This window comes from Falco cherrug, chromosome 3 (genome assembly GCF_023634085.1).
Source record: "Falco cherrug isolate bFalChe1 chromosome 3, bFalChe1.pri, whole genome shotgun sequence".
NCBI lineage: Eukaryota > Metazoa > Chordata > Aves > Falconiformes > Falconidae > Falco > Falco cherrug.
The window spans coordinates 89,799,889-89,936,332 of record NC_073699.1 but is presented as its reverse complement, the minus strand read 5'-3'; the positions used below and the strand labels follow the sequence as shown (position 1 = coordinate 89,936,332).

General features: G+C 40.1%; 1 protein-coding gene across 1 annotated transcript; it reads right to left on the bottom strand.

Annotated features, from left to right (window-relative positions):
- Positions 1-21,508: 21,508 nt before the first annotated feature.
- On the bottom strand, positions 21,509-129,481 carry CDH6 (cadherin 6). Its single transcript, XM_055706021.1, has 12 exons — positions 129,303-129,481; positions 76,661-77,017; positions 51,526-51,820; positions 49,888-50,007; positions 47,693-47,860; positions 46,000-46,187; positions 44,294-44,547; positions 38,381-38,517; positions 33,677-33,798; positions 32,753-32,870; positions 32,413-32,664; positions 21,509-28,787 (listed from the first exon to the last, which is right to left on the bottom strand). The coding sequence occupies exons 2-12, from the start codon at positions 76,886-76,888 to the stop codon at positions 28,297-28,299; spliced, it is 2,373 nt and encodes a 790-aa protein (XP_055561996.1). The 5' UTR covers positions 76,889-77,017; positions 129,303-129,481; the 3' UTR covers positions 21,509-28,296.
- Between the last annotated feature and the right edge of the window lie 6,963 nt (positions 129,482-136,444).

Below are 136,444 nucleotides of genomic sequence, written 5' to 3'. Positions count from 1 at the left end.
GATACTCAGTTTTGTTTTAAACAGTGGATTCCACATTTGGAGTGTGGCACAGGTTGGAGTGTGGAAGGTTGGTGGGTTTTATCTTTAAATCAGTATTATAAAACTCTTAAGAAAAAGAAAAAAAAGGTAATTATGAATCAAGAGAATGACAACTTTTTTAGTAGAGTATGTACTGAGTTTACATTTACAAGTCCAGTTTCATTCTCAACTTCCTGCTCTATCAAGCTGGTGTCTACTTTAATGAATTTCTTTGTCCAGAAGGTACCAGTGTGACCATAATCATCAAATGGTGATTAGAAACTCCATGCAGGTGCTGTTCCAGGTAGGTTTATTGGAAACTGTATCCAAAGGAGGGCAGAATTTGTCTCCAAGTGTAGATCGAAGGTGGCATACAGGTTTAAGTCACACAGTTTCCTTGATTTTTGGTGTCAGTGGTTTGTATTAGACATGTTTCTTCTATAAAAGCTCTGAATGGTACTAGAAGTGGAACATCCACTGTGTTTGGTGGTGGTATTTCCCACTGATTACCAGCTTCGTTGTAGATGTTGGTGCATTGTTTGTACTTCTAATTTGCGTGCTTCAAGCCATTCATTTTCATTATGCTGAGTTCAGAGTTGAAAACAGTCCCTTAGTCGTATTGCATAGTCATTTCTCTGTCTTTCTTTTCTGATAAGTGGAACAGATAAAGCTCTTATTTTCCCTAACTGCATATTTTCTTCCTGCTCCAGATCGTTTTTGGCGAGTCATTTATGCATCTTTTCTGATGTAAGTAATGCAGATGTATGTAATAAGGTACCAGGCAACTTTGTGATCATGGATGCATGAGTCTGGCCCAGAGAATTGATACAGACTCCTGAAAAACGTTTGCCTGATAGCCACGCTACACTGAACAACAAATTCAGCGGTTGTCTGAAGCGCCTTTCTGTAGGCGTGGGATTGGACATCCATGAAAGTACATTATTGCAGGTGCCAAAGTAGACACAAGTGTAGCTTAAAAGTTCAGACTACCCAAAATGTCTTCCAGAGCTTCACTTCTGAACTAATCAGTATGTGTATTTTCATAAGCACATTTTTGTACGCATGCAATGAGATGTTCTTAAATGTGGGGTTTTTTTTAAAACTTGACCCCACAGCACTACCTCACTTGTTACAGCTTCTGTGATTGCCTTATCTTAATAGATTGATGCTTTAAATCCATTTCAGAGGATGAGAGAAAACAAAGGAAAAAAGCCAAACATTCTGTAATTTAGAGAGTGGTAATAAACCGTTAAAACATAAAGGAGGGGATAAAAACAACAAGATAAAGGCAAGTAACTGCTCTATGCTAGATGCTGCTGTTCTTTGACTTCTGAGAAGTGATTCTAACTCATAGCTTCAGTCTGTAAAATAAAAGCTGAAACGCCTCTGAACAGCAGTAGTCTTGAAAACTAAGCAGCAACAACTGCCCTCAAGTCTTTTGTGTTTCAAATTCCTTTGTACAATTGCCCATCTGCTTCTAGCAGTAAGAGGAAATGGTGCATTGGTAAAGGGTTAAGCGTAATTGTGTACACCATTATTTTATCTTTCCCTCTTAACTGTGACCAGATTCATGTGTTTAACAAGTAGAACACGTAGTGACTTCATTTTCAAGTGTATGGTGGCTTTGCAAATTTCTCTCTTCCTATCTGATATCAGCAGACTACCCCAGCAGAATTGTTAACTCATACTTCAACATTTTCTTTCTTCCTGTGCATCATTTCACTTCTCAGCTATAAGAAGACTGTGAGCTTATTCATCAACATTTGCATAAAAATGTCTTGAATTTATCAGATATGCTGTCTGGGGGAGGAGGAACCCAGAACTGGTTTTTTGACCCAGAAATTGCTTGAAAACAAACTTCTAAAACAATTTCTGCATTACTTTACAATTAATGATTTTTAGGTCTTCCTCAATAAATGAGGACAATGACCATTTTTTTATGAGTGGGCTATGTTCCCTTTTTTTACTGGTTAAGCATGGGCTAGGAAGATTGAAGAAATTTTATTTTCCTTTTCTTGAGGGCAGAAAACAGAAGGTAAAGAAATTCACATTTCCTTTGTCTATATCAAAACCACAGTGTATTTGCACATGCGGTGTCTAAAAACAGTGGCTGTGGATGTTTCTGATAATTTAAGGAGATGCATGGAATGTGTAATGTGAGCGTAGTGCTTTGTAACATACACTAAGAACAGAAAGTTGTTTAAGTTGCCTTAAATTTCAGAAAAATTATTACTGCAATTATGCTAATCAGTGGAACAGCTGTAATTTATAACTAGGCAACTTTGGCTGCTTTTTTGGAAATGTGAAGGTGTCTCTGCCTTATTGATAAAGTCCTGTTTTTTGATTGCCTCAGAGCCTGATCTGTCGTGATCTAGTTCTCATGCAAGATCTGTTGACTTGATTTGGGTACAAGAAGATGAACAAAGAGCAAGACAGATCTATGTGGATCCATCAGATCCCGTGAAAGCACATCTTTTTTTATTTTTAATGTGCATATGTACAGAGCATTGAATAAAATTGTAGCTCATGTGATTAGGAATTTGAATTGGACTTGCATAACATTCATCATCATTATTTCCAGAGCCTAAGCGTGCTTTGTAATATTCAGTTTCTGGAAGATTCTTTAACAGTGATACTAAGAGAACCTTGGCCTCTAAGAGTGTTGTAAACATTGTCACTAATAAAGTTTTCCAGAAAAGACTTCAGGCATAGTTGTTACTTGGTAAAACAATTTGGAAAGATCAAAAGGCAAATCCTGATCATCTGTCTCCCTACTTCAAAGAGTCTGATTATACAGGCTGCATATTTAAATGAAGTGGTTCATTTGTAAAAAGTTTCTGTTTGGTAGAAGAGCTTAAAGAGTTGATTGTGTACATCGTACCATTGTACATTGTCTTTGATTGGGATGGTATTGCAGTAGAGATTTCTGTGACCCATACATCCCACCCTGCTTCTCCCCCTTCCCACCCCACCCTGGGTTATATGTTTTTCATTGAGCATTTGAAATAGTTTTGCCTAAATGGGGAGTAATAACCAGAAAGTGGTTCCTGTTTTGTTTCTTCAAGTGTAGTGAAAACTTGCAGTTGAAGGGTGCTCTACTGTCTTCTGTTGCCTGCAGGCCTAAATGTTTAGCACTTGGAATGACTGGCATCTTCGTGTGAATAGGCTCAGAAATGAAATATGACATGTCTCATCATTGGGTGCTGGTAATTATTCTTGGCCAGTACACCATGCTGCCAGAGGACAGGCATTCTGGGTTCTGCTCTCTGTACTTCCATTCATAGTTAAGCAAATGTAGTGAATAACCTGCAAAGCAGCTGCAAAATAAACCAGTGGCTGGATAATGAACTTACATTTACTTATTAGACTAACAAAAAATAATAATAATAATGCCATAACGATATGGTAGGCAGAACAGGGAATCGGATCTTTAATGGACACACCTCAGTAGCATTTATTCTTATTGCAGAGTTGCTCATTAGACCATCTACTGCTGAAAATTAGGTTAACCCCTTGTATTTTGAAGACAATTTGTATGAAGATGCTCATTAAAGTGGATTGCAAATCTGGAGGTGTGCTGGTCACTTCAAATTATAGGCAGGGTGGCAGTTTTTATTTTGGTGAGAATGACCTTTTTAAAGCATTTAATGACTTTTTTTCCCCTCATATTCTGATGTGGTTTGTGTTCCCAGCTTGAGTTACAGATGGTGTGTTTCTTAGCAAATTGTTCATGTTCATGGACATACTAAGACTACCTAGCGATGAAATGTTAGGCAAGACCATCCATCACATCTCATTTCTTTGGATTCCCATTCTAAAGCCATTCTCTGTCTGTAGAAGGGCCAGTGGCTTTGCACTGGTCTCATTTTGTTTTCCTCATTTTTTTCTCTTCATGGTAGACTACCTCATGGCTGTTGCAGTGAATTGCTCAGCAAGAGCAACGGTCCAAAGCCTGCAGACAAGAAAACCATCCTAGGCTCTTGTGTCTGTGCTTTCTGCTTGTAGGTGCATTTTTGACCTGGAAGGTCATGAGCAGAGGGAAGGCATCATTGCTGACTGGAGGGCATTGGGTGGCATCAGCATCCTGGAAGATCTGCCAGGGAGTCACAACAGCAGTGCAGTCAGGGGCTGCCCCCTCAGCTGAGCTGCGTGCACTGGCCAGAACAGGCGGGCTGAGTCTGTGAAGAGAAATTAAAGGAAATGTCTTTTGACTTTTTTAAGAACACAGGAGATAAGGACTGCTCAAAGACAAAGTGACTTTTCTCCAGCTGTCCTGGATTTTTTGTTTCCATACCTGTTTTTTTAGGTACCATCAAATTTCCCAGATTCTTTCTGGGGTCCTAAGATGAAATAGGCTACATGCTCCAGCCACTCAGATTTCCCCGTCCATCAGGGAGCATGTTTACCTTGGAGGCCCTTTTCTTCCCCTGTTTGCTACAGGTAACAAAGGGAGCACCAAATTTCACCAAAAACCTCACTAACTAGGTAAATTTCTCTTTATCTAAATCCTCACTTCATTCCTCAAAAGGATTCCCAAATCTGTCATGTGTAAGGGTCTAAACGGTATACCTGTGACTTAACAGTCATACCTGAATGCCTCAAGCGTGATTCTGTTGCTCTTCACAGCACCTGTGTGGAGGGAATAAGGGACTATTTCTTCTATTGCTGAGCGATGAAAACAAGGATGAAATTGTCACTTGGGTCCAGGCCTCAGGAGGTCTGTGTTAGGGCAATGATCCTCATCCAGTGGATGCCTTAGTCTGTGGATTAAGTATCTTTTCTTTGAAAGCCTACTACATTTCTCTACCTGTGCCTGAGAGTGTCTTTGAGGCAGAAAAGGAGAACTTGGCCATGCAGACTGGGCACTGTCACCCTCATCCCTTTTTCCTGCGTAGTCTTGGAAAACGATGATTGAGATGATCACTAAAATTGGAGGCTCTGCTATGAGAAACCAGAGCCCAAACAGTGTGTTGCTTATATGCCTTTTTAGAAAAAGTAAGTAAATAAATAAAACCATCCACTTACAGCAGACATTTCAAAAGTAATCCATCAGCAAAGGACAGACTCGAGCTGACAAATTGTGAACTTTTACTGGTGGCAGAAGCAGCTCATACCTTGGCAGTCCAGAAGTGATGCAGCAGTGATGGGTGAGTGTTTGTCACTGGAGGTAGCTTTTTACTTTATTTAAAGATGGGGATGGTGGTCATGGGAACTCATGGGACCCCACTGATGCAAGCTGAGCCAACATGTCTAAAATAAGTAAAAAAAAAAATTTACTTCCCTGAAGATTTTCTCCTGTCATTACTTCAGCCATTTACTATGTCAGAACAGTTCTGACATGGTGACCAGTTTCTGCTGCCAACTAGAATTACAATTCAAATATTGCAGCTCTGTTTCCAGAGGGACACTTGAACTGGCAAACAAAAAGCAGCCATCTCCCAATCCAGCAACACTTTAAAATGCTGATGTTATTCAATACCCAATTATGAATTTATTTTTATATTTAGAAAAAGAAAAAATTAATAATCTTTATCTTAGACAATTTAAAATTACCTCATTGGACAAGTAATCCAAAATTGCTGCTCTTACCTTCTGTTCTTGTGATGAGAAACATTGTCAAATACACACAGAATCTTTCAGCTTTGTCGTCATTAAGAAAAAACAAATGCCATCCAAAGGAAAAAATAAGAAAAAATCCTGGTTTAATCTTTGATATTTAAAATTCCTGTCACTCAATACTGTTGTCTTCTTCCTTCTTCCAAAAAAACCAAGCAAAATATTTAAAATACGTTTTCCACCTGTCAGAATGTGTCAGATTTTACAACCAATATCCTGTCTCAGTAGGTGTCTGTACACTAACAATCAGAAGCAATCTATGTGTTATTGCTTGCTGTTTTTTGAATCGGGGCTTAGCCAGACATCCAAAACTGGTGGGACACTGCCAACCTTGTAAGCCCTCAAAACTTCCAGAGTACTCAATGGCTTTACCCAGCAACTGGTTTTCAAGACTTCTGATGCCTTTTGCCCCCATTGCTTTCAATGCTTTCCTCATTTTATAATGTTTCATTGTTTCTTTAGTTTGTGATGTGGTCTGTAGCGCTACTGTCTCCTATTTCAAAGTTCCCTGATCTTTACTTCTGGTCAGTAAGATACGGAATTAATTCCTTGCCCACTGTGAAAAAAGAAAATAAATGACCTTGAACTCTTTGCCCTTGCAAGTCATAACTCTGCATTTGTATCAGAAATCAAGTGCCAACAGCAATAACGAAAGCCTTACTGCGCAGCCATGCAAATAAAATATCAAATCTTTTCAGTTCAATTTTGGGGGGATTCTGTTGGACATTTTAAGAGAGATTGTGAAGTCTTTAGGCATGTAGTGATGTACTTTTTGCTGTTTATGTTGTGAATTTGTGCAATTGGATTGGCATGTGTTTCAGCTGGCAGCTTCTAAATGGTAAGGGGAGAGAAGTAAGAAAAGGCAGAAGTGTTACTGAAACCACTAGAAAAAGACCTGTGTCAACATTGACTGCTGAGAAGCAGGTTGGTTGAGATGGAAAGACACGTTAACCACTTGCAAACACATATTGAAAAATACGGGGTTTCATTGTAATGTAAATACAATTCTGTGCCATGTGCTTGGAATAATGATGGCTTTTTAAAAATGCATTAAAAGTGGAGTTTTATGCAAAGCCAGAGTGCAAATCTTAAGGATATGATACAGCAAATCAATACTTTTTCTTAGAAGTGAGGCAATAAACTTTTAATATCTTAAGACACAGAGGTGGGAAATAATCTAGCAAAGCTTTAATAGGCATCTAGATTTTAATTAGGAACATATTTGAATACATGTGTTTGGGGTAATTCATATATGTATGTATTTATTTATTTATGAAACATCTGAAAAATTCACTCATTGCAACATGAAAATTTTTTACCAAGAAAAAAGGTCTCCTCTGTGTTATTGTTGGTTTCACAGGTATTTAAATATTGCTTGTATTGTAGTAGCATCCAGATTTATGCCAGCCACTATGAACACCAAATGAAAGGTGAGTCCCTGACCCAGAAAGAAATAGAAAGCAAACAACAAATTACTCAGTCACCAAACAGGTCAAGGGTAGAAATGAGAATAAAACCCGAATCTGTCAAATCCCAGCTAGGATTTATCCTCTCTTCATCCTGCATAGCATTTAGCTTTAGATATACTAGTTGTTTTATTTCTGCATTAATGTGGGCATTTTAAATTTCATGCCCAGCAGACTAGAATGCGGTTTTACGTGATTTCTTTCATACTGAAAGCTTGTAAAAGTAATTTTAAAAAGTGAAAGAAAAATCAAGTGGCTGGTGCTGCATGGTAGGAGTCTCTCTTTTCAGCCAGCATGTTCATGTTTGCCTGGCTTTGCTGTTGAGCTCCTGCTGTGGCAGCTCAGGCTCATAGCTCCAGGGTCTACCACTCGGCACATCACAACGGTGTGTGTGACAAGCGTCACTCGGGTTGTAACAATCCGCGTCGTTGTGCTGTGGCAGAGCTGGCATTGGCTCTGCTGTACACACACAGGACAAGGCAGGTCTCTGTTCTGGATGCACGGCCAAGCGTTAATGGCTGGGGTTTTTTTAAGTCCGATCATATCCTCAGTACATCCATTAGAGGTTAGTATGGCTCTAAGCACATATAATACACTTCCAGCATGGTTACAAAAGGAAATAAGCACACAAACAGCTGTGCTGTCATTTGTGCAAAGTACTTGATTTTGAGGTTGCCTAAGCAATTTCCTTGGTTTCTATAAAATAAGTTGAGGAGACTCTGCCTTCCCATAATGGCCACAGATGGGCAGAGGGAGCTATGGGTTAAGGCCGCTAAAAGAGAAGAGCGGCCCCTCAGTCTCCTGCTGCCATGTGTACTTGCTCCTGCAGGAGGATTAGCAGCCGCCAGCCCCCATGGCAGTTACGGGCGGTGGAGGTAGGGCAAGAGCGCTCGCCATGTGCTGAGGCACAGCCCCCAGGCTGGGAGCGTTGGGTGCCGGTGCCGCGCCAAGCTAGCCGGCGTGCATCCAGTGTGTTTTCAGCTGGTAAGGAGGCGAGTGCAGGAATAAACATGGGGTTTAGCCCAGTCTTGACTGGCAGAAATCACTGAGATGGGAGTGAGGGCAGAAGGCAGAAGCAGCCCCTCTCTTCTCACAAACTGTCTTGTCACATGCTGTGGCTAATCTCTGACTGAAATAGTGTTTCCCGTGAGCCGGTGAGGAGGAAGACTAGAGGTCCAGAGGACAGTGCACGTGCAGAAGAGCTAAGTTCAATCAGCTGTTGCTTCCGTACTGTTTGGTAATGGCTTATCTCACAGCTTCTCATGTCTTGAGGGGGTATTTGCCTGGTACCACACATTCATGCATTGTACAGACATACGTATGCATATGTGTGTGCGGAGTTAAACAGATAAGAATATGTGTGTGTGTGTGTGTAAAGAAGTTTGGGACTTTGCAAGTGTGGGAGTGAAGGCGGCCCAGAGAGACAGCTGCGTGACTCCTTCGGCTCCTAGGCAGGTCTGTCATTCCTGGCTATAGGATTGGTTTGTTTATACCGTTTAATGATACTGACCTTTGTGTTGAATAGGTTGGCCTGTTGAAAAGCTAGGATTTGTGGCCTTTTGGGACTTTAGTTGTTTGAAAGACAGGATAATTTTTACTACATCGGGTCCAAAGAGAACGACTTCTGATGACCCAGCTGCCCTTAACTCCTTTGCCCTTTACCTTTTGACAGACAAAGTGACTTCAGATTTAGTCACTTATTAAAGACTGTCTGAACTTGAAGAACATTCTGGTAATAAATAATGTCTTTTGGTAAAGGGAAATTGAAAGCTGTTTTGAAAATTCCTGGGTTTATTACGTATTGTATGTACTTTCTTGGGGGAAACTAACCCTGAATTTGTAGTGTGAATTTTTAGAAATTACTTACCTTGAAAGGTAGAAAAAAAGATACTAATTTGGATACACTGGAGGGAGTATTGCCTCAAACTGATTGTCTTCCACATGAGATCTTACACCAATGTTACTTTATCTGTCTCTGAAAGAGCAGCTTCTCTCTTACAGTGTAAGAAGTTGTCCCCAAATCTTATTTGATTTTAGACCCCCAGTCTGATTCCACAATCTGTTTTAGCTAAGTGAATCCCTCAGGATTCGTGCAGAAGGGTTGACACCTGAGCTGTTTTGCAGCAAATCAACAAATAGCCTCGCCTCATTTGTTCTTTAGTCCCTAGACTTGTAGTGGACCTGATCCTGCAATGCTTATGCCTAAGATTAGTTTTAAGCACATGACTGTTGAGTTGAGCATGTTAGAATTGGCAACTCACATTGTTTTGACTAGCGTGTTATCAGCACCACCAGCTTTGCAAGCTCTGCTTGTACATACAGCTCTCCTCTGCAAGCAGCAGGAGCGTGGTGGTGGTCGCAGTCCAGAGACACACAGGCTGCCCAGGTGACCCTGGGGTTTGGTTAATAGTCCCGTAAATACACACGCTCAAAATCCTGTCCTGTTTGCTTCCCCTCAGCTGTGTATTAGTTCTGCAGGGTGGAAAAATAAAGATTTTAGTACTTTCAGTGGTAAGTTAAGCAACACTCTTTCTGACTTCACACAGGAAAGGGTTCTGCTGAGTAAGAAAGTGCTAATTTCACATCGTTATTTTTCGCAGTAGAGCTACATTGTAAGTACCAAGCCCGAGAGGAACGAGAGCGTAGTCAAATTAATGAAAAATAGGTTATGATGATAAATTATTCAAGTGCATAAAATTACTTCGGCTTCAGATGATGCTGAAACTTAAGGGCCAGGTCCTTTTCTGGTTTAAAAAAGATTCAGCTTCATCACTTGCAGGGAAACAGTGGGAACTTATATAATTCAGTTGATAATCTGACTGATTGGCAGCATAAGCAATCATTTAAAACTTGGTGGCACATATTTCTTCTACTTTGGGTGAAACCATAAGGTGAATGTTTTAAATTCTGACATGGCATAGCCTTTCTTTTGAGATCTGTGGTGTGATTTGAAAGGAGATGAGATAAAAGCCGTGCCTCTCCAAAGGCACCTTTTCTCTGATGTTAAAGGAAACAATGTAAAAATATGCCCACTAAATAAATCATCAGGGACTTTCAGAATAGATCACATCCTTCTGTCTTAAAACTTGTAATACAACTCAAGATGTTCACCTTAACTCAGTTTCTTTTGTTCAGCAATTTTTCCGTACAAGTAGGCATATGTAGAGAAGGCAAGTCTGGAGGAGACACCCCATCAGAAGACGTTCCAGTGAACATAGATAAGAAGCTCCTTTTCTGGCACGGCACTTTCAGAAGTTTAATCCTCCTTGATCCCACTCACATTTCCAAGGAGGGGATAGTGAAGAAAAGACTAAAGGCTGTTGTTTTCCTGAAGGTGAATACCAGCAACCTGTGAACATACCTGCTCTGCAGAATAGCCTCTATTTCAATTACCTTAGCCAACATAGTGGAGGAAGCGTGCTGATTTGGCTTCTGCTAATCTAGGATGAATTTTCACTAACGTTTGTCTCCAGCTTGCTTGCATGTAAGCATGCAGAGTGGTGGAGGGAAGCACAGACTGGCACAACAGGCTTTTAAGGACCATGTTTGAAATTAGAACTTGCAGCAAGTGTCAACTATGGAAAAATAAAATACCCCAAGCTCAAGAACACCTGGCAGTGTGCCGTACTAAACTCTTAAGGCTGAAACACATCCTACCAAATAGTAGACACTGAAGTCATAGCTATGGGTCCCTAGGCCCCTGCTGTGATAAGTCAAAAGAGAAATCAATGCCTCCAGAGACTAGTTCATGGCTTAGGCAGGATGAGTCACCCAGTCTTGCCTGAGAACTGAAGGGTGACACCTCTTTTATCTTTCTGATTAGTCTAATGCACATAGTTAGAGGAGTTGAATCTAGTCTTTAAACATTTGTGGCGTGTAGCTCTAATAAGATGTAAGTGCTGAAATTGAGCCAGCATGGCATAGCCTACTTAACACTTCACATGGCCATTGCTGTAAGGAGGATGCTTCTTTATCCCCAGATGACTCCTTCAACCATCGCCTTCAGTGCAAATGTGAGGAGTGACAGTTTTTCCAAAGTGAGAGTATTTTCAAATGTCAAGAAGCTTTATTTTTTAATGTGTTAAACCATATAAAATCCCCAGATAATATACCTCATAAATGAAATTAGTCTAATTAGTAGGAAGTAATGAGAGAGCATTTACAGAGGTTACATCCCAAGGTCCAGTCACTGCTATGGAAAACGTGAAGGAGGGGTAAAAACTGCAGTCTGCTTTGTTCCTCTAGCACTGGCATGCATAGCTGTTAATTAACACCAGCAAGCGCAAGTTTAGAATGGCAAAATGAGGAGAAAAATGTTAAGGGACTATGAACTTTGTCTTTGCTTTCTCTCCCTTTTGCCTCCTGTCATTGTCCCTGCGCTGGCGTGAGCTCCTTACTGCTACACCGCCCTGTCCTTGCATCTGTACTGGCTCCATCCAGCTTTCCCTGCATTACAGCCACACACTGGGAAGCTCAAGTTCAAGTGCTTTTTCCAGGAAAAGCTTAAGGGCTACTGGGACACTGCAGAAGTCCTTTTGGAATTGGTCATCAAGGTTATGTAGGTGCCCAACTCCTTTTTAACTGAGTGAGCTACCCACCTGCAAAAGCAGAAAATAGCACTTATATTATTGGAAATGTAAGTCAGTTCCAGGTCTTTGAGCACTTGCGTACAAAGTTATGGAGAGTTGTGTGAGGACTTAAACCAGACTGTTGAATTATCTGTGATAGCAGAAGTGGAAGCTATTGTACTGACTGCATGGTAAAGGATCCAAATGGCAAATTTATGTTCTGGGTTACTTAAGATTGAATAGAAGTATAAGGTCTCATTCAAAACTCATCTGTGTTGATAGGGTCCTTCCCTTTACTTTAATAAGTGTCTACATTGAGCTGAAAGCTGAACCTTGAAAAGAAACCTTTCAGAATGCGAGTAACTGAGACTTTGAAAGCATGGATTTACAGTTTGTCAAAATATCAAGGGCATACTGCTGATAAAACCACATCTATGCTGTGTACTAAATCATAATGCACTTAGTGAAACACAGATGTCTCTTGAAAGAAAAGACCCATTGAAAACCAGCTCCATGTTGAACAAGGGTCATCCATTTGCAGAGCTTTTAACAGTCGCCACTTCCACCTGAATGCCTACAGGCTTTCTTGGATCAAGAGAGAATTCAAAATGCTTGAGGCAAATGCAATTGAAGGAACATGCAGTCAAATCAGTGCTCATTGCAAAAGAAGCATCTGTATCTATATCCTGATTGAAGGAGCTGGATGGAAAGGGAACAAAATGATGAGCTGAGGAGATGTGGTGACTGAAGTATAACTGATGAGAAGCCAAATAAGATTTTAAAAAAAGAAAAGAACAGTACTGATGTCAGCTGTCATAAAAGAAAAAAAAAATTATGAACAAGCAGGTGTAATGAGAAAACAGGTATGTTGCAAGCCATACAATTTGAACACTGTGCCAATCTGTAGTTGATCAGACCATTGTGGAGAAAAATCATAGACGGGGTACCAGGGGAGACTTTCTTCTTTGTTTCCTCTCAGAACTTAAATTTTACAGATCTGCTCTCTTCCCCATGTTATTCTTGGTCCATTGTTCTTAAATACATGGATTAATTGCACCTCAGCTACCTTTGAATTTTTCAGTAGCCTAATTACCTTTAGGTTTTTCCTCATGTTTAGCCTAAACTTTTCCTTCCTTTGTTTATGGACTTTACTTCTTTTTTCTGTTTTCTTCTAAGATGTGGCGTAATTTCCTTTCTTCGTTTATATGGTTGCTTTGAAGATGTTTACAGGCTATGCTCATTTTTCTGAGGTTTCTCTTTTCCCCTGTGTTTCTCTTTTCAGTTCCTTTCTTTTTTATTCTTTCGCTCATTTTTATGCTCCCCATCTCTTTTATATTACCGGTACGGTTTTGCATTTTGACTAATTTTATGTGTGATCTTTTTCTCATGTGTTTAAGAGTAATAGTGAAGTAGCAGAACTGACCTGAAAATGCTGAGGAACATTTCCACAAAAATACTGCGTAATATTCTCTCTTTTATCACAGTATTTTGTGCTTTTAATGTCCGTCAGCAGCAAACTTATTGTATTGCTAAGCCAGCTGCTGCAGTTATGAAAAAGAAATAAATCTATAGCCCTCTTTTTTTTTTTAAGTAGGATTTTGTATTCCCATTTATTTAACTTCTTGTTGGTGCATATCTTATTTACAAACTGCCCAGACTTGCACGGGTTCTGCGTAATTTGTGGTAAATACCTGAATCTGGTGCGTGCATTTGAACAAGTAGCCAGTCTGTGCTCCGCAATGAAAACTCCAGAGTAGACTCGGCGTGCATGTCGTGTTTTGGATGTTTTCCATTTAAGAAAGGCCAGGCCAAATTTGCAGTTATATTTAAGCAGATAGACCTGCATGCAGATGTCTGATGGGATTTTTGGAAGTGATTAGGCAGGCCGAGTTCCTAATCCTTAATTTCCTGATTTTGCAGGTTTACCCATGAATACCTTCAGAAATCTGCTACCTCTTCTTGGTAAGTTTGCTGGGGAGAGAACTGCCACTTTCTCTGTGCAGCGCTGAAAGTAGCAGAGCTCTGCCCTTACCAGTAGTACCAACTTACCTCAGCAGTACCAACCTGAAAATGCCTAACAGCAGCAAAACAAAACCAGACTGATGTCGAGGGGCCATACAGCGGGAATTAATATGAAGTAGAAAGAGCCAAGCAAAAAGACACCATGGAATCAGTTAACCTGGTGATGAGAAAGTGAAGAAATAATGATCAAACACATCTTTCTTAGCAGTTCAAGATGAGGCATTGTCTTTCCATTCTTTGCAAACAGACTGATTAAAAATATCCACAAATAAACAGGCTGGAAGTATATAAGGTGCAAGAATATACTTTTTGCAATCTCTGGCCCTGTATTTGTATACAAAGATTGCAGCTGTCCCTCTGTTAATCTGAGAATGCGTCTGCACTGGCATTGCAGTGCAAGGGAATGGGAATCTTCAGTCTGTCAGAAAAGGAAATGTGTATAGCAACCCACAGGCTCGAGAAGATGCAGCTCCTTTGCCCTGAACCCCCTATTGTCACTGGCTGCTGTCAAGTGGAGGGTTTGGTTTCAGTGTTGTGCAAAACCATAGGCAATCTCACACAATGCAAGTGAGAAAATGACAGCCCTCTGATGATGCAGCCGGTTTTCCTGATCAGCGTGATTGTATGAGAGTGCTGTACTTAGTTATATCGATTTGTCTCTGAGAGCTCTTTCTGCCACATAAATCTCATCAAAAATCTTTAAAGATCTTGCCCCAGAAGGCCACTATGTTTTCTTGCTCAGTAAAAAGAAGCAGAGCCAGGAATTAATTTCTCGAAGTTTTAACTAGAATGGTCCATTTATGAGGCAGGTCTGAATGCACCTCTATTTTACATTTTGAAACATTTAAAAAAGCACTGCACTTTATGATTAACCTGCACATCTAAGCAGTACTGCAAAGAGCTGTATCTGTCCCCTCACCTTTTTTTTTTAGTTTGAGAGGCCTGAATGAAGAAAATAAAGTTTCTTTTAGATGGAAGAATTTGAAGGAACATTGTGTTTATTGTAACTCAAGCCTTAAGTACAATAGGCACCACATTATAAAGATAATAGTTGTGCCATTCTAGTTAAAAAGACAGATAGTGCTCCCCTGATGAATTTTTTCTTTCAGAGTAACTAAAATTATTTTTAAAATAAATAAATATTGTAAATTAAGAATCAAGTCTTTCAACTCCGCCAGGGCCAAGGAAGCTCAAAATACAAATACATACTAATTCTCCATAGAATTATCAACAAATTTCAATCACAAAGTGTGTCTTTATGCCTGACAGACTCATTTCTTCTAGTATATATAGAAGTAAATAAGAGAAAACACAAGACATTTGACTTTTTTTTTTCCTTGACAAAAATACTTTTTTGAAAAAAGCGATTATTGAGTCTTTATTATCTGTAACGCAGAAAAAACCTGCTTGTGTAAACACACACATGTGTGTGAGTTTTAGGCTGTTCAGTTACAGAACAGCTTGTATGATGGAGCAATAAATGTTTCAGTAACATTCAATGTTTGGCAACATTATTATTTTTCCCTCTTTAATAGACTGGTAAATTATTCCTTGGCTTGCTCTGTCACTCTGCACAGATGCAGCGGTCTATCCACATACTGTAAGAAGAGACTAGAGACCTCATTTTCTTCCCCTTTTTTTTTCTCTTCTAAACAAACTAACTCAAAGACCTTTTGCAACCAATATACGCCAAAGTGTCATTTATTCATTTAAATTGTGCAGCCCAGTGCAACTTAGCTTTGTTCTGCTGTGTGGTAATTATATTTAACTCCATAAAACCAGGACATGGCAAGCAACATCTGACTAGACAAGCATCCTTCTGCAGGTGCAAAACCATTAGCAGCGAAGGAGGGTATTGGAAATCAAACAGGCCATCCTTTTGTCATTTGCTGCAGAGGGATACACCAGTACTTTTGTATTGAGCCAATTTCAAGTGAATGAGCGCTGCAGCCATCCCCTCAAATGGAGCAACTTTTTGAATATGGCGTTAATTGTGCTAATGAACCCTGGCCTGGAGTATATTCATGTGCTTGAGAGCTCTCTCCAAAGCTGCTTTGCCTAAGTATTCTTATTCTGACTTTATGACAAATGACTTGATGTGGCTACAGCCAATGGATGAGAAGTCTAATGCAGTAAAGCAGCATTGGTTTTGAGGATTAGAACAGACAGCACCTAACAGTACATGTGATAATTTTGTCACAAGTATAAACTCTCATACCTGCAGCATATCAGCATGTCTTCACAAGTGTGAAAGTGTTTTTTTTTTTTTTCAAATAGTACTTCAGACTGATTAGAGTTTCAATCCGTGTCCCAGACTTGAAGAAAATAAGACACCAATCTTGCCAGATTTATGCATATTTTTTCATTTTATGCACCGGTACCTTTAGTTTCAGTGAACTGACAGGCTGAATAATTTTATATATATATATATAAATTAAAGTCAGTTTTTGAGCCCCCATCAGGTTCTAGAAACCAGCTCCATATTTTTTGGAACAGTCTTTGTATTTCTGAGCTCCCTTTGACCAGCTCTTACGTGCCTGCGATATTAATGGTTTGGGTTTATGGGAGGTGTGTAAATGTGTCCACTAACCCTTTATGACAGTCCAAGTTATAGTTCTGTCAGGAACAACTTTTCTCCAGTTGACTCTCAGCACTTCTTTACATTTGCTGCAGTGTCAACCCCTTTTGTCCTTAAGTGAGACAAACACAGACAGACTCTTGTCTTTTCCACAGCTGGTGCTGAGGATGGAGGGGGAGGAAGAAAGCACTAGCTGGCCACTGTTTTAATTGGAAAAATTGCTTCTAAAACTACTTTCTGGGCCTTTCTTTCAGTGTTGGAGGAATGATATGTGTGTCTTCTTTTCCTGTACTCAACATGCCTCACACCAAATAAAAAATGTGCCTTATTTGCTAAGGAGCCTAAAAGAGTTCTGGTGGCCTCCAACTCACTGCTTGCTGTCCCAAAGAGATTGAGCAGTGGGAAGGTAGGCTAAGTGGAAAGTGTTTTACCTTGAGTAATCAAAATACCTTTTGGAGTTTGCATTTTCTCACTTCATTGAAGTACTAGCTCCAGCAATGACAGAAATAACTCATGTGCTGGCAGGACTGCACATACAGAAAAGGTCTTTTGGACTTTACCAACAAGTAAAAGGTATGTAGTGAGTGCCCAGAACCGTGTGCATCAGTGAAATGTGAATAGTCTATTCACACCTGTAGGTGTAAACCAGAGCGTGGGCTAAGTACCTGGCAGGATTTCAAAAGACAAGATGGATTAAGATGTTAAGACTGAGTAATCATTAGTGTAACAGCTTTATATGTATATAGTTACTAGATATTGTAAATGTTTATGAATGTGTGTAAGCTATCCAGAGGATAACAGAAAGAAGATGCGAGAACAAGAGCTGAATGAAATAAAAGTCTGCAGCTGAGCTTTGGTCCAGTTGGTCTAGAGGCTGGATACGCAGTAGGGGTGGCCAGAGCTGGCACAGAGCAAGCTCTGCTGGCATCAGGGACCTGGGCTTCCAGTGGAGAGGAATTGAGAGAGAGAGAAAGGAGACAGCTGAGAGGATTTGATGATGTCTCAGCTGACATGCAATGAGGAGGTTTTCTGGTTTCGCAAGGTAATTGTTAACGGGCAATAAAATGAAATGCTGAAGTCTCGGCACAATGTTTTATATATTATGATCTTCCTGCCAAAGATCTTTGTTCATGTGTAGTTGTTTTATTTCATAGTCCTCAGGAACAACATCTAAACTGAGTCTCTCTGTCCTCTGCTGTGCTTCATGCTGGTAATGAAACAGTTAACTTGTATTGTCTTTCAGGACTCCCATTTCACTCCCGCCAGAATCAATGATATAATTCTGACTGCTCAAGCTAGTGAGCCCATGGGCCAGATGGGTATTTGGTATCAAAACATTTGAAAGGCTCTTTCTGCAATAAAGAGCTATATGAAGTATTTGCTCTAAAGACAAGTACCTGTCTTCAGGGCATTTGTAATCAATATTATATTACAGGTTGATTAAAAACCGAGATATCAGAACAGTGAATCTCAAAGTGTAGTTTTGACTTTTCTTTGCTACTAAAAACAACTGTAAAAGTTGTATAGAAAAATATTGACAATACCAGAAAACAACAAAACCAAAAAACCAAAATACCATTGTAGTTACTATTTCTGAATGTGCAAACTTGGCAAGGGGGAAACACTCATAATTGGGTCAGTACCTGGTAGATGCTGCAGGTGAGCAGAATATAATAAACTTGCGGGCTAAATATTTTGCCCATCATGTGCTCTGTGCAGGTAGATAGTAGAATGTGTGGAATAATTTCTACACATAGCTCCTTAGACTAGTATCCAGTGTGCGCATAAAAGGTGGGTGCCTCTCAAAAAGTTGGTGGCATGCATGAGAAGCCAAATAGAAGAGCTGAAATCTATTGTCTTCACAGATAAGTCATAAGGGATGCCTGGTATGGGAAACTCTAGATTTAATGCATTTGACACTGTGACAGAAAATGGGTCAGTAAAAGAATGAAGGCTTTGTGAAGAGACATGGCTAAGCCAGCCATAATTTAGAGCAGTAACAGGTGGCTTGGCCCTCTTGTCACTGGATTCCTTTTAACCCTTTAGGCTTTCTGTCTTTGGCAATAGGTATTAGGTTCATGTCCATCTGAATATAAGTGATAAAGTCTGCGATTAGTGAGAGGAGGAGCCAGAGAAAACCTGGCTTTGGTTTTGCAAAGTAATTGTTAATGGGCAATAAAATGAAATGCTGAATGTGTGTGTTTGGGTTTTTTTTTTGGCATAGTGGGGTTTTTTGGCACAATATGGGGTTTTTTTTATATTATAAGCCCAACTATAAATAAGTTGGGCCATCAACATTCCCAGCAGTGGCAAAACAAAGGTGCACATAGCTCTGTTTTTTGGTTTTGAGGGAGAAAAGTATGTGAAATGAGTAACAGGGTGAAGAGTGCACCCTCTGCAAGCTGCCAGTAAGAAGACTTATGGGAATGCTGTGCCAGAGACTAAGCCAGTTAGACCCGCATGTTCTCCTTCTGTCCCTATACCAGCTTCCTCACCGTTTCACTTACCAGAGCTCTTTTATTCAGTCCTCTTGTCAATGTCTTGTTACCAGAGTTTAGGTTTGTTCTTTGGGGGCATTTTTGGCTTTATTTTATTTTATTAAAGGAGGTTTGAGAATTTGTTCTAATATGCTGGAGCTGTAATTGGTAAATGGGTTAAGCTTGCTTCTAATTAAGATAATTGACATGAAATACACAATTGCATCCTGATAGAGAAATAAGTTCCCTAGCTAAGTTGTAAAGACAGCAGCTTTGTCTGACGATGTAGGCAGAAGCAGATGTCTAGAAAAACATATGAAAGTAATCAGGAGGGGATTTATTCATTTGTTTATTAATTAAGATCATGCATGAGCAGCCAGCCAGCAAAGTTCCAGTAGAGGGTACAAGGAAAGCTGTATACAGGTCTTGGGGTTCAGGTGATTTTGCCCAGTTTGGGTTTTGTGGGGTTTTTGTGTGTGGGGGGGGAGTGGTTTATAAAGGAGGAAGAACCCCAAAGCTTTTTGGAAAATTCAGGTCAGTATGTCCCCCTGCGTACAGTCTTTCTGACTCTCTTCCCCTGATCCTGATAAGTTTTTTATCTTTTTATTAAATAAAGTAAGATACATGATAAGGTCCTATCAGGCTACAGGTATCTCCATAATTAGTAAAAATATACATGGTTTTTTACACTCTATGGTTTGCCAAGGTTAAAAAATGCATAAAGAGTACTAGAGCAAGTCTGAAATAGTGAGTGACTGAGGGCTCTGACAATGCTCATGTTTGCTTTCTAATTTGTGGGGAATAAAGAAAGTGGAACTAGGTTTTCTGATTAGAGAGACAGAGACGCTATGCTTGGACATCTGATGTAGGCACAGGCAGCTGCTGAGAACCTGTTGGTGTGGTCAGTTTGGAGAAAAGAAAATGTAGGGGGTGGGTATTTGCTAGACAGCTGACTGTGCTAAAAACAGAGAAAGATGTACTAGTACTGGCAAGAAAGAGGAAAGGATTCAAAGGCTTTAGATAAGAATATGTACTATTTTAAAAAAATGTCTGTACCTTATCCAAAAAATTTGGGTTTCATTTACAGCATCAGAAGTAACATTATCTGCGATTAAAATTGGAAGGACTAACGCTGAATTCACTTGGCTGCTTGTGTGATTATTCCTGCAATTTTAATGCATTTATTAAAGCATCAGTTAAATGTATTGCTTTTTGCTTTGGTTCCCTTGTTTGAGCTGTCCTTGAAATTCAACAGACTGGTTAAATGCTTTAATGTCTTGTCTAGCTAACTTGTCTCTGTGATGACTTTGGTAGTTTTACTGAAAGATGAATATTGGGGGTTTTATGGTTTGTGAGTTGCTTGTTGGGGGGGAAGTTATTTTACATAGGTAAACCTGGTAAATTAATGTCTGAGAATCCAATATGTTTTCTGGCTGAAATGCTAGCCTTTGAGGTGTTCTTTGATATAGTAAATCCAATAAGAGGATAAGAAATGCGGCAGATTCTTCTTTCATGTAAATAAAAGTGGTAGAGTCCTTCTGCTTCTGGCACTCGGAGCCTCAGTACACATGGAGGGTTACAGAGCCTGGACCACCTCTCAGCAGGTGGACAGCCAGGATTCCTGCTGCTGCTTCTGTCTTTCGTTTAGAAGATGAAAAGCTCAAGCTGAGGTTTTGTGAAATCTTGTAGGGCTGCTCTAATGCAAGAAGTTAACAGAGCCAAGAGATGGGGTAACTGCAGCCCCTCTGTGGTGACACCTGCAAGGTGTGTGTCCTTACTGCAGGGTGGGGAGGGGAAGTAACTACGTCCTCCATGTACAGTGAAGTGCTGAGTTTCTGTGATTTGGTGTTGAGATAATAAGATTGTTAAACACTTATGTATTTATAGCCTTATGATCCACCATTGTCTAAAACACCTGATTTCTTAGGTTATTCATATAGATTTTTTCTTCTGAAGGTCTACCAAGGATTGCAGGTGGATGTTTAACCTAATTCCTTTCATCAGTTACAAAAGTTACACTGTTCTTTTACAAACCACACAATGTGTTTCAGTGTTAAACTGGTTGCTTTTTGTGGTTTATTCTAATGCTTTTCATGAAGTACAGCTTTGCTGTGACCTTTCCCACTCTTTTCTTTGTCTTTGTATTGAGGAAGAAATTTGACCATGATGGATTTTCTGGAGATTTAGACAGATCTTTTATTAAGGAAGTGCTAAAATGAATAATTTTCTCTGGAGGTTGTTCTCCTTATGTAGAAAAATAATGCAAATGACATTTTGCACTCTCCATAAGTGAACTGAGCCTTTAAGTCTTTTTTTTGGACCTCATATAATGAAAGGCAAATAACTGAACAGTGCTATTATAAATGATATGGTCTTTACATGCTTCAAGGAAGGTATTCCACATGATTCTTCAAGAAAGCTCCTGCTGAATTCCTGGGAAACCTTGGGTAGTCAAAATTTGGCTTGTGATTATAGACTAATATCCTCCCCATAGTAAGCATTACTAAATGATGCCTTCTGAAGTGATACCACTCTTCTGTGAGGCCTCGCTGATCACAGAGTAGTGATCCTACTGCTCTTACTGCACGTTGCAAGCCCGACACACAACCAATGGCATTTGAAAGACTGAGTCAGTTTAACCCTGTGTCTTAAAGTGATTGCAGAATCTTTTCAAAGGCTGATCTTTATGATAGTGTTATAAATACAAAACATAGAGAGAATTAGGAAAAAAAAAAGTTAGAAAAAACAATTTATTAAGTAGTATCATATAAATAACTTGTTACAAAAATCAATTTGCAAAAAGGCAAACTCACTGTCTGTGAGAAATTGTTGTTGAAATTGGTTTCTCATTATATCCTTAAATTTCATTTCTCCCTGCCCCCACCCCCAACAAAGAAGACAGTACAGTGAACAGGAGATGTAAGGGAAAGAGTGCGCGATTGCCATCTGACCACAACAGATTGCCCATCCACACTACAGAAGAGATAATCATTCCAGCATAGGTCCCTCTGCAACACAGGGAAGCTTCTAGGTGTAAATCTCTTGGGTGTCAAAAATTGTATCGCCTGCAATCGATCCTCTGTGCTGAGCCATGACCAGATCCATCCGATGCTGAGGCTCCCTTGGCACAACCAGGGGATGACATCGTGAGAGACTGTGTGGCTGGAGCATGCCAGCAAGTAAATCTTCCCAGGTGGTGGCATCAGTTTCAATTTATGTTTGGAAGTATTTTTAATTAAAAAAAAATCAATATTGAGAAGCATTTATTTTCAGGGTTTAAAAATCACAAATCGCAATAAGAGTTTGCCAGATTAATTTTGCTCAGTAACACAGTTAAGATGCACATAGCATTTATTGTAAGGCCTTTCTTTTAAGTTTAATTTTTCAAAGCAATGAAAGTAATCACAGAATTAAAACAGTACAGTGATTTTGAAGAGTTTTATGTGTCAAAATTCAGAACAATTTTGTGTTTGCAGTGTTGTTTCTTTGCTGTGTTCACCTGAATGATTAATAGTTCTATACATTTGTTTCTTTAATAAACACTAAAGTAATAGATCATAGAAAACTAAAAGCTCATAGAAAGTGTCTCCAGGTATATTTACATATATAGTGCAGTCTCATAGGAAAGGTCAAAAGCCCATGGGAGTGGAAAGGATTTCTCTATAGGCTGGACTTATGCCTTATCTGTTAAATCGACCTTGTGGAAGGAGAAATTTGAAGTTAGCAGCTCTTTTTTTTTTTCCCTTCCTTTTTTTTTTTTTTTTTAAGAAAGCAAAAGACACATGCAGAAAAAAAAAAGAGCAGGTTCTGTAAAAGCTCTTTGAAATTCAGTAACTCTATGCATAATATGATAGTTTTGTGGCTTCTAAGTGCCATGGGCCTGCTTTGCATATGACTGATTACCTAGCCCCCACCCCCATGCAATTCACTTTCTATCCTTTGAAAGTCCCAGTTCTCTAACTGTTGTACACCCTGTAATCCCAGCCATGGCTTTTAGATACCTCCTGCTGAATTTTATGAACTGTTTGGGTAAGTGTTTATTGTATGACAAATGCGGGTCTGAGCTGAAAAGTGTAATATTGCAAAGTGATGGGCAGGATCAAGATTGTTTCAGCTCTGTCTAAATAAAACTACTGAGAGGAGAGTCTGGCATTAAAACATTGCATTGGCTGCTGTGTTTTTTTCCCTCACTTCTGCAGCAATGCATGAAGCTGTAGACATTAAATATGATTTTGTTCCTCTTCTTTCAGTACAGAAACATTCTCTAAGAAAACAAGTCTTTCTGAAGACTAAACTGAAAATAAAAAATGTTGCATTTTTGACATTTATTAGAGGCAGCTGCTGTTTCACAGGTCTAGAAGGGTTGGAAAAAACCCCTGCCTTTCACAACTTACAACATCATTCACAGTCATTGGAAGTAGTGTAATGACTTAATTTGGTCAGCTCTCATTTGACAAGGGAGCTCTGACTGTCGTGTTAATTGAAACACAAATGGGCAGGGGATGGCAGCATCCAGCTGGGACAGTGGTCTTCTGAAACTACTTATAGCCAAAGGAAACATGGACAAATTTAAAACAGATGGCGACAGGAAGAGCTAACAATGTGGTGTTCAGAGTTACCTGTTCAGAATCGCTCTGTAATTCACCCTGCAGAAGGCCATCAAGATAGATCTGCTGCAGAAATTTAACACATTTTAGTAATAATCATGACAAAAGGACTTTCTTTCCTAGAAATCTGCATGGAAATGACCTGGGTTTAGTTTGCTTGCTCTGAAAAACGTGATTTCTGTCTTCCTAGTCATGCAAATCTCCCTCTGGCTGCTGTAGGAAACCTGGAAGTATTAGAAGTGACTGTGCAGCGTTGGCCCTGATCAACATGGAAAAGTCTGGTTTTCAAACATGGCCAACTTTCAATGTCCAGGATTTCCCTTTTTATTCATACTGTACATGTGCAGACAGACATTCCCAGAGCCATTTCTCCCTGCTCTACTTCTTTATGACCATTCTGCTTTTTATGGTACTGCAGATATTCAGTTAGTTGGGTTTTGTGGTTTTTTGTTGTTGTTTTGTTTTGTTTGTGTTTTCTTGTGACAGAGGAATGGAAATGTTGTGCCCTGTAATGTAGCCTGCTACTTCCAAAACTGAATCATTGTAAGGTTGCCTCTCCCATTCACATTTAACAGCTAGGAAATACCTGTCCATAAAATGCATTAAGACCTGACAACTAACAAAATAAAGAATGTCAGAAAAATATATCTGTTTCTTAGGATAAATTTAGAAAATAATAGTGTAGGTACAAGTGTAGTGTTGTTCTATGCAGAATCTTTCCCAGCAATTATTTTATCAACTGGAAAACACAGACAACTTGTTTTTCTTATGGTTAGATATATCTCTGTCTAAGTCAGGTTTGGAAACACATCCCAATCCTGTGGTACTGTCAGTGGAGCCCTGTGGAAACCCTTAAATTCTCTTGTTCAGAGCTCGCTGCAAATTTCTGCCTCAGCTCTTCCAAATGTTTGTCTACATAGCGAGTTGTCCTGGTGCAACTGCACTGGAGGCATCTGCTGCCATGTCTCCCCATACTGGTACTGCTGTTGGACAGAATTGATTTTAACCTGAAATAATCATTCTTCTGGAGTGAAAAAAAATAATCATTTTTCTAAAATAAAGTGGCCTGTTTTGGAACTGGGATGAAATAGCTGTACTAGAAGCTATTTCAAGTGTAGAGATGTTATTGTTTTGAAGTAGTAAGGCTGGAAAAATCTCTCATGTAAATAACGTCCTGGTTTAATGTTAACTCCACTGAATTCCTTGGTGTCTTTTAATAGATACCCTGCTGTTAGATCGGATGCTTTTCCAACTTTAAAGCCTACTGCATTGCTCATCTCTCTATCTGGCATAGCTAAACTTCCTAACAATATTTCTTTTTCTCAAATAGGTGTGGTTGTAAGAAAAGCAGGCTTAAAACAGCCCCACTTCAAAACCCATAGTCTAACATTTGTTTATCTATTCATGACAATTCTTGCATTGTGCGAAAGCATTGTTAAATACTGACTTCTATCATCTAGCACGCTGGCATGCAACAAAGTGCAAAGAAATACTACTGTAAAGTTTTGTATTCACTGCAATATGGCACTTTCAATATTTAATATGCAGTACTGATTTTATAAATTGCACTTTGCGGTACTGCCAAACAAGAAGAAAAGACAGAATTGAACACTTTTTGCTGTGAGAGATTTAAATCTGTCTAATTTTCAGGAAAAATAGAGCTTGCAACCTAGATGCATAAACAATAATTTGGATGCAAGTTTGCCTTGAATTTTCTTAGAAGAATCCATTCGCTATTCAGGCATCATATCTGTGGTGACATAACATAATTTTATATATAATATATTTACACAACAGGCACAAGTAGCCACTCTATTATTTACTGTGTCACTCAGTGGACAAGATAAAAACAACTTCCAATTAAAAGAAAAAAAAAAAAGGAAAAAAAAATCCCCAAACTTGTGCTTGGACTACTACTAGCAATCATTAAATCAGACAAAATCACTGTACAAATATAGGAAAGTAGTTACAAGGAGATAAGTGATCCTCCTGTCTTGTCATTCCACCCCAAGGAGCGGCTAACGCAAGCTGACCTGGGGGGTGGCCGGGACCTTTCAGGGTGCAAAGTCTGTTGGCGGTGGCTCCCTCTTCCCTGTGAGCTCAGGGTGGCTCGCAGGGCCCAAGGCATGTGTGGTTTGCAGCCACCTCTGCCATCCCCTCTGCACACAGATCTGTTTCCTCGGGGCTGAGGAGGGGAAGGGCCACTTCACTGGCTGGCTTTGGGCACCCAGCTGGGCTCGCTGAGCTTGAGGCGATTTGCCTGTGGCAGCCCCATGCAGTGAAGGGTGAGACACAGGCCAGTCTTAGGGAGCCGCTGGCGAGAGCCTCGCGAGGGGTACGCTGTCTCTGCCGGCTGTATGAGGAGAGCAGCCTCAAGTGAGGGGCCTGTGGCAGGTGGTGCTGAGCATCTGCTGCTCTCCGCCTGTCTGAGACCCAGACGGTCCCTCCTGTGCTGCTACAGCCAGGATCTGTTGCCTCCTGGACACTCTGGTTTCAATGAAGCCATGAAGGGCAAGACTTTCAAAGACTTTTATCACTGTAAATTACTGAGGGGCCCTCAGGAGGGCACAGTAAGGGCCTAGTCGTGCCATTGCCGTTGTGCCAGGTGCAACAGCCTCAACTCCCCTCAACGATGGAGCTGGGCGCCTCACTGCTGGGCTGAAGCACTCTGAGAGGCCTCCATCAGGGAGACCAGGAGCTCTGCACCCTTTGAAACTCTGGGCTCCACTGCTCTGAAAACCCACCCAATCTATCATGCTGGGCACTGTGAGCCATCATGCCTTGCCCTAGAGCTGCAAATGTGCAGTGTCCTCCTCCGCATGGCACAGGGTCCTCCCCAGGTGCAGCCGGGCGCTGCAGCGTGGCTGGCTCACCCCCCGCGCCATCAGCCCATTCACCAAACCTGAAATTATGTCGTCGTGCTTGTAAAACTCTAATACTTACGAATCTTAGTGCTCTCTTTATTTAACTCTCTAGGAGTAATGAATTCCAGGGATTAATTTTTAATCCCTTTTAATTTTCTGTTTATTAACTTTTTTCCCTTCTTTTTATTTTTAGAGTAAATCAGAGCTGTTGTTTGGTTTTCAAACTGATTCACTTAGGATGAGGGGGAGGGGGGAAATAGATCCATGCCTGTAATTCCAGTATTAAATACCGTTTCAAAATGAAATACATGAGATTAGTTATGTATGAGGTATATTAAAAATAAACTCCTTTCCTTGGCACAGTGCCATGGGCTGTGTCCCTACGTTGGGACACGGGGTAAGTTTTAGCTCCTGGAATTGGGTATGATCCGTGGCAGATCCTTAGGGTTTTCTCCAGATAGCCTCTCCTAGGAGGCTGGATTTGAAGAGCAGCAACTGCATGCATTTGACAAACCAACAGAAATACTGAGTGGTGTACAAGTTATAAAGAAAATAATTTTGGTCTGAGACTACGGTATCTTCCCCCACCCCTTAGCTTGGCAAAGCAGATAAACACACACACACAGACTTGTAATTAAAATTTTACCTTTTGGTGAAGTCTTTAACAAACCTGGCTGAGTAGTTTATTTTAAAAAATGAGTTATAGCTATAAAACCTAATTTTCAGGCCACTGGAATGACAATTGATTCTCGCTTACTTGTGCATTCAGGGCTTGAATCTGGGAAGGAAAAAAAAAACCAAACCCAAAAAAAAGAAAACAACCACCCAAAAAGCATGAGAAATTACTTTCTCCAGCAGAATGCCAGCATTTTCCATTGCTAGAGCATTTTCCAAATGACTTATATAGTTTTACATCCTCATGAGGTAGGCATTATTTCCTCACTTTACAGATAGCAAAACTGGCCAGTCAGTGAGGAAGCCACCCTCGGCATCCAGGCAGGGAAGGTCAGGACAAAGAAAACACTGTTTCCTCCTTTGCAGTTGCTCCTGTTGCCCCAATGTGTGGCAGTCACCTTGGGGCTGCTACTAATCCCTTCCTTCGTGTGACAAGAGGCAGAAGTAGATGGATATGAAAAGCCTGACTCCCACCTCCCCAGTGCAGTGGCCACCACTGAACTGATGTGCAGGTGGAGGCTGACCGAAGATGTATGAAGAACAGTTATCTGCTCCTTCCTCTAAGTCATGATCTAATCTGGAGTTGGGTTAAATGACTTACCCTGTATCACAAGGCAGATCTGGGTTAGAACTGGGAAATCATCTAAGAATTAGGTATTGGAGCTGCTAACCACACACGCATGCACGCACACGTATCTCTCCAGCAATGGTGGGTCAGAAGAATATATACATAGTAGTCAATGAACTATATATATGTGTGTGTTAATATGATTCAGTGCACTGGGGGTAATGGCGAGTTCTAGAAAAACACTTAGGTTTAAAAAACCATTAGGCTTTTCTACCCTCCTCATGAGTAAAATGCATGTTTGATGTTTTTTCTCAACTTACTCTACTTGTATAATAAACCTTCATTCCATCACCACTACTTTTGACTATAATACATAGGGTAAACTAGGGTACCTCATTACATTGGGATGTGCAATACACAATCAACAGAGCAGTCATCTGAGCTGAATAGTCTGAATACAAGTAAAAAGAGCAAGTGAGCTTAAACAGTAATATACTCCAATTTACAATATAAGCAGAACAGGTAAAAATATTGCTCCCCATCTGATCTTTTTTCCCCCTCCACTACGGCTGTGCCTGTAAGATTGGCTTGGTAAACTGGATGCACTAAAAAATAAGAATTTTGCCCCTTGGAAGCTCATAAAATGATACTAGAAAAGGTTTTCTGATGGCTGATCCACACAGACTGCAGTCATTTTACAATTTAAATGGGTAGAACAGAGAACCCTTTCACACAGCTGTGGAAAAATAGAGATAAGTAGCCACTTCACGTATCTCAATGCTGTTTCCAAAAATGAGGAAGGGAAACAAAAAAGAAAAAAAAAAGAAAGGCAACATATTAAGAGTCTTTGTCACTGTCCATTGCGCCATACATATCTGCCAGCTTTTTAAACCGAGGCCCCCAGTCACTGAGGTAATCATAATCCTGATCTCCATCCGTAGTCACCGACTCCAAGGAGCTGAGGGACTCGGCCACGGAACCATTACCTTCATACGCGTAGGTTGCTAACGAGTCATACGGGGGTGCCGTTGGATCTGTATCATTTTCCTTTAACCTTTGGTTAATGAAATCTCTGACATCCGTGTTATCTCGTGCTGTTGCAGTCCGCCGTGGCATAAAAAGTGTTTCTGGCACAATGTCTCTGCGTAATTTGTTATCGTCTATGGCTTCGGGATTCCTCAGCGTGCCAATATCAAATGCCTGGGTGTCTTCCTCTCCGCCACCTTCATCATTATAACTGACAATGTTGTCTCTGATGTCTTCTTTGGAAATAATCAAAGGCTCTTTTTTCCGCTGCCGCCTCAGTGCTGCAAACAGCACCACTGTAACTGGAAACAAAAATAACAGGGGAAGAGAAAGGGAAAGGTTAATCCCTAACTCCATTAAACCCCCAAAGAAATGCTGTGCCTCTGCTTGAATTTGAAGTTTTAAAAGATGTTTTGCAAAACTGCAAATGTGCACGTCAGGTTTTCAGACTGTACTTGCTCTGCCTGTGAGTACCTTGGGAGATGAAATGACATGGATATACACTAGAAGAAAGGAGATGTCAAGCTTGTAAGAAGCCAAGTGAAGTGTCTTTTTGTCAGTAGGCACATTTTTACCCAGAGTCATACAGCAGTTCTGTTGCCTTGAGAACAGAACTAGTTTCATGAAAGCTGGGAAGGAAGAAACACTTTCTCCAAAATGAGTAGCAGATGTTATTTACCTTGAACCCCTGGGAAGAGACGCAACTTTACGCTGTGGACAAGGCTAGTATCTACTGGGCTACGATAAAAGGTTAGCAAAGCTGCATTTCAAGATAAGTAAATTAATTCTCCTCTGGAAAAATGCTTGGAACATGGAATGGATTTCCAGCCAGCACGAAGTCCAAGTTTTATTAACTTCCCTGGCATGTTTTTACAACGTACATCACCTTAAAAAACTACATGGCTTAAATCTTAGACTGATGAGATATGATGATGGTATATTTTTATTCTGCCAGAGGCATGAGACTTCTCAGATATTTAATGCCTTTCATTCTAAGATGTGTGTGTATATACATATATTTTTCATTTATTTGAAGGACAGGAACTCTTTCTAAGGCCCTGATCCAAATGGAAATATTTTTTTCTCAACATTGATCCCTGGTACTGTTGGAGAAGTGGGCACAGAGGGTGGGAGGGGATATGTTCAACACTATTTCCTTTAGAAGCTAATTTCAGATTTCTTAGCTGGATCCTACCTTAAGATGGTAAATGGCTGAATATTTACAAATGAACAGCAGCAAGAAGCAAGGATGTTTTACTACTATCATTGTTGCTTTGGTAATCTGAGGTCCACAGTGTCCAGTACTTCAGCTCTGCTGTGCAAACTCCAAGAAAAGACATGTCTTGCTGTCTTTATAGTTCTTTCATAGCAGAGCAAAGCAAATCAGAAAATGCCTAAACTCATTGATATAAGATGATAAGGTGGATCAAAATTATCTTTCATGTCAGATGTATTTATAAAATGATGTGTGAGTCAAAGCACAGTAACTATTAAAGATTTTTGTATTTTTTTCAGTCCCTTCCTCATTTGTATCCCTTTTAAGGGCGATGCCAAGGACTAAGGACATCCCCCAGACAAAATTTTAGCCCATTGAAACTTGTGTTTCTTAGCTTTGTTTGACAGAAAAAAAAGCTGATTATTTTTGTTTAAATGATGGGCTCCCCTGCAGGATTGCCTAGAGCAAGATGGTGTCTGTTCGTGTGCTCAAGCATGTTGTAGACGTCTTGTAATCTTTCTCTCCATTGACTATAGAGGGATCCAAGAAGACAGGACAAAGTAGGAAAATGTTGTAATTCCAGCTGTGTCTTTACTACAGGAATAGTCTAAGTAAGGGAGAACACCTGCTAATATGAGTTAAAAGGAAATAAGTGAGGTGGTGAAACTGAAGGAATTGGGAGGGCCGGTTCAGGTGGTGAAAGCTTCAAGCAAGTCACCCTAATGATGAGGATTTACTTACAATGTCATGTAAGGGTCCAAATCTGGGTGATGCTTCTTTGTGCTGCTGTGCAAAAATGCAGTAAGAGACAAGTCTCTTCCTTAAGAGCATAAGGCTCTGACACCACATGGGAGGACTGGGGAAAGATCCATGTGAGAGAACAGAGGTAGCTGGAGAGAATTTTGGAGAACTTGAAAAACACAGCATCAATTTTGAATAAGCTTCCAGAATAGCGACTTGTAGAATGATCTGAGAAAGCATAGGAATGTTTTTCACATTTTTACATTTACAATTTTTACATTGATGTGTCACTGAAGTACCTCATTAAAAAAAAGACGCTACACAGAATATTCAGGGACGAGATCTTGATAATTATGTCACATCTATGATACTTGGATTTTCTTATTTTGTGCTGAACTTGCAGACAAAAGCCCCCATTATAATTTATATGTTAAAGTACATCACCTTTATTTGCATGTCAGTGTTTAGCAGTATCTGAGGCCTCCTGATAAACCACTAGACTTGCTCAAACTGTAAATAAACCTAGGAATTTGTAGGCACTTTTTGTTGTTGCTAAACTTTAAGATGTGGTTCAGGTCTGCCCAGAGTATTGTTTTTCACTCTGTAGTCATTGCACATGCAAACCCTGCAACCATCTTGAAAACAAAAAATTATATAGCTGAGTTATTTGAAAATCTGCTTATGGTGCATGGTGGCATAAGCAGTAATTGACATAAAGTGCTGCTTAGCACACAGAATCAATTATTTTCGATTGATATAAACCAGGAAATCGTTTAATGTCAGATTGATATTAATGAGCACAGTTGTACTAACAAGTGCAAGACTACCTGCAGCATTAGATTTCTTTCTGGTAAAGAACTTGATACAAAGTAAGCTCAGCCCTTAGAGGCAATGATACCATGTTTTGAAAAATAAATTTAATGGCAAATTAAGAGTAGGATTGTTATTGTGGGAATCTTTTCTGAAAATGGGATAGTGCTTATTTGGGCAAGCCTTGACTATATTGTTAAAATCTAAGAATCACAATGTGGTCTTTGACTCACCACTGGAGAAGGAAATTTTCTTAATAGTAAGAATTAGGATGATTTGGCAGTGGTGAGGAGCAAATCCAAGGATGGGTATGGTAGAAAGAAGTGGTATCACTGAGGAAACATTTTCTCCTTTGCTTGAAACTACTGCCATAAAATTAGTCTGGCTTCCTTCTCTCCTAAAGGTGACTAAAAACATCTCCCTGAAAACTGCCTGTGTTGTATTGTACATTTCTGCCCAGATGAATAGACTATGGCTACTGACTGAGGGACCGATGGATCACCTGTTTGCTGTACGGTGGAATCTGAGTAAGAGGAATGTGAGAAATGTTTTATAAAAAAATAAATGTTGACCACCTGTAAGTGCTGTAGCCAGACATCTATTTGTACATTCTGCACACGCAGGATCCAACCTGTTCATATTCAGAGGTGGCTGAAAGGAAGGACCTGGCAGCTTTTGAGAGACAGCTTTATTAGCCACCCCATTTCAGCATCCTTTTCCAGCAGAACAGAAGCACGGACACTTCTTTCTCCTCAGTTTAGACACAGGAAGTTAGCTGTTTAAAACGAAGTTATCTGGTCTCCTTCTACAGTTAACAGAAAGAGACAGATTCTTGCAGAGGGTGCCTGGTCCACCTCAGATACCAATAAGGGGATGGGATGAATGTCTCTCTAGAGGTGCCTGTCTCTTTCCATTGACCCGAGGGTGGAGCCCAGCTGTCTTGTCTTCCTTGGACATCGCTAACTTTTAGATAACCAAGATTAGATAGGATGTTTTCTATACACTGTATCGGTAGGAGCCCTCAGAGGAGGAAATACAATAATATAAATGCAGGGCAAGACGAGGATGTCTTCATTTTGCTTTTGTCCTAGCCTTTGTATCATAACTTGCAGCAATGCAAAATAACCATGAAATGAACAAAATACCTCTGAGCTACTTACCAAGTAATATAATGATACAGAGAAGAATGGCAATAAGAGCCCCAGTGCTAAGACCAGTAGGGTGGATCAAGGCTTCTGCATTACAGGACAGCATCTTTCCTCGATGGTCACAAGCACATACTCGAATAGTCACTGTTTCAGTACTGCTCTGGATAGGGTAGTCATTGTCTGATATTACCACTGGCAAGAAGTAGGTACTCATTTCATGCCGGTTATATCTGGTTTTTCGGGTGAAAATCCCTGCTGTGTTGTCTGCAAACACAAAGCATGCATTAAATTCTTCATCTGAAGACTGTAAGCAAGGATGAGATAATAAAGAAAAATCTTCCTAGAAATTCACCTCTGTTGTCTTGTAGTGTAAAGTTTGAGCTGCTGGCTGCCTCGGGAGCTAAGGAGAATGAAAACTGATGTCCACTGTAAGAGTCATCTTTATCAACAGCACTTAATGTTTGTATCAGCTGAAAGAATAAGAACAAAATTATCTTCAAAGTCAATGGACCTTACACTTATTTATATATCTAGGGTTGTAAAGCAATCTTATTTTATTAATTTTTTTTTCCTCCTGCTTTAAGGCAGCTGATGCTGCTATGGAGAGCTTAAGAAAAGTGATCCATGTGCTGCTGATGCTGTTTAGGATGACCATGTTATTGTATTCTATATCATCAGCCAGTAACGTAATGAATTTAGAAGTTGGCAGGAAAATCATGCTGAATTCAAGAGCAAGCTTGGGTTGATGCCACTCCAGACAGGTAGGAAACCTCTGCATGTGACAAGCAATAGAGATGAAAGTTGAGACAGACCAAGCTGGCTGTGTATTTATCTACCCAGATCTCAAGTCACAGGAATGGTTTGGCTGAATCTTCCAAATTACCTGCTACTTTGAACCATTTAGTAATAGGACTGGTAGAGTGAGAGTTATCTGGCAGGAAATAATTATATCACAGACAGGACCTGTAAAAGTTACAGACCAGAAACTGTTTTTGAAGGATACAGTGGAGGTGCCTAAATAATGCAAAGAATCACAGAATGAAAATGAATCGGGGATAACAAGGTGCAGTACAGAAAACAACAGCCTAGAAGATACTGTCACATTGCTGCAAGAATGCCAAGTGTAATCAGATACTGTGCAGCCACTGTTTAGTTTAATTTTGCAAAACTGACAGTTTCATGCAATGCAAAGTACACCTCTTGATGAAGTGATGCAATAGTAGTAGCAAAACTCAGTTAATTTGGAATATTTTCTTAGCACAAGCAGAAAACACACCTGTTCTGCCTTTGCATTTTCACAGACGAAGGTCTCATAAAACATGGCAAACTCTGGAGCATTGTCATTTACATCCAAAACCTTAATGAACACTGGGACACGGCTGCTTTGTTTTGGGTTATCTGGAATGATAAAACCAGAAAGAATAGAGATTTTACTTAGCCCAGCTACTGACTTTATAGAAGAATAAAAATACAGACTTAGGGGCTCATTGTCTTAATTCTTCTCACTCACAACACTCTGCATATTCTGTTGATTTCTGGGGAATGCATGATAGGTAAATCCACAAAATTGTGCTGTGTTATCATTATTCCGATTCTGTGTAAACTATACAGTTAAGGTTGGGCAGGAGTCAAGGATTTACAAATTTTTTTGAACTGTGCAATAATGATTATGAATGTATGTGTGATATATATATATATATATGTAACATATATAATACTGGAGTTAAATCAAATCTATTTATTAGCCTAACTGATACAGTTTGGTGGCAAAAATTTTTCTAGAACATACTCCCTTCCTTAACTGTGAAGCAGAAAGACTGAAGAGTCATGAAGATGGGACTGAGTGGGGTTTTTTTCTCTCCACCTGTTATATATAATATTCTGCTCCCTATGAATCTTGTTGCAGTTCCTTAAGCTGCCATGATTTCCATTATGTTATATAAATATTAACTGTGGCTGTGATCACAGATATTTTCTAATCTGTTGTGAACTGATTTGGCTTCTTTTCTAAAACGTTAACTAAACTGTACCCGCTGAAGAACATAAGAACTATAAAGAATGTGCAGATCCCCATATATAATCACCTTTTTTTTTCCCTATAAGGACTGTATAGTGCCAAGAGATTGAATTTGACAGGAAAATTCCTGAGCATAAAATACTGATGAAAATAGTAGTCTTTCTAGATAAAAATGAAAACATTTGGGAAAGAACCACATTTTTTAGACTATTCCATTTCCTCTTGGACTATTGGTCCTGTTGGACCATTCCTTTTCCTATTGGGGGGAGACAGGCTTTAGTCATGAAGACAGAGAAAATAAGGAAGAAAGGCAACAGGTGGCAACCTTGCCTAGGAGCCATGAATGGTGAAATAGGCAAGATTCTGAGGCACAAGTCTATAACAACTATCGACTCTTAAAAGGTATCCGATCTGCCCCAAAATCAGTTTGTTATCACTAATCAAAAAGGAAACCAAGAGACATTGCCAGGACTTGACCTGTGTCCTTCATGCTCCATATCACACAAAGAATGATCTGGGCCACATCACCCAGACATACCCACCTCGGTGGGGCTGGGAATGTGAGAGAGTGAAATCTATGAGGGAATGAGTGTGATTGAAATTAGTTTCATTTAAAAAAAAATACCTTCCCTCTCCCTTTCATGGGGTTCACAATGAGTCTGGCTACTTTAATTTCCTACCCATGTTAATATAGTTTATTAATGCGTTTTAACCTATGATTCAAATGAAAAAAAATGCAATTAAGTATAGCAGACCTAAGACTCTCTATGCTTCTACAAACATTCATTATACTAGCTTGTTGAGTTAGGCTTTAATAAAAGTCCTATTACTGTGTTTATCATAGTTTTATAAATTCGAATATGCCTTCTCCAAAATTGGCACTGTATATTTGTATTAAAGAGCTCAGTCATTTGGACAAAATATTGTGCTTTAAAGCTCCACAGTACCATTGAAGTTAATATGATTCCATTAGGCATAAACCATTTTCTAATATGAACCATTGGGCTAAATTTATTCAATATATAAAATAACGGTTTATGTACAATATAGACTAGGCTGAATTCTATGCTAAAGTACATCAATACAAATGTTGAATTTTTATAACAGGCAGAAATCAAAGGTACTTATTTGAAGTTGCAGGACTATTTTACAGGGGCATACCTTTCTAACAAATACTTTCAATATATTGACTAATGTGTTTCCTCTCCTCTCAAGGATTAGTTGTTTTCTTTCCTGCTTTTTGAACCATGAACTACATATTTTCATTTTACTTCTAGGTGCTTAAGATCATCACAATTTAAAATGATACTGTAATAAACAGAAGTTTCATAAAATCTGTATTCTCTAAGGACATGGGCCTTTTCTGTGATTTAATGGAAATCTAAGTTGAAATATATGTATACACCTCTAAGTCTTTTTTTGTTTTCTCTTTCAAATATAAAAACCCAAGTATTAATCAAATTATCCTTTCAATAATTTTTGTAAATTATTTGATTTATGTTAATTTGTTTGCATTATCCTTTAATTATCGCTGGACTCCATCTCCAAAATAAGCTCCACAGACTCAACAAACTGCTTAAATCTATTCATCCCTATAGCGGTATGTTTTCTGTTGAGCCAGCAAACAAACTATTAAAGATTTTTTTCTGAATACAGCCTCAAAGTTCAACCAACGTTTGATCTACCCTTAAGCATTAAGTAAAGGATACTTAAAAATACTATGGGAATTCTCTCTGGTAAATCAGCTGTAATTCTGCAGCTGTGAATCAGTAGCCCTATGTACTGAGTTTTATTGCCAGTTTGCCTTCTGACTATGGCGGATGTACTGACCGAGTGTGTCACCAGCTATTTGTTTGCAACATTCACAGCATGATTCTCCCGGCTGCTGAGCAACTGCAGCTCATACTGGTGAAAAAGAATAACACTTTAAAAATGGAGCTATTGACATATATTGGCAATTCTAGTCAATTAAAGGCAGAACAACTTCCATATTTTCCTTTTTTTTTTTTTTCCAGTTGTAAAATGTAATCGAGACCAGTCATCACTGAAAGGTGTTTCTCTTTAAGACGTCATCATTTTTTAAACTTTTTTTTAATCAAAGAGAGCACCCATCTATCTGAATCTACATTCTGCCTGTAACATGAATAGATATTTCTTTTAGGTTACATCTGGAGGTCGATGCGATGGTATGCTACTGAGAGCAATCAGTGATTAGCTGGAATTTAGTGGAATGGGACTTGAGCTAGTCTTGCTAGAAATTACTGGTTTTAGCTAGGAATGTTAAGCAGTAGTGCTTTCCAGTCTAGTCTCTTGAGACTAAAATTAGTGAGATAGCCTGGATCAGACCAAGGCTTGTTTAAACAGTAGCTGTATTTCAACCAAGAAAATTGCCTTTGGAAGGCATTTACACCAGTTATGCCAAATTTGGTCTATGTTCAGTGAAACACAGCCTGGGAAGTAGGTTGTTGCAGCCTGGAAGGATTCAGACTAAAGAAGAATAATAATTAAGACAGAAGCCTGGGTCAGACACAAGAGGTTTAGCTGAGAGGGTTTGGCCCAGTAGAGAGTCTGTCCTTAGGGAAGGAGGCAAGGAAGTAATTGAGTATTTCATATAGGTGCTAAGTTGGTTTTCAGACAGCATACTGCTTTCTATACTGTATATTATTTCAGGTCTGCTAGGATCAATACAATTGTTCTTCCTAAATGTTCTTGCTATTCTTTCCTTTTTAGGTGTTTATTTTTCCCCTCCTCCTCTACCCAGGAGCTCAGTCTGCAACATACAACTCTCGACCTGAGATCACTCCTCCAAAGACTTAATAGAAACACAAACACATGACTAACAGTCAGCCAGAAGCAGTTTGGTATGCTGAAACCACATACCTAGCACTGAAAGATACAACTTTAAAGAAAGGGAGGAAACTATTCAGAAACATCATTCCTGTAGGCTCTAGCCCACCGCTCCTTTACATAACCCCACCTGCTTGCCTCAATAGGATCATTTCACAACAATTTTCAGTTTTAAAAAGACCTACAGAATAAAGCTAGAGTCAAGTACTCCTTAATTACACCCTTCTCACCATTCAGCATCTGACTGAGCCATCTACACATACACACACCACAAGAAAGCTGAGCTTATATCGTCTCAGAATATGTTTAAAAAAAAAAAAAAGCAGCCATTTAGCCTCCAAGCTGCACAAAGACTGTCATAGAACTGGTGTTTATATTAGATCTATCTACCATTCCACCATGCTTCGCAATCATATGTACTGTGACTCTGCAAAAGCAAATAGAATTGCATTCCCTAATATGCAAGCATGTCACATGCTTATAGTTAATGTAATAAATAAAGAGGATTGTTTATTAAGGCCACCTAGCATACATGTCCTTAGGTAGATCCCTGGCATTTCAGTTCCTAAAATCAACATGACTAGTAATATCACAAGATTCCTTCTTCTGAGCAATGCTAAACTGACAGACAGATTTGTAACTTTAGCTCCTATTTCAAAGGATATGAAAGAAGTTAAAAATGGAAATCCTTAAAACTGATTAAGATCTGGGCCCCTAACTCAGCTCAGCCACCTTAGTCTTATTTGAAAACATCCAGCCTGTGTTACATTCACTCTGACTGAATTCAGCCATGGAATGCAGTTTGGCTTTAAACCACCTTGCTTGCTGCATGCTAGAATTCTGCAACCATATTAAAAATTAAAAATGGCTATTATTGATTAGAAAACACAGGATTGTTACCTCTGCTCCCTGCTCAGCTAAGTTACCTCTTTATGAAGTGTGTTCCCAGTAAACACAACAGTGTGGACCACCTCTTGCAGAGTTACTGCTTCTTCATTAGTATTGAGTGGACTATCCATATAACGTGACATGTCTCCAGCCGTGCTTTCCACACACTCAGCTAGGAGGCTAAATTCATGACATGAGGGGCAGCAGTGCTATTTAGGTTCGACTTACTGATCTCTGCTGCTATTACTGTAATGTTGTGCCATAGCAGTGTTTCCCGGTCAAGGGGTTTTGAAGTAAATATGGAACCATTTCCTGAATTGATGTTGAATACTCTGTCCATATCAGTGTGTCGATCTACAGAGTACCTGCAAATACAGAGACAGGGGTTAGGAGAATGCTTTCCTTTTAATTTCTAATTCTTAAACCATTTTCTAAGACTAGACATCAAACAGCTAGCAAATGGGGTTGTCTTTTGTTTTCAGCGCAGGCTTCAGAGTCTTTATTTATTCACACAAAGAGCTAGTTCTGAGTTACTGGATAATGACATGTTGGAGGTTTGATTTAGAAGGTGGAGCATTGTCACTGAGTAAATGAATTACTGCAGAATTTACATACCTCTGAGAATCATCAAAGCTTTGTTTTTAGTGAGAAATGTTAAATCTGTGTCCTGAAAGATATGAAGTTTAGTTTAAGGCTGAGTTGGCTTTCCCTTTATAAAAAAACTCTTTTTATGGATATCTCAACTGTTCCAAATGATTTCTGATATAAAATCTGACAGCTGGGGTGCATTTCTGCCTTTTACTTCCCAGCATTTAAAAAGACTGTCGTACCCCCCCCCCCCCCCCCCGCCCCCCGAAGTCAGCATGGAACAGAGAGTCATTATTCCGTGGTACATATCACATAAGGGTTTGCTGTAATTCATTAAAACTAACATGCTTAGCCCTGCTTGTTGGTATCTAGATGTGAAAATGAATGCTAACGAGCTCTGGAGGAGCTCAGAGTCTGAATATAGTTTCCAATTTTCAGTATGATCTTTGCTTTTTCTGCTGAGCTAAACCCAGCTTTAAAAGCATAACTATCCAGTTCATGGGAGAAGGTGATACCAACCTGATCCAAATGCTGTGACGTGGTTTCATCTCTCACAAAGAGAAAATTCTTGCACAAATTGCAGCGGTTTTGACGGAAATACATCCCTGGTATTGCTAAATCAAGAATGCAGTTGCATTATTCTGCTCTTGTTTCAAGCCCAAATGTGTCCTGATGTACAATCCAGGACAGAGCCTTAGGAAGCCCAGGGTGCTCCCTCGGTCTCCTTGCAGGTCATGACAATGGAGACAAGGCAGCTACTGTGTCCCTTGTGTCCAGACAAGGAGAAAGATACGGCTGAGCTGGTATGCAGTCAGACAGAAACTGGGCCAGGACAATGACTACAGGATTGAGGGGAATGCAGAGGATGAAGAAAAAAAATCCACTCCCTGTTCTGCCCTAGGATAAGCTGTGTGACATGTCCCTTATTCTGAACAGATTTCCCAGTGCCTGTGCAGTGTCTCAACTTCTCAGAAAGATCTTGCATGGAAAGAGGAGGGAACAGAATAGTCCAGTTGAAACATGTGATTCTGACAAAGGTTTAAAATTACCTAACTTGATAATTATCTTGTAACTGCATTTTTTTTCTTCTTTGCAAGTAAAACAAATGGGATATAATATCCACAGCAAATTAGACTAGTCTTATTCTAAAATAAGAATTTTAGTGTAGCCTACCTTCCTAAACAAAACTATATCAAGTATTAATTATTTGCACTAGACTGGTTTTCTTTTTCCACATTAAATTCCCATGTCAACAGCCAAATGAGATTCAAAGGTACTTGCACAAAAAACTAACCTTTTTTAGTAGGACTTGCATAGGCAAACCTTGCTAGTTTTTCAGGAGTTGATTTAATTTTTATTCATTGCTGTGACTTACCTAAAAGTACTGCAATTTCAGCTGCAGGAAGTCAGCTGTGGTGTCACTAACCTAGTTCTTTTATGCAGCATTGCAACATTACCATCAGCTTGAAAAGAGTATGTGAGAAGGTATGCAATAGGCAAGCGCTGACTGATGGGACAGCTGTGTTATTTTGTCCAAATCTAAACAGCACATGTGAATTTGTTTACTTAGCTGAAATGTTTAGTGGAAACAAGTTGCTACAAACCACTCTAACTCTCTTATATTTTGACAAAGTAAGTATTTGATATGGTAAACATTTCATTTCAACGTTCATTCATTCAGGCTTTTACATGATATTATGTTGGTATTTTGTGAATTCAATTATTTTTTTCAGATATTCTGTAGCTCTTTACCATATCTTTCAGCTGAAATACTTTGGTATTTCCATTTTGCAGTAAATCTAGATTTTGCATTTCTATTTGAAATGAAGTATCAGGATTTTCCATAGATTAGCTGTTCCAGCCAACTGTAATAGTATGTTTCAGGCTTATTCAGCAAGATATGTAAGTAAGCAACTGGCTTTAGGCATGAGTTGTCTGTTCATTGGGAGTTTTAATCTTCAATTATGCCTTCACTCATACTTCCTATTATAAATGGATTTAAAATATCTTACTGCCTTAGCACATTCTAATGCCTTGGCATATTGTAATCACTATGTTTACTTTGTAAGATTTTCTAAATTCAATCTGTGGTACAGTATCTGGAAGAAATGGAAAAAAATAAAATTGTTCTGGACTTTTTCTAAGGTTACCAGAGCTGTAACATTAAGGACTTCTTCAAGATATTGAGAATTTTAAAGTATAAGTCCCTGTAAAACCATATGTATATTCAGTCATTTGTACAGCGGAAAATTAAACTCACAAAAAAACAAAACGAACCAGATAAAAGCTTCTTAATGAAATGTTAATTTTATTTCTTCATATCCAAAAGAAAATACATACAAGGTCAATGCAATTAAAGTATATTCTAATTATACCATTAACCCTTGTCTAGAAGGATGATTTTAATAAGCTAGGCTGTCACTTCTGTTTCTCAGTTTCTTTTGATCAAGGACTGTTAATTATGTTAAATTGGTGGTGATTCTGACTTATGGATCATAACCTAGTGAGTATGAAGCAGACAACATCAAACTAATTTTTATATTTATTTAATGAAATTACTGGTGTGTATTTCTCTGATTTCAGGACTTCATCAGGAATTCAGGAATTCAGGAACTGACAAGCTAGGAAGTTAAAAGTATCTATGCAGATTCCAGTCTCTCCTTGTACATAACAGGAAGAAGGGGAGGGTGAAAGACAGAATCTAACACATGCAAATATGTTTTCAGTAAAAATACACAAACACAATTAAGCCTTACATTTGTTTGCAGATCATTTTCATCTGGGATACTTTAGTAAATCAAATCACAGCAGGGAGACAGTTCCAGTGACTGATGAACTTCATTATGCCTCTGAGGAGTTACTATAGCAAAAAAACTCAGCTAGCAATGTAAAAAGATCTGATGTACAATAGAGCAGTGCCAGTTGCAGCATTATTTTTTTTAAGTATGAAGCACTTCATAATATTTCTGTTTAGATCAAATACAATCAGGATGCAAACCTTCTTTTTATAACACAGCTGGAGAGTGGAGTGTTACTCAGGAATGTATTAAAGTTGCTAGGCTGGGATGCATATTCAAATACTGCCAAACATCTATTAGTGTATTTTTATATTTTCTCAATTTCATGGCCACAGTAAAGTTTATTTACAAGGTCTGGACTGATGAAATGTATGTAGCTCTACCATACACAGGTCATGAACGATTATGCAGTCTTACAATCAGGGCAGATGCCCACTTCATATTTTGCTATTGCTGCATTGTTCAGCTTGCTGTCTAATGTAACCACAAGTCAGGAAGATTTGTGGGTCAGGAAGGTAAGTGTGTGTGAATTTTTCATAATGCATTTTCATAATGATATTTTGAAGGTTTCCTTTAATGGAAGATCAAAGGGGCTTTCATCTAACAGAGTTAAGGCTCAGTTTGTTTAAAAAGAAGAAATCTTCACTCAAGTAGAGGAGAAAATGGAAGGTTTTCATTGTAATATCAAGTGTCTAAAGATTTTATTTTTAAGCGTCAAGAAAAATTGACAAGCAAGTGACAAGTCATATATATACAGTCTAATTGCATCTTCCCCGAAGCTCAGAGTGAAAATCGGATTTAGCATCTCTATTGCATGATGGAAAAAAAAAAAATCACCCTGTCAAAAAGATGCCGACTCAACCCATGCCCCTAAATTCTAGGCGATACCCAAGATATTAGCACCATAAAATTATATTTATTACGAGGTAACATCTCTCAGGCTACTGCTCTCTGCTGATTTCCTTCCCCTCTTACTGATTTTGATGTTTTTTCTTGCTGTGTTTATATCTATTACTCTAACCTCTTCCTCATTTTTCTTTTTCTTCTTCTTTCGCCTTGCTGTTGCATGCTATTAAAGCATAAAGGAGACAAGTTTTCTGCTGCACTGCATCAGTTTTGTCACCTCTGCTAAATTTTGCTCAATTACTATCTGATATTTTAATATGCAAATTACCTATACTGTATTAAAGAACTGCTCTTCGAAAGATAGGTAAATTTTAGCACACACATTCAATTATCAGAAAAAAGCCAGTAGGTAGTACTCAACAATGAACAGCATAATCCCTATCCACAGTAAATCACTTTTAATTAGGAGCTGATGCTGGTGCAAAATGGAAATGGTTGTAGTTACCACCACAGGGAAGCAGGGAAGCACTCCCCTTACTCTCCAGTGTCATTAGATATAAAAAAAAGGCAGGTTCATATGAAGACTGCAAGGGGCCTGGGTGTCACCCCAACCAATTTTTCATCTTACTAGCATGCCCATGAAGACATGCTATAGAAGGTGTTCATTCTGTCCCAGGGCTTCACAAAGTCAGCAAAAAATTATGTTGCTCTTTAAGTTACTCTGCTCTGCTAGTCCAGAACTCCATATAATTGTTGCATGCCATCATATAAATGAAAGTAAGTCCTAGCAAGGATTAGTCTTGAACATGAATTCATATGCAGGTCATTGCATGTAAACAGAAGACAGAGAGGGTTTCTGACAGAAACATTTAAGATTTAGTTTCTTCATCTAGGAAATTAAGATGATAATATTTACCCCTCTCACAAGGTGAGCTGAGAGCTTAAAACTTACGCGTGACTCATAAACATTTTAAGATATCTTGAGGAAAGATAGTTGTTTGCAGAAGTGTAAATTATTGATGGATTGGATTTGTATTAGACCTGCATTATTTTATTTTGATCTTGAGACTACTATTGCATTTCCAAGGTGCTGAACCCAGAGACATGCTGAAAATTGACCTGAAATTAGTATTGCTGTTATTTTTCATTTCCTCCTCTTACTGCCTTGTCAGTAGCAATGAACTTTAATTAAAGCACACAACTATTTAAAAGGTCTATCATACTCTATCTAATATGACTTGAATACTCCAATATGTTTTCAGTTGTACTGAAATGGTGTACGTGTAAATTTACAAAAAAATGAAGGTTTAGGTTTAGTTACTCCAACCTTAACATTTCCTCCACTTCCTCTAAGAATAATTTATTGATTCATGGCAAGTGTACTTCATGAAGTCCATGAGACTGATTCTTATCTTACTAACCTTACACTGATACAAGTGAGATCAGAGTCTATGTATGCACATGATCTGCTTTTATGGTATTTCTACTTGCAGTTTAGAGGCGGTGAATGTGACCTCTGTCAAGCAGACCTGGACAGATGGGAAAAGAAAGGGCTGCTGAATCGCTCCCCTGTCATATAGCCAAGAGGATGAACCACACTGTAAAGGTGGAAGGCGAAGATGAACATCTTAGTGTTCTTTTGCAGTAAATTCTTCTATGTTAGAAATAGCCACAAACATTAGTTGCTGAAGAGGATAGGGTGTAATTCAAGATGTAAGGGCCATGCAAACACAATCACACAGCTAGATATGCTCAAGTGTGAGAGATCATTTACCACCTAGCATACTCCCTATTTGAGCATACCTGAACAGTTTCATTGTTACAAGGGATATTTTTATGTGCTGACATGAAAAAAGAAAAATTAGAGCTATAAAAAATTTACTCACAAGATGAAACAGTCTATGCTTACTTGACAGGGTTCTTGGCAGCATCTGGATCCTGGGCAGTTACTGTTCCTACTACACTGTTTATTGGAACATCTTCTTTCACTTCCATGATGTATGCTGGTCTGCTGAACACAGGGGGTTCATCTACATCTTCCACCTGAATTCTGACTGTAGCTGAGTCCTTGAATGGCCCAAGGTAGAGGAATCGAGGGTCCACATGGGTGTTGGTAGCTTCCACTTTCAGAATATACAGGTTTTTATTTTCAAAATCCAATGCCTGGGAAAAGAAAAAGAAAAAAGTCTGAGAGGTCTGTGGGGATTGCTGTGGCTTGTAGACAGATGAGTCAAATGAATGGGAGGATGTCACAGAGAGACCTGTGCTAGGTAACAGGAGCCTGATTTGAAATTAAAATGCCAGCACAAAAAAGAAAGTTAGGGTTCTATGCCACTGATGGCATGTTATAGGAAAAAACCCCCACTTTTTCAGGGAATTCTGTGCCTGCCTGGAACTCCTAAACACAAATTAATCTTTCTTTCTCAAATAGCCGTAACTCTTCATGCCTTTTATTCTGTCATTTTTGACATTTTGACATTTTGTTGTCTATTCCTTGGTGCTAAGCACCACACACTAAAGGGGGGAAGATTTTCTAGGAACTGCTTCTTTAAATATTGCCATTCCATCACTGAAATGAAACACTTTGACATCTAGTGTCTGGACATCCAGGACCACCCATTAAGGAAAAAAAATGGTTTTATGATAGGCTATGACTATATTACACTCTGTTAAAAGTATGAACAAGCAGCATTTAGTGACTCTGTTACAGTACTTAGAGAAATGTGGGGGGAGAGTAGTCACCCCATTTTTCCATTATGTTGTAGAAGATTCACAGCTTCTGTCAACAACAGACAGAAATGCAGACGGAGTTAGACTGATATCATAATCAGCCCCTGGAAGGCATCTCCTAAAAAACAAGTAATGACAGGTGTCATACTGATATCAACAAGCAAGTGCATGTTCGGAAAATCTACACAATGCCTATCTAGTGATGACTGAACTTGAACTGATGGAGGATGATATCTGTAACCTTATCAAGCTTGCCTGATAATGCACTGTAAAGAATATTTCTCAAAACTTCTGACAGCCAATGTGCAGCCTAGTAGATGATGTCTGCTGTGATCCAGCAAGGTGCTGTGATTATTATTTTTCTAAAGTAAAAGCATGCTGATGTATTTATTAATTACATTTTTACTAAATCAGAGTAAAAAAAAAAAAATTGTCTATGTACTTTAATACATTATAGCTATAGAATTCAACACTTCCTGATACTGAAAAATAGGCATGTAATACTGATTATTTCTGTGGTCTTAACACAGCACCTTCTAGTAATTTAGCAAATCCTGTAAGCATCATAGGGAGAAAATCAGACAGATGGTGGTGTCTCCTTGAGTTATTCTGTGGATATGTTGTACAATTTTTTCTGAGTCCCGTCCCACTCCCTAAGTTATTTACTTTCTCAGATCCTTCAAAGTATGTGTATTGGTTTAGCAAAGGAGGGTATAAGAGGAAGTACCCCAATTAACTGTATAGAAATAAATTTACATAGGTCATGTAGAGATTCCTAATAGATAGCATTCAAATTAAGAAACAACACATGCTGCACTACAAATGGAAAACAAGTATAAGTAAACTTGTGACTGCTATTTCAGAGCATAACATTGTGTTGTGTACCTTTTTGACAGTTATAATTCCTTCCTGTGTGTCCTTGTCTGTGGTAATTCCAAACATGTCATATCCATCCCCCTCAGTGATGCTGTATTCAATCTCTGCATTTTCATCCACATCAGCATCATTAGCTTTTATCCTGCCGACTGGTGAATCAGGTGGCATAGATTCAGGAGCTCTAAATTGGTAGGTGCCTATAGCAGACAAAGAAGGAAATTTTGTCAGTCTTATGGTACTTTGGACACCATCTCTCAGCCCTCTGTCCATGCTGGGCATGCACAAATGAGTTAGCAAGTCACTGTGCCTTCAAGCCTTCCTGGGGCAACAGCCTTTAGCTTCTACCTTACTTTCGTGTGGATAAAAGTAACTTATTTTTCTATCTATTTTCAAGTATGAAGGATAAGCATTTTGTTTTCCTACAAATATGTGTCTTTAGCAGCATATTTCTAGACATTATCAGGGCCTCTGTTGGGCATATCAAAATTGTATATGAAAAATGTCTTGAGGCTAAAGGACAAATAGTAAGAACTGCCACAGGCCAATGCAGCTTAGTAACACTAAAACCAAATCCAGCCCAAATGCCTATTAATAATGTGCTACATTGAATTCTCCTCTGAAAAAAACTCTACTTGGGGTATGCTGGCATTATGAAGCTGTATCTTTGGCTTTTATACTGAAGACATTTATGTCCAGAGATGTATAATTAACTCATTGGGGGTAGAGTGCTGTATTTTCTCTTAAGTTGCTCTAATTTAAATGGAAACGCGTTGCCCACAGCTAAGAACAGACTTTGAACTTAAATGACAAGTTGCTTCCAATAACTTTCCCAGTGACTTAACCGCCAAAGCTTGCTGATTTGTCTGATAGTATCTGCAATTATTTTCTCTAACAGCTGCTTTTGACTTTGACACACACTGACACTGTGATATATACACATCACACACTGCAGTGGTTAGACAAAATAAAAAGAAGAAAAAAAGAGTGAGAAATAAGGAAGGAAAGAGAACAAGAGACAAAGAAGGAAAGAGGCAAGGAAGGAAGAGAGAGACAGAGAAGTGGATGAAAGATGAACCACTTATGGTCATGAATGGTCATTAATAGAAATTACTTTCCAACAGATCTTGCTCAACTGATTCCCTCAAATATCACACAGATATCTACCAAATGATCTGAAACAGGGGAAAGAAAATAGTCATAAATATCTGGTATATTTATGTACATGCCTTTGTTTCTGCATGCAAAGAATACAGGAAAAGCCACCGAGGCAAATGCTTCCTGGGTATAAATACTCATTTTGATAGAATTGCTCTTGGGATCATTTTACGCTTAAATAAATATGTTTCAAAGCTTAAATAGAACAGATATCTTAAAATGTAGTCAACCACAACATCTAATAGAAATGATAATGCACAAGAAAAGTTTATGTAAGTCGAAGCTATTTAATAGACAGGAAAAACAGAAGTTGTTTCTGTACATTAATTCACCTCTCAGACTGCCTACTGCAACTGTAGATTTGTTTCCCAGTTACTGCAATTAATCTGAACATGATGCCATTTCTTGATTCTGTGTTCTCTTTTTCTTTCTTAAGGGAAGTTTTATACTCACTAAGTACATGACAGCAGATATCTGAGTTAAAAAATAGACCAAATCAACTTTTGTCTGTTTTAAAGTAAAGACATAGAATGTAAATGTTCCATACTCTGGGGGAAGCGAGGTGGGTTGTCGTTTACATCGGTCAGTGTGATGTTCACAGTGGTGGTTCCTGATAATCCGCCCATCTGGCCTCCCATGTCCTTAGCCTGGATGACCACTTGGTATTGCTCCCTGTTTTCACGGTCCATGTTTAGCAAAGCAGTTTTAATAATGCCTGAAAATATGAAAATTAAAGAGGGGGAGTTCACAAGTAAGGTACTGACTTTGATGGTAATTCTTATTAAGAAAAACCCCACAGCCTAAAGAACAAAACAATCTCCGCGTAACAGGTAAACTTTGCCCAGTACAAATATTTACTTTTATAAGATGACTCATTAAATTATAGACTTGTCATATCATAGCTCAGGCTGCTGTCTATGTGACAGACAATATTAGTGGCATCCCAGAAAGATGTTCTACTTATTTGTGAGTGGTGTTATTTTACATAACTATTTATCCCCTTTCAGTTCCATGCTAAAGTCTCTCACTGAACTGCAAAAGGGCTCTTTGTTCATTATAATGTGCTCCATCTTTTCTCTCCTGTTCTGACAATATTTTTATTTTGACAGATGTGGTAAAAAAAAGAAGAAAGCTAACTTCAGCAAGACATCATTAAAGAGGCAGTACAACAACATTAAATGGGAGAAGAGAAATTAATTAAGAAAATTATGAGCATCCAAGCACGCCCAGGTAAATATATTTCTATTTATACATTGATTTGAATAATTATGCCAGTCACTTCCACCTTTAAAGGAACCAATATCAGTTATGAGGCCAACTCCTACTGAAATTCAGTCATTCAGATTTACCATGAAGCAAAATGTTTGCATTCTCACTGGGTCTCTTAAGGCTAAGAACTGACTCCTTTGTAGGCAAAAGGGGGAAAATCTGAGCACTGAAATCCATGGCAAAATTCACAGCAGCTTCAACAGACTTACTTCACTGTAGGAGTTTTGCAATTGATTTCCACGGCAGGAAGATCAAGCCTGTGGTTTACCTTGCTTCCCCTCTGTACCCCGCACAACCCTCTTGCTAAAAGATTACTGGTGAACTCCCAGCTACATTATCCTTATTATAACTCTAGATAAAGAGCACATAATGCACTGTCCAAGTCAGAATAAGTGCATCAGTGCAAAATCCTTGCTTTTATTATCTAATACCTTATGCTTGAAGGGAAGCTCCCTTTGATCTTGGCTCTCCCTCTTTTCACAATTATGTACCTTTTTTTGCCTCAGGTTTTTCTTTGAGATATCTAATCTGTCCCTCCTTTTCCCTGTCTGAGTGTCTAAGATTTATTTAAGAAACAATGCCAAAACCTGATTAATCATCTGGGATAATCCATTCCTTTCCTGTAAGGATGCTGAGGAGAACAAATTTCTCTAGCTTCCAGCAACCTATCACAGTGGATGTTCCCATTTAAGGAGTTTCTTGAGGTCCTTTGTTTCGTGTTGGATAATTTTGTTTGAAAACTTGGGAAGGGACTGTCTATGTAATCAGATAGTCAGTGGTACAGCAGATTCAGTCAGCCAGAATTCATGTTTTACACGCACAGCTTCCAAAGCTGTTATTCAGTCCATAAAAAAATCCAGTCACTGTGTATAATTTCAACATTTTCCAAAAACAGAACTCAGAAGTTTGGGATTCTATTTGTGATCTTCTAGTATAGCACAACAGCCAATTTTACCTCTTCTGTCATTATTCTTAATTAAGATTTCTTTCATAGAATTAGCATTAAAGTGATATGTTCCAGATGTACAGAAATTATAATTACTTCAAACAAGTTTTGAAGAAATAGGAGAAGAAAAACCCATGAACAAACCCTCAGTCTTAATTTAGCCATTGTGAAGATCTATGAAGATAAAGCACTTTTTTCCACATCCACCTGTTTCTCGTTTTCATATAAAAGCCAACATGTCTGGTTTAATTTCAGCATCCACAATAGTCTCTATACCCACTGCTTGTTAGAAATGACTGAAAACTGGTTCACATCCAGTACTAATTGTATTTATTAGACTTTACTGGTAAGATTAAAATAATGTAGGTGTCATGTTTACAGATGTATCGCTCTATTAAGTTTGTCAGATTTTGCACTGAGTAAGATGCAATCTCTTTGAAGTTTTTGCCTAGTATGTTCTAGCTTGGCTTAGCATGTCATTTTGAATTACAGACATTGTCACAGAATGACAGATAAGGTCCCCTAACCTGTCTCAGATTCGACAGAGAAATATGGTTGTCCCTGGAGAATACTGTAGACAACTTTAGCGCTGTTCCCATACGTAGGATCATCAGCATCAGTTGCGGTGACTTGCACAACAAAGGTACCTGCAATGATAAATGAAAGAAAATAAAAATCCACATTTTTTTTCATGGCCAAGACAGTTTATTATATAGAAAAAAAAATAGCTTAGGTTCAGGTCAAAAGGTTAGGTTTGTGGCAAAAAGTTAGAGATATTCTTATTTTGTAGAAGTTTCTCTGTTGATAAAGGACACGGATACAAAACCAAATAACAGTTGGCTTATTCTCAGTTCATTAAAAATCACATTTATCGATTAGATATGTAGATGCTTCATCATGTTTCTTACAAAGAAACCAGAAGTGCACCCTTCCTCAGATATTGAAGCCATTCAGAATTTTATCTAGGTCAAGGATATACTTTTGCAAATTTACTTATGCTTGTAAGGTATTTGCCCTAGGAATGTAAATCTGTTATTTCTTGTGTCTTCTAGAGAAACAAACGGTGTTAAATCCTAGGCAAAGTGTTAACAGACATAAAAAATGAGCTTAGGTTTTGGTATTTAAAACAGATTTGTGAATAAAATATTCACTTCACATATTAAAATGTGAATATTAGGTTCTCTCTTCTCTAGATGAGATTTCATCCATATGACAAGTCCCATGAATGAGAGGAGAGAGTATGCCCCAAAGTCTTTATTTTTATATTGCTTGAGCTTTATTTTAATCTCATTCTCCATCATGGTTAATTAATGCTTCTCTCCCTGGATATTAATTCAGATTAGAAGAGCGCTTCTTGCAGTTTAACCATCCATTGCTCTCTGACAAAGAAATCAAAATAACCTCCCTAAGAATCAGAGATAAAGAATCCAAACCTGTCAACTTCTCTGGAAAACATCCAATCTCAAAATCTTATTTCAAGGAAGTTGTTCTATTTTCTTTTATTGATTAATTCTTACAGCTTGATACATTTTAAATCAATATAAAGATTTCAATGAACTTCAATGGACTTTGGAGCTCTTTGTTTTTTGCATGAAAAGAGAAACATAGGTTACAGGAAGTTAATGGCATATCTCAGAATTAGTGATGAGTTGACTTGGGTGACAGTTTTCACTCCTGAAGTGTGTACAACCACTTCTGAACCTGTCCTTTTCTTTTCTTTTCTTTTTTCTTTTTTTTTTTACCTTCCTGAACCAAAGAAGGGTTGCTGAACAGATCTAGGGGTGGCATGGACATGCTTAGGTGACCATGGATTACCATATTATTACACTGCTACTAAATCACATTAACAAAGCATATTAAACTCTTTACAGGTGTCATGTAACACAGCTTAGCTCAGCTCACTTTCACTGTAGCTACATCAGATTGTATTTTATTTTTTGTAGTACAACAGAGAGGGTTTCACTTAGCTAACATCTCTGATTTCAGCAAACTGTTGTCCCTATTTTCCTGGAGTTAGTTGTGGTTTTTTAAATGGCTGAAGTACTTTTACTCTAGGCTCTAATAGCAGATGTCTGTATTCAATGCCTGTAAAGTTCGGGTTCTTCGTTAACTCCACAGAAAGAACCCAGACCAGACATTAAAATCAATTATTAGTTAGCACCTACCAATATCTGACATTTCGGGAATGCTGGCATTGTAAACATCCTTTGTAAACATTGGCTCATTGTCATTGATATCATGGATCTTAATGATGAACTCAGATTCTGGTTCCACTGGTCTTCCAGTCCTTCTGTTTATAGCCTGGGCACGGAGTATGTATACAGGCTTTTCTTCCCTGTCTAGTCTCTTTGTGGCCTGGATGTCACCAGTGTTTTCATTGATAATGAAGAGGTCTCCTGCTCCATCTCCAGAAAGGATGTACTTAAGTGATCCATCTCCTTTATCCTGGTCTGAATGCAGCTGGTGGTGAAATGGGAATTGAAACAAAAAAAAAAGAAAAAGAAAGGAAAATCAATAATTGGGACACAGTTCTAGATACTTTAATTGACATCATGATACATGCTTTACTATTAGCAATAGCCACCCAAATCGCCGTACACTGCTTTTGGGAAATGATGATGATACCACAGTAGAAGCAGTAAACTGGTGGACTTGTATCTTGATGTTCAGAATTGAAATGGTCTGCAATATTATAAGAAATTGTCTGAGGAAACCCACAAACTGAAGTTGCAGATCGCTCTCCCAAGCGAAGCACACATCAAACAGATCTAGTGTCCTAGAACGCTAGTGGCTTAGGTGGAATCCTAAGAGTATGTAGGACAGTGAAATCCTGCAGTGGAAAAACAGTGGATTCAGGAATTTCAGTAAGCCAAGAATTAAAAAGTGGCCAGGTCAGCCAGTTCCTGAGTTTAAATTCTGGGTGCTGGGTTTCTATGCCCCATGGACATTATGTAATATATCACACAGTGCACAACACAAAAACATACTAAATACATAGAAGAATAGCAGATAAACACATGCATTCACAAATTTGGCAAATTAAGAGCAGAGACAGGCAGGCATACTAGACCATTACAGCACTGGCAGTGAAGAAGTCAGTTGCCTTATCCAAAGGGACATGGACCAAGATGAAACATGGTGGATGCAGGGGAAAGAAAAAATGATGGTAACTAGCATACAAAGCTTGAGCTGCCCAAACCATTATCTTTTTTTTCCCAGAGATATCCGTGTCTCTTGAAATGCTACTTAGCACACACACAAGGTATGACTGATTAAATCATACTCTCATGGCTGTTCTTTTGATAAAGGCTTATTTATCCCCCCTGGCCTTAAAATCAAGGCTAATCAACTACAATTTATTTTGTTGTTACTTTAGAGAAAATAAAAATTAAAAAAATGAAATAAAAAAAATAAAATGCTTTCTAAAGTCAGGGCATAGGTGATTAAATTCATAGGGAAAAAATGAATTTATTAGGTAGCAGATTCCTGGAAATTGTTGCTTTCATAGAAAAGACATGTTTCTGAGTCAGGAAAGTTGGATTTTCTCAACCAGTTCTTTGCTTCTCTTTTCCAACACAGAAGTTAAAAAAACCCAGAGAAACCTACTAGACTGTGTGGCAAAGTACTCAGCATTGCTGTATGGTATGCTTTGTAGAAGAGAAAGATTTGTAGGTTGGAAGAATGTAGAAATTTTCACATTGACATTACCAATACCTGGCTATGCCCCTACCATACTGGAAAGGCAGCTTCCAGCATGACCATATGGTCAATGTTTTGGGCTTCCTCCAACTTTCTCCCAGATCAGTGCTATGCTGATGACCTACTTGGTGGCACAGCGTCCCACTATGTGTGCTTATGCCTACGGTCCTCACAGAAGGCATGCTCCATGCAACAAGTCTGCCTTTAAAAGCAAAACTCTTTGTCACCACACATACCAGAAGTGTTCAATAATACAAAATATCATAACCGTAGCATGGTTAATTGTTAGCAGACGTGCTGAGGCACTCTTCTTAATTTTTCCTTCAGGGAGAAAATGGGCACTCTATGTAATTCCTGCACAGAGCCCTTTCTCTTGATAATAAGAATACAAATAAGTAGCTTGTATGCAGCATTTTTCATAAGCAGATTTCAAAACCCTTCACAAAAGTGTCAATATCATTTGCTCTGTTTTTTTTTAATAACAAAGCATAGAAACTTGAAGTTTCCCAGAAGGCTGGACTTAGAACCTGGAACAGAGCTTAGGTCTCCTGAGTCCCATTCAATTGGCCAATACACTTGGCCATAGGGCCCGAGGAATTATATGATTTACTAGATATAACCTCAGCTTCTGATGAGTATCTGTTAGACCTAAGAAGTCAAGACTATAAGTCTATTGTGGGAAGTAATTTCAATAGGTTTTTTGAGTATAATTTTCCTCAAAGGCAACCTGCAACAGAAAAGGCATGAAAAGAATGTTGTCTTTAAAACTGTCTATTTTTTATGACTCTTTCACACCAAATAATCAACTCTTGTTTGCCTTAAAAGCCTCTTTAACTTTGTCTGTATCATACTGGGACAGAAATATTCCTCGGTAACAGACTATCATTAATTCATATGAATAATGGAATAGTGCTGTTGTGAGACTTGTTATAGGCTGAACTCCCAATCTAATTTTTATCATAGTTTTAATTAAAACTGGTTTCAATGAACAAGTTAGCAAAAAAGGTCAAGCTAGAAAAGGTGTTGGAACCACTGGGAATTGTCTTCCACAATATTCTTTACCTAGCCCAGACCACCTAAAGAGCTAAAAATGGAAAGTCCTGTGATTTTTTTCAAGTCAATTGTTTCAGAAATTTCCACACCTCTTCTGCAAATAATCTACCTGTGAAAGATTGACTGTGACTTTGGTTATCAAGTCAAAGTATATCTTAGTGTAGTGACTCATCAATATAGAGAATGAGGTGTTCTTCACCAAAGGTTTAATCTCTAGCCCTTCAGCAAAAGTGCTAACTTTTGAAAATAAACTTTGACAAGATGTTTTTCAACTTCAGTACCTTCAGTTTTACAAATTTCCTAAGACATGACAGAACAAAGAAGTATTCAGTCGGCCAGGCTGTATGTGGATTATTTCCTGTGAGAGCAGGACCTGAGGGAGGTCACGTCATATGTACCAATGTATATTATGTACAGCTAAGGCTGGCTGAATGCCTACTCTTCAAACCCACAGCGAACTTACAGTGTGTCATCATGTGTGGCCTCAAGAACATGATTGTTCCCTTCTTTTTTGAAAATAATTGGTTTTATGTATTGGAAAAAACAAGCAGATCTCCAGAGAAGTTTCTCATAAATTGTAAATGTGTAACGTTCAGTTGTTAGGAAAATATACAAAAAACTTATTTATTATTTTAGATTACATTATCTGTCCTTGACTGTTTACTTGGTAGAAAAGTTTTGCCCAGGACAAGACAATCATCTGTTTTATCTTTTCTTAAGTGTCAGTTTATCTTGGAAGCAATATTTTGTCTGTGTGACCTATACGAAGGAGGAAATTGCTACTGTAACCAGGTTAAAAAAAAAATAAATTGGAAATAAAATTAAAGGAGAAAGAAGTGGTGCAAGCTGAGGTCAAAAGAAGAGCCTGGAGGGGAGATGCACTTAAAAATACAGTTGATGGTTTTGTAATATAAAACTTAACACTATTGTTAGGTTATGAAGATGAAATGAGTGGTAATAACCCTCCCTTTCCTTTTAAGCTGAAGTTATTTTTCACTCTCTAGACACCTCACTGCAAAGAAAGTTTGCTGTGATGAGATAGGTGTATAAATTATACTGCAGATGCTTTTAGCAGCACTGATCCTAGGCAATGCAAAATATTATAGTTTCACTCTAGTTTCACTCTGTGTGCTAACCTGTGTTGCAAGAGTGTCCATTATCTTCGGTGTAAAGTTGGTCAGATAAATGGGCCATGTCAGATAATCATGGGATAGAATAAAATGTTTGGGACGCAGTGCTCATGTCATCTGAGCTGTATCATATTAATATTCCTCAAGACAAAATTACTTCAGCCAAAGGTTTTTAGGACTCCACATAAAGGTAGATTTTTTATTTCCACAGGAACTCAGCATTACTCAATGGCATTCATTTCAATTGGTGACTGAACTGAGCAATACCCCAAGGGTAAGCTAAATTGTGAAGAAGTAAGTCTATGCAATAAAAAGTAAATGCATCAGCAATTGCACTGTATTAATATTATAGTAAATTGATTCATTCAGAATGTAATCTGAACACTTTTGTGAAATCATCCATCAATCACTGGCTAAGGCTGAGGATGAATGACAAATTATAGATTTTACTATGCCCTAGGCATACTTTTACTCATTTTACTTTAATACCACTGTTAAGTGAACCATCTGGTTTGCTTTTAATGACTTGCAGTCAGGTATAAACTGTCCAGCCTTTGTCTTTCTTCTGCCCCTCTCAAATGTCCTGTCTCCAAATGTTCAAATACATCTGCCTGAAAACAGGGAAGGCTTCACGCCTCCATCAAGAGGTGTTTAAAGTGCACACAGGACTGCAGCATTAGTTGCCTGTATTGGACATTCTGCGTATTGTCAAATTCATAATCATTTTAACAGGAGACTTGTTTTGTTTTTTGGGTTTCGTTGGTTGGTTGGTTGTTTTTTTCAAATTAGCCACAGTCTGGAGTAGCCTCTTCTCCAAAGTGTCTCTGGCAGAACCCTCTGAAAGCACCAAGGGCAGTAGCAACGGGGTATCTTCAGCACAACAAAAAGGAAAAGGCAAGTGAATGCTCTGCTCAAAGCACAGGTACTGTGAACATTTTTTTAATTATTATTGTTATTATTTCCAGAGTGAATATATTTACAGCTTTTGTGTTCATCTCCAATACACAGTATTGCTTCACTTTAAAACAACACTCCAGGAAAATTTTACCAGAGTTAAAAAATTGGGTTGGACCCATGCTACACACACAGGAATTACTTCAGCAAAGCATCTGAGAAGAATTTAAGTGCATCTTTCACGTGAATTTGCAGTAAGACTATAAGATGATGTGGCATGAAAACAGCAGATCCAATTGGCATTAAGTTGCACAATTCATTATTGCCCATCTCTGGTATTATAAAGTCACAAATCTACGCCAAAACATCGGCAGCACTTCCAAAAGAAGCAGCATGGGTGTGTTTGAAAAGAGGTGAGGGATAGCGGCTCCCTGGGTAGGTCACGCCAGGGCCTGGCAGCCAAGGCCTGTCCCACCGCCTCAGCCAGGAGCCAGGCAGCCAGGGGCACTGGGGCAGCCCCAGCCACAGGGCACCACCCTGGGGACAGAGACAGGCAAAGGCCAGGTCAGACATGAGCCCATAGGTGGGCCTGGCTTGGCAGGGCTGTGGGGAGCTGCAGATCAGCCCTGCTGCGGCATCCCTACAGCAGGGCCTGACAGCCCTGGAGGCTGACACGGGGTCCTGGGCCTTGGGCAGGGTTGGGGGAGCCCCAGGGGCCTGGCATGGGGTCCTGGGCCATGGAAAGATGTGGGGAACCCTGGCCTAGGCAGGGACAGTCAGGGTTGGCAGTGCCCCAGGGCCCCAGGGCCCTTTCCTAACCATGCTAAAATCACCTTAGTATGAAACTGTATGGAACAGCAGTGCCAAAACGGTAAAAAGCAAGTGAGATCCCATGTATTTTAACAGGTTAAAGCTAATCACTAACTTTTTTTTATTTGTTTAAGTGGAATACATCAGAGAGGAGCGGCTTTCTAGCACACGTATTTGTAATAAGGTTGTACTAAAAATGTACTTTTATAGTGGTGGTAATTAAATTCCAAATAATTGAAATTGTAGGAAGTAGATATTCTCCAGAATGAAATAACATCTCTCCTGTACCTCACTCTATAACACTGATTTAAACAGGACAGTTAATCTCATTTCTGAAGTAGCTTTAGATTATGCCAGAGAGCTGTAAATTGCAGTTTAGCTCCCGCTAATATCATATTGGTGGTTATGATGCCTGGCAGTTTGGTGGGTAAAATAGTTTTCCATTCATCCTACAGACCAAGTTCTCTTTCATATTGTGAATGTAACACCCTACTTGCTGAATTTCAGAGTGGTTACTGAACATCTGCAAAGATCAAACTCAATTGACCTTGGGATGTACACACTGAAAGATCAGCCTATAATTATCCAGAAATAAGCTGTCTGTTGCATCTTACTATTTGTTTGTATTTAGAAGATTCTGTATTTAGAAGCTGTTCTGGGCTTGCTCTGTTCACCTTTTTTCTCCTGACACAATAATGAAATAGAAACCAATTATTAAAACAGTAAGCAAGCAGTTGGTAGGTAGCTAACAAAGAGAATCACAAGTTTACTCTTCGCAGTATTCATAGCGCATGATTTCACTGCAAACTGAATAGGTCCAAACACCAGAGTCCTGTCTATGTAATGAACAAATTTAACCAAATGTATTGCTTGAGGTTACACAGTGCAATGCCAGAGCATTCAGAAAAAACTAAAGCACTCTAAATGAGACTGCTAATACCATAATATTAAGAATAATAACAATTTCGCACTCTTCCCTGTCTCTCCTGGTGCTCTATACCCCTATAGCATCACCAACCTCCTCAATTTATATCATAACACCATTAATATCACCAAATAATCAGCACCAAAGGTTTTGCTCCACTTGGTGACTCTGTGTTAAAGGGAAAATGGCATTGTTTTTGCACATTAGGTAATAAGTATTAATGTATATTTTGCTGAAGTTTAAGTATATTAAGCTTCTTGGTAATGTATAAAACTTACCACCAAACCATTGTATATGTGGTCCACATAAACACACACTATATCATGTATTATCAGATTAAATTCCTACACAAAGATTTCTTTTAAGCCATAAAAGAACCGTTCTTCTAAAAAGATATTCCACAGGATCCACAGGGAGATCCAGCATCACCAGAAATGACAGATCTCCAATGGACATGTGTGCCATGTTCTTATGGCCTCAATTATGCTAAGCTCTGGTTCCTTCCATGCTCCACATAATCTATCTGACTCAACCTAACGTAAAGCATCCTGCTCCCCCTCATATCACTTAGCCCACTGCATGCTACTGTAGGCCTCCTGCTCCTGCCCTTGCCTGCAAATCCTCTTGACTGCAAAATGCTGCTATTTCTTGTGTTCTGTACAAACTAGCTGGAGAAGAGACAGCATGGGCTGTGGTTGGTGGCAGTTCATATGTGTATTTATGGAAACAGCCAGCTGACCAAACAGTCAAGGCACAATGTAGATTTGTCTTATGCAGTTACTGGTTTTTTAAACTGCATATGAAATTAATGGTTATGACACCTTTATTACTCTGTAAAATTTAATTGAAAGCAGTTAATGAAATTAAGAATTATTTAGAGGACACCAACAGGCAGAAATAGAGACTAGACTGCTGAAGCTAGTTATCTGCTCAGGTCAGGTATCTGGAGGGTTATGTCAAGACTTAGGTACTTAAAACTTAGGGACTAATATTTTAAAAATGTATCTTAATTTTCTGGTAAAAATGGGAGGTTAGATGCTAAAAAAGAATTTGGAAGACAATGGGAGAAAGATGCTACAGTGCCTCCGACTCTCCTTGGCATTTATAGAAACAAGAAGAAATGATTCCTTCCCATTCTGATATAAAGCAATTTGAAGATTATATGAAGATTAATACTCTACAGCCTCAAAAGAGCTGGAGAGCTGGAGTTTGAAGTAAGATTCAAGCACTGTAATTTTCAAAGAAAATAACATAAAAAAATACATTTGACAAGGTTAAAAAAGAAATGCAAACAAACCCAGCCTTACTAGATCACAGCACCATGATTTAAATAGACAGGTTAGAGAGCTGAGCAGAGAAGAACCTATGAAGTTCAACAAAAGCAAGTGTGAGGTTCTGCCCCTGGGGAGGGACAGCTCCATGCACCAGCACAGGCTGGGGGCTGACCTGCTGGGAGGCAGCTCTGCAGAGAAGGACCTGGGAGTGCTGGAGGACAAGTTGCCCATGGGCCAGCAGTGTGCCCTGGTGGCCAAGAAGGCCAATGGGATCCTGGGAAGCATTAGGGGTAATGTGGCCAGCAGGTTGAAAGAGATGATCCTCCCCCTCGGCTTGGCCTTGATGAGGCCACATCTGGAGTGCTGTGTCCAGTGCTGGGCTCCCCAGTTCAAGGGAGACTGGGAACTACTGAAGAGGGGCCAGTGGAGGGCTGCGAAGATGACAAGGGGGCTGGAGCATCTCCCTGATGAGGAAAGGCTGGGAGAGCTGGGCCTGTTTAGCCTTGAGAAGACTGAGTGGGGACCTTATCAATGTCTACAAATATTTTAAGGGCAAATGTCAAGAGGATGGGGCCATGACCTTTTCAGTGGTGCCCAGTGACAGGGCAAGGGGCAACAGCCACAAACTGCAAGACAGGAACTTCCATCTCAATATGAGGAAGAACTTTTTTACTTTCAGAGTGACAGAGCAAGTAGAACAGGCTGCCAAGAGAGGCTGTGGGGTCTCCTTCTCTAGAGATATTAAATACCCACTTGGAAGCGATTCTGTGCAACCTGCTCTGTGTGAACCTGCTTTAGCAGGGGGTTGGAGTAGATGATCTTCACAGGTCCCTTCCAACCCTGATGATTCTGGGATTCTGTGAGTCCAGACATACAACTGTCAGCACTTCTACACAGGGGCTGTATTTAAACTGTTACAACAGGCACTTAAAAGATTGTGTGCTTAGATTCCCACTTTTTTGTCTCTCCTCACAAACCCAGGATCTGCTGTCCTAGAGCAATCGGCAGTCTTGAATGTTCCTCACTTTCTTGACTGTACAGATATCATAGTTTATAGAATATTTCAATTAGTTAATTATATATAAGTGATTAGTTTATTACAGTAAGTAGAGTTCCTATGCTATAGTTAATACAGTAAACCTGAATATGGCTCAGTGTGACTGATTCCCAAGTATTTGAGTTTCTTAATGTAGTTTTAATTTGCTTGGTTCCCACCATGCCTTGTGAAGAAAAAGGTGCAACAGGTACACAGTTTCTATTTGAAGAAATTGCTTCTCTGGTGATTAGAAAGAACCTTGTTTCCCAGATTAGATGTGCTGGGTTTGGGCCAGCATTATTTTTCTGTTTTAAGAACTTCCTCCCACATATATAGATTCTTCCTCATGCAGCATTTATAGATAATAATTCCATATGCTCTCATTATTTTTCTTTGCTAGGCTACCAGCCTATATACAGTCTTTGCTTGCAAAATAGGCACTTCTGAGACCTCAGCTGGAATCCTGCTTATAGCCACAGTCGCTCATTTTCAAGTCAAGTGGATTCCAAAAAAAGCCAGTAAAGAAAAGGCCAGATATGAAGGGCTGATGATCCTAGCCATTTTTCTGTAATTAATTGCTGCATTTCAGTTGGCCTTTCTTCTGTGTGAATGGACATAGGTCTTTGAACAACAATGTTAATATTTTCATATCTGTATTAGACTTGAGTACAAACATTTACCATTTCCATTGCTATATCAAACTAGCTTCTTGCTGTCTAAACCACTTCCTGACTAAAACACTCAGGTTTTTCTCCTTCTCCTGCAGTTTCTAATTTATGACCATTCATTGTGTATTAGATTAATTTTTTTTTAGTACCTCCTATTTCATAAACATTGCATTTCTCTTCCTGATTCTATTCCTTTCATTTTTAAGATCACTCTTTTCTTCCTGTAGGATATTCCAATCAGCAATAAAGGATAAGATTCAGTACTGAAAACAAGAATGCAAACATTAAATCTGTAATAAATTAATGAAATAGAGCACTTAATAATTACTGAGGTTATACGAGGTTTCTGTATTTTGAGGTGTTGGTTTCTTTGGAGTTATTGCAATATATACTATGTCCTATTTGTATTGTGCTTACTTTTTTGGTCTATAAGACTTTGTATAGCAGAACCAGAAATACTCTAAACCCTGGCTCATTCAGCTGTGGAATCCTATTAACTTAATAATATATAACAGGCTGTGTTTTTATAGAAAGTTCCTATCTACAAGCTACTTTGTTTAAGGAAATCGTATCAGCCCTGATTGCATGGAATCAGGTAGATTAGAAGAAAACCTCAGTAAAAATTGAAAGAGTAATGTAAAAAAAAATTAAAGCATATAGGGATCCAATAGTTGGACTATTAAAATGTAAATAAAATGTTTTATTAAGACAGCCACCTCAGTGTATAACAGGCAAAGGGTTAAACAACAATACCCCTTAAGGGCCTCCTTCAACATAAGTACTATTTCTTAGCTCTAACCCTGCAGTTTTTACACACACACACACCCCCTGATATTCAAGAAGGAAAAAAATGCTAGAATTGCACCCACTGAAAATGGGGACAAAAGCTAGATGTCAGATAGAAGTGTTCAGTAACTGCAGTATTACCTGCAAAAAAGATTGTCCTGATATCAAGAACTACCGGAGGAATAAAAAAGACATCTTGAAAAAAACACCAGGGTGATGCTATCTTTCTGTTTCTTGAGAGTATAAAAATGTCAGTGAACTTTCTCATTCATTCTCAAAAGTAGTGCCAATCTCTTCCCTGTAAATGAAGGACAGAAGAGAAGCTAAAACCAGTTTTGTGCTGCTGAACAACTTCAGAAAATACATGGACCAATAAGCACTAAGCATTTTTCAAGAGTCAGAAGCAACCAGGTACTGAAAAGGCAAACAGAATAAAAGATGGTGGCACCCGATTTCAAACCAACCAACCAACCACAACATAGAAAAGGCACTATAATAAGAACATAGGGCTCTGGAATGAAAAAAAAAAAAAGAGAAAGGGCAATGGAATAAGAATTTTTCATTAGACCAGGGATGAGAGGCAAACTGCTCTCACTTTGGAGCCTCCAGGCTCACACCCCCCAGTCAGGCTGGAAGGCTCCTTTCATTCTCTTCTTGTGAGGGCTATATGTGAGGCCACATGGCCTGAGATAGACAGAGACAACAGTCTGGCTGATGTTACGATCCTTGGTTTCTGGAATAGGCTGCCCAAACTGTAGTCAGGAACCTGTTGTTCTAAATGTATGAAGCTAAGAATAAACATCCATTTGGTGACTCACATCTTTATTACACACCCTTCAAAATCACAAATGGTTTTTCTAACCTGAAATACAAACATGTGGCCACAGCTAATCAGCTTTGCAAGAAATCGATTGGAAAGTGTCAATGTTTTCAACATTGCCTAGGGCCTATGAACTTTTTTCCCTCCTGGGTTCCCCAACTGCTTCTGTTCTTCATTGTGATGAAACAGGGATGATGGCAGCATAGCTATCATCCCACTCTGCACTACCTCATATTTGAAAGGTCCCTTATTCTGTTGGCCCTTCTCTCTAGGGGCAACTTGTTATCAGATCTTATAAAGGTGTCATGTTCTCTTGAGCTGAGCGCTGGTAATACAGTTTTATTAGTTCCTCTTCCTGTTATCTCTAAGCACAATTAAGGCAGGAATTTACAGAGTTTGCATGTACAAAGACAAACAGGTCCTTACTTTGTAAGGCATAAGGGACTGTGGTGTCCAGTCTGACTTCTACACATATAGGCCCTTGAATTTCATGTTCTTTTATCAAACTTGCTTTTCTTTTAATTACTCTATAACAGTAAGAAAGATAGCCAGTCTTCCTTTTAGGCTCTAAGGAACTCAAAACAATTTTGCCTCTGAGTTAATAACTGACTTCTCACTTAAAAAAAAAAAAATAATCCTTTGTTGTAAACTGAATTTTCCCAGTTTTACTTACACCAGTTGGGTCTCATTATGCCTTGGTCTGAAAGATCAAAGAGCCCTCTCCAGCTAAACAGTAGTGATGGTAACAGAAGAGCATTGTACAGACTTCTACAATTACCCTCACAAAAGCACCGAGATCTGGTTGCTCTCTTAATGAAGGCCAAGGCAGTTTAAACACCTGGTTTATGCTTTTTGGTCCATCTGTTTCAGGATCTGGCATTTCTTTATCATACTGACAATCATCCCTTTTTGCCAATGTTTTTAAACTGTGTGGTAGCCGCAAAGATTTGATTTAGTTGAGGCATCAGCATTAACTTACCAAAACGTATGAAAAACTCAGCCACCCCCACGCTTGTCATACCTTAGCTCATGTAGCAAGAAAACTCTCTTACATGAATAGCTGAGGTGAAGGTTAGGAGGGATAAAAAATTATTTTCTTACCTAGTGTATGCATTTCACTGATCAGGAATGAAAATTCAAGCCTGTAAATTCTTGAAAGCCATAAAGAGATGTACAAGTCATTTTGTTTTAGAAGATAGACTTTCTTATCACTGCAAATTTACCACCATAACTGAATAGTCAGTCGCTGGATTCAAGTGTGAGTCTTAAAGACGAATTTAGGAAATCAGTTTGAGGTATCACTGATGATTTTCTTGGTATAAAAAAAAAAATACAAACAAGTAGTGAAGCACATTTAAGTGTGTCTCTGACAAAACAGAAGATATGCAAAGGAAAGACAGGCTTGTAGCCGCAAACACAGGACTGACAGGTTTTAGCATTGTCTCTGTCACAGCTCTTGTCTGATCTTAGACAGATCACTATTTGATGCTTCTACATTCTCCCTGCAGTAAAATGTGGGCAGTTAACAATGTCCAGTTCTGTATGTAATGATTATAACATGATCTGAGAGCCTTGGGTGTAATTTGTTCTGTGTTGGTTTGTGGAAAGACTGAGAATTGTTCAGCTGGAGGAAAGATTAGCAATACTGTGGCTTTGCTACAGCCCGCTGAATTTAGAGGTTGGGGGAATAGCCTATTCCTAATCTAGCCACAACGCAAGGAAATTGAATTGCTCTCAGGTATTTGTTATTATCCACCAGCTGAAGGTTACTGTCATCACAGGCTGCCTAAGGGATGGGGTAGATGGGGGAGTTTCTGCACCCTGGGGCTAGCTATATTACTTCAAGTAACAGTTTGAGGTATCTTAAGACATACTCCGTGGTAAAGTGAAAAGGAATACACATGCGTTCATTTCCACCAGGTGAGCTGTGGGGTTAGGAAAATTAAGTGCCTAGCTTGTAATGATTTTCAGCAGGAATACACTGAGTTCTAAAGGGATGCGTGTCTCCCTGGGAAATGTCTCCCCTAAACCTCCATTTTTCAGTAAGAATTGTGCATACAATTCAAGAGCAGCAACTTTCCTTATAGCTGTTTTTCAAGTCAGAGCAAAATAGTTTCAATATCCTGATATCTTTGTATCTGAAAGACAGGTGAAAAGGTACTTACAGCATCATTAATGTACCTGTACTTTTTAAGCTTACTAATTAATATATAAACTATGTCCCGTTTTCCTTTTTTGCAAGAAAAGATACTGAGCCAAAAGGTCCATATATATATATATATATAAAATCTTTTAAAAATTACACAGGAAAAAATAATCATATGAGGTTTTTTGTGCACCCAGCCATTTTACAGTGGAATACCTTTGTTGGTTTTATCTAAATATTTTTCAGTTAATTTGAAGATCTTCAACTGACTATAGTGGGACTTCTGTCCTGTACTGCATTACTCATTCAAAAGGAGAATTCGCATAGTAGTAGATGACAGCAGGTATTCTACTGACTTTAAGAGAACATTTTTATTTTTTTTCAGAAAAGAGTACATTCAACAAACATGCACTTATAAGTAAAAACTTGTTTTAATACATGTTCCTTAGTCTCTAAATTATGTGATATATAGTTAGTGAAATCAGTCTCTATTATATGCCCAGCTTTGATTGCCTTTGATTTTTTTAGGGAATTTACCCAGGGACGGTTATTTCCTCTTTATCAGTGGTCAGAATTATCCATTTCATCACCGAGAAAATGTTTTCTTTGGACTCATAGACTTTCAAAAATCCCTTAAAATTATATGGTAGGCAAATACAGCACCTTAATTAAGGTATATGAATAAGTACATTTCTAATTCATTGTAAACCTCTATTCTCCTGTGGGAGTAGGGGAAAATATGTCTTAAAGATGAACTAGGAAAAAAATAAAACAAAAAAACCCCTTGGCCTAATATACAGAAATGTTTTTTTCTGGAATATAGTTGAATAAAACATCAGGCTTCTTCAGCAAGTAACAGCTTCTGACTACTCCCTGATGGATGCGCTTGAAAGCAAATTCTCATCCTTTGCTTACTGACAAAGGTGACCCTTTGATATTCTGAGCACTTGACGCTGACAATCAAATCCTGAAATATGTGTATGAATTTTATATGCTACGTAAAAGTGTGTGTGGCAGGGAGGAAAGTAGGGGGATGGAAAAGGGAGGATATAGACAAACACTAATACAAATGAGAACCCATATTCAGATTTAAATGAAGACTTAACAAGAAGGAAATTAATTCATGTCCACAGGTTTAGTTGAGTCTTTAATCTATTTGCATGCCTGGATCATCTATTTTTACAGTTCAGAAGCTGGGGAAAGGAAAAATATCTCCATACTATCATGTTCCCCAACCTTATTTCTAAACAAGTTTGTGTTCTGTAAGCAGATAAGGATTTGTGAAAGACAGCAGGTACACAATCTAAGAGGCTGCACATTTAAATTTCAACAGGACAGTCTTGAGGAAGGTTGCTCAACAAGGAACCTTAGCTAAGGCTGCCATTAAGTAGATTTTTCTTTCAAATGAGGGTTCCTCAAAGTGTATGTGGAGGGAAGGCTTGCATGACTTGAATGCTGCAACAGAAGGATGTAGGTAGGCCCTTTAGAAAGGCCAGGCCAGGAAGGCAAGGAGGTGGATTAACACAAGATCAGCTCAAATAGATGGAGTTTTGCCTTGAAACAGGTGACAAATCAGTCAAGAACTTGTGAATAAGAGGACAGACCCACACAAGACATCATGGTAGGCATCTGCTACAGACTGCTTGTTCAAAGAGATGCAGTAGATGAAGCCTTCTTTAGACTGATGGAGGAAACCCTGTGATTGTAGGCCAGTACTCATGGGGGACTTTGATCATTCTGATGTTTGCTGGATAGGTAATATGTCTGTATGCAAACATATGACAATTTCTTGACCCAGGTGATTGATGAGTTGGCCAGAGGATGCATCATGTTGGACCCATTACTCATGAATAAAGAAAAAATGCTCAAGGGTATGAAAGTGCAATTTGCCCACAGGCCCCAAAGATCCTTGAGCCTAGCAGAAAATTCTGGTGGAGTGAAGCATTTTCCACAGCAGACAAAAACCAATAAATTAGGTGCCTTTCAAGTAAATTGGACAAACTCAGCAGGACAACATTGGCTGCATCTAGGGATGGTGATGAAATGTTTTGGGTTTTTTTTTTTCTATAATGTCTGAAAAGTCAAAGTCATTGGGGAAAGTTCTTAAATTCTGAAAATAGGGTAAGTCACAGCCATTCTAAAGTAAGGCATGAAGAAGGATCTGGGACCTAGGGACTCTCCAGCTATACCTCAGCTCCAGGCAAGGCCATAAAGCAAATCCACTTGGAAGCTAAATTCAAGTACACGAAGGAAAACAAGATGATTTGGAACAACCAACACAGATTTAAAAGTGGAAAATCATGCTTAACTAACCTGATTGCCTTCCATGATGGCATGGATTGCACTGTGGACAAGTAGAGAGTAGTGGATATTGCATGACTTTAGCAAGGCCTTTGACATAGTCTCCCATAGTACCCTGAGAGACAAATCAGTGAGATATGGACTGGAAAAATGTCCAACAAGGTGGGTGGAATATTGTTTCGATAGTCAAGCTCAAAGGGTTGTGATCTGTGGTACGTCTGATCTGGTAGCTGATAACTAGTGAAGTTCTTCAGGGGTTGATACTGGGGGCCAATGTGGCTTAATACCTTTATTAATGGCTCAGATGATGGAATACATCCGCAGCAGTTTTGCAAATCATAAAAAGATGGAGTGAAGCACTTTCAATACTGAGAAGGTAGAGCTGCTACCTGGAGGGCCCTGAACATCCTGGAGAAATGGACTGATGGAAACCTCATAAAGTTCAGCACAGGCACATGCAAAGTCAAGAATAATCCTTTGCAGCACTACAGACTGGAGAGAAAACAGTTTTGCAGTGAAGTATCTGGGCATTCTGGTAGACAGGAAATTGAACATGAATCAGCAGTGTGTCCTTGCTGAGAAGAAATCCAGCCAGTTTGTTTTAGCAGAAATATAGCCTGTTGATTGAGGTTATTGATCATTCCCCTCCCTTCAGAGTTTGTGAGAATACAACTGCAGTACTGCATCTAGTATTGCCCTTCCTCTGTACAAGACACTAACATATTGCATTGAATTTACGGAAGGATCACCAAGAGGGTTAGGGGGGCTTGAGCATATGATATATGAGAAGAGGAGAGAAATGGTTTTGTTTAGAATTAAGAAGAGGAGGCTTGTTGTTTACGGTTATCAGGAGGGTGTAGAGAAGGCAGTGACAGGATGAGAGGAAATCGACACAAGTTTCAATGACGGAAATTTTTATTAGATACTAGGAGGGGGGAAAAAAAGAAGGAAAAAAAAGAAAGGAGAGATGGTTAAGTACTGAAAGAAGTGCCCAGAGAAGTTGTGGAATCTTCATCCCTGGAAATATACAGAACTTGACTAGACATTGACCTGAGCAACTTGCTCTAATTGGACCTGCTTTGAGGAGGGAGTTAGACCAGATAGACTCTAGGGGTTTCTTCCAGCCTTAAGTATTCTGTGATTCTATCTGGCAGGAGTAATATTCAGTCCCAGGCTTCAGGTAATTGTTCAGGATCCAAGATCGCCTGTCTAGGAATGTGGGTTCATTTTGACTGGAGAGCCTGGAATTCTTTTGGTGAGAATACTTGTGACTATGCTCTCCCAATGATAACATATCTAGTATTCATGAAAGAAGAAAATTCTCTCTGAAGCGCATATACTTGGTATGATCCTTTCAATCTAAATAATCAAAAAGATTTTTTTCATAAAGTAATTTCTGTAGGTAATTTTAGATATTTGATGTAGATATTTGGATGACGTGGCTTTACCAGGTGAATGGTGTAGATCCTGACAGGCTTTGTTACTTGGAAGTAGCATGAGAACCAAGCTCACACCAGTTTACAATCACCATGTATGCACACACAAGAGTTTTCATCCACAGGGCATTAACTGTTCGTCTACAACTGCCTTGTCAGTTGTTATTCTCTATGTGTACAGGACATTCTATGAAGAATTTTAGCAGTTGTAAGCAGCTTTAAGCAACTGACCTGAAATGTGTAAAACCAGAGAAAGAGCATGGAGTGGAAAGACATTATGAATGCTCTGACACCTCTGTTTGCATGCCCTTTAAATCCTTTGCTGGTGCCCCATCAGCTTGATTGCAAGGGCTGCTAGGTAGAAGGAAGCATGTCATAGAGCCAAAGGTACAGTTATATGGTTTAGTTCTGTCTTTCAGGGGCAATGTAACCTTCCATTAATAATAAGATGCTAAACACAATAGTTTTACAAATGACTTGACTTAACCAGATGTTGCCTTCCAACATGAAGATATAGTATGGACAAAGCTGAAAAACATGCTAAAGATGACTGAATGATCATTGCATGATCCTGTGTGGGGCAGTAAAACTTTATTTGTTGCAATAGACATCTAATGGTGAAATATTGTTTGATGTTTCACAAAGAGACAAGTAAGAAATAGTGCAGATAGATGATATTCTTATACAGAGAGGCCATTCCAGCTGATCTCTTCTGGAGCCCTGCTTTGTACAACACAGCATTTGCAAGTTGGGGGTAGAAGGACTGCAGGCTTCAGTGAATGCTTTGACTCTAAGATAAACAACTCTGAAAAGAAAACAGTAGGAATTACAGTTCTAGCATAAACATTTGCTGATCTGTTTTTCCACTTTTCCTTTAACATACATTTTTAACTCCCAGCACACTCAGTGTTTTATTTCTTTACAACCTTTATTGTTGTGTCAGGGGTTTTTTTTGTGAAATTAGAATAGAAGAAAGGATTGATTTATTTTTTTTTCTCATTTCCTTCCAGAGGGTGATTCTTTCCTTTCCTTCATCTGCCACCTCAGACTTTCATGATAACTACAAGCTTCACTGAATCCTGAAGTACTTGCAAGTGCATGCTGAGGTTTGTTTCACCCCATTAATGGTGAAAGCAAGCTACAGCCTGCATTAGCGCATATGGATCAACAGTAGGTATTCACATCACAACACATTTTCGGTTTGTGTTTTGAAATGCTACACTGACTGGCCACAGTTCTCAATCTGCTGCTGTCCCCCTGTGAACCTATGTTCACCAGTGAGGGAAATGGCAGCAAAAGAAAAGGAGTTTAAAACAATATGAGTTTCACTTAATAAAGAGTTTTCTCTAAGCCTTATGGTTTAATATTATTGGTAAGCTGACTGTAAACAACAAATGGTGGAGTAACATGGAGTAACAATGGTTCTTTGTCTTGAGCCTGAAAGAGGGATTTTTTTTTAAGCCGTTGCTATCCTGCAAGTTCTATATTCATGACACTGCAGCTTTATAGTGAAGACTTTACTGTGTTACACAAACAAATAAGAAAATGTAATCACAGCTTCAAAGACCAGTGATCTAAGTAACCCAAAATAAAGCATGAACTTCACCTGCAGTCTCTCCCTGGGTAGGAAGATTAATGTGTCCAGCTGTTTTTTTATAGCTAGAAGTCTAGGGGCACACAGTTCAGGAAGACATGCAGATTGCTAACAAGAGTAGGACAGGATGATCTGTGAAAAGACATGGCCCAAAAATGTAAGCACTGGTATGAGCAGACCATTAGCATATAGAAAAAAAAAAAGTTTAGTTCAGGGCACAAAAAAAGAAAAATAAGAATTAATAGAAATATTAGCTTGAGGGTCCCAGGATTTGCTTGCTTCTTTAGCTATAATGGGAAGAAGGGGAGGAGGTTATGTACCATTACACTGTAAGTACCATCATGTGCCATAATGTAGGAAAAGTGGTATGTTTGAAACAGATGGTTGTAAGGCTCTTATATTGTGTAATATATTTGGATACAAGGATAATGCCAAGTAGATTCACAATTACGATGATCGTAAACTTTAACCATGCTATATTTCCTGCCTTTTCATTTTTTGAATAACATTCTTGCCCATCCCACCCATTTCTCATTATCTCCTTTCTTAGCTCCCATATGACGGTTTAAAGTCTGCAAGCTGTTTCTGGATTGTCATCCTGGGCCTCTAACCTCTCAACTGTCCCTCATTTCAGAGTTATCTCTATTCCACAGAGACCGACAGTACAGAGAACTTCTATCAGTGCCAGTAAATCTTTCAAAGAGGAATATAAGACAAGTGTGTGTATGTGTGTGCAATTCAATATAGGAATGAAGGGCACTTGGGAAAGTCAAGTGGTGGAACATAAAATATGACTGATGGATGAGGAATGAAGGAAGTGCAGATGTGCCACAGCATTTGTTCTACCTTTTAAGAGAATGACAAGTATTCAGCCTATTGAAGCGGGAAGCTGGTGACCTAATCATTTAAACAGGGGAGGAGAGAAAGGGCTAAGAACTCTGATTTTTATTTTTTATTTTTAAATCTTGGTTTAGACATTTCGGACTTTTAGCTGTGTATAAGGTCATTTAACTTCCCTGTACATCAGTTTCCTTATGTGTAAAAGGCTGGTGGTAATGCTTCTTTCACCGCAGAGTTAAACATATGTTTGCAATTAACTAGTATTAGTACATGTAAAGGACCTTGTCACTTCCTTGTCAGGAGCAGGGGCAGGAGTGCCATAAATGGCCCACAAACACCCTATGCCCTGCTAAGAGACATGTTCCTCGCGGAGAGCAGTGCAGAGAGCTGTTAGTGCTCCCTGAGGACCACAGGACCCTCACACAGATGCTGCGCTGGAGGGAGCCTAAATCTGGAAAGGTGTAAAACTTTAGTCCTCCTCCTTCTGCCTGGGAAAGGGTATGGAGGTCCTCTGAGAGGCACAGCGTAGTCAAATTTCATTTACACATTTAGCTGTGGAAGAAGACCATTGAGGACAAGCCAGGGAGAGGGGTCCAGCCCAGAGCTTTGTGTACACTGTGGGTAGCGCTGCAACCCAGAGAGTACCTCAGATTGACTGATGCAACCTCGGGATTACTGATAGCTGTCTTTGGTTTTGCTATAACCCACTTCAAGCTCAGAAGTTGTTCAGAACTGAGAGGTCATTCAGAGACTTAAAGCCTGGCTCTTGGGCTGACAATTCTCTGGGAAGCAGAGTGCAGAATCCAGACCTGTAGGAAGGGTATTCTGAGAGTCAAAACAAGTTGAAAACTGTTTTGAGTAGACTCCCTGAATAAACAGAAGTCACAAGTGGAACTTTGAATTTCAGGCCTTGTAAAGATAACAAATAGTCACTGTGTTTGGAATCAGAAACTGAAGGTACCAAGTGTATATTGTAATGCAAGTTAAAAGATAAACAAAACAAATACTGAGCAAATGTTTGCATAGAACTCCATAAAGAATGTTAAAAGTGCAGATGGGAAGAGTCATTTTAGTCTGACTTTTCACATTTTGCTTTTTTTGGGGAAAAAAGTTTTGATGGTAAGTACAGAATGTTAGCGTACTAAAGATCTGAGAGAAAGTGAAGCTTTCTCTTGCTAGTTATCAGATCATCCAATCAAAGTATAATACCTTTTAACTATTAATGTGATCCATTACTGCCTCAAATGCTGAAAATGCATGACAATAATTTTCCTTGTTTAAATAGCCCCTCGTATGCACTCACAACCAGATATTTTGTCTCAGTATGTGACTTGGTCCCACTACTTGCAGTGGTTTGGAAAGATTCTACCTTTTGTTTGATTTGCTTCTGGTGACATACACTGCAAGGAACGGTTTTGCTTGCCTTCAGAATAGCTGTAGCCAGAAGTAAAATCAGGCAACAGAAAGGAAACCAGTACTGAAACTATACTGTGATACCATTTAGTTCGTCATCTCCTCCTCCAAAGCAGGATCAATGGTACCTTATACCATTATTGACAGAGGGGAATTTATCTTTCCCAGTGGTTCTTTCAACACCAAACAAAGGATTCTGGTTTTGCCTACAGTAATGCCATATCCTTTCTGCTTTGCCAAGCCACATAGCAGCAGGACTTTGACTTTATCTTCCTTGAAAAATGGAGTTGTCAGCAGATGATGATTGTTTATAATAGGTTGTACAGGTAGTAACATCAGATAGCTTCCAGGCAAGCATACTGCTTGAACTGTGTGAACATCAATAAGACCACCAAAAATGAAAAGTATGTCTGGAAGTTTCCTTTTAGGGCCAGACAGAGAGTGTGTGACAAAACCATTCCACAGTTCTGCCTGTTGTCAGGAAAGCAAGTTGCTTCTTTCCACTGCAGGCTGCCAGAAGCTGTTTCTGGGTTAACGAGTAAGATTTAAGACTTGTTCAGATCTTCCTTTAGTCTAAAAGAAAGTGGCATCCTATCCCTTTATGTTAACAGTAATTTGTAGGTGTGTGCTCTAACAAGACCACTCAGTGACGCCAGTACATAGATTTTATGTAGCCAATGGGACAGCCATGCAAAGATATCAAGTGCATACAAACAGTAACTATACCTTTGAGTATATTCTTGGAAAAGGCAGATTTTTTTCACTCTTTTGCCCAGGACTGTCTGAAGACCTCTAGGGAGTGTAGCACATATTCCTACATACAGCTACACTACCACTCCATTGTTTACCTGTGATTTAGAGATGCATTCACCCCCACCCTTTAAAATTGTGCTAAGCAGCCACAGGTACAACTAGGTCTCTTTTAAAACCTGACTCAAATGTTGCAAATTTTTGCTAGGTAGTAATGCAGGGCACTTCTCTATTTTGATGCTCATGTAATCCTTTTATTTTATTTTGGGACTGAGTCCCTGCCAAGTGCCATAATTTCTGAACCAGAAGAAAAGATATCTTCAGGTTAAAATGTCACTGTGCCCATCAATCACACTTCAATGAATAGCTGTAGTTCACAAGTTATTCAGCAGTGAAATGAATAATTCCACTCTAGAAGTTTTCTGCAAGTTTCTTATATTATTATGCTTGAGACTAACCAAGACTGGACGTGTGAATTTCTACTCTTTTTAAAAGGCTTTATTTCATGAATATACAGGAATGAAATTCAGGAATACAAGAACTGAATAATAAAATGATGGATCTGGTGTCAAAGCCATAGCATACAATAAACTGGTATTGATAACACTGGGAGCTTCTCGTTGGCAGCCACATATTCTTGTCCAGTGTGATACAGAAGCATATTTGGGCTGACAGTAAAGTGTGTGGCATACAAAACTAGGGAGCACTTTTTAATATCTGACTACCCATGGGTACCAAAAAAGGGCTACCTTGTTTTGTGTGTGCTTAGGCAATTATCTCCTTAAAGATGGAAAACATTTGCATTCATTGGATATGGAGTATAGAGGGTACAGAGCACAGTAGTGCTCTGGTCCATGACTTGGATGATGCTTCAGTGTTGTCTTCAGTACTGCCTTGAGCTCTATCTTCAGACAGATTACCTTCTTCATTTATCTCAAATCTGAATATATTCCCACTTTTCTTCCCCTTCTCTCTAAGACTGTTATGGTATAAATGTGGTTTCCTGTAGTATAAACAGTTACAGGATTTTGCAACTGTAATTCAGGAAGTTTATAGAAATACCACTGTTAGACTCTTTCACAACAGACTTCTTGTATCTCAGATTTTGATATAGATGTTTGAATTAAACAGATTTTAACAAATGAGAAGAAAAAAGTAAACCCAACCTGAGTAAAAGATTCTTTTTCTTGTCGCTTGTATGGAGTAATTTTTTAATAATTATGATGTTAATGCCCACCAGCTTTAAGCACTAAACAAAAAAACCCAGAAGATCCAGGTCTGACTGCTTACACAGTAAGTTGTAAGCACAGCTGCCCTTTACATACATATATTGCTATTGTTTTAAAAGATTTTCTTGTTCACATTCCTTTATGATAGAAGAGAATAAAAAGACTATAACCAAATATTCTTACCACTTTCGGTTCATATTTAAGGTTAACATTTAGTTCTCTGAGAAAAAATATGTTTCATAAATATGTTCATTATCCTCATTTGCCCACACCAATCAAGTTTAATTGCTCAGTTAAATTGTCTGGTTACCTCAATTTGGAGACATTCAGCTGTTTCTATAATTTATCCTCACACCAACACTCAACTTTGTCTAATAATAAATGGCTGCTCTTCCATGCCTCCTGGCTAATTGTTCAATTACAAGGGTGTGAGCAGTTCTGGCATTTGAAAGACATGTGAAAGGCCACTTGTGAACAGCCCAGCAACACAGAATCAATGACATTTATACGTTATGTGTTGTTTCTACGCTTTGTAATAGGAAGTGTATTAAAGTACCAATAGTAGAACAACTTTTAAAAATAACATCCACATTTCTTTCTCTTCAATGACTCCAGTTTAAACTTTTTTTGTTTTCTGGTCCAACTAGACCATTTTTTAACTGTTTCTCAGCAAACTCATCCTACAGGAATATTCCCTGCCGCATCAGTCCCTCTGAAGCCAATAGCTTCTGCTCTAACTCTGCAGTGGGGAGAATGGGGACTTAGGGCTGAGCAGGTCTAATGTAAAAATTCACAGTGAAAATTACAGGCTGTAAGACTCACCTTAGGACCACATACTTTATATACGGAGAAGGGATCCCCATTACTCTCACACTCCCAGAATAAACTGTGAAAAAGGAGAGTGCATGGAGAACTGCTGTCTTTCAATTTGTAGTTGTTTTTTGTTTTTTCCTTGACTCCATATTTCTTACACACACTCACCCCCCTTCACTGTCTCATCTTCTGTTCCTATTTGTCCTCTCTTTAGCTAAACTTTTTCTCCCAGGTCCTATCCTCTACTCCCATTTGATGTCACTTTACCCTCCTCTATCTGGATTCCTCTTCTGACTTCCTCTCCTTCCACCTCCATCTTTCTAGCTCTTCCCTCTTACTCTCTTCTGGCTTTTTTATTACCTTCTTATCTTCCTTCTCTACTTCCCCTTTCTGAGGACTCTCTGCCTTTGGCTTTTTCCTGTAGATTGGGCTCAATGGTACCCTTCATGAATACTGATTATCCTGGTCAGAGCTCTAAGAGTACTACACCATCTGAGTAGCTCTTCATTTGAATCATGCCTTGCAGCCATCCTAGCAGGAGAGAGGTGTCACATCCAGCTTTGACTGACAGTTGATTGGCAGGCAAGAAAAGCAGCCACCATCTCTCATGGGAATTCTCAGAGACTTTCAGAGGGAGATAAAATGTCAAACCACTGTGACCTGCAGCCTTTGCTAAGAGGCTTGAGAGATCAAACTAGATTAGGCATAATCCTATTTCAGTTTGGAAAACTAAGCTGTATTGTTTCTGCTTCGAATGTCATCATCAATAGCACAATTTCTGAATTCTGCAAGAGAAACTCCTATAGACTCTGGTACCATGGGCAGTATAGATTCTCTCTAGACTTACCACAGTGCATTAGCTCTGCAATTTGCATATTTACCTACATGGGGGTCTGCTGCTCAGGGAGGTGGATATTCTCAGAGTTAAGCTGTTATTTTTTTATTATTGTTGTGGTTCTTATTATGACTACTATTGTTATTATTATTTCTATTTATTTATTTATTTATTTATTTACAGACCCTTTTCTGTCAGCAGGCTTTGAGCTTAGAAATGCTCAGTTGCCTGTTGCTTCTTAGTGTATAAGCACAGTGTGCTTCAACTCTTTGTAATAGCATGGCTCATGATATTAAGGTCATGTCATAGAGTCCTCGGTGGCACCACAAAACCTTGTCAGAAAATGGCTGCAACATTGTTGTGTGCAGTGGGGGATAAAACGGGAAATTATGACCTTTTTCTGGGTAAAAAGAACCCTCACCAAAATACCAGCACTGTGATTCCCAGATACCTCAGATCAAAACTTCTTCTGGTTTATACAGTTTGACTCTAGGAAAGTTAATGTGCATGAGGGAAAATGCATATTACATTTTAAAGCTAAAAATCGGGCCTAGACAACTCTGTAATTAAGCTGCATTATTTCCAAGCAAAAATGAAAAGAAAAATCTTTAATATAATTCTGCATGATTGGCTATGGCACTTGCTGGTTAAATGAGGAACTTCCTGTTGTTGATTATAATTTGAAGCTGAAGTGCACTAACCTTTCCACTGAATTACTCCTCAGCAGAAGCTCAGCAGACAGGAAGGTGAACTAAACGTTGTAGCAGGAGTTGTTCTTACCTACTTGCTATTGCTGGCTTTCCAGTGCTTCTAAAATCAAAACATAGATATGTATGAAAGAATCTTACCTTGCCAACATATTGGTAGTCAGTTCCTGTGTATTCCTCCAATAAAAAGAACTGATTCCACATCCAGCTCCTTTTGGAACGATGGGGGTCTTGTCTGCTGCTTCCAGACAATACCAAAATCTTTTCCTTTTCTGCAAAGCCACTAGTCCTTCTGGATAATGAAGTTAAGAAACTTTGGTGGGGCTGACCAGCCCAAAATAGCAGCCAGAAGCAATGGTAAGTTCTCATCACGGCAACACAAGAAAAATCTAAATAACCACTTTTTGTCTTGTCCTCAAACTAACCTACTTTACTGCACTGAATCCAATCTCATGCCGTCTTCCTTCTTCAAATAGTCTTTGCAGTCTCAAAGGATCTCTGAAAAGAAAAACAACAAATTTTTGAGCTTTTTCAAAGGTACTTAACATTCATGACTACAGTAAACAAGTCCAAAAAAAGTAGAAGAGTAATAGCGATTGTTGAAAATCTGGACTGTTTCTGGTTCAAAATGTTGCACGTGGTCCTTCAAATAATCTGGGGGGATCTATATTGAATAGGAGGAAGGAGTTGCGATATTTGGGGTTTTTTGGGGGTCCCCCCCCCTTAACTCAATTTACTTCCATTCATCAACTAAGGCAAACCAGGCATTTCTCTTTTTTACTGCCCGAACTTTGGGACGTAACTGCTCAGTTTCTGACTGGGGATCTTGATGAGGTTATCTTATTACATCGAAGAAGGGCTAGCAAGAGTACACCTGTCTTCCCAGGAAGTATTCTGTCACTATAGTTATGGGCTGAAGAGCCTGGACTTAGAGAACTCCAGGATTTCCCCCTCACATTTAAGGAGTTTTGCCTTTGGCTTCATTTAGGTGGGGACGAGTAAACAGGTTAGTGAAATAAATGTGCATATTTGTCAATATCTCCCACATACTAGACCTGTTTGATACTGTGTAGGAACTTCAGTGGACATTTTGGTTTTCTCAGTTACCTACTGCCAGAGTTTTGTACCAAGTTTTGGAACTTTAAATACCAAGTTATATATGTAAATGCTTTAATTAGTAACTTCTAAAATAATAATAATAAAAAAATCAGCTATTTCATTGCTATCTGTGGGTTCTTACTAGGTACTGCTTCCTAGTATATAGTATATATTAATAATATCATTATTAATACTAAATATCTGTGCACCTACAAGATAATTATGAAAATGATCCCTATCTCTGAAGATTGCATGGGTTTCATCATGAAAAAAGCTACACAAAAAGTACCACAGTGTAGTGAAGCCAGTTCTGTTTTTTAAAAAACATTGAAAGCTTCTCTTCGGGAAGAAGAAATGGTACTATGAGTCTCAGGTAATCAGTCAGGCAAAATGCCTAATGAACAGCTTCGGAATGTTTTATAATGTGAAGAAATCAGAATTAGTTGACAGAAACAGTCCACAACATATATGTTTCATAAAGACTTTGTTAATTTTTTAGTCCAAACAGATCCATACTTTTAGAGAAGGATAATTTCATTAAATTTCATTCGGTTTTGCATAGATTCTTTTAAGTTAAGTTTGTTCCCCCCTCCATATTCTGTTCAGAAAACAATAATTCTGAACCAGCTTAAAATTCAATGCAGCAGTTCTGAATCTTTGTAAATACTGTGGAATGACAGTCTCACTATACCAAATTTAAAAGAGGAATTTATTTTTTTTCTAAGCATTTTACACAGCACTGCTTGGATCATATTCTATATCAAAGGTCTTTTTTTTCCCTATATTATGTGTGTTTGGTTTTTTTGAAGGTGTAAATCGGGCAGAATTTAGCTTTTGAGCTACAATGATGGAGTTAAAGCATTTAAAATTCCTCAGATTTGCCACTCTTCTGGTTCTCATTGTTCTTAATAATGAATTACATGAAATAACCTCAAGTCTCTTACGGTTCCTCTTAGAAAATACCACTTAGCTTTTAGATGGGGAGTAGGTAATGGAACAGGGCTGTTCAAACAATATTGTTTTACTGCTTCACAAGGTAAAATACTGTAAAAAGGTAACTTCTGGATGAGGAGTCAGTTTTTTTAGCGTTAAGAGGAAGAAGAGAAAAGGTACAATTAATTCTGAAGCAGTGTAGTTTTCTCCAGAGAAGAGAGAAGGTTTGTAGTTAGCTCTCGTTACTGCCAGTGAACTTCCCGTAGGCAAAACCAACTCTGTCCTGCAGGTCGTGGAAGCTGTGTCCACATAAACTTTGAGCATTGTGAGATAGACACAGGCACACATACCTGTAACCGTACACACACACACGCACACAGATCCAACAGCAACAACTGACCTGCTGCCCACCACAAGGTGACCTTCATAGAGCAGGAACAGAAACAGAGTGACTAAGCTTTAAAATTTTTTTCAACAATCGCTTTTAGTGCGATTCATGGAGCAGGGGCAAATAAGTGCACAGGTCGCTAAAGGGGAACATGGACAGATTCAGGCTCCGGAGACCTGAAGTGGCTTTAATTCTCTCCCAGTTTATACTCTCTTAACCACCTGCTGTACCCTTCTGACGTGCGAAAGGTCTTGTCCTTTACCACTCTGCTAACATCCACTCCTCTAACCCCCAGCTCTGAGTGGAGTCTGTTCTAGTGGGCATTTCCCTGGTGTGATGTGAAAGAGGAGATTATATCTCACACAATATTTTTGACTTCCATTTTCCTGCCAGGTTGCTTTGCAGGGAGGTTGGTGCCTGCCCAGGTGAGTTAATTAGTGCCCTGGCAAGCTGCCATTTAACAGCACACCCCTCGTGATCTGTGCTTGGCGTGCAGATGTGAAAAGATGGATGAGACAGCAGCTCTGGCTGTGCCCACACGGCTCGCCTTATCAGGGAGACAGGGTCTGAGGTAGGGACTGCAGCATAGGAGAAAACCTATTTTTTGCTATTAGTGCAGTCTGCATGGATTGCTGAGGCATAAGCGAGTGAAAATCATCACTTGACAGGCTCCCCCAGTGCTCATCTCGTTATTCCTATGGCCACATCGCACAGTGGGGCTCCGCACCTCTGGTCCTGCACTTAATGTTTCCTAAGCAGTGCTACCCAGAGCAGCATCAACTACACAGGATTTGTACCAACCTTAAAGAATCGGTCCTTCAAGTGCCAATTGCCAGGAAACAATTATTCCTGGGGGGAATTTTCTGCACTTGAAGTCAGCTATATTTCACAGGTCTGATGTCATGGGAGAGGTTTATAGTGGCTCGTGCTGAAATATAGCTCACGAGAATGATATCATAGCTGTGAAATACAGCCTTTTACTCTCCTCTGCAGAGGTGTGTCGAAAATGCTGAAATAAGGGCATGATCCCATAATGTCCTTCTTGACTGGGAAGTCTTCTGAAGCAGCAGATCAGCTAAGCCCCAGCAGCTTCCCTGTGAGTGGCAAGAGAGGAGGCACACCTTTACAGACCTTGGCTTAAGCATGCAATTGGGTAAGTACCAAATGACATGCAGGGTGTCTTTGCCCTCTAGGTGCTGATAACTGTTTTATGGGTCATAGTGATAAATTCAGTTGAGTGAATAAAAAGCACAGAAGCACTATACTCTAAGCGGAGCCTTTAGCAAAGAGTGAGATCCTGTGGCTCTTAAATGCCATTCTGTGCTCCAGTCCCTGTGTCTCATGCTCCAGAGAGGTCTCTGCAAAAAAAAAAAAAAAAAAAGTTTTTCTTGTGCAATCTCCTTTCTTTATTTTGAAGACAAGCCATTCACCAGGGATATTTTATTTTCTTCAAATGTAGATGTGCAAATAACTGATGGGACCTTGGGATCGTGGCTAAAATGTCTTTGTTTTCTTTACATCATGTAAAGATGAGCAGTAAGACAAAAGGGCTGCTTTAAGTATGGTGTTCTCTCGACCATCAGCCCGGTCAGCTTGTTGCGGAACTCATCATGTTCAACTGTCAAGAATGAAAAACAATTTTACTGTACAACAGACTCAGACAACTGGCTTAGCTCTGTCAGCTCAAATATATAGCAAATCTGGGGGGTTTATGGGAGAAGAAGGAATCTGCATAGCCAAGCATTAAAAGAATCACAGTCTAACTTTAGGTATGATGATTGTTAACATAAAAACACTGTTACTTGCAGTCACAGAACTGTCTTTGGTGTGACAAGCTGCAGATTTAAAGTTTATGTTCATGCCTCTTTGAAGGATCAAACCCTCAAACAATTGCTTAATCAGTATAAACATCAACTTACTTCAAAATCATTTCCCCTAGGTGATGATATTCTTAGTCAACCTTTCTATTCACCTTCTCCCACAGTATCTCATTAATGTAGGTAATGTCTTGATGACACCAGTGTGAGAATTCAGTGCAAATTCACACCCTTTCAGAGAAATACTTAATTATTTCAGCTATAAATCAAAGAGAAAATGTGTCCATTGGAGTTGCTCCTACAAATCAGGGAGCTCTGCCCTGGACATGCCTTTCTGGCACAGTGACAGGCATCAGGTGCAAATTCTTGACACCAGGAACCCCAAAGATGTTCCACCTTCACTCCCACTCAGCCCTGTGGGTTGTGCTGCGCTTCCCAGCTGCTGGTTAAATAAATCAGACTAGCAAAGAGCATTCCCGTGAGAGGTAACAGCGAGGAGAGGGAAAACACTTTTTCTTCATTCTTTTCTGTTCAGCCCCATAGTATCCCCTCCTCAATAAACTCTCAAAAGAATATGTTTTATAAAGTGTCCTAGATTCTGGACTTGAAAATTTCTTTTCAGATTCCATGCATTTAATTATTCTTCTGTATGTATTTATAAATCCTGGATGTTATGGGCTGCTGATTATTAGATTTTAGATAGCCTCTAAATATGCCAACAACCATCACTGTCTCTAAAGTTTCTGACATAACCTTTATTTAAACAGAAGTGCTGATATTTTTTTCTCTTTTTTTCTTTTTTTCTCTTTTATTCACTAGTCATCTAGGTGCAGTTTCATTGTTTGAGGGTTGGGTACAAACCTTCATACATTAGGAATTAAGGTCCATTAGTACAATGGAATGAATATTAATTGTATTTTCAGGAATTGATAATGCATTGTTATTCTCACACAGACCCTGAGTAAGGAGCTGAAAGTTAGTAAGTGATGTGGTATAGTAATTTAGGAAACTAAGCATGGGAAATGTTGTAGGTTTAGGTGGATTTTGTTTGCGTTTTTCTTTTTTCTCATTTATGCAACACAACTAAACTGCATCCATCGTCACAGACACCATTTAGATTCTTGGGTAAAAATGCACAAAGACAGAATAGAGCCTGCTCTTTCATTCTAGCAGATGACACTGTGAATCCAGCAGCGTATGTGCCTTCACTGCCCCCAAATCAGGTCTGATTTATGGTTGGTGGTGGATAGATGCAGACCAGTTCCTGGCTTCTTTAATAGTCATATTATATGAAGTACATACAACACTTTTGGAAGAAAAGGAGGATTTTGCTCTGGTAGCTTTAAATTATATTTAATTTTGTAGAAGATGTGGAGATGCACTAAAAATATTCTGATATCATACCTTTCGGATGCATACTCAGCCAGTACCGATTTGAGTTTGCCAGGCAAACTGACCCTGTTTAAATCCCAACCAATTCTACAGAGCAAATGGCCCACCACAGAAACTGGATTGCAGGTTTCAGTTTCCCTGTGCAGGACAACCAGTTGCTAGTCCTCTGGCAAGAACATGCAGTGAGAGATACTCTCCATACTCACACAGTCCTGCTGGAAGAACCTTCCCCTGGCTTAAGCATCAGGTGCAAGTATTTAACCCATCAAGCCTGACAGAGAGGAGGAAGACATCAACACTTAATTGTCAAAGCCTGAGGAATGAAAGATGGGGAAAGCATTAATGGGGGAGAAGAATAATGGCCAAATCCCGTGTTTGCTGTGCAAAGTGGGATAGTCTGTAGTATGGAATGAGGCATGTTAGGTGAGGATCTGGTGATCAGTTGCTTGTATTTTACCTTGTTGCAAAGCCATGCCCAAGAAGCAATGTCTAAGTCTCTAAGGAAATTTGAATGACCCAGGGAAGCCAGGACCCTAGGCTGTCCTTGTGGCTGTCCTTGCAAATGTAAAGTATGTGGTTCTGCTACCCTGCAGGCAAGACTGCAAGGAAAGGATTAAGGCTGTATGGGAAATCTGCAGAAAAATTATTCTCATCGGGGGGGTGGGGGAAAGGTTAAAGTAGCAATAGTTGTACAAAGAAAAGACAGTATTCCAGCTAACTTCAAAAAAACGGAGGCTTCCAGATTTATCACATTAACTTCTTTTCAGTGTCATATTCTTACATTTTAATATATCATATTGATACATTTTCATACATAGCAAAGAATTCCTTACTAGATTTTCAGTAATAGCTAAGTTTCATGTGCTCAGAAGCTGTAACACTGCAGACTTGTCCATAATTGACTTGGACTTAAAAAGCAGTTGTTGAGTTTGAGCTTACTTTACAATTACATCTCTCTTATGACCAGTCAGATCTGGAAGTCTCCATCTAATAATTTTCTCAAATGTGAATTAGCTTTTACAGCTCTGAAATCCAAATGCTTTTTTTCCTTCATTGTCCATGAGGCATTCCTTTGTAAATAATCATCAACAGAAAAAAAAAATATCAATTTTTCAGTGTGAAGATAGCTGAGGAAATTTTAATCTTCTGATGTTCACCTTTTTTTTTTTCCTATCTTTGTTATATAAACCCATATACTCTAGCGATCATTCCTGTAAATACACCTCTGAAATAATAAAACTGAACAGAGCCAAGAGAGAATTCAAACTGAAAGATTTGTGGTTTTAAACTAGAGGCACTTTCTGAAGACGTGAAGTACACAATGTAATTGCAGCCATCAGTGGTTGATTATAGTGTCTTTCAAAGTAATTTTTTTATTCAATTCTCTCAGCATGAAAAAAGGTCCAGAACTATAAAAATAACTAAATGCAGAAGAAATGTTAAGATAACTACCACCTCTATCCTGCACTAGGATCTATTAATGTGGCACTTTTGAACAATGCAACTGCTTTAATGCTGGTGGACCTGAACGCACACAAACACCAGCCTTCACAAAAGCACACCCTGACAAAAGAGAGAAAGTGAGAAGTACATCTTCATCTTTAGTTCATGACTGGTGGTGGCAAAAGACGACTGTATGACTTTATGAAGTAGCTGGTGACTGGATTGATGATGATGTTTGTCTGCTCTCAGATATTTTGATTTTTTTTTTTCACCTGGCATTTGAAAAGAGCCTTAGTGTCATCCTTTTCCAGAGATGCCCACTCTAAGTCTGTATTTAGCCACACTGTGAGCGTGTCTTTTGTCCACTGTGCATAAACAGCCTCAACACAAAAGATCGAAGCACAGTAAGGAAATCGTGTTTCCATTGTATGGTTGCATAAAGTGACTTTTCTGTGGTCATTCAACGTTACCTGTGCAGGGCTGGAGCGTGGACTTAGATTTCCTGAGGCATACAGCAGCATTTTAATCACAAGGTTATTCTTCTTCCTTTCTGATGGTGTGCCAGTCCAAGCCATAATATCTGTGCTTTAACCACCACGTGCACCTTTGCTGCACAGACTGGCTGGATGTAGGCGTATGCTGGAGAGTGTGTGGACGCTGTAGTTGAAACACCTGGAAAAGGATCTGATGTCCCCTGGGTGTGCAGGCAAGAGCAGTAACTGCTGCAAGAGCAGCAACATTATGTAGGTGTCACAGACTAGTCACCTCTGCAAGCAGCTATATGGAGGAGGAAGGACGGACCCAGCTCCAGCTGATCCTATCCTCTTTGTGGTGCTTCTGTGTGGCATTAAGAGGAAGCAGTAGCTGGTCTTGCAAAAGGCTTCTTGCCACTTCTGCCTTTTGCAGGTGATGGGACAGGTCTCCACGATATTTTATTGTCCCCCTGCAGCCGGAAGCATTCCCCTAATGCTTCGTTACAACCAACAACAGGGGACGGGTATGTGACTAGCAGCTAATACTAATGCTGTAAATCATATTAAGTTTTTCCTTGATGGAAAGAAGACTAAAACAGCTAAGCAATTTAGTAGTAAAAAACATTTAGTAGGAGAACAAATAGGTAGCACTCCTACTGCTATGCATATCTGATACATGGGTCTTTTATTCCTGAATGATATCTTAATGGCAGAGAGTAGCAGATGTACATGGAATCATAGCCAAAGGATTTTCAGCAGTACCAAAAGTATCCCTGAACGCATGAAAATTGTTGCAGCACTTGATGGAACTCTCTAGTGTTGTCATCCTGTTGTGAAAGTTACTGTTGTTTTCAGACATGCAATAAGCTGCTATCAAGCTTGCAGTTGTTTTTATAAAGTTGGGATTTTCCCTAACCCTATTTATCTATCTATTTATTTATTTATTTTAGAATAGAGAACTACCAGGTTCTTCAAAGCAGGAGTGTCATCAAAAAGGAATTCAGACTACGTTATTCAACAAAATTTGATGTCTGAAAAGGAGCCTAGTCTCCCTACCCAGTTAATAGAAAGTGAAAGACTCTTGGGTGACTCGAAGTGCCTAAGTTAAAGCATTTTGTCACTCCACTAAAAAAGCTACATCGTTTGAATGCATCTTCTTCTATTTCTTTTTAGGCACTGGTACTTGAAAGTCTCCTAGACAGACTCTTAGAAATGATCAGTGACATTGTAGGCTTTTCATTGTAAAGCAAAAATGGAGCTGTTTTAAATAAGACTCCATTCTGAGAAAGGCATGAGATGCCACCACCCAAAAATCTCTAGTAAGGGAACTATTCCAAATCTTTAGGCACATTAAAAAAACATCTGGTCAGCCTCTCCCTGAAAACTGTTTCTTGTATTGTAGAAGAGATATCCTGTTTCACTTTTTCTATGCGCACTCAGCCTACCATTTATCAGGCATCTATCTCCACGCCATGAGAGGAAAATTATCCACAAGCTCCCATAAATGAGACAGAACCATAGACAACAGATCCTGTCTTTGCTGATCAGCAATTACTTAAAGCCAAGGTGTCAGCCATACTCTCCAAACACAAGAGGAAAAGTCTGGGCTTGCAGCTGCTTTAGTGGCCTTGCAGTTCTCCCTCAAGCATTGCAGTGTGATAATGAAGGCAGAGGCTATACTGCCACACGCATAGCCAGGAATAAAAGAAAGGAGGAGGTAAGGTTTCTTTTTCAATAGGCACCAGCATATCTTCCTATCAAAGACTAACTATTTTTGATGTAGTAATGAAGCAGTTCAATAACAGACACAAGTAAAAGAAAATTCTTTGACAGGAATGTCCTGGTTGTGCTTTGGGCAGTGTATACTGTTGTCAAACATGATATTAATTGCTAAAATCCTGATTTATTTCCTACAGAAGAAACTCACAGACTGAGATAATGGGATTATAGCAACTGGTACAACTAAGGGCTAACAGGTAGGTGGAGTTCCCCTGATTCTAATTTAGGCATATTAGAGTTTATGCACTTCTATATGTGCAAAAGAGTTTGTTCTTTTCTACTTTTTGCATTTTGGCTATTTACAACTGTCTGTAACTTCACATTTCTTGGATAGCCACAATCCTACATGTGATTGCTACTATCCTTTTTGTTTGCCTCTTTTTAGTGACCCTAATCTCTTCTGCCTGCCTTTTGCAGTTCCCCCTTACAGCAACTTTCCTTGCTACCCCCACATTTTCAGCGTGCCCCATTTCATCTGTGGGAGAGCAAAGCAGTTGTCTGTCTTAAGCAGTTTTCCATTCACCAGCTGCTGTTTGCTTCATTCTCTCTGCTAGAGGTTCAGTGCTCACCATATTTTTCTTTACTTCTTGACAGAAAAGTGTGATAATTTCCCACTATGAAGCTAGGTGAACCATAGGGACATATGGTACTGGACCTGGGGAAGATAGAAATAGCTGAACTTTGGCTTTGTATTTGATTGTCAAGGGCCTTCTTATTTCTTATAGACTTTCATGGTCATTTACCAGTGTGAAATGGATGCAGAGTGGTACCAAATCAGAAACGCCTGCAATGCTCGGCTTATTGTGGGCAAGTGAACTGCATTTGTGCAAATATGCTCCAACAGAAGCAATCAACTGGAAAATAGAGAGATGCCCATTAAGACTCATTTCATTACGAGAGTGCTATTAAAAGAACTGTAGATTAGTAGGTCACATCTTTTCTTTGATGAAAGAGTTTATTATTTCTTTGATCGTGACAGTAACTGGCTACACTAAAATGCTATAGCTTCTTTAAAAGCCTCTTAATGTTACCTCTATTAACTGCACAGCTTAAGCTGTAGCAGAAGAGCTAATGCAGATCTGCTGGCCTCCCTTCTCAGATCTCTTGATCCTACTTGGGATCCTATTAAGGGTCTAGGAGATCTTCTCAAGCAGGGCTGTAATGAATGACAGCAGGTGGAAATATCCATGGCAAGTCCTCCTGGGCTACCCTCATGGCTAGCTTAAAAAAAAAAAAAAAAAAAAAAGATGCAGCAGTGTAAGGGACTATTTCTGCTACTAGGATACTAGGACTGGTTAATGACTATTAAAATAGGAATAAGGCACGTTTGAGGTTCATCCAGGGTGAATAAATACCACGCCATGATGGCAGGGATGTTCTAGAAATCTGGCTAGTGGGACATTCTTGTCCAGGCAAGATGATTTATTTGTTGTACCACTGCATGCCAGAATCATCTACACTCTGCCTGTGACTTCAGGTGAGGCAATAAACTTTACCACTTCAGTGTGTATTTCCAGCCACTTGATGACTCATTACTTAACTGAGGTTTTGTGAACAGTGAGTGATGTTTCTGAAACTCTTGAAGTTTCTTGAATAGGAAACATGCATACTTGCTTTTCAAATCACTAATCTGAGAGGTGGTTTTCTTCTTTGAAAAGGGCCTTTTAATATGTTTTTGCTAGTAATTTTATGTTTCTCAGAATATGAAAATGTATAAAAGAATAATGTTACTTGTGACTGAATAGCTTCTGAAGTATTTAATAATGCCACTTATGTCACTAGTTCTTTGAAAACTTTAATGAGTTGTTTAATTAGGAATATTGAGGGAATTTGAATCACACAATTATTTTTTTTTCTCTCTTAGTTCACACAGCTCTGCATACATACACTGCGAACATCAAATAATACAAGTGACTAACCCCTTTGCTTGTATTATTAAAGCATACTCCTGCAGGCATTAAAAACTGTAGGAAGGTTCCTTTCAGTGCTATGTATCACATCCCTGTAAACATGTTGCTGCTTAGGAGTAAAAAAAAATCTGGAAAGATTCCAATCTGCTTAAGACAATTGGTGTTAAAAGTATTGTTAAATTCTTTGCAATTATAAGTAGAATCTCTTTGGGATATAAGAAGAGTTTATAATTTTTTGGAAGTGAGGTATCTAATGGAATTACTGAAATCTTCCCCACGTGTAATGGAGACGTGAATGTGGTGCTTTATTTTAAAATCTGTTCCAGACAGACTCTTTGTCATCATTTTCCATGGAAGGTAGCGGGAGTCACACTGCAACTCTTAACTATATTGTTAATGCTGAATAACTATGTGATCATCATACACAGCAAATTGGGGATTAGAAGCTTCTAGGACAGCTCTGCTATTATGTTTTAGACAACTGAAGGAGCTAATCCTAAAAATACAAAATGTCTGATGTAAGTGGTTGTTCTAGGTCCAGGATTCAGTGGGACGTTGCTCTGTGCAAGCCTCTGAAGACGGCAAAATTGGCCTCCTTTGTTCAGTGGAGTTTTGGTTTTGATTCTGAATTAATTCCACGGAGCTGCCGGGATTGATAACCAAGATGAAAAACACTGGATAAGTAGTTTGGGAGGAGCAGAATTAAAAGAAAGTATTTCTGCATAATTTGTGCTTTCATGTCTGTAAACAGATGTCTCTGTTTAAAAAAAAAAAGACAAAGAGATACTAATCTGGACAAGAGAGACTTCCTTCTTATTTCAGAAAATCCTTTTCATTTGAAAGATATTCCCCTGAGCAGTTAATGCTCAAGAAAAGCATTTCTAGTAAGAAACGAAGCTTGAGCAGCCGAGGTGTCAATACAGTCTCTGACACTGCTCCCCATCAGAAAGGGATAAATCTGCTATTCTTCCATTAGGGGAAAGACTAGTCCATATGTCTTAAGTATTTTCTTGAGGCAAAACTAAACTTCTCTGATGCTTTTACAGAAAGTGGTAAACAGAAACAACCAGCCTCAGTCTTGTTGAAACTGATGAGATTTTTGTGTCATAAAAGCCAGCATGTCACTCTTAATTCTTTTTTAAATGTTTCTTCATTCTACTATTGCTTCTTTCAATTGTTGCTATTCTTTTTATTGACAAAAATTCTGTTAGCCTGATTTTAATGACTACAGCTGAAGACACTGGAGCTTAAATACTACATGAAGTGACCAAATGTTTACTGACTGTATCTAGAGAAATCCATGCTTTTGCAAAAGAGGACGCATTTAATTAAATCTCAGAGATTCCAAAAATTGCACTTATTTGCATTTTAATGCAAATCTATCCTAAATATTACACTGTACCACTATCCTAAATATTATGTGCCCTTCTACTGCACTGTGACTGTTGTCAGCTTAGGTTACTTCCTTCTGGAGAGATAAAAACCACCTTCCTGTCAAGGTCACTTAGCTTTGATCCTAAAGTCCTCCCACTTTCTGCTTTCCTGTTTCCTTCTCACCTCTACTTATGGGCAAACTGATGTAAGCTGAAAATTGTCAAACTGCCCTGAAGGTAAACATGACTGTTTATTCACCTGTCTAAGGTACCCATGTAGTCTCAATTACCAAGGAGTTTGATCACTTAATTATCTTTATTATATTTAACCTCAAAATAATTTTGTGAGAATTGTAAAGCTACCATTCCTGAATGTGGAAACAGAGTGAATGTAAAGACCAGACCTTCAAAGGTATTTAGAAACCTAACTCTTACTGCAATAGGGTCAATGGCATTTAAGCCTCTTATCCCATGTTGTTTTTGCATTAGTTCAAAAACAAAACACAAAATGGAGACCAAAAAATCTGACAAATTATTATAAACTGAACATGGATACACTCATAAATACATACACATGTGTACGCTTCTTTTTAATCTGTAAGATTTCATGTATTTCTACTCAAAGTCTTAATAACTTTGTTTTTAATGATTTTTTCTTAAATAAGCTGCAGGACATTTACAGTTTTATGACATTTCTCATGTGCTGGTTGAAGACAAGTTTTAAAACAAACCAAAATTACACCAGCAGTTTATTAGCTCCATCTACACATTATCTGATTGTCTTGTAATGAAATGTTGTTTCTTCAGTTACATAACCAATCCATAATTTATCTGGTTTAAGACAGAAATTAGATTCTCTTTCCAATTTAAAGTCCTTGCAGCTTAGCAACAATGCAGGTGTTAGGTACATGCAGGTAATATGAAGGAAAGTCTGCCCTGGAGCTGTCTGCCTCCCCTTCCTCCCCATAATCTCTAACCAATACCCCTTTCTTCTGATTTACTGCAGGTTATTTTACACTGTAGGTTGTAAGAGGACTTATTTTCAAGTATGGGCGCTTTTAAAGCAGTAGGGATTATCCAAGGTTCAGGCTGTCTATGAAAAAATACGGTATTTCATTAAATGGGAAATCTAAGATATATCATTTTAGATTTTCGTTCCTTTCTGTTTATAAATGCCTGAAGTTTGTCAGAAGTGTGATACATTGTCACTTTGTTCCATATTCCAAGTGTTGAGCTTACATGTGTATATATAAATATATATAAAAATATATAAATTTATGTCTGCACCTGTGTGCTGTACACTACTACCTGTACTAGTAATGGCTATAGTAATGCTACTATTGGTGGAACTGAACTTTGGTTTCAGTGCTGAATGGCTAAAGCATTTCCTTGACGTTAGTGTCCAGAACAGGACGGAGGCTGTTTTCGTGTTGAAAACCACATGAAACCACAAGCTGCTGTTTCTTGAAATGCAAGTGTGACTCTGTCAGATGTGAACAGAGCCGAGCAACTTCAGCTGGAAAGAAAACTGTAGGTGTTTCAGGGAACAACATCTAACATTTGACTGTAACTGGAAAAAGATCAGGTAAGCAGAGTTTTACTGACAAAAACATTGACGTAATTGGTATGTGTGAGAGCACGTATGTGTCAGCAGCACCACTGTGAACTCAGCTTTTGTAGCCCTGCACCTTAGGAAATAAGATGTTGCCATTGCTACTGAAAAAGTGCTTATTTTATTTTATCTTAACCAGGCCACTTCAGGCCTTGTATGGTCCCGAGCTTACACTAGCTTGTTTTAGCTGAACCAGCAATTGCCAAACAGTGGCTAATGTCCAACTTATTTTTTGTTATTTAGCTTAACACTGTGAATTTCATGGGTTTAGCCCGAAGAAATTAAATCATGTATGTTGTTCCAACAACCCCTAAGTGGATATTCTGTTACTAAAATTGGGCACCAATTAAAAAAAGGGATAGCAACAGACTATGAAAACTCCAAGCAGACCCAGGACCAAAGATGAGGAAAATAACCATCAACAGCATACTCCTCCCAGTGAGGAACTTGGGACACTAATTATTTGCTGTTGCTACTCATAAGCAAGGTGAGCATGGCATGACAAAAAGGAGGTAGATACCAGGAAGCTGGTGACTAACAACCTGGACTGTATTGATAATAGAATTAGCAATAATTAGTTAACACGGACTACAAATGTTAGCATCATAGTAACTGGACTTTGTTTCATTTTGATTTTACTGTTGAAACATTAATCAGACTAACAATAAACTCTAATTATTGGCTCTGCAAATAAGGTGTGTTCCCCTGTGCCCATAATGAGATTTTGACTGTAACACTCTTTGTCAGATGGGCAATTTTTATGCAGCAGAAGTGTGGAAAACGGGAAAATAATGAGAAGTAGTAGCAAGGAGAAAGAGAAGGAGTGGCAGCAGAGAGGCTCCAAGCTTGGCAGTGCTTCAGAGCTGGGACACAGCTGGTTATCCAGCTGGAGCCTGGGACATAGCCAGATGAGGAAAACTGAGGGCACGCGCCCCAGATGTACCTTTTCACTGCATTTATATTGAGCTCATGCCAGTGGCACTCTGGCATATTGACCCGCATCACAGGGGTCAGGTATTTAGGGATCTGAGTGGGTGTCCCTCCCCCGTGCTGTCTACTTGGAGCAGCATCAAAGGCAGGGGACTGTGTGCAGTCACAAGGGCAGTGATCACTCTGTTGCTCGCAGCATCAATTCTGCTCTTGGAGCAGCCCCCTATTCTCAGCAGTTTTGCACTGCAGGGACAAGCCCCGTGCCAAAACAGACAGCATCAATTCATTAGTCAAGGCTGACTGAAATTCAGATCCGCATCTCAGAGGTGCAGTCTCTAATTTGGAGGCCTGAGGGAAACACAGATGAGGGTGACTTTAAGCACCCTTGCCTTCTGGCATGCTCTGGGGCCTGAAGTGGATCCTGACAAAGCCTAAGCAGTCCCGGAGAACTCTGTAGTCACTACAGCAGCCTGTTCTTTGTTGCTTAGTCTCTGCTTCCTCAAATCTCTGCATCTAGAAGCTGCAGTCCTAGACCATCCTGGATGTGCTCCCTGTGCTGATAATATACGTGAGCAGAGTCACTGGAGTTCTGTTCCTGTGCAAATTATGAAATCTGGGGGAACATGTCCTTCCTGGTGGCGTCTGGGGCCTTTAAGGCTCCTTTAACAGCTCCTTAAACAGACCCTTTAGTAAACACAGGAATGTGGGAGAGTGATGGATAGCTCCTTATTCATATCCAATTGCAATGTATGGCTTGACACATGAGTTGGCTTTCTCAATCCTAAAAAAAGAAAAAACCAACATGCCTCACTGCTCTTGAAAGCTAAACAGGGAAAGAGAGCATTTCACTTCAGTGGAGTTGCATACCCATTGAACTGACGGTGGGGAAAGGGCTGGGACACAGTTCCTGTGGGGGCTCCCAGTTAAAAGGCACTTGAGCCACGAATCCTGAATAAGCATATGAAGGAAAATTAGTTGTCTTCAAGGAAAAATAGCCATGTCTGGCCTTCCTTGCCATTCCTTCTCAAATGGGGGAGTACAATATATCATCCCTGCCTAAAGTGTGCATTTTGAGTTAAGCCTAACATTTGGATTTATTAATAGTACAACTTTCCTCCTCCATTCCCCCCACCAGGATAAGAATTCAATCTTTTTTCCCAGGAGCTCCATTTTTCTGTGTACTTATGAACAGGCAAGGTTTGCAGAAGGTGACTCATTACAGAAAATGTATGGCTTCTTAATGTCAATCTGTTTCTACATTTGCTGGAGGACCCTGTAGTAATATGGATGAATACTTGCTGTAAATTGGTAACAAAATATGAAGTCCTAGAATGTATACGCTAGCATGAAACACAAGGGAAAAAGAATCCCCCATTCCATTTAAAATTAGCAAAGTTGCTTCAAAATTGAGAGATTTCCCTTTGAGTTCCAAAGTAATTTATATGGTGGATATTTTTATTACAGCTGTTTGACAGGTGGGGTGGGAAAGAGACAGATCATTGATGAATGTGTTTTTTCTGACATGGGGGGATGTAAGCACAGCTTGAGGCTGGGGGAGAAAGGAAGATTAGTTTTCAGTTGGTCTATTGTGCAAAACTTTGACAAACGTCTATATTGTGGAATCTACACTTCTTAAATGCCTGTCTTTTTCTTTCCCTAGATACACGTGAATCTAATGGCCACTGTTCTAGGTGTGGCAGGAAGGATGTTAAAATGCAAAACTGCAGGAAGAAAATTAGAAGTAGAATGGGTCACCATTTTACTTCTGAACATTTCAGAGCCTGGGAGGGATGGGAAAGGAGTAGCAGACAACTTTGACTCAGTCAAACAGAATTTTCCTTTGGGTTTAAAAGGGAGTACATTCTGTCATTACATCTCTTTCAGCCACTGTGAGGAGATAGTATTCCGTGAGCACTCTCAGCATCTAACCCTGTTCCTCGTACTTTTGGCTGGGTAACATCAACCTTGTGGCTGTGGGTTCTCTTCTTCCTTTTGCCTGCAGCTGACCTTGTTTTAGTCATGATAAGCTTTTGGTTTTTTGGTTTTGGGTTGGGGTTTTTTTTTATTTTTTTTTCTGAATTGCTTCTAATTGCACTTTAAGATTTATTTTCATCCTCATAGTAGAAGGGCAAAATCTATAAATTCTATTTTAGACAAGGAAAAAAGCTCTGAACAGTTTTTAAAACTGTTTTTCTTATTTGCTGTTATTTATAGGCATGATCTCCAACCCCATGCCCCAGCTCACCTCTGTACCAAACCACATTAAGACTTAATGAGAAAATCTTTAGAGTGAGATCACAACAAATAAATAGCTGTTTACCCATGAGTCCTTTCTATTGTTTCTCTCTTTTTTGTGTATGTTGTAGTATTTCTGTGGCTTGATAGGATCAAAGTACTCTGGTTTTCATATTCCCATAGCTGGTCACAGGCTATATGAACATTTTTCAAATTCAACCTTCCACCCAGGATATGTACTAGCTCTCAAGGAGGCATAAAGGAAACATCCCAATCCAATGACTGCTGCAGATGTATTCAATAAAAGAAGAGCTGTAACTACACAAATTACCTTTGCTAAGCTGCAGGGTGCTGCAGAACTCCTGGAATGAATTTCTCCCTGCCACACTTTTCATTCTCTCTGCTGGTTGTGAATGAATACAAATTAAGAAGAAATCCCTGAAAGAGGTTATAGGCCTATACAAATATCTTACAAGAGAACTGGGCTGCTCATGCAGCTTATTTTTTACATTGCAGAAAGTTCTTTGGAAGAAGGAATGCTACTTCTTTAGAAACCTGCATGAGTAGGGCAGGAAGGTGAGATGTTCAGCACAGCTGATTGGCAATTTCATTACAAGTCTTGCAATAATTGATATTTTAATTAAAGCCCCAGCTCCTGGAGACAGGTGATTGTTAGAGAATCCCCATTTTCATTTAGGAAAGCATGTTTCTAGTCTGATGTTTGCAAAATAGTATTTTTAAATACAACCTGTGTCCTATCCATCCCAGAGCTGGTATGCAATGAAAGCCAATCTGTACTTACAACGCGTTTTCATCATTTGAGACAAAATACCTCCTGAGCAGAAAGCCAAACCAATATATGTTAGGTCCAGGCCCCAGACTTTCATATGTAGCATGGTTAATTCTGGATGTTCAAATTCAAGATCTGAAACATGCTGAGACAGAACAGGAGATGGAAGAGGCCACAGCAGTCTGTCACAGGGAGGAGATTGGAGAGATCGTGCAAAATACCTGTTGGGACCAGGAGGAACAGAATATTTGTAGCAAACACTATCTGCTAGCTGCATCCCCAGGAGGAGCAAAAGCATTCACTCTGCCAGGGAATGAAAAGCTAACAGAGAAAAATCATTGTGTTACTTTCTACTGAGGAAAACAGTTTCTTACAGAGATTGATTTACTTCACCTTTTGGCTTCAAAATTTCATTAAAAAGTGTATTCAAAACTGTATGATAAAACCTGGGCCCTGGTTTCAGTCTATAGACAACCCAGACACTCTCCAGACCTCTATACATGTTTAAGGCTCAGCCCAATTCTTTCAGCAGTGGCATCCTCAGCTCTGTAGCATTTTAAGAAACCCGGCTGCTGCTTCTCCTCTGGCAGAGGTGCAGAGAGGAACTGGTTGTATTTTGGCTTTGTAGGTATAAAAGCAGGATTTTACCTGTTCTTCTGTACTTACAGGTCTGTTTCTCACAGCAACTACTTTGTAGAGTCCCTTCTGCTGCAGAACCCCAGGAAATGAGACCAAGAATTTACACAAGAGATATGCTGCCATAGCTTTTTTGCTGTTTGTGAATTTGCTATGCACAATCAATTTCAAAATGCTATAAAAAGAGCCAACATGAAAGAAATTCAAAACCCTTAGTGAAGTGTTGCTTTTAAAAATAACATTTTGGCTTCAGGCCAGCCGTGCTGAGAACAAATAGAAGAAAAATTCTCTTAAAATATTTAACATTACACAGTGGATTATAGTGGATTACAAATAATCAAACATGTCTGTTTATTTTAAAAAAGACATTCATGTCAAGTGCAGTTCTGTAGCTTTCATGTTTGTTTGTTACTACTCAATAATATTTTAGTAAAAGCCTCTTACTGGCCAGAAAATAATACTTTATTCTTTTTTGGGTTTTGCCTTTTTCTTATATCTACTTAAATTCAGGGGATTTCTTGCATGGACTTCAGGAAGAGTAGGGTAGAATCCATTTCCAGTTATCAAATGGTACCTTCTTCTTCCTTCCCTATCTCATGAAACATGTCACTTTACACATGCGAGGATGTTCATGGAGTGGCCTAGTTTGTTGCACTGAATCATTGGTGTGAATATAACCAGTTTTACTTATAATCTGCTCTGACATTAGCTGTCAGCATAGGTAATTTAAGGTCTTTTTTCTCCCAAATGTGGCTGATGTAGTCTCCACTCACATAATTGGCAGAGTTTTGAGAACAAGCTTTATTACTTTGTCCTCTTTTAAAAGGATGATTACATCAGAAAGGAAAAAAAAAAAAAAAAGATGGGAGAAAGGAATGGACTAAGATTGGTTATTAGGTTATTATATGGGATTTTTAATGCATTAGTGACATTTGAAGTTGTGGGTTCAGAACTGCGAAAGCAACTTTCAAATTATGGAAGTAATATTTGTCCAACCAAAAAGTCAGTAGGATCAATTCAGGAACAGTCAACAGGATCAATTCTCCCGTCCTGTCTCCTGGACAGAGAACTTGGGCTCTGAAGCTCAGTATTCAGAGTCTTTGAACCTTTTCTCAGCTGCCAGCTGACCCTGGCAGTGCCAGAATTCCCCAGGCACTTGTGCTTCTGCCATCAAATCCCTCCAGGTGCATGCACTTCTGCTATTGAGAAAGGGCACAATTATGCAAATCTGATGCAGGCAGGCAATGTGGCAGCTAACACTTGGCATGATTCACAAGCTAGACCCTCCTTTCCCTATTTCCCCTCAGGAGACTCAGCTGGGACATGAAAATGTGTCCATCAAATTGGGACAACATTCAAGCCCATTTCCCACATCCAGCCACTCTGCTCTGCTGGGTCTCTCTGAGCTGGATCCTCTTGAATTTATGTTGTGCTAAGGCTGAGTAACATACTCTAGTATTCATAGCACCCAGGCTGTCCATCTGACTGCCCTAACCACCACATCTAAGCCTCCTCTCCAGCCTTTCTTTGGCCCAGTAGCAAAAGGAAAGTTTTGGCTCAAGTTCTTTCTTCTGTCTGACTGCTTTCCCTAGTCGTGCCTAAATGGATAGAGCATAAACTGCACTGCAGGTCTACTGTACACAACAAAACGGGCTTAGATGGGGGAGCGAGGTCTTATCCACATGTTGTCTTTCAGCTGCAGCTGTGTTGGCTTAAGAGCCTTTTTGTCACCAGACACTCATCTGCACACCTTCCCAGGAGAGAAGCTTGTTAGCTGTACTATGCCTCAGCCTGCTTCAGTCAAAATAAGCTCATTGTAGCTTGCAGATCTCTAGCGAACCTACACAATCCTCACACAAAGGAGGTAGGGAGGGCTCCTAGGAGTGGGTCTATGTGAAAATCTCTGGCAAAGTGGCTTGCAGGTGGAGGAGGGAAGCACAGCCAGGAGAGAATGTGGGAACAAGATTTCAGCCACATTGTAAAATGGGGGCTGATGCAGCTTCTATGCAGAATACATGAAGGGAATGAATTGTGTCTGAAGCCCTGCGCTTTGCTTACTTGTATGGCCTGGTCTGCAAGATGCCAATTTAGCTATTAAGGTCTAATAATAAAATGGAAAGCTCAATTATAAATGATGAAATGTTGCATTAGAGGTTAATAGAATGGTCTGATAAACAAATCAATTGTATTTCATCTCCCTGTTGCCAAATTACTGATTTGTCAGATGTAGGCTTACACCCTTCCCTACTCCCTTTCTATGCATTTTTGTTTGTAACGCAGCTGCTTTGTATGTTATCTGTCTCCTCTTTGAAGATAACAAAGTATAACTAAGACTTAGCTACATTTCTTTAGCTAAAATATCCCCTGTTCTTCTATTCCTCAAACCACATCTCTTACTTCAGTCATGCAGAAATGAATGAAATGGGAATGAGACTTGGGGGATTTAATTGCAGTGCCAAAAGGCACGGAGAGCCCTGGGGATTTGGTACCCTCTTTTAGCTGTATGATGTTGACACCAGGGAAATTGGAGATGAATGTATCTGATAGAACAGAGCTTGCACATTATCTCCATAAAAATCCCCACTGTTTCCAGTTTCACTGAATACTGTACACTTAGGCACTTCTGCCAGAGTTGAAAAGCACTTTATAGGCACTGAGTGGAGCCTTGCAACACATCTTTATGCTAAGTGCTATCTTTACTTAAAAGATTGAAGGGGAAAGGAGGAGAGGGAAGGGAAACCAAGAGGGATTTAGTGCCGAGGGCCTTACAAAAATACTTGCACAAGTTAACTTAATGGGAATTAGGCACCCAGCTGACTTCTGTGCATCCTGCAAAGGCATCTAACTCCCATGGATGAACTCCCTTGGGGACATTTGCAAGTCTCTTGAAGCAACATTAAATCTTTGCAAATCTCATACAGAAGAGGGTGTCAAGCCTGAGCCAACTGTGATTAGGGCTAAATGTTTCTACCTCTCATTGCAGTAAATGGGACTTGGGGCTATAGAAGAGGTCAGCCTGTACAACTCTAAGGGGATGACAATGAGCCCAAATAATCCAGGAGCCTGCCAGACTAGTCCACTAGTCAGCCAAGTGTGCTCAGGTATGAAAGGCTCTACATGCTCTGGCTGTGTGTTCAGGATCAGCATTTAACTGGTACTGAGGGTGGTTCTGGGCAGCCCCCAAAAGGCTAACACCTGTATGGTGACTTGCATATGCTACTCTTTAATGGAGCAGGAAATAAAAGCTAGATCAGTTTATATCAGCCATGGAGACAATGCTTCTTCTTGCTGTAGTTAGTGGCAGGGTAGGGAAGGAGCTGCTGAGGCAGTAAAGGCTACAAGGAAGCAATCCACTCCCGCTGAAGTTTTGAGATATCTGGTGGTCCCTTTGTGGCAGAGTTCAGAAATACTCAGCATTTGCAATGGTACATTTTCTTCTACATCTGATCCTCTGATCTCTATTATTACACCCAGCCTCTACAAGCCTTTTGAATTGGATGATATGTTTTAAAATCTCACTGTCTTTTCAAAAATTGGACATGTCCCTCCCCCAAAAAATCTCAGCAAGACAACAGACAAATCCACACTTACAGGCAAAAAGTACAGAAACTCAAAAAGTACACAGACAACACAGAACAAGGTAGGAATTCAATTATGGGTAGCATACAGCACTCCCTGAGCACAACTATAACGTTAGTTCAGTATAGATGAGACACTGTCAGAGCTTTTGAAACTTCTTCATGTGTTTTACAGTGTGCTGCAAAACTAGCAGGCTTGGCCCCAGTGCTTCTCTGATCACGAAGCAAAGAGAAAACCAGTAGCAGAATGAGAGCTATGTCTGCTGATACAGTGAATGCTATATAACCTGCTGGAGCAATCCTGATACAGGGCTGCATGTAAAACTGTGTGTCTTTGCTCAAGTGTGAATATAGGTATTGCTCCCCTTTGTTTACATGGATGCTTTTGTTTCTTGGGTTTATACAAGCTTGTTTTAAAGGCTGGCACATCTCATCTTTGAAGCTGTGAATCCCTCAAATTCCATCCAAGCACACTGCCAGCAGTTCACAGCTGTACATAGCAAGAGCAAGTGAATAAACCAGGTGTGACTGGAAGGAAAGCAATGCTGCTTTGCTCTTGTGTGAGCTTTCTCTTTAGTCCTGCGAAGGACCAAATTTAGCTGAGCACTTTAATTTCAAACTGTATGTTTTTACTGAAGGCTGCTAGTGGACCTAAAGATAAAGATGTACTTGAATGCTTTGCTGAACTGAGGCCTAAGAGGCAGAGCATAACAGGGAAAATGTTGATCATAATCTAAGAAATGATGGGCTGGCATCATGCTGATAGCAGTACTCTTTCAGTGCACATAAAACCAGTAGGGATTACAGGTGAGGAACGGATTTCTGCATCTTACCTCTCACTCATTGGAATAAATTGTTTTATGTTTCCAGCAAGTTTATTTAACTTACTAGTTTCAAATAGGCATTTTGTGTTTCAGCCAGGTACAGAAGAAAGGGAACAAACTCTTCTGATTGTTCTGCAACTTCAGGGCAGCCTGTTTTTCTCCAGTGACACATCTGTAAATGTGGTGAAAGGCTCCATGTGGGAAGAAGCTTTGCACTGAGACTTTCCGTTTGCCAAATGACAAAGAACATTTTGTATTACAATGAGTTGGCAGACCAGGAGCAAGGTGACTCTGTTTTATCATCTACGCTGGAAACCACTACACATTGCCATTCCCATAGTACAATAGCATTTCTGAAACTGGGAAAAGCAAACAATGGTCTGGTAACATAAATGTCTTGCCTGAGTTAACAATTTCCCTTGCAGGGAAAGAGAAGGAAGAGGAGAATTTGAATTTGAATATGCCCCCCTACACACACATGCATATATACCTCCTGCCAAAAGATGCATCTGGTTCTATAAAAATCACAGATCCTCTTGCATGAATGCAATCTGAAGTCATAGGTTTGCATAAGAACGAAATCCTCAGCCAGAGGGCTGTGAAGTATCTGTCAGCTTGTCAGCTGGATACATACAGAGCAAGCTATTTACAGCTGATGCTGCTACTTCGAAGACAGGAACTTGGTTATCTTTTTACTTCTGTGCACCTGTGGCCTATCTTGCTTATTTCATAATGCTTCTGCTTGGTTTTACCTCACCTTGTTTGAGCTAAGGCCAACTTCAAAGTAAGTGGCTAAAGCTTGAGTGCTCTAACCCTTGTGCGTGGCAAACCTTTACTCAGGGACAGGGACACTGAGGCAGCACAGTGCCAAGGTGCTGTCTTGTGGGCTGGGGAGGCAGGGCCATACGTGGAAAGAGAGCCCAGTGCATGTCAGGGAGAGAAGCAGTCAACAAAAATAAAGGGAAAAAAGGTAAGGGGACTGCATCTGACCCATCAGATCTGCAGGGAGGTAGCTTGGGAAGGGTCTGCTTTTATGAAGGAAGCAACTGCTACACAACAAGAGCTATATGAGAAAATATTAGGTGAGATTCACCAGAACTTCCCACCTTTGTCTCAGGTGATGTGTACGCTGCTTTAATTTCTGGTTCAAGCAAACTACAGGCTTTGAACAAAAATTCAGCCAAAACAATCCAGGTTAAGCAAACAGACTTTCAGAAAATCATAGTGCATGGTTGACCACATCATTGTACAAATAACCATTCGTAACAGAGGGCAATGACACCCCCAACTCTACCCTTTTAAAAAATAAAAGGAAGCAAATAAACTATGCTTTTGGTCCCAATGTCTTTAGATCAGCTACAGGTCTCCATAAACTATAAGCAAGTTACTCAGAGAAGATATTGCAATGCCTGTAATGCTGGTGCTGTCAGAATCTTTTCCTAGATGCAGGTGCTGGCCAGGAAACTTGAAATTAAATCCCACTGTGATGTTCGTTTTCCTATTCCACGGAATCAAATGGGGTAGTGGTTCACTGCTGACACCTTCTCAAAGTGTGGTCTGTGACAGGGATCTTGGAAACAGGTCTGTGAGGCGAGCTCTCCCATTCCTGCTCTGAAGCGCTCTAGCAGATTAAAAACAGTGGGATGGAGAAGGAGGGGTTGCTGAGCAGTTAATGGCACTAGAATGGAGAGATTGCATGTTGCGATGAACATTGCCATAGTTTGTGACCTTGCCTGGTGCATGCAGTGCTGATTATACCAAAGGATCAAGCAGATGTGAAGGAAAATTGAGTTTCATCTCCTCCCAGCTATCACAGGCCTTCTTTGGTAAGTGGAGGATTATGATACTTTAGGAAAATAATGTATATATCTGTGTGTGGCTGCAATAATGATGGATTTTTTTCCCCAGCCAAAGTAACTGTGATTGATGCAGCTGGCTGCAACCTATAACAAACACTAAAGTTAATTGGAGCCAAGGGCACAGCAGTCCTTAAGTAGCATTATTCTGTGGTGCACTCATGTGCTGTCATTAATTTTCCTATTTGTTTGACTTTACAAAAATACATAGGAAAAAAATCTGAAAAGAACAGAAGAAAGAGCTCAATTATACCTCTTACAAGGTAGCACTGAGGATGGGGAGGAGCTGAATCACCCAAGTGCTTGATGACATTACGCTTTTGTACAGCATAACACCTCCAGGTAACTAGAGAGCATACTGTGCAGTGGCATTTGCTACATCCGTGCTCTTCTGTCTCTTCTAGCTGGTGCATTAAAAGATTGGGCATCATAACACTTCCAGGCCACAGCTATTTTATTACAGCAGAGTTCATCCTGAGTCAGAATTTGAACTCCTGAAGCACTGAAAAAAATATATGGGATGTAGGACTAGAGCCATCATGCTGTGTGAGAATGAACACATGGTAGATCTGGCCTGGTGTTTTTTTCCTCTGAAGGTGGCCAGCATCTGGTGGATTGTCAGCAGCTAGAGGAATCCTCAAAGATCCCAGCAATAGGCTGATACAGGGATAATCTCCTCTCCATGTGGGGATCCTAATCTGCTAGAGCTACAGACTGCTTGGAACTCTGAAAATCTGAGGTATTATGGACTTCACAAAAGCAGTTGTGGGGACCCCGAGGCGTTCTCATTCAGTGTCTGCTGTTTGTGTCCATACACGTGTCCCATTCCCTTTTAGATATTAGTGAAGTTGGTTTTAGCAGGATTACGTGTTGCAGTGGTTCCTGCAGTATATATTCCTGTTACATTGGGGGGGGGGGGGCGAATAAAAATCTCCTGTCATATGTATTTATACAGTTAGGGATGGGGCCAGAAAGCTTAGAGTTGTGGGGTGCACTGCAAAGTAGCCATAAGAGTGGAAGGTAGCAGGAATTACAAAAGTGACGTGAATGGGAACTGATAAAACACAGATAGCTGACAAAAGATGTTTGTCTCCGCTGATCCCACAGTGTTGCACAGATATGCAAGACAAGTCAAGCCCATACAACATGTGAAACATTATATACCTGTCAGAATACTCCAAACACAAACCTACCAGATTGCTTCCTCCCCTCCAACAAACAATGCAGCATAAAACCTTTTGCTTTATTATCGAAGTCAAGTCAGAAATGATTCATATTCTTACATAAAATAGATTTTTACAAGGTTTTGTTTGAATGAATGGTGACTGTCAGTATATGGCTACATTAAGATGTGTATAAGGAGAGCTTTCAGTGTAATGTAGTATCAAGGACATAAACTACATCCAGTTCACTGAGAAAATTAGGTCCCTGTGATCCAGCTGACGTGACACCCTGACTTCTAATACCTTTGCAAGATTTCAGGGCAAACAATAACATGCCAGCTGCAAAATCTATTGACCTATTAATTCCATGATAATGGCCAAATTATGATGTTTGGCCATCAAAAATAAATATGGACACCAAGAAAAATGACAAATGTCTCTGTACTGCCTACGAGTAACTCTCTATGTGTACTTTTTCACACTTGCACCCTTACAACATATTCCAAGCACATGAGGGAGAGGAGGAAATGGGAGCGGGGGCAGGATTTCTACATGTTGCAGATACTGTTAACAACTTTTTTTTAGTCTTTCCCTAAGACCTTCTGGTTGTTGTATTTCATACATGAGAAAATTTCAAGATCCTTCCCTTGTTATCACTTATTCTAACAGCTATGCGTCCCCTGATGAGCCTGTTTTCTTGGACATATTCTTATCAGTGCTCTTAAACATGTATTTTGATATGGCTCTTTTGGCTCAAGTGCAGGAGAAACCAGTATGCAGACATACTGGCACATAAGGACATAAACTTCTACAGACTTTTGCAAACAGCCAGACCTCTGAAGAAGAGGAATTATTATTGATGTTGAACTACTCCTTTCTTGTGAAATGTGAAGCCCTACCATTGTGTCCAGCAATTGCAGAGGAGTCTATTGGGTGAGCAATAACATGTCATTGTCAATCTAACTAATAAGCAATGGAAAAGCTGGCGAGTAAAATTCAAGCTCCTAAAAATAATTTCTGAATATATTTCACATTCTTAGTTTTAATTATTCATTAAAAGAAACCAGAATGACTGACAAGATCACAATCCTTTTTCACGGGGCCCTAAAAAGTAATCAAAATATTAACTCTGTCCATGGTGGGGGTTTTTAGTGGAAATGCAGCAAGAAAGTAGGAAAGGCACAGGTACGATTTGAGGCAATGCATTCCTTAGTCATTACTGTCATATGTTACAAGATATATAAAAGAGTAGAATAGTGTTCACATGTCATGCGAGCCTGTATTTCATATGGGGATATATTGACAGGGACATAAGACTTGGGGCAGTACGTTACCACAGTGAGCAAGGTCTTGCTTTTGGCCAGTATCAAACAGAACTATTTTATCATGCATTTTTCAGCTCATCAGTATGATGTTACATGATCCAGCAGAAACCATATGGTACGAACTCCTACACAGTTGCAAAGCACTCAGGCTTTAAAATGAGTGCAACAAATCTTTTTGCCAATCCTTTGTACTTCTAGAAAGGATTACAAAGTTAGCATTGCACAAAAGCAGCACAGGGGAACCTGACTCATTCCAAGCTGTGGCTTAAGAGCAGCTTGGGGAGCAAAGGTAAGGTTGAAGGTGGCTTTAAGCCATCCCTTCATACTACTAGCCCTCTGTCAGTTTCTGCCAGATCATAACCTTGATCTCTTCCTTTCCCTTATTGCAATGTTTTACCGTTTTTAAGCTGCTTCTGCACCTTGTACCTCAGGTCTCAGGTGGGTTAAAAGATGTAGTGAAGGGTGAAGTGTGCTGTGCACTCCTGCAAACCAGATGCCTATTATGTGGAGACTTGTGATTATGGGAGAGCTGGACTCAGTGTCCCAAATGATTCCTTCTGTGCTATGTTCCCCGGAAATTCAGCAATATTTAGAGTAGCCTGAAGGCTATTTTAAGTTGCACCAGCTGCTAAACACAGCAGGGATTCAACGGGGTGATAAAGGACATTTTAGACCAAGTCCTGACTAACAGTCTCTGCAGGGAGCGTAACACAAAAACTGCTAGGAAAGCTCTGCTCAGTCTGAGAATTCACCTATTTTTGGATAAGCCTTCCAGGGCTCAGTGAGGGTAGATTTATACCAGAGCAATGGTGACAATCTGCACTAATGCAAACAGGCTGTGACTGTGGAAAGGGAATAAAAATAGCAGAATTATTTAAGTCCAAAGATTGATATTTGAGACCTAGCTGGCTAGAGGCTGCGGTTTTTGGTATTTCAGTTTTCATTCATTAAACCAATAACCCGTTTTCAGTCCCTGTTAATGCAACTCAATTGCATGAGTGCTTTATCACGCCATTAAAGGAACCACCTTATAGAAACAGATGGGCAAAATTGTGTCCATATTACTGCACTGTGACTCTGATCACAGGCATAACGTACTAGGCATGATATAACGCTCTTTCAGTACTCTCACTGGATCTAGTAAAAAGCAAAGAAAGGATGGGATGTTCAAGGGAAAATCTCTAAGCTCAAGCTCTGTGCTTTCATATGCGAAGCCAGGATTTTGAAATGACACTAGCTAGGTATAAATTGAAGCTGCCAGAAGAAGCAGTGTGTCCAGATAAAAGCATGCTGCCTTGTTATATGCATCCAAAGAAGGAAACCGAGAAACTTGAGGGAAGAGTTGATGCTATCAGCTCTTCTGACTTCTTGTGCTTGCTATCTCAGTGAATTTTTGTGCTTGCCAAAACCAAATATTCATCCCTCATGGCCTGCATGTTGCTGAAGTGATGGAAAGGGGCCAAAAACACCCTCTCGCTCCTCATGGAGGGCTCAGGCTGACCCGATACATAGGCTCTGGAGCTGACTCAGGCAAGAGCTGTAGTCAGATGACGCAGGTGTCTCTGCAGGGCTCAGACCAAAAGGCCAGTCACAGCACCTCAGCTGTAAGTCTTTGCCCCCATACCTAAACACAGAGACATCTACACCAGTGCAGTCCTCAGCCGCTCAGACTGGTTTGAGTAAGCCCAGGCGATTTAGCGCTGAATATTGCACTCTATCAATGCTAACTGCTGGTAGCGGCATGGCGACATATGGCTGGTGGCAAAAAAAATGTAAACCATTTCCACAGCGCCATTCTGTCCATGGCCAAACGCCTCCTCCTGCGAATGCTCAGTGGAAGGACAGGGTATTTTTAGCCCCCCACTCCCTGCCTGTGCTTACAGCCCTTGCTAGGTTTGCCCTGTGTGTCTGGCAGAGCGACACAGCCCTCCTTCATGGAGTGTCCCCTCCTTCTGTCAAAGGACACGGCCTCGAAGTCCCGCCGGGTCACACCAAAGGCCTGTGGTGCCGGCCCCCGGCGTGGCTCCCGGCTGGAACAGGCCACAACCCACACGGATGACTCCTCAGGCCACCAGCCTCCGGCTACACTGTTCCCTAGAGGAATTTGTTCCCCCTTCTTCATTGCTCTCGGAGAAAACCGTGCAGAATGAGACTCCGTAGAAACAGCGGGAAAAAGAAGGTTGCTTGGGTGGGGCTTTTTAGTAATTGAAAACGGTGCTGCAGTGTCAATTTTAACGACATATGTTTGCATTTGATGGCAGGGCAGAATTTCTGCTCGACCTGTGCAAAATTCCCAGGAGGTGCACGGAAGCCCGCCCCATCTCCGCTTCCCTGCCCCGCTTCCCGGCCCCGCTTCCCCGCTTCCCGGCCGCGCTTCCCCGCTTCCCCGCCCCCTTCCCCGCTTCCCGGCCCCGGCGCCGGCCGCCGCGTGGGGGAGCTCCAGGCCTGCGGACAGCCGCCGGCCCGAGACTAAACTTGCCCTCACACCCGGTCAACTGACATTTAAAAAAAAAAAAAAAAAAATTAAATCAGTGCTTCGATGGGGTATGTAGATCGGCAAATAATTTAAGGACAGAAGGGAAAGGCCTTGTAGTTTTTTTGAAAAAAATTCTCCTTCACCAATACCCATTTTAAAACACACAATGCTGCTCCTCTCACTGTTTCCTAGGAAAGTATTTAACTGTGACCAGAAAAGGGTTTTTCTGAGCAATTTAAATAGCTCAGCTGGAAGCACAGAAATTAGCATGCAGTGAAATATTTATGGCAGCTTAATACAGTTTAAGATCGTTATTTTCTCTGCCATAAGACACCAGGACCAATTAACTATTTCCAATTAAGTAGCCTAAAACTATCATGCGGCAAGAACTAGCGACCAAATGGTTATGACTGGACTGCGGAATGACGAGAGATTGTGAATGTCAGGTAAATAATTTTCTGATACCAAAACATAATACTACTACAGCATGATAAGGCAACAATTGGATGAAAGAACGAGAAGGGAGAATCATGCTCAGAACTGACATTATTAAATACTTTTCTCTTCAAATATCATCCGTTAAGCGTGAAGCCTTTTATTTGTCTAAATGTGCATCATATTGCACTGCACAGTTCTTCTGCACTAAGGTCTAGTGGAACACATTCCTCTCTATTCTTCTGCCAAACTGCAAACTTCAGTCTTTTTTTGGTGAGATTTGTATACAGAACAAAGTTAAACATATACAATAAAAGACATGTATTTCATTTTGTCTTTGAATGATGCAAAAATCATCTAATCAGGATGTCACCAGGCTGTGGTTATGTGTAGTTTATAACTCTGGATTTTTTTTATTTTTTTTTTTTTTATAATCTTTAATGTTTTTGGAATCTGAACAGTTGACTTTGGAGTTGGCAGTTTCTATCTCATTGTCTGAACAGGGAAGAGAGTTAAAATTTCTCTGAAGCGGATGAGGTAATGTTTACAGACTCATAACCAGGCTGCTGCTTGCGCTGTTGTTTGGTCTTCAAGGTTGGGTTAACAGTCTGACTGCCATGGTGACTCTCTGGAAACCTAGAAATGCAGAACAGCACTTGAGCAACTGAAAAAGACAGCAACCTAGCATTAGATTACAGGATACTTCGTAGCAAGGCAAAAATTTTGGAAGGAATCCTGCAATCCCAGAGGTTGTGTTTATTTTCACATGGATGATTTATGATGACAATTTTCTCACACTTTGTAATGACACCTCAGGTAAACTGTCTTGCTCACAACACAGAGCTTGGCCACAACGGGGAGAAAATGTGCACCGTAGCCTCACAGGTAGAGCCTGACAAAAAATTTAAGATGCTCTGATACTTTTGGGTGCTAAAAAAGCAAACTCTGAGCGAGTTTCTGAATGACAAATGTTTTCCTGTGAGCCCAAGATGAATATAAACATCAGCAGTTATTTTTCAACTGCTATTTTTCAGAGTTCAGCCAACTTTTGAGTTCTGTTGGAATAGTATCTTAAAGAGACCTAAAAAAGCATGTGTTTAAGCTACATTGTAATGATGATCTTCCTTAAGATCACTGCCATGTGGTGATTAGATCTTCCTTCAATCTCTGAATGATAAGCAGGTGACTACACATGTAGTCATGTATCTAAAAATATATCTGTGCATAAGTATTTGCAGGACTGGGCTCATCTGTCTAACCTGCAACCACCAAAGCTAATTTTACTTTTAGCTTAAATTTCTTTTGAATTCATAGCTGTCCTTTGTTCAATACCCCGATAGCTTTGCCTTGCTATTATAAAAGAAGCAGTGACTTTTAATTGCAATTCAGTGTCAAAATTTTCCCAAACTCCAGAGTTGAAAGAGATTTGCACTGATCTTGCATCCATGTTTCACAGTGCTCGGGAGCTCTCTCACACATGCTCCCATTCCGGTCCCAATCTGGGATAAAGTGCTGCGCAGCGCTTGCTGCCTGCCGTCCTACAGAGCCACGCTCTTTGTTTGCAGCACTTGTAAGGGTATGCCTACAGGGCTGTGCAGGAGTGCGATGAGGAAAGCACCCAGCCCTGCCACACCAGCACCACAGTGCACCTCGCCTCATCCATCCCGCTGGCCTCATCCATCCGGTTGACGGGCAGCGGCAACTAGCTAACAGGACACAGCACAGGGCTGGTACCACTCAGCGGCTGTTGTGGGATCTCTGCCTGCTGCCGGATTCAGCCCTTGCACGGATACCAGCGAGCTCTGGGACCTGCAGCATAGCACCAAACCCTCCATAAAGATGTTCTTATCACTTCGGTATCAAAATCAACAGTACCGCTATCAAACACTGCTTGGAAGAGACATCTGCTATTTAAATGTGTTACAGTGTATGAAAGAAACTGAAACATAAAACCCAAACACTTCCCTTTTTCCTAATATAATCAGTATTTTTAAGTAGTTTATCTGCTTATTAATGGGAAGGTTTTAAAACATTTTGCTTGAGCTGACATTCTCTAATTATAATATTCACACTGCTGAATATGCAGTCACACCAGCAAAAGCTCCATTGTGAAAGAATGCACAGATTTAATCTGTTTCTTTCTCTCAATTTTTCTGACTTGGTTGTATTTAATCCATTCATCATTATTTTTTTGTTTGCTTCTCACATTTCTTCTTAAATATGTGGGGGTTTGCCTCAACTCTGTTGTTGCACTTGAAAACACCAGGATTAGCATGCAGATGTTTTTTTGATCAGAGATTTTTTTTTAAATCATTCTCATTTTCCACAGTCTATTTGGATGGCTGGGGATTTTTTGTTTCTTTTTGACCCTGTCTTTTGGGGGTTTTTTTGTTTTGTTTTGTTTTTTTTTCTTTCAAATGCATTATCCCAGCCTTCTGAATGTAAACACCTTCTGTTTGATATTGTTTTCTTAAAACAGCATTTTAGAAAATGAACTATTTCTTCCAGTTAAATAGATCATGGTCTGTGCTAACTATGCCAATAATCTAGTATCTTCTGTGTTTTTAGTGCTTTGCTAACCAGGAAAGCTGAGGTCAAAACGATACAGTTTCAGGAAGGTTTGGGGGAAACAAACAAAAAAAAATAAGTTTTCAGCATGTCTGTTATCTGTTGTAAAATTGTGCTGTAATACCTTTAAAAATTGCTTTTAGAATTTGTCTGTTATAGGATTTACTGAACAGAGAATAGGTGGATGAGAAAAGTAATCATACTCCTTGCCAATAAAAAAGGACCAACTTTTTTTTATTTATTTATAAAGAATAATGACCTCTTTAAATGAGCACCCATTGGAATTTTGGCTATCTTGTTATCTGCAGGCTAATGTTCACAGGAGTTGAATTACACTTAATTTTTAGAAAGCTGAGAGGAGGAAAAGGGTGTTCAGCAGCTTAGCCTAGGGAAACTGCCATCAAATGCCACTTAAGCAATGACCAGCAGAAAGAATACAACCCGAGTTTCACTATCCATGAAACTGGCAACATCCACTTTCACTAAATCTGTATTATAAACACTGAAGAGGTCCAGAAATGTCTTCTCTCTTGCATTAGAACAAGTAATCAATGGATTTTACAGGGCTGGTACTTCAGTATAAATTTTTAATGTCAAGAAACTAAAGTTGGCCAGGAGGTGGGTACTCTTCCATAACCCTGAACATTGCCAGTAACTAGGGTATCCACCACTGCCATTTAGTGGCTGTATATTTTTTTAAGAACTTCTATTCCTGAAGCACCCGTGGAGAGGGAAGTTCACCTATGCACCGTTTGTTACAAAAAAAAGCAAAACTGCCATCAGTGATGTGTGATGGGTGAGCCCAGAAATGCCATGAACTTCACATTTTTTGGAGCTTGGCCAAATCAACAGAACGTGCTGCTCGTTTCCAAAGTTCATTTAATGCCTAAAAATTTGCTGGTTGATAGTTCCCTCTCATCCAGAATGACCCGGTCGTTCCCTGGCGGGCAACATCAATTGTATCCCCATGTCCTGGCACCCCCGAGGGGCAGCTCCGGGGCAGCCCCCGGAGCCTGGCGGGAGGTCAGTTCAGCAGACAAAGCACAACCCTGCAATTTAGCTGCCTCTTAGGGAGCATCTGACACCACCTCTTCCATGCAGCACACTTAACTCCTGAAAAGGGTTATCTGCTGAAGTTAATAAACAAGAGGCCGTGGAAATGTGAATTATCCCTTGAAAGTTTTTCTACAAATAAGGCAAATGAGAAAATCCATGGATAATGCTTTTTCCTTTTCTTTATTGTTAGACACCTCATAAAAAACGGGGCATGTTTTTGAGTAAGTTTTTAAAACAAGCTATCTTTTCTCCCACAAAATAAAGAAGATTATCTATTACCTGCAGCTATGATTGGGTTAATATTACAATTTGCTCAAGTAATTATTTTTTTGTGACATCACATACTTCAAGGAAAAACACAAGATGACTCTGCTACAGCAGTATGAGCAGAGCAGCAAAGAGGGGATGTTTTTTTTCTCTCTTGCTCTGCATTATGTAACTGAAAATGCTTTAGGGGTTACTCAGCTTTCCTTAAACCCGTGGCAGTTAAAAGGTGTTTTACCAGCCCTTCTTTGGTGTCCTATCACGAACACACAAAGGCAAAAGTTCCTATAGCCCTGCAGCCCCTTTGCACAGGTACAGCCGAAGCAAAAGCAATGCAGGCAAAGTATAAATGTCTCCTGGAAAGAAGAGTAGGTGTTTGTGCAGAAGTCTAGATGTGTGCATATCTCCAGTGAAGGACCTGGGTGCATGAGGTTACAGAAGGATTACCCTAAAGCTGCGTCCTTCTATTTTGTAATCTAGTGATTTCCTATCCCAGCACAGCAGTTTATCGCAGCAAGGACACAACTTAGCATCTCCCTGAACATACCATTATTACTGAACACATCGTAATTAGTTCCTACTTGCAAAGCACTTGGACACAGAGGAACATGAGTGTGTTAAGTGTTACAGCCATCAGCAATCACCTTCACTTGATACATTTCCATTTTATTTAGCCACTTGTGATGAAGGCATATGCGTGTCTTGTCCAGACTGTACCTGGGCGAGCCAGTGAGACCACAGGAACAGAGAGATGGAGTCCTGAAACCTGCCTTGCTCCAGAGAGCTGAGAGATAAGATTGCCCGTAATGTAATAAGCTATTAGTTAGAAAGAAAGTAATAAATTATTGCAATTAAATTAACTGTATTGCCAACTCCAAGTCTCCAAATAAATCATAAGTTGGACTGACCTAAAAGATTAGAGTTTTTTATATTTTTCCCCCTTGATAGACTTCACGTTTTCAAGGCTTTTTTTATGTACAAAATCTAGGAATTTTACTTTTCAGTGCTAATTAAAATCCCTGTATAACAACATTTTTACCTTAACAGGTCAGCACTTTAAGTAAAATGAATGCTAAGAGTGGGCAACAAAGAATCACATCAGCAGTGAATTTCAAGATGAAATAAACACCACCAAAACCCTAAAATATAAGGGCCTGATTCATTGCTACTAGTCACATAAGCTGAGAATAATTTCACTAAAATCTAAACCTCTCAAACTCACAGAATTCCACTGAAAATGTTTCCAGGATCTCTGGTGGAGAGGGAAGACCAATAATCCAATGCAAATAAGAGCACATGTAGGTCCTGTCCTTTGACCAGACAGTCTAAATGACAGAAAACAGGATCATGTCCTCAGCTATTACAATTTTAATTTGTTTGTGCTTTGCTTTTCCCTTGGAAGAATACTGATGAATGTGCATGCCTTTCTGATGAATTGAAACTTAAGGCTGAGCTTTAGGTGTGACTAAGATTTAAGTGGAAGGCAAAAGGTGTCTGCATGTGATGAATATGCATATACATCTATCTGTGTGAGGGCAAAATCTGTTTATTTACAAATGCATGTCGTATGGTCTCTTTTTGCATGCTTGCGCTTCTAGTAAGGGGCATATCTACAAAGCATGGATACTCAGAGAATGTTCAAACCCCAGTGTCCCAGTCTGCAAGCTCCTATTCAAGTGAGTCACCACTGGCTTCGTGAAATAATTTTTCCATTGTAAATTTGCAAATTATCTGCTCTGGGGTATAAAGACCTTAAGAGGCAGTGATAAAATGCACTTTACAAAAAAAATTTGAACTCAGCATGAGTAGGGATTACTCATGAAAGGCAGGGCACTGACACTTAAACCTAGAGTTATCCAATTCCTTTTTAAAAACTAGTCTCCAATGGGTGACTGCAAATCTGCAAGCAAATCCACTCATCTACCCTTTCCTGTTGCCCCTCCATGGCAGGAGATACTGCAAGTCAAAGTTTTAAGATTTAAAAATGTGGCCTAAATGTATCAGGTATATTCACTGCAGGTCTTTCACTGCATGACTAGAGTGTGAGAAAAGTGAATTCCACCCTGAGATAGGAGACTTCCCTGTCTGTAGTTGTCCTGTCTCTGCAGATATGAGAAAACACAGGATATGGGCTCTTTGAGTAACTCGGGGCCCCAAAAATACAGGAATCCTTCCCGTGCCTGCCTCCACTGCAAATCAGCTACCTTGGAATGAGGGTTTGGTTGTGGTTTTTTTTTCATCTCTGTACTGATGCAATGTTTCTGTAGTGTAGACACTCGCAGCTGCAGAGGCTGAAGGCTTTTATTTGTCCACAGAACAGATAAGGGATAAACAGCAGCAATGAGAGTTTCTTCAGCCCATCTTGCCAAGGAGCCAACAGCTCATTTTCTAGTGCTGTCCTCTGTGTCACTTCTGCTACTGCTTCACTCAACAGATGATGTTGATACATCTGTTGATGATACATGCAGATATTAATACAACCTACCGCTACTTATTTTTTTCTGTATGAAAGGGAATGGCAATACTCATTTTGCTTCCTGAAGAGCCATTAGGTGGTACTAATGGTGCTTTCGACTACTGGCATCTGTTCTAGCTAGGGTCTGAGTAGGGGCCTTGAAGGCAGAGGGCTTTCAAAAACCCCTCTGCTTACCAATCCCCTGACGAATACCAGCTATGTTGGTACCAACGTACCAAAAGATGTGCAATACCAGCCAGCAAGCCAGGTACTCTCAACAGCAGAGTAATGGTTTATTGAAAGAGACAAGAGTGTGAGGGTGAGCCACGAAGTAAAGATGCGAAATTCCTCTTGTGAGGCCTTTTAAACCCTCTTACTGAACTACCTTGCCCAAGTAGCGCTAGTTTACTGTTTTTGTAGTGTGTTCTGTTCTATTCCCGGATAGCTCTCCCCCAGAGGCATTTACCAATCTACCGTATTGTGAGTCGCTCTTTCTTTTTGAAAATAGAATTTTAGAAGTAAAATACAATCATATTCTTTATAAATTCTCACCATTCTACATTTCTTTCCTTGACAGTCCTGTATTTTTTCCAGTGCCAATGGCCTGAATAGTAAATATGTAGCACAAGCCAGGCTGTCACACACTACTCATCCTGAGCAGGAGTTGGGTTAAAATGCTCACTCCTTTGTCAAAAAGAATTGGGGTTGTTCTTGTAATCTTTTAAGGTTGTGAGGTTTTTGTTTGTTTTTCTGACAGAGGAGAAATTCCACAGACAACCAAAATACTCTTTCTGGTGTGGGATCATTCCACATCCTTTTTCCTCTTTGCTTATGGCTTTTAAAGAGATCATTTCTGCAGGAGCTAGGGTTCAGCTTCCTATTTTTGGCACAGTGTCCATGCTTCTGAGTTTGCATGAGAAGGGTTAGAACTGAGAAAGCAAAGCTGAGTGTTCATATTACAAGGTATGCGAGTTGTGACTAGAGCCAAGCAGCCAGAGGTGCAGAAGGCATGCAATGTGTGGGCATACACACTGTTCTGCCCAGCAGACAACAACCAGAAGGCTGCCTCTGTGAATACATACTCCTTCCCTTTGGCATCCTTTCAGTCAGGCAGAACCAATGCATAGCCCAAATGCTCCAAAGCATCCTCTGCTTTGCAGTCACAGAGGCTCATTCACCAGCTGGTAAAGGTGATGACAGTTCCTTAAAGTTACTATTTGCACATGGATTTACTCCAATTAAGGACTTGGCCCAGATTCCCTTTTTTTTTTTTTTTCTCTCCTTGTTTTAATGCATTAGCAGATGGCAAACATGCACTGAGTACAGACAAACTACTGGCTTTTGAGGGCAATGGCTGCTTGCAATGCTAATGTGGGGGTTTATGTTTATGCAAGCTAACCTGGAGGGACACATTTCAGAGCTGGGTTGAAGCAGCAGAAAGACTTGAGCTGGAAAGCGCAGAGCTGGGTACCAGTAACCCATTTAAAACTGGGGTATGCAGGGCTGGGTGTCTGCTGATTCTGCAAAGATTCATGAAATAAGGCAGGAGCAGATATTAAGAGATAACAACTTTATGCTTTTCACTCATTCTGTCTTGTTAAGATGAGGCCACTTGCACAACATGAACCTCATTTCAGTCTCCAAACACCTTCATTGTGTCAAGGTATTTGACTTTATAGTTTGGGTTCAGGCCAGCTGACACTCCACTGCAAGCTGACATCCACATGTTCTCCTGGAAACGATGTTCACATGAGAAAATTTTAGTGCACTGGTGTGTTGTGGAATTTGATTAGTAATCAGTATCCAAAAGCAGAGGTTGAGAGATGTGTACAAACCAGGTAGATTTTTTTTTTTTTCATCTAGCAGTTCTTCTGATGCATACATCATGTCCTTATCTGCAAACTGTGCCATTCTGTTGCAGACTCATGTGGAACAAAGCCAACACCTCCCACCAAACTCTGTTATCTTTGCTGCAGAAAGCAACTTGCGATTACCATAAAATACCTATTGACCAAGGCTGAACAGCTTATATATAACTAGGCGCTAGTTAGTGCATAGTTCAAACTGTGCAGTTACAGAATAGGATAAAATGAAAAACAAAGCAAAGAAGAGGCCATGTTCCTGGCAACGGTCCTACCCACAAATACAGTGGAACTGTGGAAATGTGTGACACCGAGGGCAGAATTTATCCTGAAGACCACTGAAGGCACATATCACTGTCTCCAGGGACCTCCAGGAGCTCCCAGCAAACGTTCTGTACCTCACTTTTTATTCCCTAGTTCTTTCTCTTACTTTCTTCAAAGAATTGTGATATCCTTATGTTAGACCTAATAACTTGTTGTTCCTCCACATAAGATATTGTGTGCTACGGACAGACCTACATGGTTGATTTTTTTTTTTTTTTTCATTTCTGATTTATTTAAGGAAACCCAGAAGCCATAATTGTGATTGCAATTTACATTGACCATACCTGAAAATCTTGTACACAGAAGACTAGAATCATTCCAGTGGCAGCACAATGAATCAGAATACAGTAGGCATTCAGCTATTTTTTTTTTTAATAGGTGTACTTTAATTGGACAAAAGCATAGCTGACATGTTTAACTTACATATCTATTACAGGGTAGAAGTCAGTTAATCACTCTCTTCTAATATGATTTCCTGCGAAGTTAGCCACATTTTGGTTAAATAATCCTGCAGTCAAGACTGATTTCTCTGAACACACTTGCCAGCTGGGACTCTATTAGGTTAGAGCCCCATTTCATGCAATTAGGACCTATGGGCACTAATTTAATACAAATAAATAACAATATGTTGCTGTAGAATAGTTTCAATAAATAATTCATCACACAGATTAAGTATGAACTATTTGCTTACACTGTTGTTTGCTGTGTCACTGGCCACAGAAGTCCCATGATATCATTCCTGCTCTCTGGCTACATGGCTGAGGATTTTTTAATGGGGAAGGGAGAAGAAAGCGGGGGGAGCTGACTGCTCTCAGTTCCTGGGCAAGCCCACTGTTGATAATTTATTCATGCATTTTCTTCTGCTCGCTTGGTCCAGTTTTTCAGCTCATGCTTACCATTACAGCTCCCTGGAAGTCAATGGAATAATATTAATTTGTCCTCTTTTGGCTGAGAATGTGACGAGATAAAATTTCAGTCTGAACTGAAGAATAAGTTAGAAACCTTGAAATGTTGCTAATCCCAAATCTATAGGCCTTATTCCTCGCAGGTACTGCTCAGTCCCTGATTCATCACAATCTTTTGAGCATTTTCTTAAATCCCACTGACAGTAATGGCCCACAGGCACATGAATGCAAGTGCCAGAAGAAAATATTCTGATCGCAGTTCTCAGAGTATTTCTAACAGCAGATCCTTGAAATATGAATGCAGCCCTAAAACTAAAATTGAGTTTATCATGTCCTGAAAAGCTAGGAAGATGAGCCTTCCTCTGAATATGTTAATGTTTGGTTTTGCTTTGAAGAACCAGCAGCGTTCAGATTATGGCTCTAGTATTTTAAAACTTAAAGCCCTTGAGTCCAAGACAAAAACTAAGCTATTGATTAAAAGAAAAGCCATGGAGATGTTGAGAGTTCAAATAAAGCACTGAAGATGCTTAAATATCAGCATTTCTTTTGAGCCTTTTACTGTCTTACTGACTAGAGAAGCTCAAGAAGACAAACAGCATCTCCCTTGCTGCGAGCCAGTGGAGCTCATAGCCCCTAACTGACAATCTCTTCCCTTATCTCTACAGGCTATGACCACCACATCCAGCCCTTGGTGAAATGAGTGTTAAATCCACTGAAGAGTATCAGAAATGGAAATACACAGGGGAAAAAAAAAGAAAATATGGTTTACACTTCTCTAAAGCTGTTGAATTTGGAGAAGACAAAGTCAAGGAGGGGCATTAGGTCAATTTGAAAATTGGTAACAGAACAGACCACTGTTATTATTTTACATTTAAATGTAAAAAAAATATTAACAAAAATAAAAAATAGCTTTGCCAGAAGTGAGTTAAATTCCACTCTGTTCCACTAATTTCCATGTCTTTGGCCTGGTGTTATACTCAGAAAAGTGAGCAAAGTTAGGCCAGCAGATCTGCTGTTATCTACTCCCCACCCCCTTGCCACCTGGTAGCACTCTCCTTCCTGGGCTGCCTCTGCAATAGCGAAAAAGCAACAACTCCCGCTGTTGCTTCCTAGAATATAGCAGCAGGATCAACCCCCTGCCTCCTCTCCTACTAGAGACTGCCCAGCAGTAACCTAATAAGCAGGGCTGGGAGACTTATAGAAAAGCATCACTGATACATAGATGTGACTACTTGTACAAAGTAAATGTCAAAAAGGAAAATTCCTCTCTGGGAAGGTACATCAGGCAAGCCCTGGTCATGTACATTTCGATTTCATTTTCTAAAGTAATGTTAGCTGCACAGCCTTCGGTTCCTGGACCTGCAGATCTCAGCCTGACTCTGCCAAGTGCTGATCACCATCCATCCCAATGGACTTCAGGGACAGTGAAAAGCAACTGAGCCCTGCAAGAGACAAAAGCCATCGTTTTGCAGGATCAAGCCCACTGCATGACACAAGAGGCCAGTTTTCCCTCTGACGCATGCAAGGGGACGAGGTACTAAAACATCAGTACAACAAACTGGTGCCTGCAATGTTCACATAAGCAATGTTCCAGAGCCAGCAACAGTAATAATAAAAATAATAGACAATGAAAATATAAACCTGGGTATGGTTTCTCTTAGATGCAAATTAAGATTTAAATATAAAAATGATAAGCTGCTGCTAATCCTTCTTAGGAAGTCATAAATTGTTAATCAGACCTTAGGCGGTGTTGTTTAATACCAACTTTAATAAAATAGCTGCCTGAAGCAGAAAGACAGTTGGGATCCTGACTCTAAAACTTTGGTAGCCTCATCCACATTTTTGTAGCCTGAGGCTCTTACACTACCATTGATACCAACTCCTTTGAAATATGCTCATTTTTTAGGCTGCTAAATTATTAAACACCTTATTAGTAGAAAGATTAGATGTGAGAAAAGTCATCTCTGTATGACGGGAAATGGATTGGAAGAGGAAGGAAAAGTTGAGGGAATATTTACATAAAAGATACAGCTCTGTTGTTGATATACAGAGGTAATCCATAATCCATAATTCATTTAAGAAATGAACCCATCAAATTACATCACAATGCATGACAAATTGCTACTGTTGAGCTTTCCTATAATAAATTACATAGAATCCTTCCTGTCAAGAGCAAAACTTGTTTGAGGCTAAGAAAGCAATGTCACTATAAGGTTATTTTCCCTGTTGTTCTACAGCATTTGTCTATCAGACACAATGTCCCACATTTCCATCATATACTTTGATGTGGGATAGCAAAAGCTCCCTTGTATGGGGTAACCACAAAGTCTTCCAAATTAAAACTGCTTTGAAAATTGCAAGAAAAGGGGAAAGGAAGAAAAACGAGAAATGTTTCTTCTTTATTACTCCTTAATAATATTTATCAGTCAGGTGAGCAGATCTGTAGACTAAAAAAAATAAGAAGCAGTCATTTCCTAAAGTGCAACACCTTTCCACTCTATGTCCAGAGCAGCTTGTTAGCATGCTAATTGTTAGTTTAATATGCAATACAGAGCACACTTACTACTTTGAAGTGCTTATTCATGATGTCATGGATATTACTGTATATTTCTTAATTACACAACAGGACAATCTTTCCCCTCTTCAACCTACAGTTTCTGCTGCTCTGATTGGTTTCTGTAACTAGCCAGAATAATCATTTTGCCACACAGAAGCAGATAAGGAAAAAAAAAAGTAAACAATTTTAAAAGCCATTTTAATTTAATAACAAATTGGGAGCTGTACTTTGTGTTAAATTAGCACTGCAAGCCTCATATCAATTCAAGGCAAGGCTCCTTGTTCGTTACTGCTTAATTAATCAGTCCTGTTTCCATCTAAATGAAAAGTTTTCTCTCTCTCCCCTATCATCTCTAATATCTCATTTCAGGCAGCACATCAAGTTAATCTTGCTTACATTAGCAACTTATTTCTAATGGCTCAGCTCAGTTATTTACAATAATTCATCTATCCCAGCTTGCAGCTGAATCTTACTTGGTCTCTTTGCTCTGTTCGGGCAGTTGGAGTCAAGGGTGAAACAGCAAGTGCAAAGCAAGCTCATCCAGCCCTGTGCCGCACCCTGTGAGGACAAAGACCTACTTCCAACACACTGATGTCTACTGAACTTTTGGCTTCCTGGCATATCTTGTCTTCCCAGAGGCAACATTGTGCTTAGGGACATAGTTTAGTGTTGGACTTGGCAGTGTTAGATTAACAGTTGGACTCAATCTTAAAGGTCTTTTCCAACCTTAGATGATTCTATGATTCTAACATCCACAAAGCTAGGCAAAGGATTGTTACCCTATGAAACAACAGATGAAAATGAAACAGTTCAATGGAAGAAGACAAGTGTGTAAGGGAAGGAGACCATAGGAAGCTGTATGATGCCTGAAAACATAGAATCACAGAATGGTTTGGGTTGGAAGGGACCTTAAAGATCATCTAGTTCCAACCCCCCTGCCATGGGCAGGGACACCTTCCACTAGACCAGGCTGCTCAAAGCCCCATCCAGCCTGGCCTTGAGCACTTCCAGGGATGGGGCAGCCACAGCTTCTCTGGGCAGCCTGCTCCAGTGGCTCACCTCCCTCACAGTAAAGAATTTCTTCCTAATACCTGATCTAAATCTTCCCTCTTTTAGTTTAAAACCATTAGCCTTTGTCCCATCGCTACAGGCCCTACCAAAAAGTCTGTCCCCACCTTTCTCATAAGCCCCCTTTAGGTCCTCATTACCCTTTATACAGCACATCCCATAAATAAAGCTGGGATAACCATGAGTCCCGCACTGCATTCAGTAGTGTATATTAAATATATATATATATATATATATATACATAAGCCTTCAGCCACATTATCTTTGAAGGAAGTTAAGAACGGGACTTGAAGCACCAGCTGGCTTATTATCTCCTATTTGTGCTCACCCCACCATTCCTAGAGCTGGAAACTGCTGCCACTGCCATAATCTAGTACTTTCTTTCATGTAGTAGCCAAGCACACTAAGTTTGGGACTTAACAAAAGACCTCTGGTCATTTTGATTGCACCAACCTGGCCCCAGTCAAACACTTACTGAAGCAGTGATTACTGGTAGCTATCTAGTCTATGTGCTCACCTTTGCTAAGTTCACCCAGAACTAAGTGTTCTGGCTGCCTCCTGAGGCTGGGATGCCTGCCCATGTCAGGATGACTGTTGCTAACCTCCTCCCTGCCAGCACCACTGCTCCAGCAGTTCCACCCCACAGTGACCCACAGCCTCTGAGATGTAATAGATACTTGCTCAGGTCAGGGCTCGAAACTAAATCTGCACCTGAGGTGCCTGCATCACAGGAAGGCTGGCTTTAATGCCAGTTTGACCAAATATAAATACCTCTGTAATAAACACAAAGTATATGTAATATTAAATGAGCAATTCCAAGAGGACAAAACCTGTTTGTTCCTGAGTAACCCCAGTACTTACTTCTGCATCCAGGATTCAGGATGGTATTGCAACAGGAAACAAGGATGTACAGTGTATTTTAACCTCCTAGATTTGTGGCAACCAGCTTCTGACCTCTCATTTGCCAGCCTGGTTGAAATTACAACCTGTTGCTAAGGAAAACTGTCATACCTTAAAGTAACTGTGGTATCAAGTATCTTTGAGTCATCTGACAAATGAAATACAGTAGATTAATGAGGAGCTGCTTCAGAAATCCCGCAAAAGGCACCCTAACATGTTACAATATGTTAATACATTTAATTTAATAACAATATAAATTCTGTACTGAGAAAAGTGGCAGCCTGTTTTTGTGTTGTTTTGTTGGGTTTTTTCCAAGAAGAGAAATCCTTTCTGCAAATCAGAGTGCACATTTCTGTTTCTGATGGGAAACGCTGCACTGAAAAGCACTGAATTTCAAAGCTGCTTGAGATTAGATTGTCTGCAGAATTGTGCTGATGGCTGTAAATATTAATAACTAAGATACACTGGGCCAGCTTTTTCCCTCAGATGCTTATGCGCTGCTTCCTCTTAAGTGCAGATGACCTGAAGACACAGGCACCAGAAGGAAGAATCTGAGCTAAGAACTGGCTTTAGAGATTTAATGCACAGCGACACTCGCACAAAGGAAAGATGCTCCTGCTATATTCCAGCAGACCCAGCCAGCCAGTGACAATCTCAGTCCAGTCCTCTGCATCCCCACTGCAACTGTCCCCAGCTGCTAATGGGAGCAGGACAGCAGAGAATCCACTTCCATGCTGTGTAAATGAGCTAGGGGCTTCAGTGGGAAATGATGATTATTCCTTTTTTTCATTCCCACTTTTCCTAGTCTACTATTTAGGGAGACCAAGTATACAAATTTTTGGAGGTCATAGTTTGGTCACCATGGAAATAATTGCAAAGTTGTAAACCATTACAAGATCCTGACATCTTGATCCAGGAAGGCACTTAAGTATTCAAACAGTCTTGTGGACTTCAGTGCAGTTTATTGGTATATTTAAAAGTAAACTGCTCTGGGACCAGGTACGATAAGGCAGAGAGAGAGAAGAACACTGCTTTGTTTATAGCAGAAATAACTTGGTAATTTATCAGCAGTGAGAAGGGAAATACCATAGCAGGGCATTCATATTATTTAAACTTAAATGGAGTTTAGATGAAATACAGAGTTTTATAAAACTGGTTGGCACACCACGAATTGCTTAAAGGGATGTGGCTGGTGGACTTAAAAGTTGTTTCTGCATCTTTTTCCCTTTCAGCAGTGACAGCTAAATTGAGTACCAATTTCACAAAAGGAATTTGCTCCCTGAAAGGGATTCTAACTCTATATATTCCTGCTCTGTGATCTGCCAGAGCACTCTTCGCACTGAAAATGAGGAAACAGGCCCTCTTGAATTCTTGTAGTGGCCATCAGTTTGTGAGGCCAGTTCCAAAAGCATTAGGGCACAGTAGGTGGCACACAGCTCAGAACCTGGTACTACTTGGATCTAAGCCTGTCATATAACTTGTAAATTTAATAAGTCTTTTTAATGTGTCTTTTTCTACTCTCTCTGTTTATTTATACCAGGATCAATACCCATTGCAGGGGTATTGGTGTACGTCATGTTCTCATTCAAGAAACAAAACAGTGGTGCTTTGAAATTAATTCATACAGGAATGGACGAGAACAAGAGCGTGGTGTGACCTCTGGCTGCCCTAAATGATGGGCAGCAGCGTGAAGAAAAGGCAGCCTTTTATGAGACTTTTTTTTATCCCCTTCTCTCCCACAGGCGTAAGTAGGTGGGAATAGACATGGCAGGGAATGGTAAAGAACCTCTTTGGGCAGTCCAACTGGGCCAACGCAGAGAGGAAGGTCATTGCCACCTTGCTTGGGGACAGCTCAGATTCCTTTCTCCTGGGAATAAGATATTCAGTCTTGTCCCAGATGGCTCCGGAGCTACCCAGCCTCCCCGTTCCCCTCCACGCAGAATGTGGCTCAACAAACAAGCAAAAAGCATCCAGAAAATCCTTTGGGCAAAGAGTGTCAAAGTGACTGCAAGAAGTCCTTGAGAAAAATAATTGGCTTGCTTTTGGATGAAAAAAGAGACCCAAATCTGATTTTTTTTCCCCCATCCGTTCTTTGATCAGCTCCAACAACACAAGTGAGCAGCGGAGAGGCAGGAGGGTTGACTGCAAGCTGTACTTGCTGTAAGATCCTGGTTCAGCATCCCTGCTGTGCTACGGCCTCCTTGTGTGACCTTGGGCAAGTCACTCACCTCCGTTGTGATTCGCTTCCCCCTGCTGTAAAACAAGGCCAATTATACAGGCCAGTCTCACAGGGGGGGGGATGCGGTGAAGACATATTTTTTAGACATTGTGGAATACTTGAACAGCTTTTGAGTGAAGGTCTCATGTCAATCAGCTATGCCTTGTTCCTTACTTGAAGCAGGGCTCCCAAATGTCCACAGTGCACCTCACTCACAATGATAGTGGGGGTTTTTTTGTGGGGTTTTGTGTGGTTGTATTTTATTTTTTTTTCGCAGGATACTATAAGCTATTTCATTTTCTTTTTGTCCATGAAGATGCTTTTGTCAAATAATGATTGCCAAACTAATGACACCCTAAAGTTACAAACTACCAGGTACTCAAAGAGAATCAATTCAGCGAGGAGACAGATTTCACCTGAATGCTTAGGGCAAAACTAGAAGCAACCGTGCTTTTAATTATTCTTGTTAATGTGTGGGAACTGGGGGAAATGAGGGAGGAAGACACATGGATATCCTTCACCCAAGGGAAAGCCCTCTCACTTAGAGAACGCCAGTACAGAGGCTGTCCCCCATGCTGCACGGTGTCGGTGCCCCAGCTGGGACCCACAGGCACACGTGGTTCTCTCACCACCCCGCTGCCTCACACACGGGACAGGTCTGTATGCCATGACCTCCAAGAACACAAAGAGGAGTTACCGTCAGAGGCAAGTATTTCCTTTGAGTTTGGCTTTACCCTTCACACCAAAGCGGAGCTACACACTAATGATCGTGTTGATTAAGCAGCCTTTGTGCTTATAGGAGCTATTAACTGACAACTGAAATGCAGCAGTTAGGGAGCAGGCCCTCACACCCAGGCAAGCATGCACCTGCAGTACCTGGGGAAACCCAACTAGTGCTTCATTTCTGTGCTAATTTTCAATTCCTGCTGACCCTTCTCCCAGGTCCTCCTGCCCTGGCTCTGTGATTAGATGAGAAAGTGGGAATGCTGGAAGGATACACTACCTATTATCTCGCAGGCAGCTGTAAACATTACAGCAAGATAATGGAATTAGTTTAGCTGAGAGGAATTAAGGTACCCAGATAGTACAGGGCCGATCTCATTCATAAAGTGCTCTCTTCTGTGGGAAGAGCTGAGGGGTTATGACGGGTATTTATGTTGCAAACCAAATCTAATAGTCACATTCTGGCTAGAACTAAGCACTTTCTGACTATATATAAATACATATGTATATCCTGACAAGAAATGCTAATTAATCCATAAAGCATTTGCCCGCAATGCCAGAATAAAGCCATTATTGAACAGGTTACTTAAAACATAGCAAGGTTGGCACTGTTCCTGAATGTGACCAGATGGAAATGTATATGCTCTTTTGTCTGTGTGCCTGGCAAAGAGAAAAGAGCATGGAGAGGGTGTCTTGTGGCTGGGTGTGAAGAAAGACAATGTGGTATCAGTGTAATCTTGGGTGTTTCAGCACAGTTCTATTAAGTGCTCTGGCATTGTCACAGTTAAGCAATCACTTCTTCTCTTAAAACTCCTTTTCAGAGGTCCAACACCATAACTCATGAAGGACACCATGCCAGACGTGCCTTTTCCATCCTGGCAGGGCTCGCAGGCTCCCCTCACCAGAAAGACGCAGTTATCCTTCCTCATCAGCATTGCTCATCGCCACTGCTAAGGGGGTTGCAGCTGCAGGAAAAACTGTCTTTTCTGCTTTGGTTTGAAAGGAAAATACTCGAGGAGTGAGCAGCTCCACAAGACTGGTTGTGTCAATCAGTAACATTAATTCACAGCACTCTAAACAGTCCTGAACTACAGTTATCCTACTTTCTTCGGTTGGCAACCTGCCACACCTTAAGTACAGGAGATGGTCACGGGTGCAAGGAGGGATAATGCTGCCTGAAATGGGGAGGGAAAGCCGCTGATGGGTGATCAGGGTTAGGACACACAGCAGTGCCCTGGAGAAGCTTAGGAACCCAAGGCTGGATGGACTCCCAACAGATATCAGCCAATCACTGAGGAAGAATGAGAGAAAAGCTCTTCGGCTGAGATTTACAGCAAGAAAAACCCAAATGGATGTGAAAAGAAGTAGTCAAAGTTTAAAAATGCTTTTATCCAGGACTTTCTGCACCTAGTTCCACTGCAGTGTCGCTCACAACACAGAGCGAATGACTTTTTTCTGCTGATATTTTGCATTAATTATGCATCCTGCAAGAGTGTTTTTAAAGCTCAGACAGGGACTAATAATCTCCCCGGTACCTTTTGTTAGGCAATACAGATAACAGCTGGGTTTAATCACTCTAAACATTCCCTCAACATCTCATCTCTCCCCATCCCAAATGAAACAAGGCAGGATGTTGTAACATCTCCCTCCTCACAGAGCCCAGTTTCTCCAGTCTCCTTGGAAAGAGCTGCCATGACTAAGCAAGCAGCATGAGCAAACCAGCTAGCACTGGATTTTTATTTCAGCCAGACCACATTTAAACTTGAGAACTGTGTTTATACTGCAAAAGTTAAATCCTGCATAGAGTCAGCAGAAGAGATTTGGTTCAGTGGCACACAAAGCTGTTCACTTCATGGGCAGGACAGGGGATTCACTTTAAAGGTTTATGTTGAAAAGGTCCTAAATTTGGCCCCATATGGCAGTCAGGATAATCACAACTAAGTTTATCAGTCCTGTTTCTGAGAGTTGTGAACCTGAGTAATTATTCGGAAAAAAGAAGCAAACCCCAAACAATGCAAAGCCTTGGAAAAAATGGGAAGTTACTGCAGCTAACCAGGTCTTTAAGGGGTTAATGAAGAAGTCTCCCTAACAACCAGCTTCCAAGGTACAGCCCCTCTAATGGCATTTCCCACATGCTTATGATAATCAAAAGATACTGAAAACCGACTCTACTTTATTCTGGTATAATTGCAGCTGAGCCACTAGAGGAACTGCAACCATTACGCAAGATGAGGCACCATCACAGTGGGGCCTGCTGTTTCCAACGGAGTCTACCCACTTGTTTTTATAGATTTCAGCTACCTTTCATTTTAGTAATTAGCCACCATTTCCAAGGAGATCCATAAGCAATTTCCTGCCCATCTTGAGCCATAATGCTACAAGATTGCACTAGAAAGGGAAGGTAGTTTAAAAGAAGTCAACAAAGGGCAGACAGCATGCTAAAAAGTTCAGTTAAGCAAGAGATGGAGACCACCATTTCATGTATTAACAGATAAATCTCGTTGCCCTCTAGATGTGCTTGACCACTACATAGCACACAGGCATCCACTGGAAACCCCAATACCGATTCCTTCCAAACCCCAAAACACTGTAGGATTCTATTAACAAGCAGCAGATCGGTGTGCTGAAACCTTCAGTCAAAGAAAAAATGACGTAGCAGACCCGAGGGGATAGTGTAGTGGAGAGAGGATCCTGGCCCAAGGAACCCAGTGTGCCCTTGAGTAGAGGATTGCTCGTAGAGAGAAGATGCTCTGGCAGGATCTCAGCTGGTGAGAGCACAGGCATATTCACAACTTCTATCAAGTTTGCATTAGTTTTGACATCTTCAGCAGAAAGGAGGGGAAAAAAAACCCCCACAACATTTAATGTGTGTGTTTTGCTTTCAAGGAAGTCTCTCAACTAAATATTATTGAAACAGCAGATGGCAAAATGCAAACTTTATGAAAGGGAAGGCTGCCGTGAACGGCAGGTTACTGTTTGCATGGGAGAGCTGTACAAAGCAGGGAGGGAGGGAGGGAAGAATTAGAAGTTAAGACGCATATTCCTAGCTGAACAACTTGGTTTGAAAATTATGACCATGTCTATAAATGTAATCTTTGGAGTGCGGGCATGGAGGTATGCAAGAACTGGTGTGAAAACTAAAATACCTAGAGGGACTATTAATTCCCTATGGGGACCCCAGTTCCTTAAATGGCTGCAAAGGATAATTGCAGAGGACTACAACAGGACTGAATCAATGCCATTTCCCCTGGGGGAAAAAAAATAAAATATGTATTGCTGCCTCTGATTACGTTATTCTGAAAAGACTGGCTGCTTTCCCCCTCCCTCCCCCAGCTCAAAAGTCAACTGCAAGCCACTAGAAATATGTCCAGAAAGATTATGGTGCAGCTGAAAGCCAGAAGCATATGAGATTATATATTTACTGGTGCTGTGTCAGATAACATCTGAGGAGAGGAAAAAGGGATTCAGCCCTGCAGTCTTTATTAGCATGTTTGGGCTGTTTAAAGGAGCTATCCAATTGTGTCATTGCTGCCAGGCCTTTAAAACTGTATATATCCATGATAAAGAAATCTACTTGATCTTGATCATAAGCCTCCAAGCCCTCCCTGACTCTCCTGTGACATGCAAACTTACTGTCTTTAAACAGGAATTAGAAAAAAAGAAATGAATAGGGATGCACCATTACCCATAGCATTATATTGCTCAGGAACAGATGTTAATCAATTTTATAGAATGCTTTAAGTAATATGCAAGCACTTTTGCACAGAACTGACTGCATAATAGAGATTTCAGCCCAGCAAATACATGAGATAAGCCATTATCTTGACTGGGAGAGTTATGTTTATTTTGATTAAAACCAAAGAGGTCTGCATGTTCAAGCAATTTTATTCCCTTGGAATTATGTTGTTTTCAGGGTGCTATTACATATGGTCCTATGAAAAAAGGGAACAGAAATAACCTTGCTCTTGTTTGTAGTGTTCTCCTTGCGCATATGTTCATGCACACAGCTCATGAAGTACACATGTAGGATGCATGTACCATGTAGGATGTATGTACCATCATCGCAGATTCCTGAACAGAAACAACTGTATTTATTCTCTATTCCAGCTGTACTAGAAAAATCATAAGTTTGGAGAAAGGACTGACCTTACACTCTGTAAGTAATTTTTGCTACACAATCTCCCATGCAGTGTGAACAGAACTTCAAAATCCCACACCATACACAAATACAAGGAAAAATGTGCCCCATCTTCCTGATTTGTATAAAAGTAGCAGCTGTGCCATCGCGCTGGGAGTAATTTCGGTCATTAAAGTTCTTGATCCTTGAATGTCATCAGGAGTTACTTAGGTGACCATCCACTTGCACTTACAAAGTACTGCATTTAACTCTCTGTAAAATATGGATTTTATTGCAGCAGTGACAAGACTTCTTTCCACTGCCATTGACCTCTACTGTTATTGCTTATCTCTTGACTCAACCTTTTGAGTAAGAATACATATATATAGTATACATACTGTGTATTTGATTCCCTGTTTAGGTGTTTGCATTTAGGTGTCATATACACGTGAATATCTAAGTAGTTCAATCTATCTGACATACAAACTATGTTAGCAGCTCCTTAGAAACATTTACAACATAACCGAATTCAGCACTTTCTTTCCGCAATTATCCAACTTCTCTCCTGTAAAACGCCTTCACGCCTACCCCCTTTTCTTCCACCACCTCCATCACTCCCCAACCCATTCTTTTATCAAATAAAAGATTTCACATTTGTCAATTCCTGCAGCGTCCCCAGATCTGCCCCCTCTGCCCCCTTTTTTCGCTGAGGAAGCGCCTCATTTCAACTGTGCTCTACATGCAGCTCGGCACTTCGCCTCGGATTTTGCTCATGATCCGAAGGGGTTTGTCCTGTATCCGTTTCACAGCAACTAGGCAGCGTGAAGACCCCGAGACAGATTTTATTACTATTATTTTCTAGTTATTCATCACGCTTCTCCTTTTGTTGTTGTTATTATTATTATTCCCTTCCAAACACACACGACCCTCACCTCGCTCTCTCACCACCTCCCCTCGACCGAAGTGTCTCGCTGGCGGTAACAATTCCCAGGAAAACGCCGCATCCTTTCGCCTGACTGAAAATGACAGCAAACGTGGTCCCCACACGCCCCTGAGCCGGCGGGCACGGCGCGGAGCCGCAGGGGGGGCTCCCCGGCGTGGCGGTGGGATGCGGAGCCCTCCGCAAGCCAACTTCGCAAAATAAGTGCTTGCCCCCCTCCCCCTCCCCGCCCCCCCCCTCCCTTAATTAGCATTCCCAGTAAGCCCGGCAAAAAGAAGTTAAAAAAAAAAAGGAAGGAGGCAGGAGCCTGGTGACAGTTGAAACTTGTTCCCAAAGAAGCGCAAAGCCGCATCTCCTTACCGGCACGCAGGGACGGCGGGGCCGAGCCTGGCCCGGGTCGGCGCGGCGGCAGCGCAGCTCCTGCCCCTCGGCCCGCCGCTCAGCCCGCCCGCCGCGCACTGGGGCTCCCGCTCGGGCAGCAGCACTTTTTAACTCCCGCATGCAGCAGCCCGAGCCGAGGGGGCTCTCCAGCTGATTGGTTTCCATTCACTGCTCCTGATTAATAAAAAAAAAAAAAAAAAAGGGGGGGGGGGGGAAGGGAAGGAGGGGGGAGCCAAACTCCTCCCTCCCTGCTCGCCTCCCCGGCAGGCGCTCACACGCACACTCACACACACCCGGGCACACGCACACGCGCTCCTGGCGCCGGCGCTGCGGCTGCTGGAGCCGCCGGAGCTGCCGCACTGGGGACGGGGAGGTGCGGGGCGGGCGCGGGGCGGGCGCGGAGCGGTGCGGGCTCCGGCGGGCGGGCAGGGATCTGCAAGTGAATGCGGTGGGAGGGCAGAGGGGGAGGGCTGGGCGGCGGAGCCCCCCTTCCCCACGGCGGCCGCGCCGTGCTTGAGGTGGAGAGCAGCCAGCTTCTTCCCAAGCGTTTGGTGGTGATAGTAAAAGCGGTGTGTGTGTGGGGGGGGGGGTGGGGTGGGTGGTAAAGAGGAGGGAGAGACATGCTCCTCTGGTGAACTGCATGTTTGTGCTGTGCGGCTTTTCTCAGGCTTCTCATCCTCGGAACCCTTTTTTAAGTCCTTCTCTTGACACCAGAGATGCTCGACTGGTCTTTTCCCACACTTCCCGGGAAGTTCCTGGACTTGGTGAATCAAAAAATTCGGTGATTTATTAAAGGAGATGATACTTGGTGGGGATGATCACATGTGGCTGTGGCTGTGTGAATGGGAAGCAGCGGAGGAGGATTTTCCAGGTGCCTGGCCTTGCTCGCCCCCCCCTCCCCCTCCTTCCCAGGGGCTCCCCACTCACGAGGTTATGACTAACCTTAATGCAGAATGAACTGAAATTTCGGCTTTTGCCGTGGGGCTCGTGGAGCCCCTCTGCACACATGCATGTTGTACAGCCCCCTTCCCTAAGTCTAGCCCTGAAATAAGGCTTTAGGTGTTTTAATCTCAATATTAAACGGCAGGATGAAAATTGCCTGCCAGTTTATTATTTACCCAAGAGTCCACTCCAATTCAGCTGCGCAGTGTCCCTTTAAGATTCATGGCAAATGTTGCAAGGAGCGAAGCTTTCTACCATTCCTCTCACATCTCCAGTCTTAAGTTTGACCTTTATAATGTATTTTTTTTTCCCACTAGTCAATCTTAAGTGATTCCCCCCACCCCCCCTTTTTCTTGTCTTCCCTTTCTCCTACCCACCTCTCCCAATTTCTCGTTGCTGATGCCTTAAGAATGGGTCTGTTCTGGCTCTAAGCCACCTTTGTGTCTGCCTGTTTCTGGACCGTTTCAAGGCTTTTAGTATAATTTAAATACTCTTAGCACCAGAAGTTCAGGTAACAGTCCTGCTGCTTGTTCTGTAATTTCTACAGTACTGCAGCACCACCTCCACAGCATAGCTGTTATCCCTGAAACTGGTACTCAGCGTAGCTTTTATCCCTGAAACTGGTACTGGGCTCCTTAAGGAAGCCTTCAAGTTATTCCCTACAGTCACGGTGTTGACAGAGTACTTCTTCAGCACAACATTGGGCTTTTAAGGACTCTGTATGATACCTGCAAAAGCCAAAGCAGTGTAAAGAGGCTGGATTCTGCTTTCTAAATGTTTGTGAGCTCTGCTTAGGCATATCACCCAGAAAAGCCACTTAGGTACAACTGCTATTGTCCAGCCAGCTTTGTCTTCCCACACAGCTGAGTTTTTCCTGTCTGCAGATCATTCTGATTGCTCTTCCTTGAACTTCTAGTTCCTTATTTTATTTAGTTATTTATTTATATTTTTTTTGGCAATGACAGGTCAGGAGCTCAGTGAGTGTTTGCAGAGCATTCCCACGAGAGCCTTCTGGACACAGTTTATCTCTCCTTTATGACAGACCACATTTGAAGGCTTTCTTTTTCCCTGCCATATTGTATTGTCAATGTCTGATTCACTGCTCACTCTGACCCTGAGGTCTCCTTGGGCATTATTCATTCCTGGATGTGTTGCATTCTGGTTAGCTTTAATAAACTGCTTATTTTTTCTTTTTTTTTTTTTTCCCATTAATTCCCTAGACAGGACAAGGTTATTTATGTCCAAGATGGACTTCTATATTTTTGTCAAAAATGAAGAGTTAGTACAGGAACTGTTGTGTTCTCCAAAGCATGTGCATGAGATTTTTATCTTTTCATTAATTATGTGAAATTTTGGTTGATAATTTTATGTGTATAGCTGTATGACAAAAACTTTTTTCTTTTTTGAGCAGCACTGTCAAGATAGTGCTCTTCCTCCTCAACTCTCTTCTGTTGACAGCTATAATGATATTAGAATTCCCAGACTAGATCACGTCATTAGCCCATGAAGTGTCCTGTACCTGACAGTGAAAGGCTCAGCTAAGATTGTGAAAATTAATCAAGATTAGCACTGGTTGAAGTCAGCTTCCCTGTCATGAGGTGGAGAATTTAAGAAGATTCAAAGAAGGACTGAATGTTTATGAGTGTACCTAAGATTAGAAAGGAGATAAAACTTTTTTTTCAGCTCTTGGACCAATCTAATATTTGGAAATCAGGATGAGTACTCCAAGTAAAACACACTGTCTCACACCTGTCTTGTCTGTGGCTGTTGTCTGAAGCAAGTATTCCTGCCCATGGACAGACACAATACTGAATTAACCAGAACAAAGTTCCAAAGTGGCAACTTCTGGCTCTGTGGAATGCCCAGACCCTGCAGACTGTTACCAAAATGCCCATGAATCTCAGCCACCAGCACAAAACTGAAATACAACACAAGCTGGGAATATGTGATGGTTTTTTTCTAAGCTATTCAGGAGAAATCCCATTTCCAAGCAGTAGAAGATTCCTATGTGAGATTTAAGGACTAAGAAGAAAAAACTGAAGCTGATGAAAAGTCACCTATGGTTCACTACAAGCTGCAGTATCTATGAAACAATCTGAAGGTCTCACTTTATAACCTCTCACATGAATCAGGCACTTCAGAGGTTTCCCAGCCCTGCTTATTTTCCAGAAATGTTGAGGGACCTTATTCTGAATTAATAAAGGGGAAACTTCAGTGTAACAATGTCTCTGCACTCTTTTCTGCTTTTGTTTTTTGGGTTTTTTTTGGGGGGTGGGGGGGTGGGGGAGGCAGTGGGGGAGGCTGAGTGCAGGGAGTCAGAAAACATCCCAGAAAAGACTATGACTACAGTTTTGCATCACTGTGGCAGAAGGGAAAAAAATTATATTGAACCTGGTAGGAAATCAGTTGATGCCAAAATTTTTGAGGTAGAGTAAATTATTAACTTGGTGACACATCATTGCGGATGCTATGCATGGTCACTATCCAGATCTTTCAAAATCCACAGTTTAACACTTCTGACCTTCTGTAATAATGAATTCCACAGGTGAACTGCATACAGCATGAATGTGTCTTTCCTTCTTTGTTTGCTTTATATTTATAGCCTTTTAATTTCAGTGTCAGTGCTATATTAAGTATCAGGAAAATAATGAGCTCCTGGATAGTTTTAACCATATTTTTCATTTATTATTGCTAATAGAATTATTTTCATTAAAAAAATTGGCTTTCTCAAGCTTGAATGCAATGTCTTCTAAGTTTCTAAACGCTGTCCTGTAGATCTATGTGCAGTGATCAAAGATTAGTCAGGCAATTTTAAGGGGCTGAGATAACATGTCACAATTTACCATTCCTTAAGTGAGGCATGCTTCTCATAGCGCTGAACCTGACCCCTTGTGTTTTCCTAGTCCTAATCAGTTGCAAATACAAAAGAAACAGGTTAGCTCCAACCAATTTCCAGTCTTCTCCTGTCCATACCCCTGGTCTCCTTGACCACTGGAGGAGTGATGGCTTGCCAGATGGATCCCAGTGACTGCATGCAACCCTGCATTGCACATTTGTTCCCCTTCTCTGAATAGTTTTGTTCTTTGTTGATGTTCCTCTTCCAGTGAGGCCCCCAAAATTGGAGAAAGAGGTTATTCCAGCAAATCTGAATGCCTTATTCTAATCTGAGTTTGTTAGATGTTTTAGGCCCTTCTAGAAGCTATGACGAAAAGGAGATGGTTTGATTAGTTGCTTCATACGCCACATGAGGAACTACTCCATTTCTGCCTATTTCATAGACATTTTAAGGTGAAAGAGATTCCCATTGTGAGGTACAAAAGGACAAAGAAGCAAAATTTGCATCAGAGCTTGCTGATTTCATGGAAACATTATGAAATCTGCCTGGTTTTTCTTAGCTTACTGTCTGAACCTCTCAGCCACCTCCCAATACAGAACCTGGAACTGCAAATTCTTGCAGTCTCATGGCTTCTTGGGTGTTTGAGTTTCTCCATTTCAGTGGTGAAAGTCAGGAAATGAAGGTAATTAGAAAACAGTAATAACATTTTTGGTTTATCCTTGAAATGGTTGCATTTAATCATTAATAGCGTAGCTCCTCTTAATGAACTGGAACATCTGTCTTCTTGCCCTGGTTGAAGACGAGAATTTATTTTTAAATTCAATTTTCCAGTCAACCACTATGTTAGCTATTCCTCTGCTGCTCTGTGTCCCTCTAACTATTCTGAATAGCACCATTTTTCTTTAAGAATTAGTTATTACTTCTGAATTGAATAATCCTGATCATCATGGCCCTCCCCCAGTTTTTCCTCGGCTGCTTGGTCCATGTCTTTTTTTGCCTAGGGATGGCAAAAACAGTCTCATTTTGAGTTAAATACATACTGAAACAGATATTTTCAAAACTGTCATACACCTCTGAATTTTTTTTACCTCTTCTAATTCCTGTGGTATTGAAATATCACAAGAACAGCTGTTGTCATGTTGCTTCTGGAGCCAGAAATTACAGAATTGTGTTGTGAAAGTAAGAAGCTAAAGGGTGGCAGGTTAAGTTTCACATACATCTAGTTTAGGTATGTTCAGCTGAACTGAACTTTTGCATTTCAGGGTTCACCCCTCACTCATTGCAAACTACAAGGAAACTGCTAGTAAGAAAAATGGTAAGGGGGTCCTTCACCTCTGCATTACCAATATGTCAGATTGATCATTCCTGACAGAAGCATAAAAATGTCAGCATAACAAATAAGACAGGTAAATAGCAGCTAATGCCCTGGGAGTTTCATTACCTCAATAGGTACATGAAGTTATAACCCCTTTCATCAGCACTCCTACAAGCAGATAGCACTTCTAATGGCCATAGAAGAGGCCTGAAAGGACAGAAACATCTTCCATTTGAAACACCATAGAGAACAAACACATCACAACTAAAATGGTCTTTAAAACCAAAAGCTTACATCATTAGGATAAGTCAGGAGCCAGCACACATCTGCACACATGGGATAGAAGCAAATGGAAAATCAGATTCTATCCCTCTAGCTGAATAATCATTACACAATAAAATCAGTTCATGACCAAATTTCACTGTAAGTCATTTGGCTACAGTCAAAATTTTGATAGCTTCCATGTAACTGATAAGAAATGTTATCAGTGATCCTCTGCTGCTGCCGCTGTAGGAGTTGTTAGTCATGGGCACCAGTCAGAATCTGTAGATGTTAGTCCTTTCCACATGCAATGCTATTGCTGTAAAATGAGAATGCAATACCATTTTGCTAGCTGTGTCAAAAATTTGGGTCCCTTGGGAATATTTTACAAAATGTGCCTAAATATTTTTCAAGAAACGCTTCATTTTCTGAAAAAAAATCCCTTTAATTAATTGCAGAACCCTCAGAGCTCTTCTATAAGGTTGCATTTGCTATCAAAATGCCCCACTTTAGACATGAAATTAAGATATTACTTAATTGTGTGAAGCTAATGTTCTTACCAGTCCCCTGTCTGTTTTTATCCATCAATTCTCTCTTAAGGCTCGAACCTTCTGTGTAAGTTACCATGGTTTAACCAGTTACTCCTCACTGTCTGAGCCACAGTAACTGTCTGTGTGTACTCTCAGGTGGTAGAGAACACTATGTAATTTGACTTCGTCAATCCCCTTTCACTGTGGACCAGGCTAAAAAGATTTACCTTCCATTTGTTGCTGGCTAAGAGAGCCTATAAGTGTGCAGTAGTAACTTGCTTGTAAGTCTGTCATGGACATACTTTATATTTTAATAACCTCTGGAGAATTGACTGTCTTTTCGGCCTCTGCTTGCACAGCATCTAGTACAATGGGAGGAAAAGTACTAAAAAAGTCATGCGAATACTTAATATATAAAAATCACAGTGTATTTTCCAGCAGTGCATACACACACACACATCAGCTCACAGACTTCCTGGCCCAGAGGGTTTGTCACCTAAATAGAGCTGTAAGGGAAATGCTGAAAAGGAAAATGAAGAGGTGAAGGGTGTTAAGCTTCACACAGCAGGTTGGTTTAGATCTGGGGATAAAATCCAGACCCGATTCCTACTCCACTAGCTCACACCAGTGTGTTATCCTCCTCTTCACAGTGGCTGCCACGTCTGGTTCCTACCAAAGGTTTCCACCGAGGCATATCTTTCTCATTTCTCAGATAAGTATTGCTAAGAACCACAGGTCACTCCTTCCCCCTGGCTGATTAGCTCCCCTGTCTCAGGATTATGACTTAGTCCAAATCTTCATCTCTCCTGATAATACTACTGATGTATATACCTCTGTGTGTGTGTTAGGTTAGGTCATCTACACAAGGAATAGTAGAACATTTTTGGGTAGTTTTCTAAAACATGGTGCTTTGCTTTCCTCCACCTCCTCCACTTTTTGATTCGTATATTCCCAAGTACATTCCTTGCATGGCTGTAATAATCAATGGGGTTACACCAGGTTTGAATTCTGCAACACACACACTAAGGTTGCAAATGCACATTGCATTTTTCTTAACAAAGCAGGTTAAGGCATTTTCCCCTCCTCTACCCGTGGGCTAGTCACTCCCACCTCTGCCCCAGCTCACCTCTCTCCAGAGGTTTGTCATTGAAATCATCTGTGGGATGTGCTGTAACCTGGTCACAGAAATTGATGTGTTTAAAAATGACTGTTGCCAAAGTTAGTTTTGTAACTAGGA

Coding starts and splice junctions, on each gene's coding strand:
- CDH6 (XM_055706021.1), bottom strand. CDS start 76,888: ATGAGAACTTACCATTGCTTCTGGCTGCTATTTTGGGCTGGTCAGCCC. Junction 51,821..76,660: donor ACTACCAATATGTTGGCAAG/GTAAGATTCTTT, acceptor TTTCACCACCAG/CTGCATTCAGACCAGGATAA. Junction 32,871..33,676: donor AAAATGCAAAGGCAGAACAG/GTGTGTTTTCTG, acceptor TTATTCTTTCAG/CTGATACAAACATTAAGTGC.